This window comes from Schistocerca cancellata, chromosome 4, assembly GCF_023864275.1.
Source record: "Schistocerca cancellata isolate TAMUIC-IGC-003103 chromosome 4, iqSchCanc2.1, whole genome shotgun sequence".
In the NCBI taxonomy this organism is placed as follows: Eukaryota; Metazoa; Arthropoda; class Insecta; order Orthoptera; family Acrididae; genus Schistocerca; species Schistocerca cancellata.
In genome coordinates, this window is record NC_064629.1 from 257,168,021 (window position 1) to 257,312,199 (window position 144,179).

General features: G+C 42.1%; 1 protein-coding gene across 1 annotated transcript; it reads right to left on the reverse strand.

The window, feature by feature from the left end:
- Positions 1-27,547: 27,547 nt before the first annotated feature.
- On the reverse strand, positions 27,548-64,157 carry LOC126183618 (uncharacterized). The gene is made up of 6 exons (XM_049925734.1): positions 64,023-64,157; positions 46,960-47,056; positions 45,684-45,764; positions 42,695-42,784; positions 42,464-42,565; positions 27,548-27,819 (listed from the first exon to the last, which is right to left on the reverse strand). The coding sequence occupies exons 1-6, from the start codon at positions 64,127-64,129 to the stop codon at positions 27,634-27,636; spliced, it is 663 nt and encodes a 220-aa protein (XP_049781691.1). The 5' UTR covers positions 64,130-64,157; the 3' UTR covers positions 27,548-27,633.
- Between the last annotated feature and the right edge of the window lie 80,022 nt (positions 64,158-144,179).

Consider the following 144,179-nt stretch of genomic DNA (forward strand, 5'->3'; position numbering starts at 1 on the left):
TGTGTTCTCATTTATTTACAGCATTCTGTATGCCTTTCATAACACCAAAAGGCTTGCAGTAGAAGAGATGTATTCCACATTAGTGATTATGAACAAGTGGTCATAGCGTTTAGAGTATGTATTTAGAGCCCATGTTTATTGGACATTTCTATCTTATTTTGTCCCTACTACCATCTCTCAGAATATGGAATACATTTTTAATGGCATATATGTTCCAATGTTTACATGGTGTAACACTGATTGATTTTCTTGATTATTATCATTTAATGGTGCATTATATGTGTTCACAGAGATGCTGATGATTATTGTATATTTAAGATAAGGTTTCATGCTCTGGGGCGGGGGGGGGGGGGGTATTTAAGTTAGGAATTCATTATATTGTTATTTGTCTTATGTTAACATAGTTTATCTTTTTTAGTAAGAGCAGGCATTGCCTGCAGAGGAACAGTGACCATAGAAAATAAATTCTGGAGGAGTCACTTGCTTATAACTGTGTATGTGTCTTGTGGCTGTCCAACAATTTATAGTTTATCTTGTTTCGTTTCATTTACAGACTGACTGCTTAACTGGCTAACACTGTTTGTTTTACTTTTGTTGTAGGATGAGTTGGTGCTACTTGCATCTCCATTATCATTGTGTTTGGTTGTAAGTGGAGGTATTATGACAGTGCAGCCATCTGAACACCAAACGAAATTTTGTACACTTGTTGAACCATCAGTCAGAAGGAGGGGTGCATGGCCACTTGGTACGCATTTTACAGTTTCCAGTCTGCAGAAGTTATGAGTTAGCTTTTCTCGAGATGGAGACAATGTAAACTACCATGCACCTGTCCAGAGTGATTTGCTGACAGACATCCCAGCCAAAGCAAGAGGTGTGTGATTGTACCAGAAAAGTGTGCTCAGCTCCTTTGTGAGCACACCAACTAAAGATGGTTACTTAATGGCTAATTTCAAACAACAGTCATAATAAGCAGTACATGATGCACTATAGCTAGAAACAGACATGCATACCAAATTAGAGCACTCTTGTAGACAAAACAAATGTGTCCATACTGAACCTTGTAGTATAATTAGTTTAGTAGATAAATCTACATCTAAATCTACATTAATACACAGCAAACCAACTGACAGTGTGTGGCGAACGGTACTTCTGCTAACACTAACTGATGCCCCTTTTCTGTTCCACACACTAATGGAGTGTGGGAAGAATGATTCTCGGTAAGCCTCTGTGCCAGCTCTAAGTTCTCTAATTTTCTTATTGTGGTCATGTTTCAAGTTGTATGTGGGAGGAAGTAATATTTTGTCCAACTCTTCCTGGGAAGATGGGAAGTACTCTCTTGAAATTTCAATAGCAAACCTCTTCATGATGCTTCTGAGCTTGCTGAGGAGCTCTGTAATGCTCTCGTGCCGACTAAACAATTCGATGATAAACTGCACTACTCTTAACTGGATCTTCTCTACCTCTTTTAACAGTCCTGTCTGGTAAGGAGTGGAAAAAACATACCACTTATCACAGATATGAGAAAAGTATAATTTTATTTTATTCAATACACAAAGGTGATTGACAGCTCAGAAGAAACCTAATTAAATATATAACGCCAACACAAGTGAGATTAGTCTTAGCTTTAAATCAAATTTTTTCGGCGAGTCTGCATTTTCTTGACGACCCTCTTAGCTGAGGCCAGCTGGACGCCTCTTCACCCTGCCACTTCCACATAAATGAGGAATCGGTTTCACGTTCAAAACATATGAATCCGAAGTTCTAAATTTTGTAATTTTTCGGTAATTGCTAATCACATTTTCAAGAATGAAACGCCTTTGCTCTTAACCGTTGCAGAACCACGATAATTGCAGCAGATATTACTATAGTTCCATTTGAAAAAGCGAAGTTGATACCCATACGTCTATAATTAATACAACTGTGAAATGAGACTACACGCCATTTAGAGAGAACTTCTTCATAATTACATTGAGTTAAAGGATTCGGGAATTTTCTGAGGTAGACGGCTTAGCTGAATCACCCTGTACTCTGAGAACAGTAATGGTCCTGTAACACTCCTATCGGATATGTCGAAAGTTACTTTTTCCTCTGAAGGTTTCTCTCCGTTAACAATGAGAAGCTGCGTTCTGTTTGGTAGGAACTCAGTCATAAGCCTAGTCTGATACTCTGTATGCTCGTATTTTGTTCACTAGACGAAACTGAGGAACTGTTTTTAAGGCTTCCGGAAGTCAAGTAACACGGTGCCAACATGAGCGTCGGAATGTACTGCCTTCTTCGTCTCATGGGTGAACCGAATGAGCTGGGTTTCACACTATCGTTTACCGAGTCCATGTTGGCTCCTACAGAGGAGATTTTCGCGAGAGTATCCAACCTGTTCAAAATTGTACAACAGACTAACTTCGGCGTTATAAACCTAGAACTGTGTGGCTCTGTTCTACAATCCTTCTTGAAAACGGAACTAACCTTCGCATTTTGTCAGTCACTTTGAACTCTTCGTCCCTTCAATAACGTGTGGAAGACCACACCTAGAAGAGGAGCAAGTTCTTTGGCATACTCCAAAAAGAAATGTACAGACATCCCATCATTTCCAAACGCCTGTCATCTGGTGAGCGACTTTAATTGGTTTTTTCGTCCCTCGGTCACTGATTGATTGGTTAGACAGAGCTTTACTTTCGAATTCCTCGAACGCTTCATGCCTTTCTTTCGGTGGCGGACTAAGCACATCGGCCTGTGGCTACGATACTAATGAGGTCCCCGGTCCGCTTGGAAATTGATGTATTTGTAGTTTACATTATATCAATAATATAGATGCAATGGCTGAAAAAAACTAAGTATTTATAATGTGTGTACTCTCTAGTAACCATAGAACACATACTTAAAGATAGGTTGGAAACTTAGAATATATATCATCATTTAGCACAGCAAACATCAGATAGGGTGCAAAGAAATATTAAAAATTAGAATAAGAATAGTACCTTTTATTTAATACACCTGGAAATAAGGCTTGTACAATTGAAATATCAGTTACTTTCGTAACCTTAGTACGAGATAGTAGTTAATATTATTATAGTACATATGTTGGGTATTTATTTTGCTGCAATTCTCGTCAACGTCGTTGAAATATATTTCATTTGAAACTTTCTTTTCAGTTGTTAAAATGGACAGATTGGCTAGTCTTTCCAGATTCATCACAGGACATAGATCATTTTTTCTTACTCTCAATTCAGAAAAACTGCTCTCGCATGATGAGACTCAGGCACAAATGGTCAAAAAGTATTGGATTATATGTGATGTACTGGGTAATGCTGGTAAGCCAAAACGTTATGACCACTGCCTACCGCAATGTTGGATGCCAGCTGGTGACGTTGCACGCACATGATGCAGTAACAAAAGTATGTAATCAGAGCAGACACAGATGGGGGATCACCCTAGTGAAGATATGAGGTGCAACTGGGGAATATGCAGAGCCTGCAAACCAGTATCGCGAAAACAGCAGAGATGGTCCAACGTTCGTGCACTGCTGTTGTGAGCCCTACATAATAAGGTAGAAGGACAGTGAAACAAACACTAGGTGCCAAATGGTTGGACGTCCATGACTCTTCACAAAACGTGGGGTTTGGAGGCTTGTCCACTCTGTAAAGTAGGATAGATGGTGATCTCTGCTGAAAGAGCACACTGTTGGTGTAAAACACAAGTGCTTCAGAGCACACCATTCATCGTTCATTGTTGAACATGGAGCTCTGCAGCAGGCCACCCCTCACCCTCTGAGAAATCCCTCAGCCATCCCCTCTCCTCTCTCACTTCTCCGCTCCCCTCCTCCACCTCGAAATCGGTGGGAAAAAGACTCAAGTGCTGGAGAGGAAGAATCTCATGACATGAAATTCAAATCAGTTTTAATAATATATTGATGCATATTCTTTATTTAAGCAGTTTGTGGAAGATAGGGCTCCCGCATTTGGGTAGTGCTCATGTCAACCCTCATTTTACATGCTGTAATAACTGGAAGCATTGAGGAATGGAATGAAGTACAGTATATTGGTCGCCACTTGTGGTCGCTCATGCATGTTTCTGTCGTGCGGGCATCAGATGTGCACATCTGCATATTGTGGAGGTGTGTTTCTACAAAGGCTCTCATTCCATGTGCCGCTGCCAGGTGGCAGCAGTTTTCCAATTGGCTCCCACACCTAAATTGCTCAGTCTGTTGTGAGATGTCAGATAGGAAGTACTCACTATGGAGTCTTCATGTGATGAAAAAAGTTGGGAAACTTGTTGCTGCAATGTCTTAATATATAGTGTTCTCCTGGGAAGATACTGTCATAATGGGTTCATTTGAGGAGATGCTGGTATTGGACAGCAAGGAGTTTAATAAGTGTATTACCTGTAACCATACAGCTGAGGACTATGTCTATATCCTCCTACACTAATAATGGAAAGAGGCGATAATAGGTGAACATGGGGTGAATACTTTTCAGAAAATAGTGGCGATGCAGTGGGATGGGCTGAAGATTCATTTTGCAACTCATAGACAATACGGCCTGTGCTGGAGCTGTTTGTCGTTTTTGAAGTGGCCTATCAGTGCAGGAGATGATTTTGTCCTCTTCCGCTACCCCAGACAGAATAACCAGCGATATTCATTTTGGTGTATGGGATCTTGACTGAGCTAGTTCACAGAACTGCTACAGAGGTTGCTTGAAACACATTTTCTTCTCCCCAGCCACTTCCCTTGGGAGCCAGTAGGAACACAGTGTTAACCCCCTCCTCACCTGAAAGCTGGTGGGAGCCAATAGGATATAAAACGGATGTGCTCTCAGTTGCAGTCAGTCAGTGGAAGAACCATGAGGCGTCAACAGCAGACGAGATCTTCAACTGCCTCCTTATCACAGAAGAACCACAAAAGTAAGTACTCAATACGTGTCTCCAGTTCTCTGCCAAGTTCCATTTCTTCGTTCAGCTCCATGTCTTTGTCTGTAATTGCTTATTGCTTCTTCTTCTTTGTTCAGCAGCAGCCTCCAATGTGTTTGAACTGGCAGCAACCTTCGCCTGAAGTAGCAGTGGCCACCACTGCCTCAAGGGAACCTGCAACTAACTCCAACATGTTGGGGCAGCAGCGGCAGCAGCAACATGGAATCCTGTAGTGCACTTGACTAGTATGCTGGAGCAGGACAACTAGCTGCTATTATCCACACTGCTCATTGATTTGTGTAATGAAGACCCCCAGCCAGTCTCCATCTCAGAAGAACTGTGCTGGGGACTGTCCAGCATCCAGGGCAGGTTAGTACTGGTCTTCAACATACGCACCATCCCAGAACATTCCAGCGTTACTGCAAGGACAGAGTGTTGGTGTGGTGGATGACAAGCTGCTGATTCCTCCCAGTGCTCTACTGCTTCTCACGTCAACTTATAAATAAACAGCTAACGGTGCAAAGTGCGTAAATAGCGGTATAAAAGCGTCAGTGGACAATGACTGGTGTGTCGTATTAGAGATTAAAATTGCTATGAGAAGTGTTAAAGTGCAGTGCACGGAGTTGGAATGGGATTAACCGTGTAATGCAGAACTCTACATCAACCAACAGATGACCTCCAAATACCCCCTTTTCCAGACATTTACTGTGCTGGTCTGATGCTATCTATAACATCATTGTATGGAAGTATGACACTCGTGGTAACATTTGGAAGTCGATCCATTTATTTGCAACACTCCATCATTACAAACTTGTTCAGCCTACAGATGGTGCTGAACCATGGACTGCTACGTCTCAAACTACACTCCTGGAAATTGAAATAAGAACACCGTGAATTCATTGTCCCAAGAAGGGGAAACTTTATTGACACATTCCTGGGGTCAGATACATCACATGATCACACTGACAGAACCACAAGCACATAGACACAGGCAACAGAGCATGCACAATGTCGGCACTAGTACAGTGTATATCCACCTTTCGCAGCAATGCAGGCTGCTATTCTCCCATGGAGACGATCGTAGAGATGCTGGATGTAGTCCTGTGGAACGGCTTGCCATGCCATTTCCACCTGGCGTCTCAGTTGGACCAGCGTTCGTGCTGGACGTGCAGACCACGTGAGACGACGCTTCATCCAGTCCCAAACATGCTCAATGGGGGACAGATCCGGAGATCTTGCTGGCCAGGGTAGTTGACCTACACCTTCTAGAGCACGTTGGGTGTCACGGGATACATGCGGACGTGCATTGTCCTGTTGGAACAGCAAGTTCCCTTGCCGGTCTAGGAATGGTAGAACGATGGGTTCGATGACGGTTTGGATGTACCGTGCACTATTCAGTGTCCCCTCGACGATCACCAGTGGTGTACGGCCAGTGTAGGAGATCGCTCCCCACACCATGATGCCGGGTGTTGGCCCTGTGTGCCTCGGTCGTATGCAGTCCTGATTGTGGCGCTCACCTGCACGGCGCCAAACACGCATACGACCATCATTGGCACCAAGGCAGAAGCGACTCTCATCGCTGAAGACGACACGTCTCCATTCGTCCCTCCATTCACGCCTGTCGTGACACCACTGGAGGCAGGCTGCACGATGTTGGGGCGTGAGCGGAAGACGGCCTAACGGTGTGCGGGACCGTAGCCCAGCTTCATGGAGACGGTTGCGAATGGTCCTCGTCGATACCCCAGGAGCAACAGTGTCCCTAATTTGCTGGGAAGTGGCGGTGCGGTCCCCTACGGCACTGCGTAGGATCCTACGGTCTTGGCGTGCATCCGTGCGTCGCTGCGGTCCGGTCCCAGGTCGACGGGCACGTGCACCTTCCGCTGACCACTGGCGACAACATCGATGTACTGTGGAGACCTCACGCCCCACGTGTTGAGCAATTCGGCGGTACATCCACCCGGCCTCCCGCATGCCCACTATACGCCCTCGCTCAAAGTCCGTCAACTGCACATACGGTTCACGTCCACGCTGTCGCGTCATGCTACCAGTGTTAAAGACTGCGATGGAGCTCCGTATGCCACGGCAAACTGGCTGACACTGACGGCGGCGGTGCACAAATGCTGCGCAGCTAGCGCCATTCGACGGCCAACACCGCGGTTCCTGGTGTGTCCGCTGTGCCGTGCGTGTGATCATTGCTTGTACAGCCCTCTCGCAGTGTCCGGAGCAAGTATGGTGGGTCTAACACACCGGTGTCAATGTGTTCTTTTTTCCATTTCCAGGAGTGTATGTACAAAGACATTGTGAACCATCCCTGTACATAGAGTGTACATGCAGACGGTTTAAAACACTGAATCAATACGGCATCGAAAGAAGAAGCTAAAGGAACATGCATCAGTTTCGGAAAAATACACATTTAATTCTGTGCATACAAGAAACGTTTATTTACAGAACACTGTAATGTTGTGAAGACTGAACCAGTGAATTCTTACTGATGGATATCACAGCTGATGTGTGGTTAAAAAATTATCGCAAATATTTGTTGTTTTTCATGTTCAACTACCCTGTCCTAATATATTCCTATTTAACTAACCTGTCATTGTATAATGTAAGGTACAGTCATTGGAGCTGAGTTGGCATGACGATTGCACTATAGTGGCTACACATATGATTTTTATTATAAGTGTTCATTTCTCTACAAAATCCTATTGCACACTAAAACCTGACATAGTCAACATTATGACAGGGTGGATGAAGCATCAGGACGTTGTTGCAATTTACTGGTCCCGTGATGGTGCGGAAGAAGACCAGAAGGAGAAGAAGAACAGAATATTCCTCCCTTATAATATATAAGTGATAATTTTAAATCCAACCAACTGCAGAAAGACAGATATTCTCATGTCACCTAAAACACCTGGAAGGAGTCCGCTTTGAGCTTGCATGCATATTTTGAAGAACTCTGATTCAACCCAAGTACCAGCTGCTGCAAAAGATACTGCTGGGTGTAGATGGTGTAACATACACGACATTAAGTCAGTATCCCCCCCAGAAAATGTATAGCCAAACAATGTTGATATTTGGCGAGATTGCTGTGGAAAACCAGAGTCAAATTCTACGATATTTCTGTTTTGGTCGTCATATGGGCGTCGACATATTTTATTTGAGTCCGACATATTCCGGAATTCCCAAACAGTTGGTGAGGGATAATGCAAACATCATTATAGCTTTAAAACAAGACAATCTGAATTTAAAACACCTTTACGAGGTGCATGTAGGAACCAACACGCCATTCAATAATTTTGTAAGGATATGTGTACATCTCTCAAATCACACACTGCACAGGTTTCTCGTTATTGATAAATCGAGAAAACTGAATGACCTTAGGGACATACGGAACTTCCAGTGAAAAAAGTGATGAGTATGTTAGTATACACTGCACGATGGACAAGTTTGCATGTATGTCAGGCACTCAGCCTAAGAAGATAGACAGAGAATGCGTCTGTATGTGGATGGAAAATTTCAGTCTTTCGAACATAAAGTTAGAGAGCTAGAGATGTATGACCACACCCTTCTGAAATTGATCAGTGAATTAGATGCTACGGTTAAAGGTCTAGAGACACACACCTGTATCATTCTGAGAAAGAAAGTAGATGACTCAACTGTAAAGGTTGATGGAACTGAAAAGGAAGTACACGAATTAACTGTAAAGATTGATGGAAATATATATAAGGTGCAGACTGTGAAGCAACCAGCTTAATATATAACAAGATGGCGACTAAGCGTAAGGTCATTGTTGCACAGAAGGCTGCTCGAGAGAAGTTATGGCTGCTGAGGTTAGGAAATTTGGATAGAGAGCAGGCACTGAGCGAAACCTTTAAACTAGTTACTGAATCTCTTTAGAACCCCCAGCGAAATTGCACAACGATGATAATGATGCTATTGCTGGTTTCATTACTGTCACAGCGATGTTAGGATAGAAAAAATATTTGGTGTGAGTGTGAAAAACTATACATGTAGGCCACGCATCCTGTAAGTTTAAATGAAAAAAACAGTACAGATAGGCGACAGTGAATTTCAAAGAACACCGGGTCTGCTGAATCTCATTTTCCAAAATGGTTCAAATGGCTCTGAGCACTATGGGACTTAACTTCTGAGGTCATCAGTCACCTAGAACTTAGAACTACTTAAACCTAACTAACCTATCGACATCACACACTTCCATGCCCGAGGCAGGATTCGAACCTGCGACCGTCACGGTCGCGCGGTTCCAGACTGTAGCGCCTAGAACCGCTCGGCCACTCCGGCCGGCTCTCATTTTCCGGATAACCTCAAAAATAGTAAAATTTTCAGCCAATGGTTTTGAGATGTATGGTGAAATACTACAACTGAGCACTATACACAGAAAAGCAGGAAACCAACACCGTGAGAAATACAGAGACATTACAAAACCACTGTCATTCGAAGGCTGCTATAGCAGTGGTGAAGGTATTGACAATCAGCGTAAAAGAGTCAGCAATCAGCCACCTCAGTACATATACTATGATGACCCCAATGAGATAATAGACCGAATACTACTGCTCATGGCATCAGCTGCTGTGGAACAGTACTGCCCTTTCGAATGACGTTGTCTCAGTAATTTCAGAGCTTATAGAGAGAGGTATAATCGATTTAATAGGGAGACGTTAATTCAAGAACTGTACAAAACAGCACACAAAACATAGCCCCGTAGGTAAGCTATGATTAAAGGTATGGATGACTTGTGACAGGCTGATCTTGTAGATGCGAGGGAATACTCGCATGAGAATAATGAATCTAAATATATCATAAGGGTTACTGATACATACTCCGAATTCGCGTGGGCATTACCTGTCAAGATAGAGATGGGAAGAGGTTTTGCGGAGGTGTTTTAGCATTTGTTGCATGCAGCAATGGATTAATGCCTGGATAACCTCCAAACTGATCACAGTGGAGAGATTTTCAATAGGTATTTCAAGGCTGTGATGCAGCAGTATGGAATATATCACTGCTCAACATTCACCCTCCTGAAAGCGAGTTATCATGGAATGTCTGAAATGAACAATAAAGGGTCGAATGTGGACGTATTTCAATCTTCGTGGTCATACAAATGGACAGATATCCTTCGGGAAATAATTGCACAGAATAACTGAACCAAACATTGTACAATGAAATGTGGCCAATCAATGTTCATGATAATGGAGTCATGGATATGGTGTACTATCGAATTAAAATTATGAATCCACATCAACAGAAATTTAATGTGAGTGATTTGGTATGTATCTCAAAGCACAAGATAGCATTTGAAAAGCCACATCTCTCAAAACTAGTTGAGTAAGATGTTCACTGATAACAAATCCCAGAACTTTCATCTTAAAGGATAGCAGTGGCATTGCAATTTCAGGATGCTTTTACACCGAGGAAATGCAGCAGAGCTCAGAATCACACGTTTTTCATAGTTTGTGTGATTAGACGTCGAGGCAATAGAGTAGTTAAATGGTTTGGTTTTCCTGCAACATAAAACAGCTGGATTGACGCCGACGGTTTGTTATGTAATGGGGTGCACAGAGCACATACAGCACAGTAGTTTAACATGTACGATAGAAGACGCATTATAGGTGGTATTCTCGACAGACTTCCAGTCGAATTGCACATTCCAAGGTGTAATTAGTGCGGATCCGTTACAAAGCTTCAAAAACGTTTGGCTTGCTTGACGAAGTGTGTTTGCAACATGACATTGCATACGCAAAACATAAAGTTCTCCAAAGACGACGCGTTGCAGATCAAATTTTAGCTGATAAAGCCCAGGCAGTACATGCGAGAAAGGATACTGGTATAGGGCAGCACATTCCAGCATTTGTGTGCTAAAATTAAGTTGGGCTTGGGTGTGAATTTCTAGCTAGTTATGAACACTGCACGTTGTGCACTGAAGAAGGAGAAGAAGAGGAAGAAGAAGAAGAGGAAGAATACAACGATGATAAAGAAGAAGGGGTGTCTCAAATACCATATCCTGACAGCGGTGTATGCAGCTAAAAGCGCCCTGAAACATAAACAACCAGATAAAGCAAACCCGGATCTGCCGATACCCAAGGCATCACGCAGAATTATCCCCTTTCTCATTCCAGCCCACGCAGGTCTCTCAGCAATGGGTTCACTTGTTGGTGGTGCTGAGGCTATTGCAAGAACAGTGAAGAACGCAAAGAACTCCCAGGAGCAGCTAGCAGTTACGTGAAGGAAGCAGAGATAACCGCATGAGGGACGTAGTAACCATCGGAAAAACACTATACCCGAAACCATACAAGAAAGTACTAGGACTGTTCATAAATTTAAAAAAATATATCTATTCAACCGGTAGACCGCTCTCTCCCAACAAATGAATAGTATGAGTATGGCAGAGTTTCAATCCCATCATCACAAATGACACTTCCATCGTCATATGGCGACAGGCTGACTTAAGATTGCACTGAAATGTACAGGGCTATTACAAATGATTGAAGCGATTTCATAAATTCACTGTAGCTCCATTCATTGACATATGGTCATGACACACTACAGATATGTAGAAAAACTCATAAAGTTTTGTTCGGCTGAAGCCGCACTTCAGGTTTCTGCCGCCAGAGCGCTCGAGAGCGCAGTGAGACAAAATGGCGACAGGAGCCGAGAAAGTGTATGTCGTGCTTGAAATGCACTCACATCAGTCAGTCATAACAGTGCAACAACACCTCAGGACGAAGTTCAACAAAGATCCACCAACTGCTAACTCCATTCGGCGATGGTATGCGCAGTTTAAAGCTTCTGGATGCCTCTGTAAGGGGAAATCAACGGGTCAGCCTGCAGTGAGCGCCGAGTGTGGGAGGAACTTGATTATCGGCTTGATGTCTGCCGAATCACTAAAAGGGCACATATCGAACATTTGTGAATGCCTAAAAAAACTTTTTGAGTTTTTGTATATATGTGCAAAGCATTGTGAAAATATCTCAAATAATAAAGTTATTGTAGAGCTGTGAAATCGCTTCAATCATTTGTAATAACCCTGTACACCTCATGTCGTCTCTATTGAATACTAGTTTGCCGCACCATATGTTGCGTCTGCAGTGGAGGACCAAGCATCATGAATACTGCTCTGCAGACACTGCAAACAGTCTTCGACAGAGAGGACTCTCGATGGCACACGATGCACACCGTTAGCCCGCTCCTGGGTGCAACTTCCAATGCGCAATATGCATACACTTTTGCTCTCAGACACACGGACTCCACAATCAAAAATGGCTCTGAGCACTATGGGACTTAACTTATGAGGTCATGAGTCCCCTAGAACTTAGAACTACTTAAACCTGACTAACCTAAGGACATCACACACATCCATGCCCGAAGCAGGATTCGAACCTGCGACCGTAGCGGTCGCGCGGTTCCAGACTGTAGCGCCTAGAACCGTTCGGTCACTCTAGCCGGCGGACTCCACAATCACTGATCTATTTACCTCATGTTTCATTAGGCTAATAACCTTCTTCTTCTATGGAACAATATCGTAAGGTTTATCAGCCATGTATGAAGATGTGTCGAATTCTTCATGGTGGCACCTCATACTTCATATGGCTTCCAGTTTTTCACCAAATACATGAAGCTGTCTGTATCCATATAGAGTGATTTAGGATCAGTGAAATGAGTTTTCGTAAACTGATAATGGAATCGGTACATTTGGAGTTTGGATAGTCTAGTATGCACATCCTCACATAGACAGATTTCGTGAACGCTACTGCAACCTTTGCCATCTCCACAGCAATAAAGTTGTCATTGAATAATGCGACTCATTCAAAGTTTGGTCGGGCGATGCATTTTCTTCCGCCATAACGCCCATGTCATTGGTTCTTATCAAAATTTCACGATGTTCCCTCAAATTATCTATTGTTTTATGAAAAATTGAGTTGTTCATTAATTTAAAAAAAAATCTTTGTTAAAGTCACACATCACAGGAGTCTTCAGTGTCGATTCAAAGCTATATACTCCTTTAATCAGGAGACAGCACAGGTGATTCTAACTAGCCTCATTCCAATCTGAGACACTGCTGGAGATTAAGATAGTGAATAACGTATCTCCGCTTATTCTCCAGCATTGTGATCAGTTTTGGGGTGGAGCCTCCTCATGGTTGTAGTTGCTCGGGACACAGGGGCAAATCAGCGTGTGCATCATACAAACTGACACAATATGTGAATTCTGCCTCCACGGCATACCATACATCAGAATCAGCTGCATTACTCTCGAAATTTTCCACCTAATCCCTAGCATTCGGGTTTGGGCACCCATCAAAACTCCCTGATTGACAGTGATTGTTGCATAGTGTGCTTGTGGAAGTCATTGACATTCAAGCACATGATGTAACTCGAATCAAGGGATGCACTGACGCTCTCACCATGTGTGAGTTATTTGCCTTGGCATGCCCATGGGCACTCGGACAAAGTACCCCATGGGTCCCTCAATCAAGAAAAAGAAGCACCTCAGTATCGGACAGTAGTCAGATGCTGTGATTTGTTTTCTTGAGCACAGAGTCTCAGAAGAGCCGAGGTGCTGTGTAACAAAAGGTGGGATCCAGGGAATATGTGGTCGTGAATAAACTCCAGAACTTCTCCAAAACCTTTGCAAGCAAGTGCACGGCTGACTTCACGTAAAACTGTGTGTACTCTCCTAAAGTGGAGAAGTTGGATTCTCGCAGACATTCACAGCTTCCTCAAACTCTGCATCCGTTATATCATCACCTGTAACGTTGCTGTAGAATGCAGTTATATCGGGTAGCCTGGTTTTGTTGAGTTTTCCCATACTACTGTATCTAGTTACTCGTATGGAGAAAGCCCCTTCCTAGAGTTGAAACTTTTACTCATCTGGAAAAGCAGGTCAGTTGATGTGCGTGTCCTTCAGATGTAGACTTTCAACAAGTTTCTGCAGTAGCGCCTGCATAAAACGGAGCGAGTCAAGGAAGTGGTGCGTAATACTTAGAAACATTTGTTTGGAGAATGAAGTATACTTCTCATTCTCAGGTAGGACACTGACCTAATTTTTCTCCCAGCCGAAATCAGCGAAGTGCTTAAAAAGAAAGTGAGCATCAGACCCACTTAAATTATGAAAGGAAACAGGTATCTGTGGCAATAACTGATACTTCAAATAGCGGGTGTTGTGTGCTGTGCCGTGGAACTTTCCTGTAAGGTGAGATTGGTCCCTATGAGGTGTTTTTTCTTTTCTGTCTAACAGTAGGCCACAATTATGGCACTCAACCTCCTATGAAATTTTTAAACCTCAGTGAGAAGCCGAACTGCAGGATTATCCACGACAAAGGTTTGTAGCGCTTAAGACTCGAAGAATAGGACGATGCAACTTGTATGGTGTTTTTCTGTGAAGGTAGTACGTACGGTTGTAGTCGCCTTCATTGTGGGTCACAGGAGCAAGGAGGCATTCAGCGTGGACATATACCAGAAACAGTCATTACTCCTGATGGTCAACATTCTTAAACTTCACGAATTCGTTTTCCTCAGTAGGTGTAATTACACGTTCCAGGTCCTTGAAAGTGCTTTCTACTAGATGCTTTGCTAATAACTTGCCTGAGGAAAAGGCCTTGAAGCACCTTAAGCAAATACGCTTTTTACACCTGTGTTAACTAATTTGGGATTAAAGCAGGTGGAACATGTCCCTGACCCAACCGTAGTGATAACTGTTATTCTCTTTATTTTTCTCATCTGAGAATAGCAGCATGTTTACATGCATCTTATGCTCAGCAGCAAACTTTGAGGAATGGAGGGCTCCAACAACTATATGCTTCTTTTGCGCACCTTAATTGAAATTCTCCAGGCCATAAATATAAACCGATATTCTAGTAGTCTGCAGCTTAAATTTAGTTATGTCCTGGATCTTTATGGGTAACTCGATAGCATCAAAGGTATAACACTTATGAATGTCAAGGTATCAACCATATCGATATGTGTGCTGTCGATCTTTGATGTAATTTCTTTTGTGAGTCAAGATTGACCATGCAAAACAAGCCTTGTCAGTTTTATTTTTAACATTAATACATGCCTTCTTATTAGCTTTTTCTTCGCAAGCGTGATACAGCTGGACTCCGCATTTACAGCATCACAGCATGTATGGATGTCAAGGTGCGGTATTCAGCTGAGTGCTTTAGTTGACCCTCTAACTACCATCTACGGAAACTGGTCCATTATAACACTCAAGGTAGACTCATGAAACCACTCGGTGATTGATGAGCTTCCATTATTGTGCCATCATTCCTCCAAAGGTAGTGAAGGCTTGGCTCTTCAACGCCAGAGGCCTCTTTGGTGGGGTGCGACAGTTCGATGCACAGCACAGCGCTTCATTTAATGGCGGGATACCACAGATACTTAACAGCCTTGAGGAGTATCATTTTCAGAAACCCTACAGGGTCTCTGTACCCTCCTGCTGGACTCTCGATCCTAGTGAATGGGATTCACTCCTTAATAGTATTTGCCACAATCCTGATCCAGTTGCCGGAGGGAGGCTGGCCCATGGACACTAGAGCGGAGCTGGCATGGGTGGCTGCTTTTGCTTGCATGGTGGCGGCTTCTCACGTAGCAAAAACATCTGTCTTTCATGGTGGAGCACGCCGCACAGGACCATGTCTTGATAGTCGTTTCTTCACTGTGCCCAGTACCCATACCATTACGTACTGCATGGACAATAGTGCTGTAGATAGAGAATAATGAGAAATATACAATGTTCCAGACATCGACTGCTGCTGAAAGGAAAGAAAGAACACTGGTTATTTGGAAGTACAATGAGTAGACGAACAAATTTCCTATCTTGCTTTGACACCATGACATATCCCTCAGGCCATCTGGCATCTCATAATGACACAGTTCCCTCTCTGTCTCCCCCACCCACTCTGGCATCTCCTTGCCTGAATCACCATGAATCCATCGATCCAGCTCCCCTACATCACCTCCAACAATACCATATTTATTTAATAAAAAGAACATACACATACAAAAACTTAGAAAAAATTTGATGAACGATTATGTACTTACACAATAGCTGTGATGTGGAGAGCATCACAACCTTTGTCCCTTCTTGTTCCTGCTCATTAAAATAATCTACAATAGCAACAAAAAATTTGCCTTAAGCAACATCATATTATGTATACAATGAAATTTTTTGAAAAGAATATGTCTAAGAACAACATATTATTTATACACACGATAGTAGGAAGACAAAAATATATATACTTATGATGCTGTTGCTGTTGCTGTTGCTGCAACCTCTCACTTACAGCTGGTCCACAATTTGGTTGACGTTTACTTAAACAAGAAAAAAAATGAACACAGAAATCCGATCTCATGTTATGAAACCTAAATATGAAAAAAATTTATGATACAGAAATCTGAACAGTGTTAGTTGATATTATGAAACTTTTTTTAACGAGTGTATACTTCTATATCTGAACACACAGTGATTTGATACTTCAACACTTTTTTACGAAAATATGCACTACATAATCCGATCTCATGCTAGGAAAATAAATATATAATATGCTTACCTCTCCTTGCCTCAGGCGTTTGTCACTTCTACTGGTGCTGCTAGAAAGAAACTTTCATCTTGCAAGCACTATAACACAGAAACATGCAAACTGACAATCAAACTAATGTAACCATGGGCGATAGCAGAATGAGGATAACAGCAGAGGGTTTAGGGTCTATATATCTTCACTGATTCAGTATTATCCAATATGAACATGGTATTGTGAGGAGGGATGAAACCTCCATCCACATGGTTTAGACATAATGGTTCATGCGCAAACAGGAAGTAGCAGCATGAGAGATAGTGGAGGTGGTTTCTCAGGTATCAAATATCAAAGGGTTGCTGCCACATGGTGCTTTGTTCTAAAGGAAGCAGCCACTTCAGAGAGCTGAAATGCGTGCATCCACTCAGATGCACCCAGTGGCTGACTGTGGGGCCTCCAACAGCAATTTCCCTGTGGCTGGCTGTGAGGAACACAACAAGGGTTTCCTCTGCATGCAGTAAGTGTGGTCGACAGGCACTCTGCATATGCACAGTCCCATGATAGTTCCGTGTGGCGACAACAGAGGCACATGCTGAAACATAAATGCCATTAGGCTGCAGACCTCCACAGCCAACAGAGCTCTCAGCTCTTGGCACACTGCCCGGCATCTGTCAGCGCATGGAACTAGGGCCTCAGTAGGGACCCGACCTTGGAGACATGCACAGCAGGCCCATGTGTGGCCGATCGAACACAGAGGCTAATATACCACAACTCATTCAGTTCCCCAGTGCTTACAGTTATTACATTTTAGAAAATGGGGACAGATGTGAGCTCCACCCAACTGAGAGAGCCCAGTTTCCTGCAAACTGATTAAATACAGAATACACATCAATATATTACTGACGCTGATTTGAATTTTGTGTTGTGAGATCCTTTTACTCCAGCACAGACTGAGTGTTTTTCCCACCAATTTCCAGGTGGAGGAGGGGATGGGAAGTGGGGGAAGAGAGCGGAGTGCTGCAGGATTTTCCAGAGGGGGGAGGGTTTAATTAATTTATCAAATTAATGAATTTATCGATTTAATAAATTATTCAATTAATTTGATATCGAAAGTGTCCTTGTATCGGCGGGGGGAGGAAGAAAGAGTTGGAGGTTTCCCAGAAGGCTGAGGGAGGAGGAGGGGGAGGGCTGTTGGGGGCTTCTGAGAAGGACAGCTTAACCCCAGTGTGTCATAAATGAATTATCATAAAGATGGGTTAAGGGGAGGGGACGGGGATAGGTGGGGGAGCCGGCCGGAGTGGCCGTGCGGTTGTAGGCGCTACAGTCTGGAGCCGAGCGACCGCTATGGTCGCAGGTTCGAGTCTTGCCTCGGGCATGGATGTGTGTTATGTCCTTAGGTTAGTTAGGTTTAATTAGTTCTAAGTTCCAGGCGACTGATGACCTCAGAAGTTAAGTCACATAGTGCTCAGAGCCATTTGAACCATAGGTGGGGGAGGGGAGGGAGTTTCCCAGAAGGACTGATTATACTTAGGAGGTCATAAGTAAATTAATTCCCAGGGGGTCATAAGTCAATGAAGGCTACCCTTGAATGTATATAAGCTGTACAAACAAAATGCACATGATCCCATTGTTCTACTACTAGTGTTCACAAGTTGACGCAATGACAGCATCAATTATGATTTCAGTGGGCATGGGACCATCGGGATTCGACTGTAGATCAATGGAAACATGTCGGCTCTTTGGGTGAATCACATTTGCTACACTAGGTCGATGGTGGCCTCCACTAACAGGGAAAGGTGAAAGGCTCTAAATATTCAGTGCATCACAGGCACAGGCCAGTAAGAGTAGTAGTATGCTATGGGAGACATCCTCCTGCGCTTACATGGGACCTGCGGTGGTAATCGAAAACACGTTGACAGATGTAAACCACCTGCATCGCTTTGTGCTTGATGTCAGTAGTGGGACAAGGTTCGTTTCAGGACATTTGGTTAGTGCAGGGTGCCTACGTGAGGGGCAGGATTGCACTCAGGGGCAAACCTGTTGTTCTACTTTGATAGTCAGGTTATTAAGCTATTGTTCTCCTCTGACTGACACATTCTCAACCTATTGGTCTGATGGAAGTATACGTCCTTTGGATTGACAGGTCCTTAACCTATTGTTCCCCCACCCCCTTCCCCCACCTCTCAGGAAACCTCCAACCAACCCATTCCTGGAGGCTGCTACAGGTACACTTTCAGGTCAGAGCTATTGGAATAGCCCATCTAACTCTGATCAATTTGATTGACTAATTAATTAAATTTATCACTTAATTGACACCTACCCCTCTGGTAACCCAACCTCCCGGAAATTTGCTGAAAAAAGACTCAGCTGATTGGTTATTTGGAGGGAATTCGATTGCAGTGAATGGTTCAAAAATGGCTCTGAGCACAATGGGACTTAACATCTCAGGTCATCAGTCCCCTAGAACTTAGAACTACTTGAACCTAACTAACCTAAGGACATTACACACATCCATGCCCGAGGCAGGATTCGCGCAGTTCCAGACTGATGCGCCTAGAACCACTCGGCCACACCGGCCGGTGCAGTGAATGGAATATTGTTTAAACAATTTAGGCAATGCATAGAATACTGTTTAATTATTTATAGCAGTGTATAGAATATAGTTTATTTATTTAGTTAAAGAATTTGTCAGGAAATCGATTGCAGTGTATGGAATGTTGTTCAAACAGTTTAAACAATGTGTGGAATATTGTTTATTTCAGCAATTTAGGGAACTCAATGCAGTGTATGGAATATAGTGTAATGATTAATTTGAAGAATTTTGCAGGAAATTGATCCCCCCCCCCCCCAGCACCACCCCCTCTCTCTCCCCTCTCCACCTCCCCTCCTCTACCAGGAAATTGGCAGCTCTGTGATGGAGAGGAAGGATCTCACGAAGCAAAATTCAAGGGTTTATTTCTTATTTATAAAAAAATCACTTTGTGTGGGTTGGATTTCTCTTGCTCATCATTCTTTGCTGTTTGGAAAGATGTAGATCTTGTAAGAACTAATTGCATGGGGAAAACATGTTGCATATCCTAATGTTCAGCACTGCATGCTAGGCTTCTTAACATAATGCTCGGCCATTTCTTGGCATTTAAACTATTGTTCTGTTAACTGGTTTTCCATGTCACTTCCATCCGCGCTGTTGGTCTGATAAAATACACTCTGGCGATCACCACATATATTCAGTGTTGCGGTATTTGGTCGGAGGTAATGCAATAGCTCGATTTATAAAGCCAGTATAGCTTTTAGCACGGATGCTCGTGGGCACCTGTAGAACCAAGACCGCTTGTGACCGTAACATAGTCACTGTGATCGTATTTTTAACATCTGGCAGCTTGTAAGACGATTACGTCTTTCTAAGACACTGTGGTACCACACGCAAGAAAAACTTGTGAGACATGTCCATCCATCGCTGAATTTCGCTCAGTATTTTTTCATATCGCCAGAAATCAGTTATTTGCAAAGTATTATACTTGGTAGTATGGGATGTGTGATAGGTTCGCCTTGAGCATCGGGCTTATGAAGTATGAGGGTGTGTTCCGATATGTGCAAAGCAAACGACTATGTCCAGTCGTTAGGAAGGTATGGATTCGACGTGGAATACTGTGATAGCAAAGGGAAAAGTATGTCAAGTCATAAGAATGGTACAGATATTTCTACACTCTTGGAAATGGAAAAAAGAACACATTGACACCGGTGTGTCAGACCACCATACTTGCTCCGGACACTGCGAGAGGGCTGTACAAGCAATGATCACACGCACGGCACAGCGGACACACCAGGAACCGCGGTGTTGGCCGTCGAATGGCGCTAGCTGCGCAGCATTTGTGCACCGCCGCCGTCAGCGTCAGCCGGTTTGCCGTGGCATACGGAGCTCCATCGCAGTTTTTAACACTGGTAGCATGCCGCGACAGCGTGGACGTGAACCGTATGTGCAGTTGACGGACTTTGAGCGGGGGCGTATAGTGGGCATGCGGGAGGCCGGGTGGACGTACCGCCGAATTGCTCAACACGTGGGGCGTGAGGTCTCCACAGTACATCGATGTTGTCGCCAGTGGTCGGCGGAAGGTGCACGTGCCCGTCGTCCTGGGACCGGACCGCAGCGACGCACGGATGCACGCCAAGACCGTAGGATCCTACGCAGTGCCGTAGGGGACCGCACCGCCACTTCCCAGCAAATTAGGGACACTGTTGCTCCTGCGGTATCGGCGAGGACCATTCGCAACCGTCTCCATGAAGCTGGGCTACGGTCCCGCACACCGTTAGGCCGTCTTCCGCTCACGCCCCAACATCGTGCAGCCCACCTCCAGTGGTGTCGCGACAGGAGTGAATGGAGGGACGAATGGAGACGTGTCGTCTTCAGCGATGAGAGTCGCTTCTGCCTTGGTGCCAACGATGGTCGTATGCGTGTTTGGCGCCGTGCAGGTGAGCGCCACAATCAGGACTGCATACGACCGAGGCACACAGGGCCAACACCTGGCATCATGGTGTGGGGAGCGATCTCCTACACTGGCCGTACACCACTGGTGATCGTCGAGGGGACACTGAATAGTGCACGGTACATCCAAACCGTCATCGAACCCATCGTTCTACCATTCCTAGACCGGCAAGGGAACTTGCTGTTCCAACAGGACAATGCACGTCCGCATGTATCCCGTGCCACCCAACGTGCTCTAGAAGGTGTAAGTCAACTACCCTGGCCAGCAAGATCTCCAGATCTGTCCCCCATTGAGCATGTTTGGGACTGGATGAAGCGTCGTCTCGCGCGGTCTGCACGTCCGGCACGAACGCTGGTCCAACTGAGGCGCCAGGTGGAAATGGCATGGCAAGCCGTTCCACAGGACTACATCCAGCATCTCTACGATCGTCTCCATGGGAGAATAGCAGCCTGCATTGCTGCGAAAGGTGGATATACACTGTACTAGTGCCGACATTGTGCATGCTCTGTTGCCTGTGTCTATGTGCCTGTGGTTCTGTCAGTGAGATCATGTGATGTATCTGACCCCAGGAATGTGTCAATAAAGTTTCCCCTTCCTGGGACAATGAATTCACGGTGTTCTTATTTGAATTTCCAGGAGTGTATATATGCGTGTAGTATGTAAAGAAATATGAATGTTTTAGTTGGACCACTTTCTTTGCTTTGTGATAGATTGTGCTGTAATAGTAACAAACATATGGCTCACCATTTTAGACAAACAGTTGGTGGCAGGTAGGAGTGTATTTCCAGAGCCACTGGCGTCAGCAGGGGTATGTCCGATACTTCGCTCATTGTCGAATGTCGTCCAATTGAGACCGTCATCGTAAAATTTAATTGAACGACAGTGATAAAATACATATGTAACCAATTTCCTAGGACGATTCTGTCTAGGGGTGCGCGGCGCGGCGGCAATGGCCTGTGGCGGGAATGATTCACGTTTCCCACTAATGACAGGAGCTGTCCAAATGGAAAGACTAGTTAGGGTACAGGAATGTAGCTGACCTAACCATGTCGTCCTCTAGACGGCAGAATAGTGAACTAATAATGTGTTGGCAGCCTTCATGATGGCGTGTGTTCTCTGTGGATTTTTGAGAAGATTCAATATGGACGTGTGTTTGCACCTGACCATTATTCCCTCCCATGTAAATTGTCCAATTGACTGCTTCTGCACATTTCTCAACTTTATTTGGTTGAGAGAACGTCGATTGTGGTGTGTGTTGTGTGCATCTAGCAGGTGAAAGATGGGTGGATCACATGTTCGCTGGTTCTCTAGACATCAGAAACACCTTAGTTGACTTTGTAAATTATATGGATGATTTGGACTCTGTTATATCACCGCCATCGGTATTCGTGAGTGGAAATATCAGTTTCCTCTATTTTTTTCCAGTTTTCACATAAAGGTCTTCACAGAAGAGATAATTTTCTAGTTACTCAGTGGATTATAGCACGCTGCATCTAGCTAAAGTTTCGGGTTTCTAGAGAAATAATTTCCAGTCTATATCTTCGGAATTATACTGTGCAAGTGATCGGTAGCATACTGCTGACTGCTTGATACTAAGAAGTATCGCGAAAATGGTATGATATTCTCGTAAACCATATGAAATACATATGTTCTTGTAGTCCCAGAATCTGGAGATGTGTGTAGAAAGCAAGCAAGTTAGCAAGTCAGGGCCAGAAACACTGACCCCTTTGTGCAGAGGGGAACTGACCCACCCTTTGTACAACAGTTTTTGCGGTATATGTACTAGTGTCTGTTGGTCGATAGGTATGTGTAGGATGCAGAAGTGATGATTTTGTATGGCTCAGGATATGAATTTTGTGTTTACTACGTTGATATTGTGCGTGGAGATCAATTTCATGTTGAAATATTCAAGCTTCTGTCGTCAGTGGCAGAGCAGTGTAATTGAGGAAGTGTCTTTCCATATTTGACGATCTGTAGGCCACTTTTGCAGGGTTTAACCGTCAGTGCAGTATGTCGATCTGCACAAAATAGTTTTTACGCTGAAACCCTTGCCTGCAGAAAAAAAAATGGCGTACATTGCTCCTGCACCAGCAGCAGCAGCAGGTTGGTGGGTAAATTCAGTAAGAGCCAATCAGAATGCTCCATTCATTCACAAGACATTCTTTGTGCTGGGATACAGGATCCTCTACATAGCAGTGAGAACGTTTGTCATTTCAGAGATGTTTCTTGAAAGCACGATTTCAAGGAAGAATAGCACGGGATGTCTCGTTACCACCATCAGAACGAATAAATTCTGTGTTTTTCTGAGCTATTTTCGTAAGCAGCTCATGTTTGGGCAAGAATTTCCATCCACACAAGCTGAGACATCACGAAAGCTCCTACAAAAGCGACCGTTAACTGTTTCTGCGACACTTTACGATTTCCGTGAGGGGCTGATATGTGATGGACAGGCTTTGCTGTTAGGAGCATCAGGAAGATTCCATTTGGTGTTATTGTGGACTCGTTAACAGTTTCTGAAAGCATTGCAGAAGATTTCTATAGCGCATCCAGAGGAAGACTTGGTATCTTATTTAGATAGACTTGTGACGTTGGTATAACACAGACAACCTTTAACCAGCGCTTGAGATGGTGAGTTGCTCGGCAATTAGGTCTTCACTGGACCACAGGTACAAAGGCTATTCATCATTGCATCAGCAACGGTAAACACGTGCGCCGGTAGGCGCACCTCACTGTCCTGTTTGGATTGCTATTAAGAATGCAACCTGTATTAATCTGGGAAGCATTGTTAAAGATTTGTGTAGTGCTTCCATAGGAGAACTTAGCTGTTACTTCCATAGACATGAGGCATCAGTATAAGATCGAAGAATTCTAACTGTATACCCTGATAATAGACGCTACTTTCACCTGCTGGCTGCCGGCGGCAGCGGCATGAGAGCCGTGGCTCGTGCACCAGCGATCGTGACTTCGCAAGGGCCGCCGATGTTTCCCGACTCCTGGCAGCATGTGCGGAGTCGTCGGCGTCGGGCGTCGGGTGGCGGTTTGTGTTTTTTATTAGCGATATTTTGTTTAAACTATATTCCATCGATTTCCTCTACTAATAGGATGCTGCGAATTAAAAAAACTACCCCATACATATGAAGGATATCGATTTAATTAATTTTCATAATTAATTTGTATAAATTTTTTATATCAAAGTGATGTTAGTAGTGCTATACTTAAGGGGAGGGTGTGCGTGGGTTGGTGACATGGAGAAGAGCAGCAGGTTAAGTGCAGAACACTATATTAATTTGCATAATTTTTAAGTAAATTGAGGTACAATAGTTTAATGGGTAGGGGTGGGCAACAAAGAAGAGTGCCCTAGAAATGACATTTAAAAGCGTGTGAAATTCGAAAAGTGTACCAGAAAATGGTGTGACAACGTAACTAATTACTTATTTGCATTTCAAAGGCATTACAATACTTTAAGAGGATGGAGGTGATTCGGAAAACCACTTAACAGAACAATAGGTTATGTGCCAACAAACGGCTGAACATTACGTTAAGAAACTCAGAGTGCAGTGCCAAACATTAGGATATGTAAAATGTTTGCCCCATGCAATTACTTCTTGCAAGACCTATATCTTTCCACATAGCAGAGAATGATGAGCAAGAGAAATCCAACCCCTGCAAACTGAATTTTTTATAACTAAATAAAATACCCCTGAATTTCACTTCGTGAGATCCTTCCTCTTCAACACAGAGCCGCCAATTTCCAGGTAGAGGAGGGGAGGGGGAGAGGGGAGGGGGGAGAGGGTGATGGTGGGGGGGATAGATTTCCTACAAAATTCTTTAAATTAATAAATAAACTATATTCAATACACTGCCTTGAATCCCCTAAATTGCTTAAATAAACAATATTCCATACATTGCCTAAATTGTTTAAAGAATATTCCATACACTGCAATCGATTTCCTGACGAATTCTTCAACTAAATAAATAAACTGTATTCCATACACCGCCATAAATAATTAAACAATTATTCTATACATTGTCTAAACTGTTTAAACAATATTCCATTCAATGCAATCGAATGCCCTCCAAATGACCGATCAACTTTTTCCAGCAAATTTCCAGGAATGGGGGTAACCAGAGGGGGAGGTGTTAATTAAGTGATCAATTTAATTAAGTGGTCAGTCGAACTGATAAGAGTGAAAAGGTCTATTCCAATAATAACTTGAAAGTGTACCTGCAGCAGTGTGGAGGGAGGGTGGCTTGGAGGTTTCCTGACTGGTGGGGGAAGGGGGAGGGAGTGGAGCAACAATAATTTAAGGACCTATCAATCAAAAGGAAGGATACTTTTAGCAGAACAAGAGGTTAAAGATGTGTCAACCAAAGGATAACAATAGGTTAATGACCTGTCAATCAAAGGATCAAAATAGGTTTGCCCCCGAGTGAATTCCTACCCCTGATGTAGGCAACCGGCACTAACAAAATGCGCTTAAATGAACCTTGTCCCACTACTGATGTCCTCTCTGATGGCGACGTCGTCTTTCAGATGTATAACTGGCAATATCTCGGAGCCAGAACCATGATACAGTGGTTTGAGGAGCGTTATAGTGAATTCACGTTGATGTCTCGGCGACCAAATTCGCCTGATGTAAATTCTGTATAACACATATCGGTCACTATCGGGCGCCATCACTGTGTACACAAATCAGCGACCCGTTATTAACGCGAATTACATTACTTTTGCGCAGACATCTAATACCACATACCTCCACAAAACTACCACAAACTGTCTGATGCCCGATACGCAGAATTGGTGATGCATTTCGTTCCAAGTAACTATACAGGTGGTCATGACGTTTTGGCTGATCAGTGTATTTCACATCGGTTCTGTATTAACAACACTAGATATTATCGTATTGTTTCCGAATATAAACACGCCTCCACCACTGTCGTTAAGTCTATTTTTATGATATACATACCGATCGGAATTTCGCGTTTTATTGTTATTAACAGGTGGTTTCAGACGGCAAATCTGTGCCTAGTGCATAGCATGTGGATATTATTAGTGTTGATAAGCGAAAGTATTTGTTTGTAAGAATTGAAGAAAAGACATTTTAACACCAAAGCTACGACAGATGCGAAGGGAGTGTCTAGCGCCAGTAAGACACCTGGCTGCATTGACATTTCAGACTGGAAATTGACGTACGTGACCTTACCCATCCGCCTTCACAGAACACCTGGCTGCTCGTATTCTTCCCTTCTAAAAAGAACTGCTAAGCTGTGTGCTGCGCTTCCCTGCTCTCATATCACTTGCTTACTCTCATTTAGTTTCCTTTCCCTGTAATTTTTTTGTTTCAGTTGTTTTATGTTTAGAACTTAGGGGTCATATGGAACTAATTGCTATATTTTGCGGAAGTTCGTGTTGTCACGAGGAACTGTCGTGTTATGCTGATGGGGCGTTCCAGCTGACCGCAACTGAGTCCACATACAAATTCAGAATCCGGAGAGAAGTTTGATCTAAAACTAATACGAATCACTCTTAACTATATGTAGTTGGACCTTAACCAACTGGTTGATGGCGAAAGAAGTGGTGTGTATTTAAGGATGAGTCACCAATTAAGTACAGTGCCTGTCCTGCTAAGTTTTTGCCTTCAAAGACCTCCTGCTACTGGAACATAAATTTGCATTGTATGCGAGGTTCCATGGAGGTGTTCGCTTATATCAACAAGGTAAAGTGGCAGGGATTGCTTCAGAATAAACAGTTTACCAAAATTCATTGGATTTATTGTACTTTCAGCGCACAACAGCACACTACGAGTCGGAGATGTGGCCTAGATAGCTAATAGTTAACTAATGCATGAAACTTCAATTCACTATCACTTTCCCACGTCACAATAAATAATGACCGAAGGTCGAACTTCATCAAGTAATTTTGTTTTGTACGCTCCTAATTGCCTTATGACTCTCACTTCCGCTTTTAGCTGCGAACGTTCTTTTGAGTATTATAAACACAAAGTGAAAAAGCACATGACGAAAATGAATCCAGTAGTTATGTTAGCAGCCATAATCTTCGTTGCAAGAGTGGAATGTCAACGGCATACAAAACAGAAGGCGGGACCGATCTCGTTTTGTGGTTGGTTGTTGCTAACGCAGTTCCCCTGTAAACAACAGGCTGTCACTCAACTGTTATTCTGATCCGGTATAGTTCTGCAACCGTTCCGTGGTCACTCCTGGAATTAACTAACACTATATCAATATTCTCTTTTATCAAAAATGGTTCAAATGGCTCTAAGCACTATGGGACTTAAAATCTGAGGTCATTAGTCGCCTAGACTTAGAACTACTTAAACCTAACTAACCTAAGGACATCTCACACATCCATGCAGGATTCGAAACTGCGACCGTATCAGCAGCGCGGTTCCGGACTGAAGCGCCTAGAACCGCTCGGCCACAGCGGCCGGTTGTCTTTTATCGATCCCCCGTGACGGATGCTACTCGCTGTAGTTATTTGGGATCAGCTCAGTAGGTAAGAGCGACGCCTGTGAAAACCACATCTAATCGACCATAAAGTTTCAGAGTTGCCATAAATTTCACTAAATGCAAAGGTTACAATTTCGTGGATAGAAATAAAACGTACACATAGTATTATTAGGTGTTTTAATTGTTGGAGAAAAATTTTATTTTACATTAAGGAAAATTTTTTGTGAGCTATTATCGTTAATGCGATCAGGAGGCTCCTACGGACACTCCAACATGGGCGCCAGGGGACCCCAATGGGGAATGCCATGGCTCGCAGCTGTATTGGTCGTTGCCCCAGTACGTCGACATCACACGCAGCTCGCCAGCCTCCGTCACGTACACCGCGTACGACTTCGGGGTTGAGAAGCCGCCTGGGTACCGAGGCCCGGACAGCTGAAAGCAGACAACCTGTGTTACAAGCAGCACATCTGTACTCCGCACTCTACCGTCCGATGTACGTGCGGCACCAGTCTCGTAGGGCTGTCGGCAACCTCCCGTATGGGCCAGAATGACTGTAATTTTACCGTTGACGTATGGTGGAGGGCGTTGTGTGGTTCTCGACTTATTTTGGAAAGTGGGCTCTCTCAAATTTGAGAGTAAGGCTGTTCGCAATGCATAACGTCACTCTTGTAGCATCTTCAACCACTGTTCGCTCAGCAAGTGTGTGGCACTCTCACATAGACCAGAAAAATCCGTGAAGAATTGTGAAACACTTATTTGAAAGTTTTCTATGACTTACGTTAATCAACTCGGTAAGTGCTCCAGGCTATTCCAACTGGTGTTCAAATATATGAGACAGGCGAAATACTCACAGACTTAAAAAATAATGCAGTAACTTCAATTCTAGAGAGAACAGGTGTTGGTAGGTGTGAATATTACCAAACCATCCGTTTAATGTCATGGAAGCAAAGTACTTAGACGAATTATTTAAAGAAGAAAGGAAAAAAACTAGTAGAAGGGATGATCAGTTTGTGTTCCGGAGGAATGTACGAACACGTAAGGTAATTTGACCCTAGGACTTAGAAGACAGGTTAAAGAAAGGGAAACCTACGTTTATTGAATCTGTAGATTTAGTGAAAGCTTTTGATAATGCTGATCGAAATACACTCTTCGAACAATTTCTTCGTGTATGGGTCCACAGCCTCAATGTATCATCTAAATGATGAATCTATTTACATGCATGGTACATTAAAGGAATGAAATTGACAGCCTACGGTGTTTAAAACGGTCCCATCATTTAGTCGAGACTCTTCGAAGTTCTGAAGGTATCACAGATAAAATACATGGAGCGAAAGGTTATTTAAAACCTGCAAAGGAATCAAATTACAGTTTCAAGAGTAGAAGGATATGAAGGGGAAGCAGTGCTTGAAGACGGAATGAGACAAGGATGTAGTCTAACCCCGACGTCAGTCAACCTGTATACAGAACAAGCAGCCAAAGAAACTAAGAAGAAATTTGGAAAGGAAACTAAAGTTCAAGAGGAAGAAATAAAAGCTTCAGTGTTTTCCGATGACACTGTAGCTTTCTCAGAGATGGCAAATGACTTTGAAGACCACTTGAACGTTATGGATAGTGTCCTGAAAAGTTGTTACAATATGAACATAAATAAAAGTAAAACAATGGTAATGGAACACAGTCGAACTAAATCAGAATTGCGTAAGAAAATGAGACACTAAAACAGTAGATGAGTTTTGCTATTTGGGCAGCAAAATCACTGATGATGGCCATAGTAGAGAGGATATAAAATGCAAACTGGAAATTGGAAATTTGTGGTAACTTCCTATGGGAGCAGACTGCTGAGGTCATCGGCCCCTAGGCTTACACACTACTTAATCGAACTTAAACCAACTTAAGCTAAGGACAACACACACTCCCATGCCCGAGGGAGGACTTGAACCTCCGACGGAGGGAGCCGCGCGAACAGTGACAAGACGCCTCGGACTGGGTATAGTAAGAAATTCGTTTCTGGAAAAGAGAAAACTGTTGACAGAGAACACAAATTTAAATACTAGGAAGTTTCTGAAGGTATTTTTCTGGATTGTAGCCAAGTACGGAAGCGAAACATGGACTATAAGCAGTTCAGATAAGAAGAGAATAGAAGGTTTTAAAATGTGCTGTTACAGAAGGATGCTGAGAATTAGATGAATAGATCGAGTAATTAGTGAGGAGGTACTGAGTCAAACTGGGCCAAAAGGAAAATTACGACACTACTTGACTAAAAGAAGGGATCGATTCATATGACATATTCTGAGGCATTAATAAATTGTCAGTTTGAAAACAGAGGGAAGTGAGCACGGTACAAATTGTAGAGAAAGACCAAGGCAAGAATACAGTAAGCAGGTTCGAATGTATGCATGTTGCAGTAGTTATTCAGAGATGAAGACTCTTTCACTGTATCCAACAGCATGGTGAGCTACATCAAAACAATGTTTGGATTACAGACAACAACAACAGCAAATGACCCTGACTGGCTGATAATATTCAGTAACTAGTGTAACTAGTGTAACTAGTGTCTTGCAATCGACCTCTGTCATGTCATGCGTGAATCATATTCCCTCACGATTCCCCCAACAAATCTGACGCTGGCGTCTGCATTCCTCGTGCCCAGATTTATGTGGTCATCCCACCTCACATCACTCCGGACAGAAACACCCATATACCTGATGTTTGTGATAGCGTAGTCAAACGATATCGGATGTTTCCGTCTGTTTACCCTCATTCGACTACATCTATTTATGTTTAGAGTCAGCTAGCACTTTTCGATACTGGTGCTGAACATCCGTAAATGTCTGCGTTTCGTAATACGTTTCTAAATGCGAAAGATGGGTATACACATCTGCTTCGTCTGCGAATTTCTTATTTGATTGTCTTTTGTTAATGGTCAGTTACCTACGTAACTAATTTCGACCGAATGATTTTACATAAAATTTTTTGATACATGTCATTCAGGACGAATATACAGGGTGGCTATAATTAAACTTTCTCCACCTGAGTCAGTACAGACGGGAAACTATTTACCGTATGAGTACCCAACTTTATAGGAATGATGTTCAGACTGTGAGCTGGTACTAATGCACCTACGTAGGGTTGAAACACGAGCATCAGCGTGCATTACAGCGGTAGTCAACATGGGTCTGGACAAGGTGAGCAATAATTAACTCCCAAAGTAGTTTTATCAAAATAACTCCAATATAGTACCGCTACCGCTGATCTTCTCAAGTATCGACGCGTTAAAGGAATAAACCCCACACTGTGGTTGAAGAATATGATTCAGAATTTCGAATTAACTCGCGGTTTCGAAATTGCTCCTGAGAGAGGCCTATGGCCGATTGCACCACAAAATGTTAAAGAAGTTACTGTTGCCATGGCTGAGAACTCTGGACGCAGTATGCGATCTTCAAGCAGTGCACAAACAGCGTCACGACAGCTTAACAGTCCATGCTCCACCGTTCGAAAATTTCTGCGAACAGTTGTGAAATGGTATCTCTTGTGCGGTTCCATGCTGTGTTGGTTGCAGATTGAGCAACACCTGTAATTTGGAGCGTAAACAAGTTACACATTTAACAAAAGTTACCCTCCCATGTGGAAACTAAAATGTGTTTCTTTCAATGGTTTATTTGTTACTTCTTCCACGTGTCCTTACAAATATTTACATGAAGTTTCATTGTCATACGACCACTCTTTTTTCATGGAGACCCTACCAATTAGCGAAATTTACACTACTGACCATTAAAATTGCTACACCACGAAGATGACGTGCTACAGACGAGAAATTTAACCGACAGGAAGAAGATGCTGTGATATGCAAATGATTAGCTTTTCAGAGCATTCACACAAGGTTGACACCGGTGGCGACACCTACAACGTGCTAACATGAGGAAACTTTCCAACCGATTTCTCATACACAAACAGCAGTTGACCGGCGTTGCATGGTGAAACGTTGTGATGCCTCGCGTAAGGAGGAGAAATGCGTACCATCGCGTTTCCGACTTTGATAAAGGTCGGATTGAAGCCTATCGCGATTGCGGTTTATCGTATCGCGGCACTGCTGCTCGCGTTGGTCGAGGTCGAATGACTGTTAGCAGAATATGGAATCGGTGGGTTCAGGAGGGTAATACGGAACGCCGTGCTGGATCCCAACGGCCTCGTATCACTAGCAGTCGAGATGACAGGCATCTTATCCGCATGGCCGTAGCGGATCGTGTAGCCACGTCTCGATCCCTGAGTCAACAGATGGGGACGTTTGCAAGACAGCAACCATTTGCACGAACAGTCCGACGACGTTTGCAGCAACATGGACTATCAGCTCGGAGACCGTGGCTGCGGTTACCCTTGTCGCTGCATCACAGACAGGAGCGTCTGCGATGGTGTACTCAACGACGAACCTGGATGCACGAATGGCAAAACGTCATTTTTTCGGATGAATCCAGGTTCTGTTTACATCATTCTGTTTCGCATAAAACATTATCCAAAATTGCGCTAAACGCATTCTCTGAACATTATTTCGAGCAGTTAGTTCATGAGCCCTCGTGAATGGTAAACGGTTTTGAAAACACACTTGACCTCTTAGCAAGAATAATCCTGAATTAATAACGACCATCAAAACGGATACAGGGATTAGTGAAAATAGGGTTGACGTAGCGAGATTGATTATTATAACCCCCAAATCCTCCAAAAATAAACGAAAAATATACCTATTAAAAAAAGCAGATAAAAATTCACTTGACGCCTTCCTGAGAGACAATCTCCACTCCTTCCAAATTAACAATTTAAGTGTAGACCAGATGTGGCTTGAATTCCAAAAAATAGTATCGACAGCAATTGAGATTTTTATATCAAATAAATTAACAAACGACGGAGGTGATCCTGCTTGGTACACAAAATTGGTCAGAACACTGTTGCAGAAACAACGGAACAAACATGCCAAATTTAAAGAGACGCCAAATCCCCAAAATTTGCGATCTTTTACAGAAGCCCGAGATTTAGCACCGACTTCAATGCGAGGTGCTTACAATAGTTTCCACAACGGAACTTTATCTCGAAACCTGACAGAAAATCCAAAGAGATTCTGGTCGTATGTGAAGTGTGCTAGCCGCAAGACACAATGCCTTCTCTGCGCGATAGCAATGGAGATAATATTGAAGACAGTGCTGGCAAAGCAAAGTTACTAAACACAGCCTTCCGAAATGCCTTGGCAAAAGAAGGCGAAGAAAATATTCCAGAATTCTAATCAATAACAGCTGCCAGCATGACTTTCAAATGGTTCAAATGGCTCTGAGCACTATGGGACTTAACATCTTAGGTCATCAGTCCCCTAGAACTTAGAACTACTTTCACCTAAATAACCTACGGACATCACACACATCCATGCCCGAGGCAGGATTCGAACCTGCGACCGTAGCAGTCCCGCGGTTCCGGACTGCAGTGCCTAGAACTGCACGGCCACCACGGCCGGCAGCATGACTAACGTATTAGTAAATATCCTCGGAGTAGTGAAGCAACTTAAATCACTTAAGGAAAGCAAACATTCTGGTCCAGACTGTATACCAATTACGTTCCTTTCAGAGTATGCTGATGCAATAGCTCCATACTTAACAATTATATACAACCGCTCGCTCGACGAAAAATCCGTACCCAAAGACTGGAAAGTTGCACAGGTCACACCAATATTCAAGAAAGATAATAGGAAGAGTCCACTAAATTACAGGCCCATATCATTAACGTCGATAAGCAGCAGGATTTGGGAACATATTTTGTGTACGAACATTATGAGTTATCTCGAAGAAAACGGTCTACTGAACACAGTCAACATGGATTTAGAAAACATCGTTCTTGGGAAACACAACTAGCTCTTTACTCGTATGAAGTGTTGAGTGCTATTGAAAAGGGATTTCCGATTGATTCTGTATTTCTGAAAGAAGGCTTTTGACACTGTACCACACAAGCGACTTGTAGTGATAGTGCGTGCTTTCAGTTGTGTGACTGGATTCATGATTTCCTGTCAGAGAGGTCACAGTTCGAAGTAGTTGACGGAAAGTCATCGAGTAAAACAGAAGAGATTTCTGGCGTTCCCCAATGTAGTGTTATAGGCCCTTTGCTGTTCCTTACCTATATAAACGATTTGGGAGACAATGTGAGCAGCCGTCTTAGATTGTTTGCAGATGACGCTGTCGTTTATAGACTAATAAAGTCATCAGAAGATCAAAAGAAATGGCAAAACGATTTAGAAAAGATATATGTATGGTGCGAAAATTGTCAGTTGACACTAACGAAAAGTGTGAGGTCATCTACATGAGTGCTAAAAGGAATCCGTTAAACTTCGGTTACACGATAAATCAGTCAAATCTAAAGGTCGTAAATTCAACTAAATACTCAGGGATTACAATCACAAATAACCCAAATTGCAGCGATCACATAAATAATGTTGGGGGTAGAGTAAACCAAAGGCTGCGATTCATTGGCAGAACACTTAGAAGGTGCAACACCTAAAGAGACTGCTTACACTACACTCCTATTCTGGAGTATTGCTGTGCGGTGTGGAATCCGCATCAGGTGCGACTGACACATGACATCGAAAAATTTCAAAGAAGGGCGGCTCGTTTTGTATTATCGCGAAGAGGGGAGAGAGTTTCACTGAAATGATACAGGATTTGGGGTCGACATCATTAAAATAAAGGCGTTTCTCGTTGCGGCGGAATCTTCTCAGGAAATTCGAATCACCAACATTCTTCTCAGAATGCGAAAATATTTTGTTGAAAACTACCTACATAGGGTGAAACGAACACCATGACAAAATAAGGGAAATCAGAGCTCGTACGGAAAGAAATATATAGGTGTTCGTTCTTTCCACGCGCTATACGAGATTGGAATTATGAATTGTGAAGGTGGTTCGATGAACCCTCTGTTGGGGACTTAAATGTAATTTGCAGAGTATCCACGTAGATGTAGATGTAGGTGCAAGATCTATGAAAAGAGCGATGAGATCAGTAACGTTAAGTCACAACTGGAATGCCCTGAAGCTATTGGCTCTCCTGTATAATCAAAGGATTCGCGAACTGATCTTTCCATTAGGGTACGTCAGGTGTACTAGATGTGCTGAATCGCAGCTGGAGCTAGACCTGAGATTATTTGTGAAACGTTAACAATTTAGTTAATATTAACCAAACCTTTCTAAAATGCCACGTTTCTATGTGCATTAAAATTTCAATTTTCACGCAGGTGCACTCCGAGAAAGTTACAGCTTAGACTTTAACGTGTAGGTATATCGTTGATTCTGATTACTTGATTTCGGTTGTAAATTAATCTACCCGTTACCACTATATAGGGAGCGTTCTAAGGTGGAAGGTAAATTTTTAGTCTCCACAATTATTAAAAATTAAAGGCATTGGTACATTAAAATGGCATTTTAAACAAATTCATAATGCTACCAAATTTATATGTTATTGAAAACACCCACAAGTCGCTCTTTGTATTTTTTATTTACCAGCTTCGCTCTTCAAATGAACAAGAGCATCATCAGAATATACAATTGAAAGTTGGCTGATACCATTAAAGATAACGTTTAGAGTTGGATGACAACTCTAAATATTAAAATGGCTGCGCTATATTACTTAAACTTACATTTAAAGTACAGTGGTAAATGATGACACTAACAGCGCCAAAGACAGAGTCGTTGGGCCAGGCGTCTGTCAATAGCAATAATGTGGCACAAACCTATCAGATCTCCCGCGTACCGGCCGGCTACATACAGCTGCTTGTTGAAATCTGCGTGTTCGTCGCCAGAAAAATGCAAGCGAAATTCTCATTCTCCACGACAACGCAAGGCCTTACACGAGTCTGCGCACCTGAGAGGAGTTCATGAAACTTCATTGGAATATTCTTCCTGATCCACCCTACAGCCCGGCTATTGCACCTTCCGACTTCCATCCGTTTCGCCCAATGAGGGATGCACTCCGCAGGAAGCAGTATATGGATTATGGGGAGGTTACTGATGCAGCAAGACGTTGGGTCGACCTGTAGAGTGGCACCATGCCAGCATAAAGGCCCTCCCAGTAAGGTATGGCGCTCGAACTGGGTTCTGTAGGCAAAATAGCGGGGAATAATACGGTAGCCGGCCGGTGTGGCCGTGCGGTTCTAGGCGCTTCAGTCTGGAACAGCGTGACGTTTACGGTCGCAGGTTCGAATCCTGCCTAGGGCATGGATGTGTGTGATGTCAAAATGGTTCAAATGGCTCTGAGCACTATGCGACTTAACTTCTGAGGTCATCAGTCGCCTAGAACTTAGAACTAATTAAACCTAACTAACCTAAGGACATCACATACATCCAAGCCCGAGGCAGGATTCGAACCAGCGACCGTAGCGGTCACGCGGTTCCAGACTGAAGCGCCTTTAACCGCACGGCCACAGCGGCCGGCTGTGTGATGTCCTTAGGTTAGTTAGGTTTAAGTGGTTCTAAGTTCTAGGGGACTGATGACCACAGATGTTAAATCCCATAGTGCAGAGAGCCATTTGAACCAATAATACGGTGTATAATAATCGTGAATAAAAACAATCTGCTTTCAGAAAAAAAGTGGGTTGTATTACTTATTGAACGCCCCTCGTAAAGAGGTCGGAGAGATGCGGAAAACATCGCAGTAGTTGACGTGAATTAGAAACGGAGCGATTGATCTAACGTCCAAAAGGCATGATCGTTGGCTTTCGGGCTAAGGATGGAAGCATTTTCGAAATGGCTAAGTTTGTAAGCTCTTCGCGCACCACGATGGTTAAAAAAAAACCGTACATGGCAAAAATCCAAAACCGAGGCCGAGGCAACTGTTGTGCACAATGGACCATAGATGACAGAGGTGAACGATGGCTGCAGAGATGTGTACGGGCATATAAACGTGCAACTGTTGAGCAACTGACCTTCCAGATGAACCAAGCGGTTACCAACAGTGTCCTTCAGCGACCGTTCAGCCAACGTTGCTGCATATGGGCCTCTGCAGCAGCCGCCTGGTTCATGCACCCATGCTGACGGCTGTTTATCGGGGACAAAGGCTGCAATTTGCACGACAGTAAGACAGCAGGATGTCCACTGAGTGGCGACTGGAGGCCTTTTCAGATGAATTACGTTTTATGCTACACAACACTATCGATCGCCCTGTATTGCTCTCCTTAGACGACGTGACGTCCGTTCGTCAATTAGTTGTGGCTGTTGTCCTGTGCGGTGGTTCATGCGTGTGGAAACACTGACTCTGTGATACTGGAGATTCGCCGTAGACACTATTTAGTTTGGAAACCCGAATTCTTGTGTAATGTCCGATAAGGTATGTCCTGCGAATCTTGAACGAATTACCAACCAACATTCTAAGTCGTTAAACTCGTCCGTGCTGCCAAGTCCGCAAGACAGCTGCCTGTAAGAGACAGCTCAGGTATCGTGTCTACAGTCGTGCTATACGACGCATCTAGCCGCAACATTCGGACGCCAGATACGGAACACCTTCAAACGAGACATCCATTGTAACTTCTGTCTACTCACAAGGGAACCTCCCCATCGCACCCCCCTCAGATTTAGTTATAAGTTGTCACAGTGGATAGACCTGAACACAGATCAATCGAGAAAACAGGAAGAAGTTGTGTGGAACTATTTAAAAAATAAGCAAAATTTACAAACTGAGTAGTCCATGTGCAAGATAGGCAACATCAAGGACAGCCAGAACTCAGGAGCGCCGTCGTCCCGTGGTCATCGTGAGCAGCTGCGGGGCGAGAGGTCCTTCGTTCAAGTCTTCTTTCGAGCAAAAAGTTTAATTTTTTATTTTCAGACAATTATCAAAGTTCAGGCACTCACACATAATCAACTTCGCTCTCCAAAATTCCAGAACATGTTCAGATTTGCTTGGACATATGCAGGATTTGACGGTCTACACACGGAAAAATTTGAAAACGTTAAAAACATATGTTTGACAGAGCACAGGGAAAAGTGTGCGACTGTGAGACTTTTGGATTCATGTGTTGCAGTTTATGTGACAAACTCTTATGTTTTCATCTCTTTTTGGGAGTAATTATCACATCCACAAGAAAACCTAAATCGGGCAACGTAGAAGTATCTTTTTACCCATTCGCCAAGTGTACAAACCGAGCGAGGTGGCGCAGTGGTTAGACACTGGACTCGCATTCGGGAGGACGACGGTTCAATCCCGCGTCCGGCCATCCTGATTTAGGTTTTCCGTGATTTCCCCAAATCACTCCAGGCCAATGCCGGGATGGTTCCTCTGAAAGGGCACGGCCGACTTCCTTCCCCATCCTTCCCTAATCCGATGAGACCGATGACCACGCTGTCTGGTCTCCTTCCCCAAACCCACCAACCAACCAAGTGTACAAGTTAGGTGGGTCGACAACATATTCCTGTCATGTGACGCAGATGCCGTCACCAGTGTCGTATAGAATATATTAGACGCGTTTTCCTGTGGAGGAATCGGTTGACCTATGACCTTGCTGTCAAATGTTTTCGGTTCCCATTGGAGAGGCACGTCCTTTCGTGTACTAATCGCACAGTTTTGCGGTGCGGTCGCAAAACACAGACACTAAACTTATTACAGCGAACAGAGACGTCAATGAACGAATGGACAGATCATTACTTTGCGAAAATAAAGAAAAATTTTTCGCTGGAGGGGAGATTTGAACGAAGGACCTCTCGTTCCGCAGCTGCTCACGCTAACCGCGGGACCACGGCGCTCCTAAGCTCACATTGTCATTGATGTTGCATATCTTCATGTGGACTACTCAGTTTGTCTATTTTGTTTATTTTTTTATAGTTCCACACAACTTCTTCCTGTTTTCTCGATTGATCTGTGTTCAGTTTTTCAAGGCCTATCCACTGTGCCGACTTATAACTAAATCTGAGGGGGTGCGATGGGGAGGTTCCCTTGTCAGTTCAACAGACCCTTTTCTTCCTACTCAAATGGTTCAAATGTCTCTGAGCACTATGGGACTTAACTGCTGAGGTCATCAGTCCCCTAGAACTTAGAACTACTTAAACCCAACTAACCCAAGGATATCACACACATCCATGCCCGAGGCAGGATTCGAATCTGCGACCGTAGCGGTCGCGCGGTTCCAGACTGTAGCGGCTAGAACCGCTCGGCCACTCCGGCCGGCTTTTCTTTCCACTATTCTTCGGAAAAGTTTTTTGTGGTATCTTGAATTTTTTATGAAATATCGGGAACGTCCGGTACTTTTCCATGGATTCAGAAACGTTGCCTGCAGACAGTGTAGGTAATTTGCAGAATTTAATTCCCCTTCTAGCTTTCTGCTTAGCCAATAATTAAGCACGATGTCGTCAAAGCTTCTGCCCTCTTTAACTTGGTTAGTGACAGACATTTCACGCGTTTTGTGACCAACTTGCTATCATTAGCCCAAGCAGTTCCATGAAACTCTTATAATATGATCATTTTGAATATGAATTAGTTAGTATTACGTTCTTATAGATTGTTTTTGTGAGTGAAGAAAAATAGCGTCACTTCTAGGGCACTGCATCCGCGTGGCGAATCTGCGTGAGTAGCGTTCATCTACAACACTAGCTCTGCACGTGCACTTGGAAGCACGTGATTGGATAGTTCACTCACTCGGTATCACGCGTCGCTCACTCACGGAGTGACGGGTAACAGCCGCGTGTCCTTGCCACGCGGGTAGGGAAACATGGACTCTACCTACTCAGCCCCGACACAATGTAGCTGTGCTAATGGGACCGGTAAGAGAATGAATACATTTAGAATTAGAATTTCTTTCAGGTGCCGATTTTCCACGTTTTCTATGAAGAAGGTGTGTGCTGTACACCTGACATTCACCAGGTTTTACCACAGTATAACGAATATTGAAATTATAACCGAATATTGACTGTTGTTGAAGGTCATTGTTTCAGTTGTGGGAAGGTATATTTCCGTGAAATAATAGGTGACAAATTAATGCTCGCTTTCAGTCAGCTTCTGAAGTCTTACTGACGTTTAGACATATTTTGAACAGAACAAATTAAAAAGATTCATGTTGAGGAATGTGATACCATGCTTTTTTGTTAACTTTGTTTATAATTACCACAAAAATTGCCATCCAGCTACACTGTAGGTTTTCGCGAGTAAATCGATGAAATGAACTAGTAGGACTCGTTATATTTGATAATATATACAAAAAGAGAAAGGAAGTGTAAGGTGTAATAGTGAGAAGATATTGATATTATTCGAACAGATTTCTGTCTCGACAATTATTTGATAAAGTACATCATTCAAACAAATTTATTCGCCAATAAATTATCTATAAATTAAATAACGAATACCATACAATCCCACCAAATTTTCCCTGTTTACTGTTGTACAGAATTAGTGTTTGTTTCCTTGGCTCAGTGTAGTTTCTGTTTGATAAATAACTTATTAATTGTTTGTCCATAAATGTGCCTTTGTGTTCCAGTGGCTTAAGTTTCAGACTACAAAACTTAGGCTTAGTGTAGGATCCTCGGTTGGTACTATGATTTTCTCGGTCACTTATCGCTGATTTCGCCTATAACAATGACAATAATACCAAGTCAAAATGCACCGTACTTAAGAGTATATGTTGAAGTATATATCCCCCTCTAACTGGCTGCAAAAGTCTGTTCAGAGATGGGTGTAAAGCACTGCAGTGCTGAAACCGTCCTTCAAGTTCAGCACAGTTTTATACGATATACAGTGTGGCAAATGAAAAGTAAAAATGCTTATAGGTGGCCCATCGCAGCAGCTTGGGTCATAACGCACTACGCTGCTGCAATGTTGAGTAGCCAATTTAGTCAGCCAGCTGACGGTCATTCCTGACCGATCAGCTGAGCGAGACGGACGTGGAATATGTTATGCCTTTTTTTCTCGTAACAAATGCACTTTACTATATTTATAAAATATTATTTTACTTGCTTTATCCTCTGTGGATTATAAGTTCACTTACATAGGTGTTGGGACACACGGAAAATATAGTGACTCATCTATGCAATCACTTTTACATGAAACTCTGGTTAATTCAAATTTAAGAATATCTGAGAAAAACCACATATCAAGCAAGGGAGTACTGATGCCATGCGTTATTGTCGGAGACAAGGAATTTAGTGTATCTGAAACTTTAATGTGTCCTTATGTTGGAAGGCCTTAAACAAACAATAAAAGAATCTTTAAAAACCGACTATCTCGGACTAGGCGGTTTATAGAATACACTTATTGCATTCTCTCAAATAAATGGAGAACGGGGAATTTTTCCTCGCCCAGTGGACGTTCGAGAAGAATTTGCAATTGTCATAATAAATTAACGCTGTGTTTTACAAAATAATGTGCCAGAAGGAGATGGCTATAAATTTGACGGAGTATTGTACGTCCCTCCAGTGCTGTAAATTCCCCGGGGTCCTACAAACTTTCGAATGGCATCGTGCAATTTATTTCACCGACTCGCCCCCTTCAATTGTCTCTGCACCTGCCAATTACGTCTCCTCCTCCCACCACTAACATGAGCAAGAACTGTACGTTAGCAGCCAAAGATTAGAATGCAGACGACAGAATCTCTCAATCTTCAGCACCTCTCTTAGATTGCTAACACTATCGGATATGCATGTCTCCTTGGTATAATTACGTAATTCGTGGTTGTAATTCTTCAAAATGAGTGAACCAAGCAAGATCTCAGCTGTTCCTATTAACATCAACAGACTTTTCACCTAAAGTCTCCTAAAACGTTCATGGAATGTTGCTGGATGTATAAAGTCATACAAAGTGCTTTTAAGATTAACTCTGAATACGTTTCCTGTTAGAATGTAGAATAGTTTTTCGGTACGACATTCGTCCATGCAGTTACGTAGAGATTTGAGATTCAAAAATTTCGAGAGAGGCACTGGGTTCAAGAATACAAAAGAATTCGTAATATTGTACCACACTTGGAACTTGTCTCTTGAAGTTGTGAAGAGACGATTGAAGACGTTTCTCGCCTTTCTATGCTCATTGTAGTTACTGCAGCACAGTCCTACCCACGACTTTAAAATAAGTATTTCACCTTTATTGCTGTTCACGACCAAGGGAGGTTTACAACAAACTTCAGACATATAATAGCCAAATAAATGTCAAAGAAATCGGGTTATGAGTTTCGAATGACATTATGATGTAAAAAGTAGATTTTATTTGGAATGTGATTTGAAAAGTGAAGTTAAGTTGGAATCACAACGAATTGTTTGCCAAAAACTACGGCAGAACTGATGGTTTCTCAATTTATGCTAAAGAAGATTCTAAGGTGAAAAGCTGAAAGTCATACTTCGACGTCATGATTAAAGACGAATTCAGGTGTGCATTGTATGTGTATAACGTATTTTCTTTAGTGTCTCAACAAATAAACTTTCTGATGAGACACTTCTAAAGACTTATTCTGGAAACTAATTTAAAAGAAACGTAAAGTACATTCGTTTTATAAATGACAAAGAATTTGAGCAATAAATACAATTGGATTTCAAATTTATCTATTATTCTAAACAGATTTTATCCACAACGGCAAAGAATTGTTATTGTTCGTATAAGTGAATAATGTTTCCAATAATATTTCTTATTCGTGAATAACGAATAGTAATTTATATTTCTATTCGTTATCCGTCATTCGCATAAATTTCGCCCAAGTCTCGTGCTAAGCAAAGCACATCGCGCACGTGCACACTGAAGAGTTGCAACCTATGTGCAAGTGAGTGTAGGTGCATGAAATCTGTATGTGTGCGGACAAGGCCTCACGCGGCTGTGCCAGCCATATGGCTGGTGTACATGCACTCACGCGGCTGTAATTAGCATCGGTAGTCTTCGGCAACTTCCACTTCCGCCATCGTTGGCGAAGCGTATTTGCACTTTCACTCTCACACCGCAGCGTGCGGGCCACGCGGTTGCAGGGCTCTAGTATCTTCATAAATACCGGATTACATGAAAAACGGTGCACAACTCTTAGATTCCTTTCAACACGGCCTGTACATTGTTTGATTTTCGACACACATCTCTAGTTTTTTTTTCCTTAGCTAAGCACTTACATAATTACGTCGCTTCAGCTCTTCAGCAATGCAGGATGTTGTTTGTATGTACTTCTCCGCTTCAGTTTTGGAATTGTCGTTCTGCTTGGCGCATGCATCGACCTAAAAAAAAGGAGAAAAAACACAAAAATTGAAGAAAATTGTTTCAGAAATTTTCGTAACTTCACAAAGGTAGTAACTATTCATAAATTGCTGCATACATGTGCTTAAATTATTGTTCGTCACACTTACCAGCTGCAACAAGTCTCGTTTTCTAACGCACTTTTCAAAATCGCAATATACAGGCGACAGTCCACCTTCAAGCACTTTAGCATCTCCGACCTGAAAATGGAACGAAAACTGAAATGCAGAGGTCTCTTTCATACATTCTGTGAAAATATTACAATAAGGTAATATTAAAACACGTTGGTCTCTCTCATCAAGTTATTGCTCACCGGAAAGTGAGTAAACAGTTGGTAACGTAATAAATCAAAACCTGATGGAACTTTTCTCCGTTACACAAATCTGCGACACCAACTAAATTCCGGACAGACTTGAACTATCTTTTATTAATAATTTATGTAATCCAAGATTTCGGATGTTTACAAAGTTTTGAAGTCCTCAGGAGTAAATTTGCCACAATTATAATTTTTCGTTTATATATCGATATTTTAATATACTGTGATGCTACACTATGAAGCCGAGTTTGCAAATAAATGGCAGAAAATGTTAATAAAACAAAAGTATACCATTTATTATAGTCAACCAATATTTAATTATATCCTTTCAATAACATACAAACTTTATCATCAATTGCTATTTTCAAAATCCTCAAAGGAATCAATACTTAAGAAAAATAGTTAATAAATTAAAACTGAACTTAACTCTAAAAGCGGAAGTTACAAAAACAATGTTTTGACTGATAGAACTCACTGAAAACTTAGAGAACAATTAGCTTGGTTTATACTACCCTTGCTTGGCGTCCGTTGCCTCAGATTCAATTTGCTGTTGAAAGGGTTAACATAAGGTGAAGCTCTTTGGACGTGTGGGTTTTAGAAATACAATGAAACTGATCTCAAGTATTTTTGTTCGTTCTAGATATACTTGCTTTCTTGTGGTTCTTCACTGTGTTTGCGATTGTGGATTATTTTACGTTGACTGGGAATAAGACGAGATATTTTGAAAACAGGAACTGGTGCTTCAAGCTAGCCCTAAGAAACAATTCACGACCTAATCGATGAAATTAAAACGACATGGATCCCTAGACACTGTCTGGATTTGCAAGTTAACTGCTTTTTTTTATAACATATGATGATGTCTCTCTTAGAGTGCAAACAGATGTATTGCAGTGCTGTTCACTCACGTGCAATGCGGGCGAAAGCAAACATTTTCTACGTACTTTACAGGGAGAGAATCATTACAAGTCGCACCTACTAAGAATGTCAAAAGCAAATTAATATTTTTGGAGTTATTAAAAACCATTTTTTCTACTCGTTTACAGATCGCTTCCTCTCAAGCATGAAAGGGACGTTTGGATTTAATTTCCTCTATTACTGCAAGCAACTGTGTACAAGATTCAGTACGGACAAACGTCGAACTACACTACTGGCCATTAAAATTGCTACACCACGAAGATGACGTGCTACAGACGCAAAATTTAACCGACAGGAAGAAGATGCTGTGATATGCAAATGATTAGCTTTTCACAGCATTCACACAAGGATGGCGCCAGTGGCGACACCTACAATGTGCTGACATGAGAAAAGTTTCCAACCGATTTCTCATACACAAACAGCAGTTGACCGGTGTTGCCTGTTGGAACGTTGTTGTGATGCCTCGTGTAAGGAGGCGAAATGCGTACCATCACGTATCCGACTTTGATAAAGGTCGGATTGTAGCCTATCGCGATTGCGGTTTATCGTATGCGACATTGCTGCTCGTGTTGGTCGAGATCCAATGACTGTTAGCAGAATATGGAATCGGTGGGTTCAGCAGGGTAATGCGGAACGCCGTGCTGGATCCAAACGGCCTCGTATCACTAGCAGTCGAGATGACAGGCATCTTATCCGCATAGCTGTAACGGATCGAGCAGCCACGTCTCGATACCTGAGTCAACAGATGGGCACATTTGCAAGACAACAGCCATCTACACGAACAGTTCGACGACGTTTGCAGCAGAATGGACTATCAGCTCGGAGACCATGGCTGCGGTTACCCTTGACGCTGCATCACAGACAGGAGCGGCTGCAATGATGTACTCAACGACGAACCCAGGTGCACGAACGGGAAAGCGTCATTTTTTCGGATGAATTCAGGTTCTGTTTACAGCATCACGATGGTCGCATCAGTATTTGGCGACATCGCGGTGAACGCACATTGGGAACGTGTATTCGTCATCGCCATACAGGGGTATCACCCGGCGTGATGGTATGGGGTGTCATTGGTTACACGTCTCTGTCACCTCTTGTTCGCATTGACGGCACTTTGAACAGTGGACATTACATTTCAGATGTGTTTCGACCCGTGGCTATACCCTACATTCGATCCCTGTGATCCCTACATTTCAGCAGGATAATGCACGACCGCATGTTGCAGGTCCTGTGCGGGCCTTTATAGATACAGAAAATGTTTGACTGCTGCGCTGGTCAGCACATTCTCCAGATCTCTCAGCAACTGAAAACGTCTGGTCAAAGGTGACCGAGCAACTGGCTCGTCACAATACGCCAGTCACCACTCTGGATAAACTGTGGTATCGTGTTGAAGCTGCATGGGCAGCTGTACCTGTACACGCCATCCAAGCTCTGTTTGACTCAATGCCCAGGCGTATCAAGGCCGTTATTACGGCCAGAGGTGGTTGTTCTGGGTACTGATTTCTCTGGATCTATGCACCCAAATTGCGTGGAAATGTAATCACATGTCAGTTCTAGTGCAATATATTTGTACAATGAATACCCGTTTATCATTTGCATTTCTTCTTGGTGTAGCATTTTTAATGGCCAGTAGTGTACTTTAGTGATTGTAAAAGTTGAAACACTTTGAAGATAGCTTGCATATCTACGGCATTTAGAGAACAGCTAAAGCAAGGCGTGGCAGTAAATGATTAAAGGACGATGGAGGGTGCGTGGGCGCAATAGCGCTTAGTGCTTTGGAATTGCATGATTACGTCTGTATTCTGAATAAAAGGTCAAATACCGTGAACATTATTTGTTATTACAATTAGGTAAATAATCTATTGACTCACCAGTGCCTGACATTCTGCGTAAGCTGTGCCATTCAGGTACCTTGTGGTGCATTTTTTGAGTTCTTCATATGCGTCTGGTGTCTGTAATTAAAAGCATAGTTGTAGTTCTGCTTTCAAAAGATTATAAAGCACAGCTCTCAATGCTATTATTAAGAAACTATGACTGTATATTTCACCTTAAGTGTTAAGAGAAATGAAATCTTCAATTTCTGATATACGTGTTTGGAGCGCGAACGGGTCATGTGGCCGAAAATTTCCGTAAAAAGGAGGAGTAAGAAGAAGAAGAAGAAGAAGAAGAAGAAGAAGAAGAGGAAGAAGAAGAAGATGTAATCTGATTCAGCTATACCAAGGAAAGTCTTGAGTACAGAACGGAGTGGCTGGGAGACGCTATGTGCGCAAATAGCTCAGATAGCTTAATAAGAGTAAGCAAAAATTGTTTTTCTGGTAGGCCAATGTCCGTAACTGGAGTGTGTTGGTAATATGTCCGCCTATTAGAAGGTCAGTGTCGTCCATTAGATGAAGGAAACATACGTTCGTGGTACACTTGACACTATAAGATACACATAGACCTTAACTGTGACGTGTAGCCGCAATTGGGAACTGGAATATGATCTTTTAGGTTTATCTGTCTTTTTATGTTGAAGACCAGCTAATTTAGAGACAGTTGTCGTTATGGATGGACTGTTTTCAGGATACAAAATTGATGCACCGTTGCAGTGCTGCTCTTATAAATAAGATTCAGAAAATTAAAATATCACACGAGACCATTTTTTTCTGATTATTAGATTATTAAGCGTTACATGTTTGTGGCTAATGTTGTTTAGGAACACTTGAGCGACGGGAAACCAGTGACAGATGATGAGGTTAACTAGAGCAGTTCATCAGTGATTTTACTGGACGTATTCATTTGAGTCTGCCGTTACCATATGCATAGATTTGATTTAATTTCATATTAGCGTCAGTAGCAACAAAACTTGTACTCTGGAATTGTAGTATAATAGTGTACCTTTCTTTTTTCTGTAGTAGTTTGCTCAGTTTTTCATAGTCTCTAGACGACAAACCTCACATATGATGGTAAATGAATAAAAAATAAGTAAATAAATATTCGTTAACACACAAAGGGTAAGATACTAATTATAGCTTAGGTTATTATCTCTTTAAAGACGGGTTGTAATGATTCACTTTTTGTCAATAAGTTATGGCAGTTGTATATCTTACGATTTTTTTCTTTTACAAAGATGGCAATTTTTCGTGTCTCCTAAACTGTATACACTACCTGCTTCATCCTGGAGTAGCGCGCGAAGCACCCATAGCACGCATCGTCGGTTGACGATTCTGAGCACAGCGGCTGCATCAGGTCGTCGAACAAAGGGCTGCCAACACAAAAGCAAAGCATCACTAACATCACGCACTTTGTTGGCCACACCCGCAGGAGCACACCACCTGTAGAGATTAAATACATTATTATCCGGAAAGGAGGTAAAAAATTACTGTGCTGATCACTGACAATCATCAAGACGGTAAAGCGGATCTTATGTGACACTTAAAATCCGAAAAGAACCTTTTACATACACGATACCTAATTCCACGTAAGCACAGGAAAAATACCTACAAGCTAAAACCTAACTCTGTGGTAATTCCCTGATCTGTCTACAGCGAGTGCCTGACATGCGGCGTTCGGCGATCACAGACCAATTGCTCACCAATGCAGAATAGACGAGATGTTCGCCGTGGGGTTGAGGAGCAAACTCCGGATAGTGAGAGCCTTCAGTAAATATGCACTCACTGCTGTCCATCGAGTCATTCAGTAGATCTGCAGAACGTAAAACGATTCAAAATTTGTAATTACTGCAGTTTCTTATGTAAAGCTGTCGTGCGGCAGTATTTTAAGGAAGTTGAAGAAACTGAGACGAAGATAATGGGTGGTGTTACTTAAAGCAGAGCAATGCAAGCATTAATCACTTAGAAGTAAATTTCTCTTCATAACCTACTTTTTTAGATGAATTTGTTGCCCAGTTTACTTTTTATAGGTATTTGAGATTCCTGTTGAAATTTGTTGTTGATGTGTGTAGTGACAGAAACTGATTAGCAGACTTACTAACAGAAGCACTTTGAAAATACGAAACTTTCTGCAAATTGTCTAATGGAGATTTTAACTTCCTGCTTTCTAATGTGCAGTCAGTAAGAAAAATACGTAGTGGAGAAGATATAGCACATGCTGGATGCTTTGAGAGTGTGAGTGCGCTTTGGCAAAAAAATCCACGGTAAAAATAGTATTTTATTAAAGATAAATATTTATAAACACTAGCAGTCTTCAGTAGCCTTAAATATTCGTAGTCAGAATAAAATTGGAGAAAATATGGACCTTTCTGCAAAAATTCCAATCCACCTGATCTCATACAAATTAATATCCTTGTTGAAACAGTACAACAATAACGGACATGCTGTTCTCTTTTATTTAAGATCACTAATTTGGTGAAAAAAAGCTCTTAATTTCTCTGGAAATATTTAAGATTAAGTAATGCCGTGGAGGTATGCCGACAGCACATTTTCCTTGATCCATGTGTGAGAGGAATTCATCTGGGAGAACCCTCTGCCACACACTTTACAGTAGCTTGTGCAGTATATGTATGTATGAACATGCGCATCCAGATAAGTGGTAAAACGGACTAGTCGTATCAGATGATGCATGATAATTTCAAAACTCAAAGAATTTACCAATACAAGAAAATAGCTACACTTGAAATACCAGCAAACATACATTTCAAAACCCGTTTGGTTACAAAAAGTTATTGATAACATTCTCATGAAAGTGAATACAGTAACAAATAATTTGGTCACCCAAGAATGCTTGAGAACGAGATCGGTGTGTGGATGACATTCACAATAATATCTAGTCAAATATTTATCCACTTTGGTGTGGCACTGAAGACCGACTTGCTGCAGGAAAGGCCGAGCACTAAACTTTAGCAGAGTATAAACACAGTTGCCAGCAGTTGCCAGGACAATTCAGTATCACCAGGTAAAGTCTTGTTACGAAAGTCTGACCACTCCTCACTCTCCGTAGGTCACCCCTGAAGTTCACCCCCTCCCCTTCAAAATGAATTCTGCTCTCTCACGATGTCTAATGACTACTGAGGTCGCTGATATGGAATACCTGGCAGTAGATGGCAGCACAAAGCACCTAATATGAAACACGTGTGTTTTTGGGGGTTTCCGGATACGTTTGATCACATAGTGTAATGTAAGAACAATAGTCGCTAAAAATTATGGTGTTTATTTCAACATTCTCGCTGACCATATGTTACCCTTTCCTTCGTGATGAATTTGCTGTGGACACTTCCATCTCAAAAGATGCTAAAAGCCACGTTCACAGAGTTGCAGGCATACATGCTTTTCTTGACTAAGACTCAAACGTACTATTGGCACACAATGGCACACACATACCACTTCACTGCCATGACTTACATCAGCGTTGTAGTGTTACTTGATCACCTGCCACAAAGTGTACGTCATCTACAGTTCTCCAAACGTGTTTTTCTAAGTATGTGACTAACCTTTTGTTTGATGAGCTCATATCAGAATGAAGCAGTCTTCTTTCAGAATAATAAGCATGAATGAAAATAGCTGCTAATCATAGAAACGCCCCCAAAAAACAGCCAGTTGTGCCTACAGAATACACAGCGAAGCAGTTCCTGCTTTCAGAGTTAAATATCTCCAAAACTGCGCGGCTGCTACGGTCGCAGGTTCGAATCCTGCCTCGGGCATGGATGTGTGTGATGTCCTTAGGTTAGTTAGGTTTAAGTAGTTCTAAGTTCTAGGGGACTGACGACCACAGATGTTAAGTCCCATAGTGCTCAGAGCCATTTGAACCATTTTTTAAGAAGATAACAGATGGAGCTGTACTCGAAATACATAATTCCTGTAAATACCGCGCCGCCGCGCGGGATTAGCCGAGCGGTCTCAGGCGCTGCAGTCATGGACTGTGTGGCTAGTCCCGGCGGAGGTTCGAGTCCTCCCCCTGGCCTGGGTGTGTGTGTGTGTGTTTGTCCTTAGGATAATTTAGGTTAAGTAGCGTGTAAGCTTAGGGACTGATGACCTTAACAATTACGTCCCATACCATTTCACACACATTTTTTTTAAATACTGCGCCGCAGCTAAGAGCCATCAGGATCAGGTCCACCGTTGAAAGGAGGTTGATACCAAGTATTCCACTGAACAACGTGTTAATCTGGTTGATATAGATCATCGTCCTACGGCACAAACACCCAGTTATCAAACACAACTAGATGTTCCAAAAGGACTTGACACGAAAACCATTCGCAAGCTCTACGCCAAATTCCAACGGACAGACAGCGCGGCTAACAGTGGCTATTTCTGAAATAGTCGCCATGGTTTCTGGAATTATTCATCAAAATCCGTAGAACTGCAGCAGAGACTGGTTTGAAGCGTTCCAGCAAGCAGGAAATACTGAGACAGACCTTACAAATGTTTTCATCCAAAATCCGAACACAGTTGGCTGACTTTGCGAACCAGAATATCACAGTGATTTGATTTTGGCTGCGTCTGGTTCACCGATGAAGCACACTTGCACCTGAATGGAGTGGTGAATAAAAAAAACTGGTGATTCTGAGGTTCCGCAAATCCCCATATGAGTGAAGCTAAATTCTTGTACTCTCCCAAAGTTGCCGTCTGAACTGCGGTATGCAGAAGAGGCATTAATGGCCCTTTTTTATGCAAAATAAATGATTCAAATGGCTCTGAGCACTATGGGACTCAACTGCTGTGGTCATAAGTCCCCTAGAACTTAGAACTACTTAAACCTAACTAACCTAAGGACATCACACACATCCATGCCCGAGGCAGGATTCGAACCTGCGACCGTAGCGGTCGTGCGGTTCCAGACTGTAGCGCCTTTAACCGCTCGGACACTCCTGCCGGCTTTTTTATGCAAAAATGGGTCACTAGTGGAAGGTAAGTTGCAATTTTAGAACAATTTATCGCACACAGTATCGTTGGAGGATCGAACATGTATTGCGTGTTTCATACAAGATGGGACTAGACCACATCGCACCGAGCACTCCATTGGATTATTGCAAATTTTCTGGTGAATGGATGGATTGGCCTCCAATTCGTCCCATATAACTCCTTGTTATTACTTTTTGTGGGGCACACTGAAATCTACTGTCTACTGGTAACATCCCAACACGTTAGACGAGCTTGAATCGGCGATCTTAGTGACATCTGAATCCATTTTCGCAGAGATACTATAGGATGTGATGGCAAATTTCATTGTTTGTTTGCGCGATATCCGTACTGGGAGTGATGGACATCTAGAAGAGATTGCCGGCCGTTGTGACCGTGCGGTTCTAGGCGCTTCAGTCTGGAACCGCGCTGCTGCTACGGTCGCAGGTTCGAATCCTGCATCGGGCATGGATGTGTGTGATGTCCTTAGGTTGGTTAGGTTTAAGTAGTTCTAAGTCTAGGGGACTGATGACCTCAGATGTTAAGTCCCATAGTGCTTAGAGCCATTTGAACCATTTTTTTAGAAGATACAGTAATGTGGTTGCCGAGATTGCTTGCACAGGACGAATTTCATTATGCACGCCGCTACTATAAGACCTGCACAATGAACAGCTTTTCTATTCCGAAAGTTCTGTATACCTTCTGTATAAAATTCTTATATCTTCCACAATAGCCGTATCGTTTGTTGCACTCGTCTATCGATCTTAGTTTTCGAGAGGTTTAATTTTGAAATCAAGGACTCCTTCGATGGACACCCTATACCGGGGCGACACCAAGGTGTAGCTTCAGTCTCCTAATTGGAAAAATTTGAATGTGCATACAAGTTACAAAATATCCCTCTCTCTCCTCATTCACAAGTTCACAGAGCCCATCAGAAATAGTGTGTAGTGTTAGGAAGAACTCCGCTATCAGCGGTTCTTCCAAGATCATGTCTTTCAAGAGCTGTGGTTGCCCAGAATATAAAATAATTTGCGACAAATAACGTTTCCTCTCAACATTTTTCAAAAGAGTCGCCGGAAACCTTTTCAGCGTGCGCCAAGCAAACCACATCTTGCGAGCTCTGCAAAAGTATTTAAGAGCTCTGCAAAAGTATTTAATTTTGCTGTCCTTATATTTGTAGCTCTTCCCGTCTTCCCTGGTTGTTTACCTTCAATTATTCTTCCCTCTTGGGTGCCGGAGAGTTTAGAGACAAGCTTGCCAACTTCGCGAGGGAAGTTTGACTGGCTTGCACACTTCGTCAAATATGGTGTGTGCGAGAGTTTCCTATTGTTCTGAGGTATTTTCTTCTAACTGAAACGTTTTTGTTTCCTTTAAATACAATGTAGCCATTGAGAACTGCAGTTTTCAACAACTGAAACGAGAGGCAGAGAGGTCCCTAGCAACATTATATTCACCACACATAGCATCAACGACATCAATACTGCTATGTGCTTATATGTGTTGTTTTGTTGTAGTACGTTACTATACATGTTTTTGTTCTTTTCGCCCCTGTCACTATCAATTTCATCATCACGATGAATTGACGACATAAGCAGTACTGATATGCTTCGTTTTGGTACATATGAAAGTAATGTGACGTCTTCCTGAAATCCAGACATACATGAGTACTCTTTTTAGATTTTTTGCGTATTAGCTCAAATGGAATTTCAGGCTTTTTTTAACTTACCAACGACAGTAAAATTGTTTTCTTGTAGTACTTTTTTGACGATTGGGTAAGAAATAAACCAACTGTCTGTTGCCAGACTTCTTCCAGGCCCGTTTGCTGGGCCCAAAAGATGCAAGACAACAGCTTCTGTCTTAATACTGACTTTGTACGGTCCATTTGGTTGTGCACCTCCATAGACTTCGAAATATTTTCCGTAGTACGTTATAGAACAAGCAAGGATGAAAACCATGATCCCATACTTGACAGGTTTATTTGGGATATACATCCTGAACTTGCTCCTGCCTCTGTATGAAAGGAGCATTGCGTCCAAAGTAACGTTTTCTGATGGAGCAAAATATGCAATGCAGTTTGAGACAAACATATCAAGAATGGGTGTTATGGCATCAAGACTATCTTATGCGTTTCTTTCTTCTCTAGTATGGATGTTGTCAAACCTGCTGAAACGAGTCAAAAACCTGAACCTTTTCAATCACATACTTGATCGAAAAACTTCTACCCTTGTCCCGTCTTCATTCCAAAAGTCTTCAATATTCGTTTTAGCGCCATGCAATGTTCAACTAAGTAAAGCAGACCATAATACGCATTTAGTTCATCAAAGCTTGTAGGCCTAGCCATACTTCGGTTACTTTTGTATTTTTTTAACTGAATGAATATGAATATTGGTTCATTCGGGAACTAAATCAATCAATGGGTTACTAAAAAATAAATGCCATGATCCTGCTGGTGGATGTACATCCATCGCTGCTCGAATATTTCCAGGCAAGTGCATAGTAACTATGTCGTGACATCTTGTTCGAACGTTTTGTGTGAAACAAGTTTTTATCCATTTAGGTGCTCCGTTGCTTCCTTTATAGAAGTGCATAGGTGACGTACCTGAGTAGGTTACAAGAGCTGTACTTGAATCAACAACAGCAGGGGTATCTGTGCTGGCAGAAGGCTAAACATCTTTCTCTTCACCACCACTTTTTTCACTATTAATTTCATTGTATAAAAGATTTTCTCTTGCCATTTTATATTGTAATTTATTGACAACGATAAACCGGTTTTAGGACATCACAAATAGTTCTCAAAGTAACTCAATGATAGGTCTACACCAATATAAAAATGGGATCGCACTGGCAGAAATTAGTAATTTAAACGGTCGGGCCGGGTCTGACAGATCTTCACGCTTTTTAGAAGACTGCCCAACTAAGCAATGACTAAACGAAGCAAAACCTCATTCACGACGTGAACGCATCCTCTCGGATGTTTCAGGAAGCTAGTAGAGCGCTCCAGTCAAATCAGCAACTATAAGAACATAAATTCAGTGAAACAAAACTAATGGGTCTCACAGAGCCTGCCCGACCGTTCTAGAGTTAAGAACACTGTTTACTGTTTCTTCTGTATCTATAAGATGCTTGGACTGATTAAAATAGTAGTGTCATTCCCAAAAAGAACTAATTCAGTTTGTTGATCGCGAGACAGAAGATCGCTTTCATATAAGAGAAACAATAGGAGATCTAACACTGAGCCTTGGGGAACCCCATATGTGATTTCTCCCATCAGAACAATATCCCTGGACTACACTGGTTGAATTACTAAGTGCAACTTTTTCCATCCTTTTGGTTAGATATGACTTGCATTGGATGGCTATAGCACCAGTTCTACAAGGCTTCAATTTATCTAGGAGACTTTTGTGATTCACGCAGTCAAATGCTATAGTTAGGTTGCATAAAATACCAGCCAGTGCTATTTTACTATTTAATGGTTGCTGAATGTGGTGAGTGAACATGTAAATGCCACTCTCAATAGAACAGTTCTTCTGCAATCGAAACCGTGATTTGCTGAGGAAATTATTGTTGCTCAGGTGCAATACTATTCAAGAATACATCATCTTTTCAGAAATGTTGAAAAAAGATATCAGCAGTGAAATTGATCGGTAGTTAAGGACATCTGTCCAGTACGTTTCTTATGAGGGAGTATCCATACTGTAAGGCACTATGTTATTTATTCTAACTAGTGTGGATCATGATCAGACAGAGCATCTGTTAGTGGGTAAACTGCTATTTTCTTCTTTGGGCTTCACCAAAGAAAACGTTACCAGTTATGGCCCTAATGCCTTTACCCACTGTGCTGGAAAGTTAATTGCTGAGATCAAATTTTAGGATCAAAATAAGATTTCTAGATTATTTTTCCCTTCAGAATCATTTAGTTCACCATAGAGTATTAACTGATTGCTGCTGTCCGATAGATAACACAGTAAGGAATCCACATTCTTCATGGACAGTTCAAAATGTCCCAGTGGGATATGTACACAGTTATAATTAAAAGTGAACTATTTTTCAGTATTAATTCACAAGAACACATTTCTATGCCCTGATCATTACAAAATCTTCCAGTCTCAATGTTTTTCAAATGGCTCTGAGCACTATGGGACTTAACATATGTGGTCATCAGTCCCCTAGAACTTAGAACTACTTAAACCTAACTAACCTAAGGACATCACACACATCCATGCCCGAGGCAGGATTCGAACCTGCGACCGTAGCAGTCGCGCGGTTCCGGACTGAGCGCCTTAACCGCGAGACCTCAATGTTTTTGAACTTGTGTTCTGTTTTAAGTATATGTAACAACTCCTCCTTTTTCCCACACTTGTTCTGCATGAGAAGGATCCTAAGAATGTAATATTTTATTCGTAACTTATCTAACCTTGTGGTTATGTGGTACTCAGATATGTACAGGATGTCGATCTTTTCAGAGCTCCCTAATTTTACAAACAGACAAGAAGATCTTCTGCCTTATTAATCAACACTCTAATATTTTGATAACACAAGCTAACCTCACTTTTCTGTGCATTATCAAACAATGTCTTGAGCTCTTTTGCGAGATTTTGACGTCTTTAAAAACAGGGTTACTGATTCCTGATTCTAGCCTGAAAAAGATACCTCTCTGAAACCAACAGCCACAGGGATCTTGCGTTTTGTGATGGTGACCCCCCATACATTTTCTGTAAGAAGACAACCAAACAATCTTTTCCTCTCCTGTTCCGGTGTAGACCGTGTCTGTATATCTCAATCACAACTGTAGCAACAGACACTGCACTCATATTAGTTTTCATTTCAGTCAGCAGCAGCTTGCTCAACTAAGTGTTCACATGACTTATTGCAGCGTTGACCCAGCGCTCGTCATGGCGCTACAGGACGTCCGCAAAACTCACATTTGTCTGTGTCGTTACTGCTCCTATCGCATCCAGGTCACCCTCAGCCCTGATGCTGTAAGTTCTGTCCTTTCCAGGCTGTTCCCTGCTCTACCTATTACAAGAACCCGATCCTCTTTGCCAAAATCTTTGCACAAGTTCCCTATGTCCTCAGTCACCTGGTTAAGGCTATCACTTGGGTTCACAGTACCATCTGGCCTATACCGGTCCCATGGCTACTACCTAGCAGCAAGACCCACACTTAGTTTCTCTGCTAGAAGTCTGCTGCACCCTACTGTGACCTGCTTTCAAATGACAGCATTAACCTTTTTGTGTGCTACAGTTTTTTTTCTGAAATTACAGAAATTACGCCAGAAATGTAAGGTTTTCCCAAATGTGAAAAAAAGTTCCACAGTACAACGTGATGATGTACCTAGGAACAAACGTGTCACTGAAATTTAAGTGTGTTACAACCGAAAAAAATATTGTCAGTACAGTTTTTAACTGTCTACCTGCTCTACTATACATTAATAATCAATATGTGAACTCAAATTAAGTTATAAGTATCTTCAAAACCTAGATACAAGTTAAATACATTTTGAAATAGAGGCTACTGCAGATTAATATACATTTTCATTTTCAAGTCTGATAAAGTCGATAAGAAATTAAATGGTCTTAGTTCATTTACAAATACTACATGATTCATGGGAGAAGACCATCCGTTTCAAGACACAAGAAAGTGTACGATCGATGAAGCAGAATTTGACCGTCCACAAGTTATACAAACAATTTTAAAAAGATACAAAATTTTACTCACCATAAAATTCTGTAACTGAAGAGTTAAAACTAGTTTCCAAATATGTTTAATTTATCGGGTGATTAAGAAAAACGGATTTCAGTTGTTTATTGCAAAAAACTACAAAAGATAGAAACACATTGTGCATGTCACTGGATAGAGGAATGTTCAAAGTTTCGACATAGCTGCGCTATTGTTTGTTTGTAGCAACGTGATGACTACACCACAAGAGAAATCATTTTGTGTGTCGGAATTTTCGCGAAGTCAGTCCATTGTTCACGTGCAACGTTCATTCCGCCGTCGATTCAGCAAGAAGCCGCCTCTGCATGAGCAGATTTATGACTGGCATAAAAAATTCTTAGAAGCTGATTGCAGATGCAAAGGGAAGAGTGCTTGCAGGCCACGCACGTCTGATGAAAATGCCGAGTGTATCCGAGATGCGTTCACACGGAACCCTCAGATATCCACAAGGCGGGCAGCCTAGGAACATGAACTTTCTCCAACAACGATGTGGCGTGTTCTGGAACGACACCTGCGTATGAAGCCTTACAAGTTGCAGTTACCTCATCAATTGCGTCCCACCGACCGTAACAGAAGGTACGAATTTTGCATTTCAAGTCTCCACCATATGACAGAAGTCACTGTTTTCCGAACAACTCATCTTTTTGGAATAAACGAAGTTTCCATTTATGGGGTAAACTAAACCACCATAATGTAAGAATTTGGGGTTACAAAATCTTGGCGTCGTCGTCGAACATCAGAGAGACTCACCGAACTAGATGCTTTTGTGCCGTTTCTGTTCACAATATTACGGACCTTTCTTTTTTGCGGAGGAAATTTTGACAGGAAAGTCATGCCTCGACATGCTGCAAAACTGAGTGTTTCCTCAACTTCGCGAAGATTCTAAAGATTTCATTTTTACCTTGGTGTGCGGCGTTATCTTAACACCGCCATGCCAAAACGTTGGATTTGAAGAAGTGACAACAAGATCTTGATCACTGCTTTCGGCCTCCCACGTCACCAGACCTCCCACCTTGGGATTTTTGCTGTGGAAGTAAGACAGTATTTGTCCCATCTGGGGCGGCCTTTCTTCAAGAACTAAGAAACCAATTGTTGAAGCTGTCGATTCTCTAAACAGTGGGCCGTTGATTTGTGTGTGGAATGAAATAGTCTACCGCTTTGATGTTTCTCGAGCAACGCTTCGTGCTCATGTTGAGTGCACGGTATAGTGTCTGTGTGAATATAAAACTTTGAACTTTCCTCTATCCAGTGACATGCACAATGTGTTTGAATCGCCATGTATTATACAGAACTTAAATGTGCAGATTTCAGAATATTTATAGATGAAGCACGAAAGACGACCTTAAGTCTCACAATAACAAAAACAGTAGAATTTGCTGGAAACTGCCACAGTACCTAGTGCCCGTTCATTCAGCTGATTCTGAAATCGGTCATTAGATTGAAACATCGACCAAGAAACATGTGTTGCTAAGTACATTATCCTCAAGCTACAACGCTCTCCTCCACTGCAAACAACAGAGAGCTACACAAACATAAATATGTAAAATTAAGGTATATGTTTTGTTAAAAATGTTATGAATTTATCCCAGAACTGCATATATTATCATGTAATATTTTTATATGTCATTTGACAGAAACTAAAATGAACCCACTGATGATGATGAAACTTCACCGAAACATGTAGAGGTGTTTGTTTATGTTTGATCAAAGCAGAACTCTATTTCCACGATTATAAATTTAAAAGCAAACACAGACAGAAAGTCAGCTTCAACCACAGGATGAGCATATTGAGAATTCATGTAAATAGTGGGTATGCCGCCACATTTTCTGCCAGTTGATTATCAGGTTTCGTATATCTCCATCTCATGAAGAGAATAATGTGCTTCTTGACAATTTTTGTTGTGGTCTTCAAGTCTAAGACTTGTTTCATGTAGCACTCTAGTCTAATCTATCCTATAAAAGCCTCTCCATCTTTGCTGAAGTACCACAACCTACAGGGGGTTGGAGAAAAATTAGGTAAAACCAAAAAGAACACACTGCCACACTTAATACGGCGTTAGAAACCCGTTGGCATTCAAAACAGCTTCCAGTCGTCTCGGAATACATAAATAGAGGTCCTGTATGGTTTTCAAGGGAATGTTATAACATTCTTCCTGAAAAACAGTGTCAAGTTCAGGCAATGATCATAGTGATGGACAGCGATTATTCACACTTCTATCCAAAATAGACCACAAAGGCTCAATAATACTGAGATCTGGTGACTGTGACGGCCAGGGTAGACCCGAAAATTCATCATCGTGTTCACAAAACCAGTCCTGGACGATACGAGCTGTGAGAACCGGGGCCCTGTAACATCACCATTGGGTAACAAACATCGTACCATGGGACGGACCTGACCAGCAAAAATGGTCGCACAGGTAAACCTTGGTAGGAGTGTGACTTTGCAGAGTAACCCTGGGGCACATGGAATATTATGATATGTCTACCCAAATCATCACTTAATCCCACCATGATTAATTCTTGGTACGTAAACTCGGCGAGAAGTTCGAAATAGTCTAAAACAACAGTCACCTGTCCAAATAACATTCTTCCATTGCTTTATAGCCAGATTTTATTGCTTCGGCACCACATTTTCCTGTTACGGGCACTTGCATCAGTAGTGACTGGTTTGTGAATTCCAAGTCACACTGCAATTCCCTGCTTATTGAGCTCACTTCGTGTTGTTTTGCTTCTGACAAGATTCGCGAGTGCAACACTCAGTTCTGCAGCGACCTTCGCAGCTGTCATCGTCTTGTTTTTCGTGATAATCCGCTTCAATGACCGTCTGTCACGACTATTCTAAAAATAATTTCGTCCACGTTGTGACATAGCGGATGATGTTTCTCCTCTTTCCCTGTACGCCTTGAAAATCTTCGATATGATGCCTTTTGAAACGTCAAATACTTCGGCTAGCTTAGCTACAGAAGCGCCCACCATACGAGCATCAACAATTTGGCCAAGTTGGAAGTCACTTAGCTCCAACACAGTGCACTCACAACTATACAGGTCGCTATTCCAAACACGACTGACACTTGAAACGCAGTGAGGGCATTGCACAGGTGTCGTTCGTGGTCAAATATAACAGCGAAATTTTCGAGCTTGGCTATCATCTGCGTTCACGTTTAAGCATGTTTTCGTAATCTTGTCCACCTACTGTACGTCCATTTGAACCTACACTATGTGATCAAAAGTATCCGGAAACCCCCAAAAACATACGTATTTAATATTAGGTGCATTGTGCTTCCACCTACTGCCAGGTATTCCATATCAGCCACCTCAGTAGTCATTAGACATCGTGAGAGAGCCTCAGGGGCTTCGAACATGGTCAGGTGATAGGGTGTCACTTGTGTCACACGTCTGTACACGAGATTTCCACACTCCTAAACATCCTTAGGTCCTCTGTTACCGATGTGACAGTGAAGTGGAATCGTGAAGCAACGCGTACAGCACAAAAGCGTACAGGCCGCCCTCGTCTGTTGACTGACAGACTGCTGACAGTTGATGAGGGTCGTAAAATGTAATAGGCAGATATCTATCTAGATCATCACACATGAATTCCAAACTGAATCAGGATCTACTGCAAGCACTATGACAGTTAGGCGGGAGATGAGAAAACTTGGATTTCATTCTCGAGCGGCTGCTCATAAGCCACACATCGTGCCGGTAAATCCCAAACGACGCCTCGCTTTGTGTAAGGAGCGTAAACGTTGGACGATTGAGCAGAGAAAAACGTTGTGTGGAGTGACGAATCACGATACACAATGTGACGATCCGACGGCACGGTGTGGGTATGGCGGATGCCCGGTTAATGTCATCTGCCAGCGTATGTAGTGCCAAAAGGTAAAATTCAGAGGCGGTTGTGTTATGGTGTGATCGTGTTTTTCATGGATGGGGACTGCACCCTCTGTTGTTTTCCGTGGCACTATCACAGCACAGGCTTACAGTGATGTTTTAAGCATCTTCTTGTTTCTCACTGTTGAATAGCAATTCGAGGATGGCGATTGCATCTTTCAACACGATCGAGCACCTGTTCATAATGTACGGCCTGTGGCGGAGTGGTTGCACGACAATAACATCACTGTAACGGACTGGCCTGCACAGAGTCCTGACCTCAATCCTATATAACACCTTCGGGATATTTTAGAAGGCCGACTTCGGGCCAGGCCTCACCGACCGACATCGATACCTCTGCTCAGTGCAGCACTCTGTGAAGAATGGGTTGCCATTCCCCAAGAAACCTTCCAGCACCTGATCGAACGTATACCTGCGAGAGTGGAAGCTGTCATCAAGGCTAAGGGTGGGCCAACACGATATTGAGTTCCAGCATTACCTATGGAGGGCGCCACGAACTTGTAGGTAATTTTCAGCCAGGTGTCCCGGTACTTTTAATCACATAGTGTACTAACAATACTGAAGCCTTGGTCTTCCTGTACAATTTTTACCCCATATTTTACCGTATTAACAGTTCCTTGATCGTCTGGATGTCTCCTGTCAACCAACCAACTTTTGTCCGGTTGTGTCATAAATTTCGATGCAGTAGCTCCTCATTAGTTCAAATGGCTCTGAGCACTGTGGGACTTAACATCTGAGGTCATCAGTCCCCTATAACTTAGAACTACTTAAACCTAACTAACTTAAGGACATCACACACATCCATGCCAGAGGCAGGATGCGAACCTGTGACCGTAGCGGTTGCGCTGTTCCAGACTGAAGCGCCTAGAACCGCTCGGCCACACAGGCCGACTCCTCATTACTTACTTATTCCATCTGCCCATCTAATCTTCAGCTTCTTCTGTGGCAACACAATTGAAAAGCTTCTATTCTGTTCTTGTGTGAATTGTTTATCGTTAACGTTTGACATAAATTTTAGATGCTTGAACGCACCTCTTTAACCATACAACCCCAACCCTTACCCCCACCGCCACCCCCCCCCCCCCTCCCCGCCCCAGCTCCTCACTTAGTCATAAAAAATCACAAGTTATGATTTTTGAAAACTTGCGATAAAACCTATAACTACCGTCTATCTCCGTTTCAGTGCCCCTTTGCTCCCTAGTTTTGTTCGATACATAACGGCACAAGTCGTAGTCTTGGTAACTATGACATGTTTGCAGCTGTTGTCTGCCGCAACATCCAAACAACTCCATTGTAGCTGATCTGTGAACGTGTGTCCAGTATTAATTAGTAAAAGATTTAGCAACGAATGACAATAAAGATATTACTGGGCTATTGAGAATACGTACAATTCCGACTTCCTGAAGAATTACAAAAACGAAACATGATATGACATGGGACACGAAGTTAGATGTTTAGTAAACTTTTTAAATGTCGTTTGTCTTCTGCTCATTGAGTTGAATTACAGCTGGAATGATTTAAGTTCATATTTATGATACATTTTTTACACTTTTTATAATGTAACCTCTATAAAGCTAAATTTCCTTGTTGCGAGTCCCAGAAGTACCGTATTTAGTTAAGCAGACACGCTGTGGAAACAACTGCACAAGAGTTAAAGTAAATAAGCTCGCATTAACTTCAAAGCGGATGAGGAGCAAGGTGGTGGAAATGGTTCAAATGGCTCTGAGCACTATGCTACTGAACTTCTGAGGTCATCAGTCGCCTAGAACTTAGAACTAATTAAACCGAACTAACCTAAGGACATCACACACATCCATGCCCGAGGCAGGATTCGAACCTGCGACCGTAGCGGTCGCTCGGTTCACGACTGTAGCGCCTAGAACCGCACGGCCACTCCGGCCGGCTGGTTGAAATGGGGTGTACATAAATAAATGGCTGACTGGAAAGGTGTGTGTATTTTGCACCTTTTAAATTAAACAAGCCGTTTCTATAATGCTAGCCAAAGAGAAATGTCTTTACCATTTAATTAACATGAGACTATGAGTAAAAGTTGAAGTAAAACAACAATGTTTTTGTGTACTAGCCTCGCATTTGGTTCGGCCGTGTTTGCAGCGGGAGAAACGACGTTACGTGGCTGTGACTTTTCTTGAGAGTTGCTGGTAGGAAGTGGGGTGTGCATACTGAACACACACACACACACACACACACACACACACACACACACACACTACCTTACCTCACACCGCTGCCCATCGCATCACGTTCACTTATGCCGGCGCAGCGGTACATTATAGTTACGTTGCGATATAATACACGTGTGCTATTTTAAATCTCCGGTGCTGACAAGTGTTCCAGTGGGTTAAAAAATTGCCCTGGGAGGTCCCGCAAGCCGTTCTGGCGCGTTCCGGCCGAAATTAAGCCTTAACTTCATCAGAGACTTCCTAACATTAAAATTATACTTCGGACATTAATAAATTGCCGGATATAGAGGGCGAACCTATTCCCAAGGTAAATGCGCCGAACGTGAGCCTACGGTGCATGCCCTATGTATTCTCCCACACAGTTCTCTCATTCCAAAATACTCTATTAATAATGAAGAGGTTGTAATATGTGAAAACTTTTGTACCACATAGTTACTTTTATTCCACTTTGAATACATATAACACGTCCACATTGGTTCCGATTCCACTAACTCTGCAAATGCAGTCACTCATTTATCACGAAACTATATGAGTTTACTATTGTCGATTCATTACTGTACGATCGTCTTTCATTACGTAACAATTCCCTCGATACCAAATTTCAATCTGATTTCAAAGTTATCACTCTGATACACTTGCGAACTGCTCTGCAATCATGCTCCAGTTCTACTGACAATATTCCGCAACACCACAAAACTAATTCACTATTTTACATGCGACGCGCATAGCACGAGCTCCCGAGACCTTGCCTACAGGCTACTTCAGGCTCTACTGCTTCCTCCCTACTTCGCACGAAAGATTTCCAGGAGCCAGTCTTTTCCTTCTAGAACGATGGGGCATCTGACAGCGATGCTGCTGCATTGTAGCAAAGATGTAGATTCGATCTTTCAGTTATAGGATCGATATCTGTACTCTTACAATTTCAACAATTTTCTCTTTCCCAGAAACGTTTTTCTTGCAATTGGCAGTCTGCATTTTATATCCTCTCTACTTCGGACATCTTCAGTTATTTTACTGAACTAGTATAAAAACAGTCGACAGTTAAATAAAAGAAACTGACAATTTCCTCGTTAGGTCAGTACTTAAAGCGACACTTTAACAGGCAAGCAGCAGCCTGACATCAGAATCACGATTGAAATTCAGTAGGGCGCTTACATGGAGACGAACACAGATTGTGGAAACTGAAATCTGGTAACCGAAATTATATCTCCAGAATCCATTTTGGAGTACAAAACTATTGAAGCTTTGATGATCACTTGCTTACATATTGCCTGTTTGCTTTCATTTCGGAATCTTCGCCAAAGTTTTTTTAACGATTTTTCTGACGTTACGCCACACTCCATAGTCCGGCACTGCAATGCCATCCAGTCGTGCTGACGAAACGTCAGCAAAATCATTAAGCAAATGTCTGCCGAAGGTCCTGAGACGAAATCGAACAGGCAATACTATTCTGGAGCGTTTCTACGAGGAACTAGACGCGGACTTCCGTAGCCAGTTTACGGAGTATAGGCCTTACGATGCCATGCAAAGGTAGCGACTTCGAGGAGCCTCGGCGTGTATATACCTGGTTGTGTAGGCGTTGAGTGGAGGCCCATGGGGGGGCACAGCAACGCTGTCGGTAGCGGCGAGCAGCGCAACGACAACGGCGAGTAGAACAGGTGCGACGGCCATGGCTGGGACGTTGTGATGCGGCGCGAGCCAGCGGCTGCCGCTATATACCGCCACACACACACACTCACGGATGCATAGCCTAGAGCTTCCGCTCTGACGTCACGGCGTTCGCAGAAAAAACAACGCACGCTTCGTTACCTGCACTTACAACAGCCTTGAGCCTAGGGATTTCCCACGCCGCTCGCAGTTCTTCTACGTTGTGCTTACCTGTCGCTTCACGACAATTTTTCAGACAGAGCAAGAATGCGCAGTGGTTAAGGGGCCACTTGGGATCCTATCCTCCTCATGTCAAATTTTCGATGCTCATAGCTCACCGAGCAAAATAGGATGGCGTGCTGAAAAGCGATGCCAGCGAATTTATTTTTTTTAATAAAACTAACGTTATTAACATTCTATATCTCTATTCTTCATGTCTACATGTTTATTTCTCAACAGTCACCCTGGCGACGAACACATTTCTCCCAACAAAAGACCAGTTTGATGATACCGTCAGTCGGCCGGGTTGACCGAGCGGTTCTGGGCGCTACAGTCCGGAATCGCGCGACCGCAACGGTCACAGGTTCGAATCCTGCCTCGGCCACGGATGTGTGTGATGTCCTTAGGTTAGTTAGGTTTAAGTAGTTCTAAGTTCTAGAGGACTGATGACCTTAGAAGTTAAGTCCTATAGTGCTCAGAGCCATTTGAACCATTTTTGATGATACCGTCACTGTAGTCGACTTTTTTGACGGATCCACAACTTCATCTCTACTTGAACCGCTTCTTCGCTATCAAAGTGAAGACCTCGAAGGTGTTCTTTCAGTTTTTTAAACTGATGAAAATCGGATGTGACCGAGTAGGGACTGTGTGGACTAGGGTTATCGATGACAGTGAACCCAACACGTCGGATTGTTCCAGATGTCGCAGCGCTCGTATTTGGTCTGGCACTGTCATGCTAAAGGAGAGGGTGCTCCATATGTGGTCGAACTTTTCGATTTGGAAACTCGATTAAAGCATGCTGTTTCTCATACACCGACATAGTTACGTTACACACCGGCACGTTGTACGCTACATTTTGGAGCCCTCTAACGGCAGAGGGCTGCAAATATGTAGACATGAAGCGTAAAGGTGAGGAATGTTACTAACGTCTGTTTTATTTAAAAAGCTTTAAGATTTTTCACATAAAAAATTCGGAGGCATTACTTTTCAGCATGCCATCGTATTCTGAAATGAGTGCTCTGGTCGCTTTGGAGGTTTGTAGATGGTGTAGAACTGGAAGCAGGCGGTCACGCGACCCTACACCGCTGACGCCGGTCATGGCAGTGAAGTAGTGTGCATATGTCGGTCGATTTCATGGATTGCCGCAGTAAGATAGATCGACCTGGAGACGTGACATAGTAGGAGGAAGGCGCTATCGTGTTTGGGCGTGCGGATGACCATCCTGTGAATGAAGTTGCCCGATTTGTTGGTATATCAACGTGGGCTGTCCAAAGTATCTGCAGTGAATGTTGTATCTCTCGCAACAATGTTACACACTGTGAGAATAGTGATTGTAAAAAGACAGAGACCAGAGACCAGTGTGACGCCAATTACTGTCGGTTTCATATACGCAGTAACTGCCGCTTTCAGCTAGTGCAGGTCCATCTGTCATTCCCGGAGTGAACTCTGGGAAGGGAGCTTCATGCAGTAGACGTCTGGAGTCCGATATCTCGCAAAACGTTATTAATCATAGTGGCACATTAATCGGTACATCTTCAGGAGGCTAAACAATACAGAAAATGGACGGTACTTGACTAGAGGCGTATAGTGTGGTCCGACGAGTCGCGAGTTTCGAGTGCGCTGGCAGCCCTGTGTGTGGTTGCAGTAGTTCAGGCCGGAGGTTGTTCTGTGATTTCTTGGGGATGATTTTCGTACCGTGAGCTGGGTTCACTGATTGAGGTTATCCCGAATTTGGATGTCTGTTTCAACTTTCTTAGTGACCAAGTGTTGCCATAATTTCTTAGACTTTCCCAGCGATTCGTTATCATCTCGTAGAATCGGGTGTCCTACCGGTGTTAGTCTTCTTCCCAACACGATATTTCGACGTTGTAGCTCGGTGTCTTCATAAGGTGCTTCCTCAGACTGTGGCAACGTGTCATTCGCTGTTCCAAATTATACCAAACATTTTTCAAGGGATTAAGATCGGGTGATTTAGCGGGCCATCACGGTTCAATAGGATGCCTGAGTATTTCTCCAAGCAGGAACGTATGAGTCCACCAGCTTCACGAAACAACTGATGAAGACGCGGAACAACGATGTTGAAATATCGTGTTGGAAAAACGCAGACCAACGACAGTACACCCGATTTTGCGAGATGACAACTGTTCTTTCTTCTACGTCCTGATGATCAGTATGCTGTGGACCCTACCACCTTCCAAGATAACAACAGCAGTGATCAAATGATTGCACTCATATGTTCCTGCTTTGACAAATACACAGGCACCCTACTATACCGCGACTGGCCCGCCAAATCACCCGATCTCAATCCCTTGAAGAAAGGTTTCGTATAATTTGGAACAGTGAATGAAACGTCACTGTAGTTTGGTGCCTGTAGTTGATATAATCAGCAAAAAATGGCTTCACCTCGATTGGCATGCCTGAAGAAACTTATGGTATTTCTTGCCGAATTGAAGCCACTATTTGAGCTGTACTAGTTGTGACACGGTATAAGCGTCATGTCTCCTGGGACTGACTAATTTTATGTATGGTGTGGCTTCTTACAATACAGCGTCTAATTCTTTCTGTGTTATTGACGACACGCCTTGATCAGCTGCAACAACAGTTGGACGTAGCGTGGTACGATGTCTCCCAAGATGGCGTCTGACGATGCGCTTATCAATCCATGCTTGCATATCTACATTGTAGAACGAGAAACCTTGAAGTAACTTCTGTCGCCAGGTACACGACCTGTTCAAATGGTTCAAAGGGCTCTGAGCACTATAGGGCTTAACTTATAATGTCATCAGTCCCCTAGAACTTCGAACTACTTAAACCTAACTAACCTAAGGACATCACACACATCCATGCCCGAGGCAGGATTCGAAGCTGCGACCGTAGCGGTCGCACGGTTCCAGACTGTAGCGCCTAGAACCGCTCGGCCACTCCGGCCGGCCATGACCTGTTATCAGGAAATATACAGTACACAGAAAATCTAATACAAGAGTGAAAATGATTCATCTGAGCCCATTGTCTCAGGCCGTTCCGTTTCAGTTTCCCACTAGTGAATTTCGTCAGTTTCGAAACACTTCATAAGATGTCGAGAAGCTAGTCAACTCAAATGGTTATCAGTTTGGTGTGAAAGTTTCTCCAGATTTTGTTTAGTATCCTGATCAGTTATGCATTATGCAACTCATTAACCATCAGTGTAAAGTGGATACACGGACTGCGCCGGGGGAACGTTTGGTATGTGAAGCGTTGCGCTCATTACCTCGCAGTTTACCGCCATTAAACACAACTCCAATACGTGGAGTAGGACGGTATACTGATCATTTTCCGACGGGAATCCCTGTTTATAAACTGATATTTTCTGCCCTGTGGCATGTCGAAGTCAGAAAATATTTCAGGCATGGTGATAGATCAGTGTTCCACAAATCGCAAGGGTGTCAATATATCTCAAAGGGGGTTCCAGATTTTGGTCTTCAACTTAACTGCATAGTGTACATCAGTGGTGTAGAAAATGACTCTTAAATAGTGCAGCTGTGCTTTCAGTAATTTAGTTGCAGCGTGAATTCATGAAAGAAAGTCCTCTGAGAATTTTAAAGGAGTAGCCTACACCATAGTCTTTATAGCAGCCCACAGAAAATTGTCAAAAAGTGAAAGATCTGGTGTCTGTGGTGGCCATGGCTCGGCTCCAGATTACATCCATAACAAGTCGCTGAAAGCAGCAAAGAATATAATTGTTCCATACGTCATACACCTATTCAAGGAATCACTAAGGTAAGCTAGCATTCGGGTAGTGTGGAAGTCTGCACATGCTGTGAAACTAAATAGAGCATGGGCAAGGATTCAATGGTTCCAAAGACTTACAGACCAATCTGCCTTCTTAGCGCCTTGAGCAAAGTACAGAAGTCCTTGCTGTATAGCATACTTCAGTCTAATATGGAGCTACACGGCCTCAACCATAGCCAGTTCGACTTCTGAAAGGGCAGACTCATAGGCGACGCAATTAACTGTGCTCTCAGTAATGCGGATAACTGTAGCATAAAGTATGTAGTAGGGATTATAGCTGACATTGCGGGCGCATTTGACAATCTGTGGTGGCCCGGAATGTTTGACGCCCGAGACAACTACGGGTCCCATAATGTTTGTGGTTCAAATGGCTCTGAGCACTATGCGACCTAACTTCTGAGGTCATCAGTCGTCTAGAACTCAGAACTAATTAAACCTAACTAACCTAAGGGCATCACACATATCCATGCCTGAGGCAGGATTCGAACCTGCGACCGTAGCGGTCGCTCGGCTCCAGACTGTATCGCCTAGAACCGCACGGCCACATAATGTTTGTGTCACAGTTTCCTAGAGGACTGTGAATTGCGCGCTGTAACATGGGGCTAAACATCCAGTTGAGTACTGAGATGAATCAGTGAGCGTTGTTCACAAGGACCTCCCGCAGTTTTTTAATTTCCTGCCAAGGTATAAAATTTCTCATCATTTTATATATAGTGTAATCGGCCTTTTGATTTCTAACTTATTATCTGAGCGTCACATTTGTATCTGAGCAAGCACATCACATGCCTTTGTCTCCACCCCAGTTCTTGAATCCGCAGCAACAACAACAAGATTATTATCAGGAATGGCTAGTATTCCTGACATTTGAACGTTTTTATTCAGAGTTGTTAGCAATGCATAAAAACTAAGGTCTTAGAACGTTTGGTGAACCTATTCTGAGATAAATTGCTTACAAAATTTCAAGAAGCACTATTAAGTGAAGAATCTGGAAATACATTAGAGCTCCCTAGGTATATCCTCAATGGAACTACCGTAACAAAGCTGAACTAAATACAGCATGCAAAGTCATTTAAGCTGTAATTTTTCCCGTGTTCCAATGCGAATGGAACGTGAAGAAACCAAAATACGTAGTAATGTACGAAGTACCCTCTGCCACGCATTTCATGCAAGTTAGCAGATAGTAGATGTAAATGTACTACATTTGGCTGAAATATGGACTCAAGAACAAGGGCAGAAAGAAAAGCATGTGATGTGCATGCTCAGATGCAAAAGTGACGCTCAGATAATAAATTAGAGATCATAACAAGTAATACTACTTAACTGCTGCTCAAACACAGCCTCTCCCGGTCGCGGAATACTACTCTGAACACTAGAAGAGCTCCAGAGCGCCGCAGTGAGGTATGTAAGTATTTGGGCATAGACTTGCGTGAGAAGCGTAGCTTTCACATACATATGTATGTAAGAAAGTTGCCAAACTTATGCAGAAACTAGCAAGACTAGCCACCACCGGCTTTAGGATCCCATTGCTACGTAGGACTCTTCAAATCAAATGGCTCCAAGCACTATGGGACTTGACGTCTGAGGTCATCAGTACCCTAGACTTAGAACTACTTAAACCTAACTAACCTACGGACATCACACACATCCATGCCCAAGGCAGGATTCGAACCTGCGACCATAGCAGCAGCGCGGTTCCGGACTGAAGCTCCTGGAACCACTCGGTCAAAGGGGCCGGCACGTAGGCCTCTCTCATGATGCCATCCTCACTGCAATTTTAGGGTTTTCCTCTGACATCACTCGCCTGACATAGAGCATCCCCCTCCCCCCTCCATACAGGTCCAAGCCTGCCTATTAGACAAAAGATGGTTCGCTCTAGCCAGTCTGAGCTGTGGGTTTGAGAAAAAGCGCATGGCCTCCTATCAGTTCTTCTAGGACAAAGGACACTGTATACCCTGAGGCTAAGGATGATCCCTCCTCCCCTTACAGGTCTGCGCCCATCTGCTATCTGCTACTCATAGCCAGGACAAAAGATTAATGTTTCTCCTGCATGTCTATGCCTGCCTGTTAGGCAAAGGATGCCAGTCTGAGCCAGTCGGCTACATAAACTCATTTTCCACCCAACAGGAAGTAACCAGACTGAACTTGCCTGCTGACCTACCTTAAATTCAGTTCAATTCCAATTCATTTCAGTTTCAATTCCAATGCAGTTCAGTTACAATTCGAATTCTATTCAATTCTAATTCAGTTCACTTTCAAGTCAGTTCAATTCAAATCCAAATCAATTCGTTACTAATTCAGTTCAATTTCCATTTAATTCAGTTGTAAATCAGTTAAGTTTGATTCAAATGGTTCAAATGGCTCTGAGCACTATGGGACTCAACTGCTGAGGTCATAAGTCTCCTATAACTTAGAACTACTTAAACCTAACTAACCTAAGGACAACACACACATTCATACCCGAGGCAGGATTCGAACCTGCGACCGTAGCGGTCACGCGGTTCCAGACTGGAGCGCCTAAGAACCGCACGGCGACTCCGGCCGGCAGTTAAGTTTCAATTCAGTTTGAAACAATTCAGTTTCATATTGGACTGAATTCATTTCGGACTTTGTACTGATGGACGATAACGCTCTACCTCATAGAACACAGATGGTTGATGTTTTCTTGGAAAACAGAAGATATAGCACATACGGCGTAGCATGGTCGCTCCCCCAATTTGGGTGTGTCTGGGATGCACTAGGAAGACGGGTTGCATAACATCAGTATCTACCAACCATCCTCCAAGACATGCGAGCAGCTCTCCAGGAAGAACAGGCGTTACTGCCTCAACGTGAGATTGATGACCTCATCCACTCATGCCCCATCGTTGTCAGGCCTGTGTTGCTGCCAGAGGTAGTCACACCCCATACTGAGTGCATTGACGAGTTGTCGGAATATGTGTACAAATTCGTTAAGGTGGAAAACATTACGAACATTTTTGTCTACCATTATGCATGTTGCAGTTAGTTTAAATTCTGCATTCTTTACGTTGTTTCTACTTTACTAATCACCTGTTTATACTCTTTCGTGGGAAAATAAACACAACTTCAATAAACTTCCGTTTGTTGCCTTGTACTAATCCGCAATTTAAGGAAATACTCGAAACTAAAAGACAAAAGAAATCCACTTCAATGGATATGCTTATACGGTAATCGAATGCACTCTTCACGAATATTACTAACACTGATGGATTTTTACATGGTAAAATGACAAGGACATGTCATCAGCACACCATACCTAATAGGTGCCAGGCTCGTCAGCGCAACACTTAAAACCTCATATATATTTCAAGAACAACTGAAGCAATGCTACCGAGCGAGGTGGAGCAGCGATCAGCACACTGGATTCGCATTTGAGAGGACGACGGTTCAAACCCGCGTCCCGCCATCCAGATGTTGGTGTACTGTGATTTCCCTAAATCGCTACAGGAAAATGTTGGGATGGCTCCTTTGAAAGGACACGGCCGATTTCCTTCCCCATCCTTGACACAGTCCGAGCTTGTGCTACGTCTCTAATAACCTCGATGTCGACGGACGTTAATCCCAATCTTTCTTTCTTCCTTCGAGCAATGCTATTCACAGTTTAACAAAAGTCAGTCGAATTTCTCTCAAGGAAAAGTACACAAGTACAACAACATATCACCAAGAGTGATAACTTCTTAGTTCCTGCTCGTATTTCCGTAACAACAGCTAACACCAGCAGAAAAGCATACCATTCAACTTGCAAACATCGACGGCCAGAAGCTAATCGAGGTTGTCAACGTTCTGTAACTACGCAATTCTTCAAAGGACATCGACCAAACCAAACGAAAAGTCAACAAGAAAAACAACTAGCAGCAACTCCCAAAGACAATAACATGTCCATGACTCACTGCACATACCACCGAGAAGGCTCCGTCCGACTCACTGCACTCTCTCCAGGCCGCCAACGCCACTCCACTGCCTAAAGCTACAGGACATTGGCCACTTTCCAGTGTGCAACAGGGTTTGAAGCAGCGGGTCTTTTAAATTAACAGTGTAGCCCACGACGGTCGATATCAAAAGAAAATCTCGCAGGAAGTACCACACGGCACAGTGGTATAAGGGCTGAATCTTGCTACGTTGGTTTGAGGGTACATGTAGTTCACTGTGATAGTAGTCATGACACTTCTACCGCCTGCTAAGTTAACTGTGTGCTATTTCGTGTAGGGTATTGCAGTTATGTAGAGACGAAATGCAGGGAATGCCCAGCTGTGAGACACTGTATCACCAGTTAAATACCTGCGTAAACATAATGTACTTGAGAAATACAATACGGCTAAACATGTGTAATTACGCAAAAAGATCAAACCGTTACGTTTGTGATTATGAAAACCTTTTGTAGATACGGCGAAATCATTCTTTGCTTTCATTAAGTAATGGAGAAGCGGATGTAAGACAGTTTTCTGGAATGGTTCGCGAAAAATGCCATGTACTCTAAAGTAAAATGGCAAAGAAGACGCTAGACGAACAGTTCTTGAATATTGTTTCTGGCGAATGACAAGAGATATCGGGCGAAATGAAGACGGCTTGCTACGATCAAAACATTTTTGTATAGCGCTTTAAAACTGAAACGTTTCAGTACCTTTCAACCAATCAGGTTCTTGTCCAATCCGTGTAACCACAGAAATCATTCTCAAGGCTTCCAGAGAACTGAAACGTATAGGGGCGATCCAAAGGTTTCCGTTTGACGCGGTTGCTGCATCTTACACTCAACGTAGCGCGACTCTCATGCGGATGTACAACCACCGACATGGACGCAAGGGATTATACGCAGTGTGGCATTCGTATCTTTCCGATATGCGTGTAGTAAAGGCGGTATCGTGAAGTATGGCGACGTTACTAACAGATGCGTCCAAATAGACCCAACGTGTTAGCCGGCCAGTGTGGCCACGCGGTTAAAGGCGCTTCAGTCTGGAACCGCGCGACCGCTACGGGCGCAGGTTCGAATCCTGCCTCGGGCATGGATGTGTGTGATGTCCTTAGGTTTAAGTAGTTCTAAGTTCTAGGGGACTGATGACCTCAGATGTTAAGTCCCATAGTGCTCAGAGCCATTTGAACCATTTTTAGACCGAACGTGTTGTTATTCTTTTCTTGGTTGACGAAGGACAAACACCGGTAGGCATCCATCGGAGAATAAAGAATGTTTATGGGGCAGAATGTCTGTTGAAAACTAGAACTGGTGCGTCAAGGGGACCTGCTGCTTCATGTTGAGGAATGACCCGATATGACAAATTTCGTAACGCAGAAATCAGGCAACTCAAGTGGGAGATACTTGAGCATCAGTCCTATAGTCCTGAGCTCTCCCCATGCGATTGTCATGCCTTTGATTCCTTAAAAAAAGGCCTTAAAGGATCGACAATTCCTGTTGGACGAGGATGTGCAGCAGGCAGTCATGCACTTCCTCATGCAGCGGGACACGTGTTTCACCAAATCTGTATCTTCAGCCCGGTGCGTCGATGGAATGGTTGACTCAATGCACACGGCGATTTTGTCTGATTGGCATACCGATTCTGGACTGTGTAGCCTTCGAACCGAAACTTTTTCACCGCCCCTTACATATCACAAGCTAGATGCGCAAGCATAATTTACTTAAGAGATGAAATGCTATTTAATATGTAAAATTGCGTAAAACATATCAAACCGCTACGATTATGATCATGAAAACCTTTCAGAAATATAGAGCAATTGTTGTTCGACTTGTATTACAGGATTGATTCTACATTTTGTGTCAAATTTGAGACGTAGTGGTGTCGTGATCAAGATCCTCGTACTGTGAAGTACAGAATCTGCGCTGTGATGCATGCAAACACGCTATTAAGCAGTCACTGCCATTTTATAGAACTGACAGTAAGTCTCACGTGTTTTCGCATTTCAGTACAAATGATAAATTGTCTGACCGATGGTCTTAGACCTCAAGTAACGATGCTTTAGCGAGGGGAAAACAAGTGTACATTTCCGATCGTTAAGTCTATGTTGTCCACAGCTCGTGGAGTAGTGACTGATGTTGGTGCCTCTGGGTCCCGGGGTCCCGGGTTCGATTCCCGGCCGGGTTGGGATTTTCTCTGCTCGGGGACTGGGTGTTTGTGTCGTCCTCATCATTTCATCCTCATTCATGAAAGTGGCGAGATTGGACTGAGTAAAGATTTGGAAATGTACGGGCGCTGATAACCGCGAAATTGAGCGCCCCACAAATCAAACATCGTCATCTTCATTAGTCTATTTTTAGAGGAAAGTACCTGGTACCTATACAACGCTAATAAATGTGCGTATCCAACAGATATGAGTTGCACTGTCTGGTCGATTCTACTTTAAAATATCGATCTAAGGACCGTAGGATTTTGTGAAATCATCATCTCAAATGTATGTGCAGCAAATTTTTACGTTAAAGTTTTGCGAAAATAACGTCCCTATTCCTTTCGAAAATGGAGCTGTCACTCTTCAAAGCTCTTCCCTAGCGTACTTAACATCGCTACCCCGAGGCTTAATGAATCTGTATTTGCGTGTGATCTCCTTGGTTTATGAATTACCTCATACTCAAACTCACAAAGCTTAAGTGCCACCTAGTTAATCTACTAGATGGAGCTTTCAAACCAAGCAACCATTTAAGTGAGACGTGGTCTGCCACGACCCTAGACTTCTTACCATACAGATAACATCGAAAATACGTAATACCATATGTGGCTGTCTACATCTCTTTCTCCATTGTTGAATAGTTATGCCCCGTCTGGTTAAACTACCATGAAACATAAGCTACCGGATGCTTCTGACCAGCTACCATATGTCCCAAAACACAACTGACTACCTCATTTGAACCATCACATGAAAGGATCAGCTCTTTCTAGAAATCAGGAAAAACCAAAACTGGATCTGAAACCAATATTTCTTTCAATTTTTTAAATGCCTCCTGAAATCCCTGCAACCAGTGGAATTTCGTTCCCATCTTCAGTAGCCTGTTCAAGGATCCGAATGTTTTCGCAAAAGTCCCCCACGAACCGCCTATATTACTTACAACGGCCAACGAATGACTACCTGCTCAGTTGTTTGTGGTATTGGATAATTTTGAAATGCATCTGTAAAACGAGAATCAGTCAGTATGCCACACTCATTAATCATGTGCTCCAGATAGTTTACCTGGTTTTGCGTAAAATGGCAGTTGTTCACACTTAAAGTCAAATGTACCGATCGTAGTGTACTAAAGAATCCTCCAAACGTCTCACATGTTCCGGTAAATCCCCTGAATAGACAGTTATGTCATCGAGATAGACCAAACCAGTTTTTGTCTGTAATCCTCTCAGCTACGGTTGCAGGTTCGAATCCTGCCTCGGGCATGGATGTGCGTGATGTCCTTAGGTTAGTTAGGTTTAAGTAGTTCTAAGTTATAGGGGACTGATGACCTCAGAAGTTAAGTCCCATAGTGCTCAGAGCCATTTGAACCAATCCTCTCAGTACCCCATCTAACAACCACAGGAAAGCTGTCGGTGCATTCTTTAGTCCAAATGGCATGCGTTTGTAATGAAAATGTCGTGCTTGGGTGGTAAACGCTGTTGTCGGCCTATCTTCAGTGCCACCTCCAAGTTATGGTATCTGCTACTTAAGTCCATAGTTGTAAAGAACCGACACTGATCCAGATTATCCAAAGTTTCCATGATATTTGGGATTGGATAAGCATCTGAAACGGTTCGCACATTTAGACATCTGTAGTCACAGTAAAATTAGTATTTCTATCTCCCATCCTCCGATTTCTTCAGCACGACGACAATATTTGTGCTCCAGGGGCTATCAGTCAGTTCTGTGTTCCCTTCCTGTAGTCGTTATTCAATAAATTGTTCTACAATTGGTTGCAACTGCTTTGCTATACAGTATGGCTTCCTATAAACTGGTGCGCTATTCCGTGTCAGTATGTGAAGTTGCTTCAGCCGACTTGCTGGTAACCCTCCGTTCGCACAAAATAAATCAACAATAAGTTCTTCGTTGTCATTTGATCACTGCCCTTCAAACGACCACTGTCCCTCGTAACAGTTCCATATCAAAGGTTTGCTTGTGGCTTTCCTCGAGGCTCGACCTATCGAAGTCATCTTCCAAGATTTCCAGAGTGGCTGTTATTGCACCGTCTGACAGATTCACCTCCCCTCCGACAAAGTTATCCACACTAACCGGAATGATCTGTTCCCCATTAATATCACTCGCATACGCCAAACTTCTGCAGATAAAACAATGCGAACTATCCAGCTCTGCATTGATTAAGAGCTGTTCAACCATATAAAATGTTTCCCTAGCAAATCTGTATCCACTGAAACCCACAATATCTTTCCCGTACCAACTGGTATTTTATCCTGCTAACTGATCTTTACGGAAAGCGTACGCAGTTTAGCTGGTCTCAGCCCCGTGATAGGTGAACCTTGCGTCATTGTCTCAGTTGCAGCTGTTTCTCTGAGTAGAATCGAAGTTCTACTGACTTACACTGTGTGTTCCAAAAGATAATCTTAGCGTGATGCTTGTCGAGAAAGTCTAGCCCGAGAATCACTGAATAACCTTCGCCTACATATTGCAACATCTGCATGCGTTAGCTGAACTTATTTTTCCCAGCCAAAAAGTCCAATAATGCTGTACCCAATGATTCCACTCTATTATCCCAGGTCCACGTAACCTATATAGTAGTGGCCCCAGTCTCCTCTTTCCCACGAGGTCCAGACTGATAACGGACACATTCGCACCTGTGTCCACCAAAAATATATGTTTTTTGCCATCCATTAAGCCCACTAAACTGCATTCCGTGCGTGCACTAATTTGTGCCGTGTTACGGTCTATCGGGACAGTCTTCTGACCGTTGAAACAATTCCGTTTGGCGTTTAACGGCTGCTTTCCTCGCCGGCGTTTTCCACCCATTCTACCTCTACACACAAAAGCCCGGTGGCCCACTATGCCACATGCATAGCAGTCTGGTTGCGCACACTGCTTCCTTACATGCCCCTCCCAACCACGATAACTCTTGACTTCAGAAGCAAGAAGCGGTGCTCCACTCTCTGCTTTGTGGGCGTATCCACCTCTGCTGTAAGTGTTGCGTTCCTAAGAGCTGACTCAAGGACTTCCAGGTTCTCCATCCGTGCCCTTCGTGACATTTCAGCGGGTATACCACCCAAAAAACATCCAGCCGCTCTATTACTGCCTCCTGTAACAGTACCCTATTAGCTTCTGCATTCTGGGTCTGTATAAATGTCTTTGCATTTAGCTTACGTATTCTATCCATGAATGCTTCCACAGATACGTTCCACAGTTACATTGCAAACTTAAGTTCTCCCTAAAAACTCACGCGCTGTTGTGCTTTCGGTACCGCTGGCACGTTTCAGCGACCCACTTCTGGAGCGTATGTGCTTTACTCAGTGTCTCGTGGTAGACAACATATACTTCGGCGTCCCCCGCCAAAAATATATTAGCAACATATAAAGTTTCCTTATCTGACCACCCATGTGCGTCTGTAGCGTCCCCGACATCCTTAACGAAAATTGTCACGTCTTATGTTGCGTTGCCAGAGAAGGAATTAATCAGTGCGACCACCGCCTAATCATACGGAACAGAAGGCACTATCAATCCAGACTTACTTTCCTCAAACTGATTGCGACTGATCGCGACACTTTATGAACCTTTAACTCACGATTAAGTTCGAAATTTCTCAGTTTCATTTCTTAAAACTGCTCTGATAACGTTTGCACTTGCTGAGTTAAAGCAGCAATTGCATCTGAAGTAGCAGCACGTGTTGCTACCATTTTGCGTACTCTGCTTCCACTTTAATTGAACTGATTTTTTTATAAGGCAAAACACATATTTCCATTTAACCCTACACAAAAAAATGTAATCACAAATTAATTCCTCCAGCGAATTAACACATGACCAGTAATCCTACATGCCGGCCGCGGTGGTCTAGCGGTTCTGGCGCTGCAGTCCGGAACCGCGGGACTGCTACGGTCGCAGGTTCGAATCCTGCCTCGGGCATGGGTGTGTGTGATGCCCTTAGGTTAGTTAGGTTTAAGTAGTTCTAAGTTCTAGGGGACTTATGACCTAAGATGTTGAGTCCCATAGTGCTCAGAGCCATTAGTAATCCTACATACAGAACAAACAGCTGCTGCAAGCTCTGGTCACGAGCCCAGGAAAATGCAGACTGGCACTAAATTAACACGTCCACCATAACCTCTAAACAAAGAAAATTCCACGGGCTCCTGTGGCTTCACAAAAGTAACTCTAAACATCGAGTACCTCAGCTCACACATCTAACTCTGACAATGAGACCAAACATCAAGAATAAACTGACTCACCACACCACGTTGTGCTGAGCTGGTATCCGCTGCCAGTGCCACTGCCTCACTCACCACTCACCAAAAGCAACTCTCTCCCCAAAACGTAGTGTTAGACGTGTATGAACACTTGCTGACACCACGTATTGTGTTGGAAAGCGAAACGACCACTTCCTGACAAATTGTCACAAACCTCTCAGCCCAGGGGTTCTTTTGCTGTCCGCAAGGATGAGTCAGGGGCGGGAACTTTCGGCCTTCCAGAGCTATCTGCGGTCACAGACCGAGCTGTCCTCGGAGGACGGTAGGAGCCGCTAGTTCTCACTACAGTGACGGGGGTCGGCTGTTTCCCTTCGGTACTCTTCATATGATCCACAAGTTGTGCTTGAGGGAGCAGCGAGCCATGTCCCGGGCTACCAGCACAGCCAACACACTTAGAGGCCACTTAGCAGTGGCGTGAGTAGGAGCAGTATGTCTGCTACGCTGGGCGGCCGGACGCTGACACTACAGATTTCTGCACTGGCATTTGCACTGACTCACACATGCACGCCACGCGGCGCCATCACTGGGATCAGTGTAAGGCCCACTGTGTACCACCGATGCGATAAAGTCAATGTCACACTTGTCGGTGTTTCTCAGCATGCTTCAACGTGAGTCACGCCTCTCTCCCAAACTATATCTCTTGCTCTTTCTAAGCTTGGGGGGGGGGGGGTTGTAACAGTTGTATATTTTCTTGGTTGTTTAGTCTCAGATTTTACAAATAAAAAATGAGTCTTTGTCTATAAGCCGAAACTCATAACGTGAAGTATTCAATAGCTCTGCAGAATTCCGTGGTATATTAATCTGTTAACTTCACAAATACCAGTGACATTTACGTTACGCTTGGGAAAGCTGAACCGTTTGTTGTTAAATTTATCGAGTCACATAGCGTAATCAGAGGGTTTTGCCTGGAAAATGGCCATAAATCTGTTTAAAAGTTGTTTTCTATTCGGCGTTTAAGTTACAAGACAACGGTTAGCTCTCAGCGTATTATTTATGACAAATTTCATTGAGGAATAAATATATTCTGAAGCAGCAGTTAGTACCCTCAAGTTCCTTTATTACTTTTCTAGAGGACATTCTTGAGTTCACACCACAATTACACTGACAGAAAAAAAGTGGCAATACCAAGGAGGAGCTGTGCGGCATAAATGAAAGTTGGTAGGCAAGTTTCTACATCTGAAAGATGATGCCTATTCAAATTTCGCTCCAGTCGCATAACAGTGGCGCTAGTAGCGCCACTAGACGGATGCAAATCGGGTTTGCTTTAAATACATCTGTTACGATCTTGAGTGGTATTTACCTTTGAGACTGGATGTGACGAGTTGGCGACAAAGACGCCATTGTCAATACCTCACTAAGTTTGAATGAGTCGTGTGAAGGCTACAAGAAGCTGGATGTTCTTTCTGCAATACTGCAAAAAGACTTGGTAAGAATGTAGCCACTGTACATGATTGCTGACAGTGGTGGTCACGAGAATGTACGTTCGCAGGATGACTGGGCTCCGGAGGCCATGTATCATTACCAAGAGGGAATGCCATCGTGTTCGGCGTATGGCTCTGACGCATCGTACTGCATCTGCAGCTGAAATCTGAGCAGCAGTTGGCACCACAGTGACACAACGAACTGTCACAAGTCGGATACTTCAAGGACAACTCCGAGATAGACGCCCTGTGACGTGCATTCCACTGACCCCAAACCACCGCCATTTGCGGCTTCAGTGATGGTCTAGCGAGAGCTCATTGGAGGGCAGGGCGGAGGTCCGTTGTGTTTTCTGATGAAATCTAGTCTGCCTCGGTGCTAGTGAAGACCGTGTGTTATGAGGAGGCTCACTGAGTATCTGAAAAAATAGTTCCAATGGCTCTAAGCACTATGGGACTTAACATCTGAGGTCATCAGTCCCCTAGGCTTAGAACTACTTAAACCTAACTAACCTAAGGACATCACACACATCCATGCCCGAGGCAGGATACGAACCTGCGACCGTAGCAGCAGCGCGGTTCCTAACTGAAGCTCCTAGAACCGTTCGGCCACAGTGGCCGGCGAGTATTTGAATTCAACCTGTCTGCGGCCTACACACACTGAACCTACGCCTGGAGATACGGTCTGGGGAGCAATTTCGTATGACAGCAGGAGCCCTCTCGTGGTTATCACACACACCCTGACTGCAAATTAGCACGTCAGTCTGTGATTCTACCTGTTGCGCTGCCATTTATGAACAGCACTCCAGGGGGATTTCCAACAGGATAACGTTCTCTCAGTTACCGTTCTTGTAACCACACATCCTACAGAGTGTCGACACGTTGCTTCGGCCTGCTCGATCACCAAATCTGACGTCAGTCGAGTACATATGGGACATCATCGAACGACAACTCCAGCGTCATCCAAAACCGTCATTAACCGTCACTGTATCAACCGACCAAGTGTAACAGGCGTGGAACTCTGTCGCACTAACTGACATCCGGCACCTGTACAACACAATGTATGCACGATTGCATGTTTGCATTTAACATTGTGGCAGTTACACCGTTTATTAATGTACCAGTATTTCACAGTTGCAATGGCTTATTTCGCGCTTACATTAACCTATGATCTTGTAGTTTTAATCACTTAAATATGTTACCTAGACAGATGTATTCCGAAATGTCATTACTCTACATTAATTATTTCTTTGGTGTTGCGATTTTATTCTGCCAGTGTAATTAGTTTTACATGCTTTTGAACTCGGAAAATTTTAGCTTGGCTTGATGAGTTATTCGAAAGAATTGTATTGTACGATATTACTGACTGAAAGTAAGAGAAGTATGCCAGATTTTTTATTTTTCTGTCACTTATATCTGACAACAAGGCCTTTATAAATAACGATTTGTTGGGTGTTTCAGTAGTTTTGCGCTGTTGTCCTCCGAATTGAATTTATTATCTATATCTTATTACAAGAATTTAACACTGTCAACGTCTTCTATATGCTTGCCGTTATATTTTAGACATGTACTGAATTGCATACAGTGTGTTTTTTCGAGGTTTAGAGAGAAAGAATTGACTATGTGCCATTTAGTAATGTCCATGAAAATTTCATTAAGCTGTAAACTTTGCTGCTTTGTTGCTGTATGGTGAAAGAAATGACGGTAATATTTATTAGATTGTCTATTTCTGATCCCCTATTAGCTGGAATAAAAGTTTCGCCTGTTAATTCACTGTTGTCTCGACCGTAATGGCACCAGACTTCATCTCTTCTAGCTGTGGATTCATGCAGTTAAGTTTAAATTTATGTAAGTCTACAAGGGAATACTACAGATCAGGAGTGAACTTCGGAGTGAAGAGAACCACTTGTATGAATATCAAGAGCTCAGATGGCAACCCAGTTCTAAGCAAAGAAGGGAGGGCGGAAAAGTGGAAGGAGTATATAGAGGGTTTATACAAGGGCGATGTACTTGAGGACAATATTATGGAAATGGAAGAGGATGTAGATGAAGACGAAATGGGAGATAAGATACTGCGTGAAGAGTTTGACAGAGCACTGAAAGACCTGAGTCGAAACAAGGCCCCGGGAGTAGACAACATTCCATTTGAACTACTGATGGCCTCGGGAGAGCCAGTCATGACAAAACTACCATCTGGTGAGCACGATGTATGAGACAGGAGAAATACCCTCAGACTTCAAGAAGAATATAATAATTCCAATCCCAAAGAAAGCAGGTGTTGACAGATGTGAAAATTACCGAACTATCAGTTTAATAAGTCACAGTTGCAAAATACTAACGCGAATTCTTTACAGACGAATGGAAAAACTGGTAGAAGCCGACCTTGGGGAAGATCAGTTTGGATTCCGTAGAAATGTTGGAACACGTGAGGCAATACTGACCTTACGACTTATCTTAGAAGAAAGATTAAGAAAAGGCAAACCTACGTTTATAGCATTTGTAGACTTAGAGAAAGCTTTTGACAATGTTAACTGGAATACTCTCTTTCAAATTCTGAAGGTGGCAGGGGTAAAATACAGGGAGCGAAAGGCTATTTACAGTTTGTACAGAAACCAGATGGCAGTTGTAAGAGTCGAGGGGCATGAAAGGGAAGCAGTGGTTGGGAAAGGAGTAAGACAGGGTTGTAGCCTCTCCCCGATGTTATTCAATCTGTATATTGAGCAAGCAGTAAAGGAAACAAAAGAAAAATTCGGAGTAGGTATTAAAATTCATGGAGAAGAAGTAAAAACTTTGAGGTTCGCCGATGACATTGTAATTCTGTCAGAGACAGCAAAGGACTTGGAAGAGCAGTTGAACGGAATGGACAGTGTCTTGAAAGGAGGATATAAGATGAACATCAACAAAAGCAAAACGAGGATAATGGAATGTAGTCAAATTAAGTCGGGTGATGCCGAGGGAATTAGATTAGGAAATGAGACACTTAAAGTAGTAAAGGAGTTTTGTTATTTAGGGAGTAAAATAACCGATGATGGTCGAAGTAGAGAGGATATAAAATGTAGACTGGCAATGGCAAGGAAAGCGTTTCTCAAGAAGAGAAATTTGTTAACATCGAGAATAGATTTAAGTGTCAGGAAGTCATTTCTGAAAGTATTTGTATGGAGTGTAGCCATGTATGGAAGTGAAACATGGACGATAACTAGTTTGGACAAGAAGAGAATAGAAGCTTTCGAAATGTGGTGCTACAGAAGAATGCTGAAGATAAGGTGGGTAGATCACGTAACTAATGAGGAGGTATTGAATAGGATTGGGGAGAAGAGAAGTTTGTGGCACAACTTGACTAGAAGAAGGGATCGGTTGGTAGGACATGTTCTGAGGCATCAAGGGATCACAAATTTAGCATTGGAGGGCAGTGTGGAGGGTAAAAATCGTAGAGGGAGACCAAGAGATGAATACACTAAGCAGATTCAGAAGGATGTAGGTTGTAGTAGATACTGGGAGATGAAGAAGCTTGCACAGGATAGAGTAGCATGGAGAGCTGCATCAAACCAGTCTCAGGACTGAAGACCACAACAACAACAACAACAAGGGAATACTACAGATCAGGAGTGAAACAGGTCCGATAAAAATTTGAACATATTATTCCATAAATACGATAAATGCGAGGTAGCCTGTTACATTTTGAATAGCGATTACTCCACACACAGAATTATTACAAACGTGACGTAGAAAATGTTTTATTGCAGGTCAAGACAAATTCATTGAAATCAAGTTATTTTTAACAGGAAAATGAATAATTCCTCCAGCCCCTTTCTTGAGAGTGAGAATGCGAAATGAAAACTACGACGGAAAGAACTTCTAGTCAAGAGATTGACGTTGACTGAAGCCCTAGGCAGGGGCGGCACAAGTTTACTTATCGAGTAAGCATGGAAAGCTTCATCAAGCTAGCTGAAGCTTCACAAAAAAATCACGATCGGTAATACGCATCGTGTACCAACGTGATCTGCACTGTTCACGGCACCTATCAAGCCCCGGAATCATGTATCAAACTTCGAAAATGGCGGCAGTATTGCGCTATTGCGGATCACGAAATGCTTTGTCAAGAACTGATGGTAAGCGCGTCTCCCGTCATTTTTGTGAATTCGGACCCCAAACCACACAGTATACGTCCTCCAGCTGAAAGAAGACTCCGTGGTCAGCCTAACCTGCCTGGCAGTTAACGATTTGTTCCGGCCAGCGAAGCCAAGCCACAGTGCTCAGAAATTGGGGGTGCTGGGTCGACGGCAATCCTGAGAAGAGCAAGACCGTCTAGTGTCCCTCTGTCGCGAAGTAGCAGAGGCATGAATTTGAAACAAACGGCCCGCAAGCCATTGTAGAAACTCCCCATCTTGCAAATTATTTGCAATAATCAAACCGAGTTTCGGAATATTTCTGCTCTCCCAACAGACGAGTTCAGTGTTGAGGCAAGGCCATAGTGGACTCTGACTACTTTCATTGAGTTTTGAAATATTACTCTTAGCAGCCTATTACCTCAGTCATGTGGTTCGTAATTTCAAGGAAAGTCCGAATCCGCGATCGGAACTGTTAACTGAATTTTATTTTATTACTTTCTCTTTGGCAAAAGACTCGATAGGGTTGCAGTCGTTGTCTTTTCACGCCTTGTTATAGGCCGGAAAAAATCTCTGCTCTACGAACAGACCTTTCTAAAACGATACTTGTTTGCAGTTTATTGCAATGTTTGTATCACCTGCAAACAAAACAAATTGGCATGTGGCAATGTTACTGATGAAAAGTTATTAATTTGCACAAGAACAATTAAGGACCGTAACATGAACCTTGTGATACACAAAATTTAATTATTTCCCAGTTGGATGACGCCTGATAACTTAATGCGGGACTCCTTTCTATTGTCATCCTTTATATCCTATCAGAGTGATACGAGTTGAACCATTTTGCAGCCTTTACTGTTACACCGAATTTTCCTATTTACATAAAAGTATACTGCGATGTACACGGTCAAATGCCTTTGACGAGTCATAGACTATACCAGTAACCTACAATTATTCGAAGATGTGGCATCAAGTAGAGCGCCTTACGGAAACCTATGTCTGTTCACCTGAACCTGTCAATGTTCTGTTTCAGAATGTACATGAACATGAACGAGCAATTCTTCCCTGTCTGCACTGTCTGCCAATACACTTCGGACTGCAGTCATCCTCACCGGCCGGAGTGGCCGAGCGGTTCTAGGCGCTACACTCTGGAACCGCGCGACCGCTACGGTCGCAGGTTCGAATCCTGCCTCGGGCATGGATGTGTGTGATTTCAAATGGCTCTAAGCACTATGGGACTTAACATCTGAGGTCATCAGTCCCCTAGACTTAGAACTACTTAAACCCAACTAACCTAAGGACATCACACACATCCATGCCCGAGGCAGGATTCGAACCTGCGACCGTAGCAGCCGAATGTGCGATGTCGTTAGGTTAGTTAGGTTTAAGTAGTTCTAAGTTCTAGGGGACTGATGACCTGAGAAGTTAAGTTCCATAGTGCTCAGAGCCATTTGAACCATTTTTTGCAGTCATCCTCACAAATTATACAGGCAGTATAGGGTGAATGTTCGGATGACCTTCATGGCTGCGCAATACCTCTGTATGATCAATCCAACGATCGAGACAGAAAGCAATAGAAGGGACTCCTGAAGTTTTCGTAGCCCATCCTAGCTATTTCTTCCACTATGAGTAAAACTTTTCATATTAGCGTTGGTGCCAAAGTCGACCGCGAAATGTCCACGATATGCATGTGAACAATTCATAATTCACCAAAGTCTGACGTACACAGACATGACGAAGATGTCACAAGCTTGGAGGGATTCCTCATACGTTCTCTCTGCCAGTCGTTCCATATTTCCTTTCGGCCTTTTGTAAAGTTCGACTGATTTTTGCAAGTTACATTTCTGTACTCGTAATACTGGCTCACAGTAAACCTCGGTTATCCCTGTTGCTGACATTTAAAGTTCGTGCCAGGACGGGACGTCTCTCTGTTCCAAGGTCGTGACGCAGGCTGGCGTTGACGCTTTTGGCGATTCATTTCCAGCGAAGCTAAAATAGAAATCGCTACATCATATTCTGAGAACATTCTGCGGAAACAAGCACATCGTTATCAAAGTAACACGAAGTCTCCACCAAACTGGTTAAATCTGCTTTGAAAAATGTTTATGCTGTCGTATAGCTAGGACTCTCAGCCAAATGAATACATGCAACTTGTAAATGGCTTGCAGAGGAAGTTTTTAACTAATCATAGAGCAGCATAACTTTTAGGTTTGCCCAGACATGCCAAGAGACGAAACCTATGACGTACTTTCTGCTATAAAGCCGCCTACATATGTTTTACAATTCTGACGTCAGGTTGTAAACACTTAGGTCAGTCAATAGCTAACATAGGAGAAAAACTGCTCCGGACTTTCTGCTCTAAAGCTAACTACAGAAACTTCATGTTGCCGATGTAACAGTTGGTGTCATAGTGTGGCTGTTACTTATTTATTTTACTTTTTGCAGAGTGTACTGAATAGTTTAGTAGAGACTGAAGCCCTGAAGCATGAGTTGGAAATTGCATCACATGGCCCCGTGTGTCTTGTATGACAGATGATTAGCAAGATGTAAATGTGGACCCCAGACGTAGCGAAGCAAATCACGGCACTCTACTCGCCTATGTATAGATATTTTCTGGGCACCACACCTCGCAGCTGCAGACATTTCATATCTATGTACCCGTACATCTACATCCATACTATGCACACCACTCTGAACTTCTGGGAGATGGTGCTTCCCATTGTACCATATATCATCTCGTCCCATTCCTGCCGAGTACGTGGGAAGTTGCTTAAATGCTATTGTGCAAGCTCTTAATTAGTCTAATTTTGCCTTCGCGGTCCCTACAGGAGCGATACATAGGGGGCGGAAGCACATTCATGGATTTCTTACTTGATACTGGTTCGTGAAACTTCCGTGACACACTCTCGTGAATATCATAACCCGTGACCATTTGCGCTGCCTTTCTTTGTATGTACGTAGAAATTCTCTGTTAGTTACAATCTGTAAGGAATCTACACAATTCAGCAGTATCTTGCGATGGGTCCCACGACTGTTTTTTAATCATCTTCGTATACAGACAACTTGTCTCCAATGTGGTTCGGAGTAAAATGTTTTTAGAAGTCACGAAATACTGATGCCCCGATGTTTTGACCTTTCGATCTCAGGATGTCAAGTGAGAAACGCGTGAGTTGGAATTGTCATGGCCAATGTCCTTGCAATCCATGCTGGCTGGCGTGGAAGAGGTCCTTCTGTTCGACTTATCTCATTACTTTTGAGCTCAGAATACGTTATGAGGGTCCACAACAAATTAATGTCTATGATAGAAGACCGTAGTTTTGTGGATCATTTCTGGTATGTTTCTTGTAGATGATAGTTATCTGTCCTTTCTTCCAGACAGTGGCGACAGTTCTTATTGGAGAGATTATGATCAAGAGAGGAACTGACTCAGCTGCGAATTCCACATATAAAGCGTGCGACAAACTTCGAGGAATCATTCATCACATAAAGGATCACATCCGTTAATGAGGTACATACGCATGGTGATGATGTGCACGGCTATCTAGCGATCTGCTGCGCAGCTTATAATGATGTAGCCATTCCGTGGAGTCGTACAAGTCCTGTCACTCAGCTTGCTTTGTTGCAATACTGTGTCTTCTTTAGCGTGCCTCTCACTAGTGTTGAATTCATGTTTGTTGTTGTTAGCACTCAATGAAACCTGGAGTATGGATATGATGAGCTCACTGATATCATTATTTGCTACGGTGAGGTGAGGGGAAATGGAAAAGCAGCTCGGTTCCCTAACCTAAGACACCTACATCACAGTACCTTTGCTGCGATGCTTGGACAATTACGAGAAACAGATAGTTTGCATGCTCAGCATGTTGATGGTGGTGTGCGTGTCGTGAGAACGCCAGATTTGAGGGTGAAGTGATCCGTAGATTCAGCAATGAACCTTCAAGCAGCACGGGCGTTGTAGCCCTGCAATGGGAAAAGATCACGTATGTGTTTGCAAAATACTTCATGAGTACAACTTTCATGAGTACAACTTACACGTGTACCATCTTAAAAGGGTTCAGGTTTTAGGACCAGCTAATTACCCACATCGTTTGCAGTTTGTGCAGTGGTTCATACACCGAAGAGTGTTGCATTCCACACACATGTCATGTTTACAGATGAGCCCACCTGACAGGTATCTTCATAGCGTGAAGAGCCACACCTGGGACTGTGGGAAAAACGTATGAAGTTCCTGTTCGAGACCACCAACATTACGTTCTACATCTACATCTACATCTATACTCCGCGAGCCACCTTACGGTGTGTGGCGGAGGGTACTTATTGTACCACTATCTGATCCCCCCTTCCCTGTTCCATTCACGAATTGTGCGTGGGAAGAACGACTGCTTGTAAGTCTCCGTATTTGCTCTAATTTCTCGGATCTTTTCGTTGTGATCATTACGCGAGATATATGTGGGCGGTAGTAATATGTTGCCCATCTCTTCCCGGAATGTGCTCTCTCGTAATTTCGATAATAAACCTCTCCGTATTGCGTAACGCCTTTCTTGAAGTGTCCGCCACTGGAGCTTGTTCAGCATCTCCGTAACGCTCTCGCGCTGACTAAATGTCCCCATGACGAATCGCGCTGCTTTTCGCTGGATCATGTCTATCTCTTCTATTAATCCAACCTGGTAAGGGTCCCATACTGATGAGCAATACTCAAGAATCGGACGACCAAGCGTTTTGTAAGCTACTTCTTTCGTCGATGAGTCACATTTTCTTAGAATTCTTCCTATGAATCTCAACCTGGCGCCTGCTTTTCCCACTATTTGTTTTATGTGATCATTCCACTTCAGATCGCTTCGGATAGTAACTCCTAAGTATTTTACGGTCGTTACCGCTTCCAATGATTTACCACCTATGGCATAATCGTACTGGAATGGATTTCTGCCCCTATGTATGCGCATTATATTACATTTATCTACGTTTAGGGAAAGCTGCCAGCTGTCGCACCATGCATTAATCCTCTGCAGGTCTTCCTGGAGTACGTACGAGTCTTCTGATGTTGCTACTTTCTTGTAGACAACCGTGTCATCTGCAAATAGCCTCACGGAGCTACCGATGTTGTCAACTAAGTCATTTATGTATATTGTAAACAATAAAGGTCCTATCACGCTTCCTTGCGGTACTCCCGAAATTACCTCTACATCTGCAGATTTTGAACCGTTAAGAATGACATGTTGTGTTCTTTCTTCTAGGAAATCCTGAATCCAATCACAAACCTGGTCCGATATTCCGTAAGCTCGTATTTTTTTCACTAAACGTAAGTGCGGAACCGTATCAAATGCCTTCCTGAAGTCCAGGAATACGGCATCAATCTGCTCGCCAGTGTCTACGGCACTGTGAATTTCTTGGGCAAATAGGGCGAGCTGAGTTTCACATGATCTCTGTTTGCGGAATCCATGTTGGTTATGATGAAGGAGATTTGTATTATCTAAGAACGTCATAATACGAGAACACAAAACATGTTCCATTATTCTACAACAGATTGACGTAAGCGAAATAGGCCTATAATTATTCGCATCTGATTTATGATCCTTCTTGAAAATGGGAACGACCTGCGCTTTCTTCCAGTCGCTAGGTACTTCACGTTCTTCCAGCGATCTACGATAAATTGCTGATAGAAAGGGGGAAAGTTCTTTAGCATAATCACTGTAGAATCTTAAGGGTATCTCGTCTGGTCCGGATGCTTTTCCGCTACTAAGTGATAGCAGTTGTTTTTCAATTCCGATATCGTTTATTTCAATATTTTCCATTTTGGCGTCCGTGCGACGGCTGAAGTCAGGGACCGTGTTACGATTTTCCGCAGTGAAACAGTTTCGGAACACTGAATTCAGTATTTCTGCCTTTCTTCGGTCGTCCTCTGTTTCGGTGCCATCGTGGTCAACGAGTGACTGAATAGGGGATTTAGATCCGCTTACCGATTTTACATACACTCCTGGAAATGGAAAAAAGAACACATTGACACCGGTGTGTCAGACCCACCATACTTGCTCCGGACACTGCGAGAGGGCTGTACAAGCAATGATCAAACGCGCGGCACAGCGGACACACCAGGAACCGCGGTGTTGGCCGTCGAATGGCGCTAGCTGCGCAGCATTTGTGCACCATCGCCGTCAGTGTCAGACAGTTTGCCGTGGCATACGGAGCTCCATCGCAGTCTTTAACACTGGTAGCATGCCGCGACAGCGTGGACGTGAACCGTATGTGCAGTTGACGGACTTTGAGCGAGGGCGTATAGTGGGCATGCGGGAGGCCGGGTGGACGTACCGCCGAATTGCTCAACACGTGGGGCGTGAGGTCTCCACAGTACATCGATGTTGTCGCCAGTGGTCGGCGGAAGGTGCACGTGCCCGTCGACCTGGGACCGGACCGCAGCGACGCACGGATGCACGCCAAGACCGTAGGATCCTACGCAGTGCCGTAGGGGACCGCACCGCCACTTCCCAGCAAATTAGGGACACTGTTGCTCCTGGGGTATCGGCGAGGACCATTCGCAACCGTCTCCATGAAGCTGGGCTACGGTCCCGCACACCGTTAGGCCGTCTTCCGCTCACGCCCCAACATCGTGCAGCCCGCCTCCAGTAGTGTCGCGACAGGCGTGAATGGAGGGACGAATGGAGACGTGTCGTCTTCAGCGATGAGAGTCGCTTCTGCCTTGGTACCAATGATGGTCGTATGCGTGTTTTGCGCCGTGCAGGTGAGCGCCACAATCAGGACTGCATACGACCGAGGCACACAGGGCCAACACCCAGCATCATGGTGTGGGGAGCGATCTCCTACACTGGCCGTACACCACTGGTGATCGTCGAGGGGACACTGAATAGTGCACGGTACATCCAAACCGTCATCGAACCCATCGTTCTACCATTCCTAGACCGGCAAGGGAACTTGCTGTTCCAACAGGACAATGCACGTCCGCATGTATCCCGTGCCACCCAACGTGCTCTAGAAGGTGTAAGTCAACTACCCTGGCCAGCAAGATCTCCGGATCTGTCCCCCATTGAGCATGTTTGGGACTGGATGAAGCGTCGTCTCACGCGGTCTGCACGTCCAGCACGAACGCTGGTCCAACTGAGGCGCCAGGTGGAAATGGCATGGCAAGCCGTTCCACAGGACTACATCCAGCATCTCTACGATCGTCTCCATGGGAGAATAGCAGCCTGCATTGCTGCGAAAGGTGGATATACACTGTACTAGTGCCGACATTGTGCATGCTCTGTTGCCTGTGTCTATGTGCCTGTGGTTCTGTCAGTGTGATCATGTGATGTATCTGACCCCAGGAATGTGTCAATAAAGTTTCCCCTTCCTGGGACAATGAATTCACGGTGTTCTTATTTCAGTTTCCAGGAGTGTATAACCAAAACTTTTTAGGGTTCTTGTTTAGATTGTTTGCCAATGTTTTATGTTCGAATTCGTTGAATGCTTCTCTCATTGCTCTCTTTACGCTCTTTTTCGCTTCGTTCAGCTTTTCCTTATCAGCTATGATTCGACTACTCTTAAGCCTATGATGAAGCTTTCTTTGTTTCCGTAGTACCTTTCGTACATGATTGTTATACCACGGTGGATCTTTCCCCTCGCTTTGGACCTTAGTCGGTACGAACTTATCTAAGGCGTACTGGACGATGTTTCTGAATTTTTTCCATTTTTGTTCCACATCCTCTTCCTCAGAAATGAACGTTTGATGGTGGTCACTCAGATATTCTGCGATTTGTGCCCTATCACTCTTGTTAAGCAAATATATTTTCCTTCCTTTCTTGGCATTTCTTATTACACTTGTAGTCATTGATGCAACCACTGACTTATGATCACTGATACCCTCTTCTACATTCACGGAGTCGAAAAGTTCCGGTCTATTTGTTGCTATGAGGTCTAAAACGTTAGCTTCACGAGTTGGTTCTCTAACTATCTGCTCGAAGTAATTCTCGGACAAGGCAGTCAGGATAATGTCGCAAGAGTCTCTGTCCCTGGCTCCAGTTCTGATTGTGTGACTATCCCATTCTATACCTGGTAGATTGAAGTCTCCCCCTATTACAATAGTATGATCACGAAACTTCTTCACGACGTTCTGCAGGTTCTTTCTGAGGCGCTCAACTACTACGGTTGCTGATGCAGGTGGTCTATAGAAGCATCCGACTATCATATCTGACCCACCTTTGATACTTAGCTTAACCCAGATTATTTCACATTCGCATTCGCTAATAACTTCACTGGATATTATTGAATTCTTTACTGCTATAAATACTCCTCCACCATTGGCGTTTATCCTATCCTTGCGGTATATATTCCATTCTGTGTCTAGGATTTCGTTACTGTTCATTTCCGGTTTTAACCAACTTTCCGTTCCTAATACTATATGCGCACTATTTCCTTCAATAAGAGATACTAATTCAGGAACCTTGCCCTGGATACTCCTGCAGTTTACCAATATTACGTTAACTTTTCCTGTTTTTGGTCTCTGAGGACGGACGTTCTTTATCAACGATGATAATGTCCTCTCTGGTAAGCCGTCAGGTATTTTATCGTTTCGCCCAAGGGGGGGTCCCTCTAACCTAAAAAACCCCCGTGTGCACGCCACACGTACTCTGCTACCCTAGTAGCTGCTTCCGGTGTGTAGTGCACGCCTGACCTGTCTAGGGGGGCCCTACAGTTCTCCACCCAATAACGGAGGTCGATGAATTTGCAACCATTATAGTCGCAGAGTCGTCTGAGCCTCTGGTTTAGACCCTCCACACGGCTCCAAACCAGAGGACCGCGATCGACTCTGGGCACTATGCTGCAGATATTAAGCTCAGCTTGCACTCCGCGTGCGATGCTGGTTGTCTTCACCAAATCAGCCAGCCGCCGGAAGGAACCAAGGATGGCCTCAGAACCCAAGCGGCAGGCGTCATTCGTTCCGACATGTGCTACTATCTGCAGCCGGTCACACCCAGTGCGTTCAATAGCTGCCGGAAGGGCCTCCTCCACATTACGGACGAGACCCCCCGGCAAGCACACCGAGTGCACACTGGCATTCTTCCCCGACCTACCCGCTATTTTCCTGAGGGGCTACATAACCCGCCTAACGTTGGAGCTCCCTATAACTAATAGGCCCGCCCTCTGTGACTGTCGGGACCTTGCCGGAGAATCGGCCACTGGCCCAACAGGCGAGGCATCCTGTGGTGGCTCGGAAACGATGTCATCACCACTAGGAAGCACCCCGTACCTGTTGGAAAGGGGTAAGGCAGCTGCCACGCGGCCAGATCCCACCTTCGCCTTTCGGCCAGGCACGCGCGAGCCCACCACTGTCCGCCATTCACCCTGGAGTGATGGCTGACCGGTAAGATGCTCACTGCCGGAAGACGCAGCGACATCAGGGGTTCCATGTGATTCCAAGGCCACCGAAGTAGGCATAGGTCTCACCACAGTTGCCCCAACGCCACTACGAGCCGACGCCTGCGCCTCGAGCTCGATGAGCCTAACAGACAAAGCCTCCACCTGCCCCCGAAGAGTGGCCAATTCTCCTTGCGTCCGCTCACAACAACCACAGTCCCTACACATGACTATGTTTACCCTACCCTATACGGTGACAAATTCCCAAGATAATCTTCTGATGAGCTACTCTGATAATCAAGAAACACTCACTGAAATACGAGACGCGAAAACTACGCTAGGTTTTCCCAGAAAAACTATTTAAAAGCTAAGCGCAGCAAATAAGTACAAAAACGCTTTATACAAACAGTACTCGCTGCTGCTGGTGCTCTCGCTCTGGCTGTCACAAGACAACTGCTGATTCAAGTGACTAGTGGCTAACGGCCGCGAAACAAACAAAGACGGTTTTAGGGCGCTTTCTGTTCTAAACGATCAAGAAAACACTAAGAAATCTAACACGAAAACTACGTAAAGTTTTATCAAGAACTGTTAGTTACTATGCAGAGCAGATAAACACAAATAGAATCCCTTCCTTAGTGGAAGGTCGTAAACAAAATGCAAAATAAACGCTTTATACAAACAGTACTCGCTGCTGCTGGTGCTCTCGCTCTGGCTGTCACAAGACAACTGCTGATTCAAGTGACTAGTGGCTAACGGCCGCGAAACAAACAAAAGACGGTTTTAGGGCGCTTTCTGTTCTAAACGATCAAGAAAACACTAAGAAATCTAACACGAAAACTACGTAAAGTTTTATCAAGAACTGTTAGTTACTATGCAGAGCAGATAAACACAAATAGAATCCCTTCCTTAGTGGAAGGTCGTAAACAAAATGCAAAATAAACGCTTTATACAAACAGTACTCGCTGCTGCTGGTGCTCTCGCTCTGGCTGTCACAAGACTGTAAACAGGTGGGTGGTAACTATGGATAATCGTCTAGGACCTGTAATACTGACAGCTACGTTAACTGGAGCAACCTACGTACAGTTCATGCAGACCACTCTTCTGGAACTGCCGGATAATACACCGTCTGTTGTGCATGATGGAGCCCCACCACTCTTTAACGTAGTCTCGTGGGCACAGCTAACAGTCGATTTTGGGAAACATTGGATAGGACGAGGAGGACCCAATGCGTGTTGAGTGCGTTCCGCTCACTTGACGCCCCTTGATTACTTCCTTTGCGAACATTTATAGAGTATAGTTTACGTTACTCCAATTGCCACTAGCCCCAATCACTTATGCATTCCACCAAATCCGTGTGCCTACTTAGCTGGGTGGTAAAGTGCTCGCCTCCCATGCAAGTGGGCCCATGTTCGATTCCCGGCCGGGTTGGAGATTTTCTCCGCTGGGGGACTGGGTGCTGTGTTGTCATTGTCATTGGCCTCCCTGCCAACGATGCCATACGCTCATTTTATTTCATTTCCACCGATTCCGATCCTAATGTATTTCTAGAGTTGGACGGGCACTGATACGAACGTGTGCAGCATGTACTGAGGCACTGGGTGGATTGTTTGAACCATTCCTGTAAATTAGTGTTAGAATATGCCTAATAATAGTAAACGGTAATTTTTAATTTTTGTGCAATTGTTATTCATTCTTATAACATTATGGAAGCGTTCAGACCTACATGTTCCTTCACAAAAATGATCCTCTTTGGGTGATCCATCTTCCTTCAAAGTTTGTCGGTGAGATCCTGAAATACCAAATGGAATCTGACAGTAATTTAGTTGGGCCGAGAAGCCTTGTTCAGTTTCAGCTATTTGAGGTCTTTCTCAACGCCGCTGACACTATTACTGTATCACTCGTCTTTGAATAATGAGAGATTTGAAATGGGGCAGTACTCCTGAGACAGTATTCCTCTGTAAAGGAACAGTTTTGAAAGATATTATATGCTCAGACATCATATTGTCGTACCTCTGTTTTACTTATCAGCAGCTGGAAATACATCCTTTACAAACAGCCAGAACGGGCACGGAATAGAAACAAGTTCATTAAAACAACTCATAATACATTGCGGCAGAGATCAGAAATGCCAACACACAATCCACATGGTCAAAAATCACCTTAAACTGTGCATAATTAGCAGTGTTTACATACAGATGTGTAAATGGCAGTAAAATATAGGAATTGCTGGGCAAGCCAATAATGAAGCACTAATAACAATGTGCCACTTTGACACCAGGATGTCTGTCATGTAAACGGCGTATGTTTATTTAGGACTTCGTTGTATGCGAGTAAACTACACTACTGGCCATTAAAATTGTTACACCACGAAGATGACGTGCTACAGACGCGAAATTTAACCGACAGGAAGAAGATACTGTGATATGCAAATGATTAGCTTTTCAGAGCAATCTCACGAGGTTGGCGCCGGTGGCGACACCTACGACGTGCTGACATGAGGAAAGATTCCAACCAATTTCTCATACACAAACAGTAGTTGAGCGGCTTTGCCTGGTGAAACGCTGTTGTGATGCCTCGTATAAGGAGGAGAAATGCGTACCATCACGTTTCCGACTTTGATAAAGGTCGGATTGTAGCCTATCGCGATTGCGGTTTATCGTATCGCGACATTGCTGCTCACGTTGGTCGAGATACAATTTTTAGCAGAATATGGAATCGGTGGGTTCAGGAAGGTAATACGGAACGCCGTCAGAAGGGTAATACGGATCGCCGTGCTGGATCCCAACCGCCTCGTATCACTAGCAGTCGAGATGACAGGCATCTTATCCGCATGGCTGTAACGGACCATGCAGCCACGTTGCGACCCCTGACTCAACAGATGGGAACGTTTGCAAGACAACAACCATCTGCACGAACAGTTCGACGACGTTTGCAGCAGCATGGACTACCAGCTCGGAGACCATGGTGGCGGTTACCCTTGACGCTGCATCACAGACAGGAGCGCCTGCGATGGTGTACTCAACAACGAACCTGGGTGCACGAATGGCAAAACGTCATTTTTTCGGATGAATCCAGGTTCTGTTTACAGCATCATGATGGTCGCATCCGTGATTGGCGACATCGCGATGAACGCACATTGGAAACATATATTCGTCATCGCCATACTGGCATATCACCCGGCGTGATGGCATGCGGTGACATTGGTTACACGTCTCGGTCACCTCTTGTTCGCATTGACGGCACTTTGAACAGTTGACGTTACATTTCAGATGTGTTACGAACCGTGGCTCTAACCTTCATTCGATCCCTGCGAAACCCAATATTTCAGCAGGATAATGCACGACCGCATGTTGCAGGTCCTGTACGGGCCTTTCTGGATACAGAAAATGTTCGAGTGCTGCCCTGGCCAGCACATTCTCCAGATCTCTCACCAATTGAAAACGTCTGGTCAATGGTGGCCGAGCAACTGGCTCGTCACAACACGCCAGTCATCACTCTTGATGAACTGTCGTATCGTGTTGAAGCTGCATGAGCAGCTGTACCTGTACACGCCATCCAAGCTCTGACTCAATGTCCAGGCGTATCAAGGCCGTTATTACGGCCAGAGGTGGTTGTTCTGGGTACTGATTTCTCAGGATCTATGCACCCAAATTGCGTGAAATGTAATCAAGTGTTAGTTCTTGTATAATATATTTGTCCAGTGAATATCCGTTTATCATCTTCACTTCTTCTTGGTGTAGCAATTTTAATGGCCAATAGTGTATTATCAAATAGCGGCATTTTGCACGTGCCGATCTGCACAATTCAGAAACAAACGGAATTGTCAAGAAAGTTGATGATACAAACGCAGTGATACAATACAGAGCTGATCAGCTGTCAACAACAACAAAAAAATGGTTCAAATGGCTCTAAGCACTATGGCACTTAACATCTGAGATCATCAGTCCCCTAGACCTAGAACTACTTAAACCTAACTAACCTAAGGACATCACACACGTTCATGCCCGAGGCAGGATTCGAACCTGCGACCGTAGCAGCAGCGCGGTTCCAGATTGAAGCGCCTAGAACCACTCGGCCACAGCGGCCGGCTATCAACAACATCTATAGAGAAATATGTGAAATTAGAAAATATAAGCCATGTATTGTACTAAACAAATGCTTTCCCAAATCTTTGAATTAAAGCTGTTTGTGAATACTCAGAGCTTCTGTCATCAGTCTGCGAGGTAGGCGCCTGTTCTGTGCTAGTACGTATCTCATTTGCTTAATGTTCTCTTTTGGATTGATTGCTGATGGTCGATATAAGCGTGGCGGGTCATTACCAGTGGATTTCCCGTTCTAACAGCATTTGAGACGCCTGCAAAAACATTTTCTGCTCATGATTTCTGTTCTGTGCACTTGCAACAACACAGCATACATATATATATGTCGATGTTTTCCGAACTTTGTAACAGAACTTGATGGTGCTTTGTCGCTGCAATCCTTTGTGATTCTTTTTTGTTTTAATGATTTTTTTTTGCATTTACTATTACAGATTTGATTGGCAACAACAGACATCCACACTGGTGGCAAAGATTCGACAAGTACACGGCAGGTTTCCGACAAGGATTTATGGACAAGATAACGCTTCCTCACTAGAACCGAATGCAAGAGATAAAAGCAAGTAACACGATGATTCTACAACCCTAAAGAATAAGATCAATAATAATCTACACCATTAAACCCAGATAATGAATATTCACTATAAAAACAGAAAGCCAGATGGAATTCCACTCTACAAAATTTTCAATAAGCAGACTAATAACTAAAATATTAAAAGCAGATAATAGATGTTCACTGTCAAACTTAATGTTAAGGAAAGCAGAGAATCAAATAAAATTACCGTATAGAAAACAAAGGAAGTTCAGCCACAGGTATAGAGCCTACGGCATTGATGATTTATGCACTGCGAATTAATCAGAACTGTCGCAATTCGTGAAATATGTCAAACAGTACATTACTCATATGTGTATGCAATGGCAGGAAAAGTACACTTTAATTCATTGAGCACCGGTACGTAAATGTATAATTGCACTTGAAACTTCTGCTCAGAATCAGTCATATAGTCATCTCACAACAGCATAAATTAGTATAGTCAAACTCGCACAGAGTGATTGCAAATATGTGCCACACTGTTCTACCGCCCGCTTGCTGTAATTGTGATACCTTCCATGCAACAGGCAGACTTAGGAACATGCACCAGACGCTAGAGTGAGCTGCAGATAGCACACACACACACACACACACACACACACACACACACACACACACACACACAGCTAGAAGACTAACCTTAGTTCTCACACTACAATAAGTACACAGCACAGACTCATTTAATGAAACCACAATGGACGTGCTCTACTTGCTTTCATCAAACAACACGCTCCACGCTCTTCGTCCCAGCCACTCACCAGCCAACGACTATCCCTGTTTACCGTTTGATCACTCTATAACACTCTGCCTTCTGTTCTTCTCTGTGGTACTCACGTCAGCATTCCCTTCCGCCGTTACAGCTGGCTCCGAAAGTTGGTTCCAGCTGGTGCTGGTGTACCGTTGCTCTCACTGGCAGTGCCCTCTTGCTATTATGCTGGCGGAGCTGCAGCTCAGGTTGTACGGCCTTTCAAATTGCCATGGCCGTGTCATGTCCTGTGACGACAAATCCTCCCCACCACAAAGTTAAGGCTTGCATGAAGGAATGAGGCTGGAAACTCCCACACATCATTAACCGACATAAAAGGCTGCCGTAATGTCCATAGTATAAACAGCTTTCAAATTATAAGAAAAAGCAAACAAATTGCTATCCCAAATGTCATTAACTTTTACTCGACTGTTGCACTAAATATCAAAGATTATTGCAGTAGACGTCCATTAAGTTGTATGTACAATAAGAACACTGTGGTTACATCTTACAACGGGAATTCACCGGTGGTGGGATCTACTTTTTGAAACCAAATATATGGTGATAAAGGTTAACCCTCGCGATACCAAGGGGGGGGGGGGGGGCGGCGGGAGAGGGATACTTTATGGTCAACTTTTGAAAATATTTAAATCTATATTTATTGTCTTTAATGATGTCTTCTTCCATATGCTATGATTGGTACATTTCTCCTTTAAGCTTAATCGGAAAATTTGAGTTTATGGAAGATGTTCATAAAGTCTCCCCCCCCCCTCCCCCTTGGTAGTAGATGCGACTTCCCACAACAGTCGTGCCGGTCGGAGTGGCCGTGCGGTTCTAGGCGCTGCAGTCTGGAACCGAGCGACCGCTATGGTCGCAGGTTCGAATCCTGGATGTGTGTGATGTCCTTAGGTTAGTTAGGTTTAATTAGTTCTAAGTTCTAGGCGACTGATGACCTCAGAAGTTAAAGTCGCATAGTGCTCAGAGCCATTTTGTTCCTTTTGGTTCTTTATTGTTTCCTGTTCAGTGCCTCTTAGTCCAGCGTAAAATACAACTGTGATTGAAGTTAATCGACGGTCGCTTACTGACAGAGAAATATCACAGATTTTAGAAAAATCTACAGATTCTCAAACTGAATTTGATGAATCTGACGATGTAGTGAGTGAACCTGAAGAGGAAGGTGTTGCGTGCGAGGATGTGGACAGTGATAGAGTACCGACAGACGCTGAAGATGAACTCTCGGCACCTTAAACTGATGACGACCATGCTTGCGAGGTTAGTGACAAGTATATTACAAGCACTCGAAAAATTTGTAGCTCCAAACCTCCTCACATTAGAAGACGAGTATCACAAAACATATTGGCAGAAAGAGAAGGTATAAGAGACGAAGGTAAAGTAGGAACAATGAGAGACTCATTTGAAAAGTTCTTGTACAGAAATTATCAACATGGTAATAAAGAATACCAATGAACAAGGATCGTAACAGAAAATACCTAAAACAGACAGACTTCAATTTGTGGTATATATAGGGCAACCTATTATTTTGGGGAAGGAAAACGACAGTAAGTCATGTGTTACAGATTTATGGTGCTACGCTGCAGGAAGGTTTGTTTATACCGCTACCATGAACTGCACCAGATTGCAGTACCTTAGTAAATTAGTATTATTTGATAACAGAGAGTCGCGAAGCGATCGCAGGAAACGTGATGAGTTTGCTGCAATACAAGTTTTTCATAAAATGAGTGAGTTACTGCCAAAATATTATTCTTTTGGGACTCACACTGTTATTGATGAAATGCTGTCATTGTTCCGTGTCAGGTGTCTCTTCAAGATTTTTATGAAAGGAAAGCCTGGTAAATACTGTATACTTATACACATGATCACAGACGCTAATACCAGATATGTTATCAGCATGGAGCCTTATGCTGGCAAAAGAAATGATGGTACCCAACAATCAAATTCCGCTGCAGCCGCGGTCAAACGCCTGGTCGTTCCTGTGCATAATTCAAGGTGAAATGTCACCACAGGCAGATATTACACTTCAACTGATTTCACCGAAGATCTATGGAGGAATCACAAGCTAATTCTCGTGGGAACATTGCAAGCTAATAGGAAACATGTACCTCAAGAACTGAAAGATATCTCAAGACGAGAATTATTTTCTAGTAAATTTGCTTTCAGTGATACTAGTACTGCAAATATTCCAGTCATAATTGTTTCTTATATCCCCCGTGAAAAACCCAAAAGAAATCTGCTGTTTCTATCAGCTCAACATTATGACGCTGTAACTGGTTCACCTACTGACACTAAGAAGAAAACAGTTATAAATTTATATCATAATGAGACTAAAGGTGGCATTGATACGATAGATCAGATGGAATAAAAATATCTTGTAACCACAAAAGGGAACTGTATCTAACAACAAGAAAGAGTAATGACCCAGAAACTGCTAAATGTTATAAAAACTACTGTGCTAAATTAAAAAAAGGTTATTAAAAAGTCCAGAAGCATGTGCATCATGTCTGAGATTAATACCTCTGATAACAAAATCAAAACAATTTGGAATATTATTACAAGGGAGACAGGGCAACCAAGAGTACAGGATGATGGCATCACCATCAAAGTGAATGGAAACTTGATAAACAACAAGCCGGAAGTCGAAAACATTTTGAATAATCATTTTTTAAATGTTGTAGAGAAAATAGGATCTAAATTTTCATTAGAAGAAGCAAGGTAGTTAATGGAAGATGCCTTACCAACACAATTTGATACAATTGAAATTCCACCCACCTCTCTATCTGAAATTAGGAAGATAATAAACTCTCTCAAGAATAAAAGCTCACATGGAATTGATGGCATTTCCAGCAGAGTAATAAAAGCTTGTTCTCAATAAATAAGTGGGATTCTTAGCCACATATGTAATAGTCCTCTGAAGCAGGGTATGTTCCCATATAGATTGAAGTATGCCATTGTTAAACCACTGCATATTAATGGGGATACGTCTGATGTCAACAACTACCGCCCAATCTCTCTTCTGACTGCCTTATCCAAAATTTTTGAAAAAGTAATGTATTGTAGAGTAGCTTCATACCTTTGTAAAAATAAAGTTTTAACAAAATGTCAGTTTGGTTTCCAAAAGGGTTTTTCAACGGAAAATGCTATATATACTTTCACTAATGAAATTTTAACTGCTCTGAGTAACCGGAAGTCACCCATTGGGATTTTTGTGATCTATCAAAGGCTTTTGATTGTGTAAATCATGGAATACTTCTAGATAAGCTCAAGTACTCTGGTATGAATGGGACAGTGCTCCAATGGTTTGAAATCATACCTAACTGGAAGAGTGCAGAAAGTTGAAATAAGCAGTTCACATAATATGCAAAAAACTGGTGACTTCTAAAACTGGGGAACAATCAAAAATGGGGTGCCGCAAGGTTCAGTCTTGGGTCCTCTGCTGTTCTTAATATATATTAATGACTTGCCATTCTATATGATGCAAAGCTGGTACTTTTTGCTGATGATACAAGTATAGCTATCATACCCAACAGAAAATAATTAACTGGTGAAATTGTAAACGATGTTTTTCAGAAAATCATTAAGTGGTTCTCTGCAAATGGGCTCTCATTAAACTTTGACAAAATACAGTATATACAGTTCCACACAGTAAATGGAATGACACCATTGATAAATATAGACTTCGATCAGAAATCGGTAGCTAAGGTAGAATATTCAAAATTTCTAGCTACATGCATTGATGAGGGGTTGAACTGGAAAAAACACACTGAGGATCTGCTGAAACGTTTGAGTTCAGCTACTTATGCTATTAGGGTCATTGCAAATTTTGGTGATACACATCTCAGCTTTCGTATGGCATCATATTCTGGGGTAACTCATCACTGACTAAAAGAGTCTTCATTGCACAAAAGAGTGTAATCAGAATAATTGCTGGAGCTCATCTACGATGATCCTGCAGACACTTATTTAAAGAGCTAGGGATCTTCACTGTAGCCTCACAATATATATATATATATATATATATATATATATATATATATATATATATATATATATATATATATATATATTCACTTATGAAATTTTTTATTAACAATCTGAACGAATTCAAAAGTAATAGCAGTGTACATGGCTACAACACTAGGAGAAAGGATGATCTTCACTACTCAAGGTTAAATCTAACTTTGGCTCAGAAGGGGGTAAATTATGCTGCCTCGAAAGTCTTTGGTCACTTACCTAATAGTATCAAAAGTCTGACAGATAGCCATATAGCATTTAAAAGTAAATTAAAATAATTTCTTAATGGCAACTCCTTCTACTCATTAGATGAATTTTTGGATATAGTAAGTGGGTAATTACCCAAACCCCGCAAAAAATTAAAAATATTAAGTGTCATGTAATATTTTGTGTAATGTAATATCTTGTATAGACACCTTTTATTAACCTGACACGTTCCACATCATTACGAAGTGTCGTATTCATGATCTATGAAACAAGTACTAATCTAATCTAATCTAATCTGGTGAGGAAATATTCACCTAAGAGGGCTACAAGAAGATGGCCTCTGTCTGTTTACTACACTCTTGTGAAAATAGCATCGGTAAAGAGTTATACACTATTTTTGTTGAACTTCCCAGGCTGGAATAAGAAAAAGCCTAATAAGCGGCGACTTTTTATTCAAGAACTGGGACTACAGTTCACGAAACCATACATTGAAGAAATAGCTATAAATATTGGAAGACTGCCAAAGCATGTAGTTTCAGGTATGGAGATTATTCTTGGACGGAAAATCAAGCAGAACTTTGGTACAAAGGAAGCTCATGGAGGTAAAGGAGCAATCATTTGTGTGTTAATGAAAGCCGTTCAAACGCAGAAAAGTATAACAAAGTGAACAAAACAACAATAATCTGCAACAGTTGTAAGAGACACACATGTGGTAAAGACAGAAAAAAAAACTATTATGTTCCAAGTGTGAAGTAGCTTCCAAAGGAAGTGGTGAACAATTCTTGTCATAAAACTATGCTTTTTACCTAAGCTATTTGTATACTACCTCAAGTTTTTGTAATAATTTATAATTACAGTAAAGTGTACTTCAATAGTACTATAACAAGTTTTCCTACTAATTTTTCTCAAGATAATTAGACTTAGTAAACTTAAATGACAAAGTAAGTGAAACATGTAAGATACATTTTTAAAAACAGTTGTAAAAGAAATATTCAGGTTCTGGATCTTGATTATGCATCAACAAATCTTTCAAAATTATGTTATTAATGTAATTCAAGAATAATTAATGACTTCTATTTATTTTTTAAATTTTTTTTGGTGGGTACAAAGTACCCCCTTGGTAATACACCTTACTGAAAATGGCTTGGTATTGAGAGGGTTAAGATCCCAGGTATCGCAGCCATTCATCCTGGTGAGCCCTCGTTTGCGAGCAATTGACGAAAAACACTTTGGATTTTTGCGTGATGCTCAGTAACATTAAAAATTCGAATTACATAGGCTTGTTGTATGGTGTAATCAATAGGATAATAGCTTCACATGCAAAGAGATTGTGGGCTCGAATCTTGCTGGGTGCAATAGTTTTTTTTTGTTTTTGTTTTTAAATCTTTGTCTAAATGACTTTGATCATTATTTTCGTTTAAGCAACTGGCTTCAATCAAATTTTTTATTTCTATTCCTTTGTCACATTATTTTAACCACAGTATGAAGCTTATTCATTTGTTTTATTTTTTCTTTATATAATTCATTTTCCAATCGGAATTTGTTTGAATATGAATTTAACTATATTTATATATTATAATATTCAATTATTTGAAAATTCCCATTTATCAGTTAAAAAACAAAAGACCAATTAATCTATTCATATCGACTGAGCAGTGTCGTGAAAAATGTATTTTTTGTTATTAGATGTGAAGTTGGTTTTGCATAGTAATTTCAAAGGTAATCTAAATATCTTTTGCTCTAGGGAAAAAATAACGCAGATGAAGATTTAAATGAAAGAAGGGTTTTGAGTATAGCTATATACAAACAAAATGAGAAATATATATAGTGACCGCAATAATGTGTGCGAAAAAACAGGGTGACAAAACAAAAGAAATTAAATCGAAATTATTACATAAAATTAATTACCGAGCGACGTGGCGCAGTGGCTAGGCACTGGACTGGCATGCGGGAGGACGACGGTTCAATCCCGCCTCCGGCCATCCTGATTTAGGTTTTCCGTGATTTCCCTAAATCACTCCAGGCAAATACCGGGATGGTTCCTCTGAAAGGGCACGGCCGACTTCCTTCCCCATCCTTCCCTGATCCGATGAGACCGATGACCTCGCTGTCTGGCCTCCTTCCCCAAACAACCCAACCCCATAAAATTAATTAAAAGCACATGAAAAGAGATTTGAAGTGGACAAAGAATGTTAGGAAGAAAAATTAGAGCAAATGAATAAGTTGGTGTTATGATCAAAGGGGTGTGACAAAGGAATGGAAATAAAAAATCACATTTAAACCAATTAAATGAAAACGATGATCAAAGTTATTTCGGTAAAAATTTAAAATTTAAAAAAAAATTATTGTATCTGACAAGATTCGAACTCACAAACAACTTCGTGCAAATTAAGCTACTATCCTATCCATGACAGCACCCAATCAAACTCCATCACGTCATTATTTTAACGCTATTCAATGTCACACTGAATTAAGAAATTTTTTCGTCAGTTATTCGCCAATGAGGGCCCACCAGGGTGAATGTCTTCAGTGTGTGACACCGGGGATGTTGACGTACATAACCCTATAGGTGGTTTCAAAAACTCGCTGTAGACCTCTCCTTGTTAGTGTCATTAAGAAAAGGCCTCCCACACACATGACTTAATTAGGGGCATATGAATCTTACGTCTGTCCTTTCAGTCCTTTAGCTGTAAGGTAATTGGAGTAATGAACCAGATGATTTGGACAGGACCGTTGAAGTGGGGAAAAACTTTGTCCATGATCTTATCAGTTCTCTTCCTCACCGCACCAAATATTTTGACAAATATCTAATTACCTGAGAATGAAATTTTCACTCTACAGCGGAGTGTGCGCTCATATGAAACTTCCTGGCAGATTAAAACTGTGTGCCGGCACACAGTTTTAATCTGCCAGGAAGTTTCATCTAATCACCTGGCTTCAATGACGTGAACCGCCTCTCCACATTATAAAGCTGAGCAATCATAAGATAATAGATTTTCAAATTTTTCCTACCTTGGTTTCACCTATTTCGAATTTGCTCAGCGTCAGTTTTCTACGTCAACAAACTATTCAAAGACCACTGGTTGGAAAGTGACGAATTTTTGGACGAAGCATCAAACTAGCAAGTGTATCCTTGTGCACTTCACAGAAAGCGGCGTGTAGCTCAACCAACACGAGGGCGTATGCACTTCTGTACAACACAATATTATCAAAAATTCCCTTCAGACCTTTTTATAGTTGACGGTGCATTAACGTTCCTAGTCGGGCTTAACGAACCAAAATGTGTACACGCATTTACGCAAACCAGCGTGAAGCCATTAGACTTCTTTAACTGTTAAACAGATCTACGAAATCAATGCACCTTTTGTCCATCATGGATTGCATTTTCTCTATAGCCCACCATAGCACCTGTTCTAACTAGCCAGAACGTATCGGTATTAACAACTGGTAACATTGGAGATCGTTTAACCCTAACACCTCTCCTTTATCCTGTAGTCTGAGGAGGAGCAGTAGTGTATGTTCAGTGTCCTCACTACTTTTAACTGGAAGGTTACCTCCTTCATGTAATAATCCTACCAAGTGATTAGGCAACTTAGCAAATAACTCAGACATATGCTCAACATACCTTGGAACCACTCCTTCGCCATACATGAAATGTATTCGCCGTTGTGAATACGAACAACCGTCAGCTGTGTAAGGGAATGACGACAATGAAAATTTGTTTCCAGACCAGGACTCGACCCTGGATTTCCCACTTGACGCAAATGGTCGCCTTAACCACTTTGGCTGTCCATACGTTCGTTACTCACGGCCAGACCCAAACTTCCATATGTCGTCGTTCTTGCCTCACAACCTGTATTCATACACACATTATGTAATTTTTTTTTACGGGGGAGGACATTTTTCAGTGAAAGTCACTGCCTGGTGCATGTCCAAAGGGGACATTGCATCATTCTTCTGAACAACACAGGCACTACAATACCGTATCGCTGCTTCACTACTTCCCATTCATTTTTGTGATATCTTTCACTATCCATAATACGAATGTAATCTTACTAAAGACTCTTACGTATGGTCTTGTAGCTCCGTCAGTTGAGTTTGTAACGAGATGATAGATTCCTCAAATCTACTGTTTCCTTGACGCTATGCTTGTCGTCAGGTCTGTTCATAAAATGTAATACTCACAACTGAACTCTACCAATATGAGAAAGTGAGGTTTACTGGCATCTAACCCTGCTCCTACTGAAGCTAACTATGACCAAGCCAACTGTATATGGGAGACAAGTGGAGTCACCTCTGCCAGCAGCATATCCGATGGGGCCACCGGATGGTTAAGTACCTCATGAAGTTGTGGCTCCATTTCAACTGTGCTTTCTGTAATATCTGCGTGTCTCATTTCTAATTTATATTTCAATCCGTCCTTGCGCAGTCCAACACTCTCGTCAACTCCCTTCTGGCCATTCTGAAACTGAACTCAGAGAAGAGTAGTATACGTCATGTTAGGCACCCAAAGCTCACCACGGTCACAACCACCCTCTGGTACCACAGTGTAATGGTGACAGAGGGAGTGGTAGGACTGGGCTGACCTGTGAGTGGACGTATGCATTCATACTTTTATTTCACAACCATATTAAACCTCAGTTCAGAAAATTTCACTAGTAATGGCTCTAATTTAGTATTAATCAGTCAGAGTGATCACACAAACCCAAAGAATAAAAGCAATAATAATCAAAAATATTCAATTCAGGTAATGAAATTATACTATCAAAAACAAAAAACCGAATAGAATTCCACTGTACAAAATATGCAAGAAATAAACTAATAAGTAAAATATTAAAAGGGGGGAATATATATACACAACTTGGTTTACTAAACACCATAACGTAAATCTACAATTAAACTTGAAGCGTCTACTCAAAGTCAGTCACATAATTAACTGACAACAGTGTAAATTAGTATAGCGAATCTCACACAGAATGAATGCATATATCTTCCAGACAGTTCTATCGTCTGGTTGCTGTAAAGATAATAGCGTTCTTGCAACACTCAGACTTACAACATGCACCAGACGCTGGAGCGAGCTGCAGGCAAGAGAGACATACTCACACAGCTCAGAGACTAATCCCAGTTCTCACACTGGTGAAAAAGTGCAGAGCACAGACTGCTTAAACGAAACCACGCCGGACGCGCAGTACTTGCTTCCATCAAAAAACAAGCTCTCCTTCCCAACCATGCTCCAGCCAACAGCTACCTAAGTGTGTCTGTCAATGCTTCCTGTTTGACTACTCCACAGCACTCTGCCTATTGGTGGTCAATGTTCTTCTCTGTGGTACTCAGCGTTGTCTTCCTCTGTTACAACTGCCTCTGCACGTTGGCTCCGGCCTGCACTGGTGTAACGGTGCTCTTGATGGCAGCGCCCTCGCGCTGTTGGCTGGCAGATCCACAGCTCAATTTGTATGGCCTTTCAAATTGACGCGGCCGTATGAAGTTATACGGCGGCACATCCTTCCCGTCGCAAAGTTAAGGCCCAATAGAAGACTGAGGGTGGAAAACTTGGTCACAAGTGGGAAACAGTGGAAACAAAACTCATCCGTCCAAATGACATTCTCCTATTGTCCCATAGTGCAGCTTTTATGGCTTCGGCACTAAGTTTTCCTATTACGGCCATTTGCATAATTGATGAGCTATATTGGAATTCCAGTTTGCCCTGCAATTCCCTGCTTCTGCAGGTTCCTTCATGTTTATTTTGATGCTGACAGGGTTCGCGAGCTGGACATTCAGTTCTGCAGTGACTTTTGCAGCTATTGTCCTCTTATTTTTCGTCATAATTCTTTTGAACGACCCTCCATCATGATCACTCGGCATACATTTTTTTCCACATTGTGAGTTAGTGGATGTTGTTCTTCCGTTTTCCCTGTATGCGATACAAATCTGGTGCGTCTTGTGACATTAAACACTTCATCTGCCTCGATGCCGGAAATACTAACCACTGTGCATCAAGAATTTGCCCATGTTCGAAGTCGCTTAGCTCCAATATATGCACTCACAACTACATAAAACGCTTTTCTGACCATGACTGACACTTGTAACGTATTGAGTACATTTCATGTTATGTGCCATTTCTGGTCAAATATAACAGCCCAACCTGCAGGCTTGGATAGCATCCTTATTTACGCTCAAGCAAGAATTTCTCGCGGTATTTCCATATTTTTGTACAACCGCTGTATATCTACGTCCGTACTCTGTAAGCCAGCGTAAGGTGCGTGTAGGAAGATACATACTGCAACCTATAGTTTCGTTTCTCACACTTCCTTTTCCCTTTGTGTAAAGGAAGAATGCCGGTGCCCTTCAGCATAAGCCAAAATTTTTGTCATTTTGACTATGTGGTCGTTACGAGAGATATTTATTAGATGAAATAACGTGTCTCGTGACTCGCTTTGGATTGTGGTCTTAGGAAATTTTACGAGTAACATTTTCCGCGGTATGCCGCGTCTTTTTTGTAATGCCTTACACTGCAGATCGTTGAGTTTTAGCGACTACGTCAGGCTGACGAAACAAAGCCGTGACGAACCGTGCAGTTATTCGTTAAATCTTTCTGTCATCCGTTAATTTAACATACCAGGCGTCACGCTAACGAACAACATCCCAAGAAGGCAGCGAACAAAGGTCTGATAAGCTATCTCCGTGTGCGTGAATTACACTGACTTACTATTCTCCACTAAATGTGAATCTGGAATCTGCCTTCCCAGCGACAAAATTTTTGTTCTCATTCCAGCTTGATAATTCCATATACAAACTTCTATATACTTGAAAGTTGAAACGGATTAAATTTATTGATATTCAATGGTTTAATCAAACGATGTCACATTCAGATCCACTTATTGTTTATTTGAAATGACATAACTACAAGCACCTACTAATAACGTAGAATCCCAAATCCACGACTCCCGTGGATATACTTAACTTGTAGTCGTATGTTGTACAAGGTTACAGATCCATATCTTCATATGTCGACTGAGGTGTTCTTTTTTCATAATTAACAGACAAAAGCTACGACGCTTCTTATGAATCAAATTAAGTTTTATATACTGTAATTTTAAGCATTGCTGATGTCAATTGTACAGGAAATTCAGTGCATCCAAATGACAGTGGGAGACCCACACAAACTGACAATTCTGTTCACATGCAAATCCTGTTTATAATATATAGATCCAACCATACTGAAAGGGGGTGGAAGGGCTAAAAATATACAAAAACAAAAATCATTAAAAAAGTGCCTAAATAGAAGTGAAATAGAATATTTTAGTGATAAATATCGAACGATTCCGTTTGATTAGGGATTTACGTAACTGAAACTATTTTGTCAAGGCAAGGAATTACAAGATTTATCGCTGTATCGTTATTGATGTTTTAATTAATTAATAGCAATTAAAGCATCGTCTTTTAAGTTGAAACTAGTTATCAGAATCGGGATATTTTTGTGTTGTGCTTCGGCTGAAATTCCTTAATTACTTCAAATGTTTTTTTTTTATAAGATATATGTCATAATCAACATAAGCGGTGTTTTCATATAAGGCTATGAAGGATTAGTTTATGGATGCTATACCCCACAAAACCTATTATGTAACTGGTTCTGACTTCCAGTGCATGTTAGTAAATTTGCGGATAGTTTCGAGAAGTGAAACCAAACGAAAACTTTAACCTCGTCTAGAAGGAAAGTAAAGTAAATACAGGATGTAACGGGTATAACTGCCCATATCTTTGTATGTGATACCTTAATATGTGCACACAGAAGTGTGTCGGTTGTTATTTCTCTGCGTCGAACAGTTTTCGTGAGATGCATACAGCTTTCGAGGTTGGAAAAAAGCTGTATGCAGCTGTAGCAGATCTGGTTCTGTTGAATGACTGTCTTGTCAATCTCCACTTGAGAAGCAACACACTGAGGTGACAAATGTCGTGGGATGCTTCCTAACATCGTTTCGGACCTTCTTTTGCCCGTCATAGTGCAGCAACTTGACGTGGCATGGATTCAGAAAGTCTTTGGGAGCCCCTTGCATAAATATTTAGCCGCGTTGTTTCTATAGCCATCCGTAAATGCGAAAGTGTTGCCAGTGCAGGATTTTTAGCACGACCTGACCCTCTCGAGCATGTCCCGTAAAAGTTCGATGGTATTCATGTCGGACTATCTGGATGGCCAAATAATTCGCTCAAGCTGTCCAGAATGTGCTTCAAACCAATCGCAAACAATTGTGGTCTAGAGACATGGCGCATTGTCATTCATAAAAACTCCATCGTTGTTTTGGAAAAAAAAGTCCATGAAATGCTGAAAATGGTCTCCAAGTAGCCGAACATAACTGAGGACCCAGTCCATTTCTCGAAAACACAGCCTAGATCATTATGGAGTCATCACAGTGCTTTGTTGACAACCTGGATCCATGGCTTTGTGTGGTCCGCACCACACTCGTTCCATCAGCTCCTAACAACTGAAATCGGGACTTGCCTGACCAGGCCACACTTTTCCAGTCGTCTAGGATCAAAGCAATGTGGTCACGAGCCCAGGAGAGGCGCTGCACGCCGTGTCGTCCTGTTAGCAAAGACACTCGCGCCGGTCATCTGCTACCATAGCCCTTTAACGCCAAATTTCGCCGCACTGCGGTTATTTCACGCATTGTTGCTTGTCTGTTAGCATTGACAAAAATGGTTCAAATGTCTCTGAGCACTATGGGACTTAACTTCTGAAGTCATCAGTCACCTAGAACTTAGAACTACTTAAACCTAACTAACCTAAGGACATCACACACAACCATGTCCGAGGGATTCGAACCTGCGACGAGACTGTAGTGCCTAGAACCGCTCGGCCACCCCGCTCGGCCACCCCGGCCGGCAGTTAGCATTGACAACTCTACGCAATCTACACTGCTCTCAGTCGTCACGTGAAGACCATTGGCCACTGCCTTGTGCTTGGTGAGAGGTAACGCCTGAAATTTGGTATCCTCGGGACACTTTTGACACTGTGGGTCTCGTTATACTGAAATCCCTAAGGAATTCCGAAATGGAGTGTTCCACGCGTCTAGGTCCAACTACCATTTCGCGTCCAAAGTCTGTTAATTCCCGTCGTGCGGCCGTAATTACGTTGGAAACTTTTCACACGAATCGCCTGAGTAAGAGTGATAGCTCCGCCAACGCACTGCCCTTTTATTCCCCGTGTACGCGGTACTAACGCCTCCGTATATGTGTACATCGCTATCGCATGACTTTGGTCAACTCAGTGTATAATCAAGCTGCAGTCACTAGTACAAAATCAATTGTCCTCGCCAAGGGTTCCCATTGTACTCATATACGCCTGGTACAACTGAGGTCATTTAGAGGGTCACCTGCAACAATTTGAAATCGTGCTGAATTTTGTTTCATAATGATTCGGTATCACAATAATGAGTTACTTATTATTTTCAATTAATAAAATGCACTTATGTGAAACGGCAAAATAAGAAACAAAAAAGAAAAACAAAAATGAATGCAGTACTTAAAATAACAATTTAAAATGTGAAACAAATATAAGAGAGATAAAGAAGTAGACTAATAATGAACGCTAAATTAGGTATGTTGAAAATACTCTGACAGCACACTGTGCACAGCTTATTTTCGAAGAATGATATTTCAGAAACCAGCGTTATTACACATGGGTGCATGTAGCTTGAGGGTTCTTTGATTTATGTTGTAACAAAAGTTCTCATTTTTAACAATTAATTAATAGTTATGGGGAATTCGCAAAATTTCAGATTAGTACAAAATTGGATTCTACAGTTTTCAACAACCTTAATTACATATCAACTTTTATATGAGACACATTTCTTTAGGTGTCGTGGCTTCGACGATATTCCCTCCAAACCTAATACGCCAAGTTATATTTTGGGTGTGTTTCACCCGTTGAAAGTGAAACTGGGCACAAACAAAACCACCGTATCGCATTATTTTGCCCCCTTTACATTCTCGCCAAGTTTCATCAAGATGATTTTTGACACTTCGGAATGTTCCCTTGTAAATAGAGTACGCCTGTCAGTAGAAGCTAACTGTTTGGTAGCCATGCATCCACACTTAGACATCTGACCTGCTGTCAGGTGAAAATAAGGATTAATAGTTTTCTCTTGCCACATGTAATTGGAGGTACTAAGCAACCTAAAAACATACTACTCCTAATAGCTATAGTTATTAGTTTACTAATGAAATGAATACTGATGTAAGGCCCTGGGAGTAGAAGAGAAAGCTTTTGATAAGATTGACTGGAGTACTCTCTTTCAAATTCTAAATGTGGTAGTGGTTAATACTGGGAGAGAGAGACTATTGACAATTTGTACAGAAGCTACTCTTATAAGAGTCGAGGGGCACGAAAGGGAAGCAGTGGTCGAGAAGAGAGTGAGACAGTGTTGTAGCCTATCCCTGATGTTATTCAGTCTGTAAATTGAGCAAACAGTAAAGGAAACAAAAGAAAATTTCGGAGTAGGTATTAAAATCCATGGAGAACAAATAAAAACTTTGAGGCGCGCTGATGTCATTGTAATTCTGTCAGAGACAGCAAAGGACCTGGAAGAGCAGTTGAACGGAATGGACAGTGTCTTGAAAGGAGGATATAAGATGAACAACAAAAGCAAAACAAAGATAGTGGAATGTAGTCGAATTAAGTCGGGTGATGCTGAAGGAATTAGATTAGGAAATGAGGCACTTAAAGTAGTAGATGAGTTTTGCTATTTGGGGAGAAAAATAACTGATCATGGTCGAAGTAGAGAGGATATAAAATGTAGACTGGCAATGACAAGGAAGCGTTTCTGAAGAAGATAAATATGTTAACATCGAGTATAGCTGTAAATGTCAGGAAGTCGTTTCTGAAAGTATTTGTATGGAGTGTGGCCATGTATGGAAGTGAAACATGGACAATAAATAGTTTGGACAGGAAGAGAATAGAAGCTTTCGAAATGTGGTGCTACAGAAGAATGCTGAAGATTACATGGGTAGATCACATAACTAATGAGGAGGTATTGAATACAATTAGGGAGAAAAGAAATTTGTGGCACAATTTGACTAGAAGAAGGGATCGGTTGGTAGGACATGTTCTGAGGCATCAAGGGATCACAAATTTAGTATTGGAGGCCAGCGTGGAGGGTAAAACTCGTAGAGGGAGACCAAGAGATGAATACACTAGCTGATTCAGAAGGATTTCGGTTGCAGTAGGTACTGGGAGATGAAGCAGCTTGCCCAGCATAGAGTAACAAGGAGAGCTACATCAAACTAGCCTCTGGACTGAAGACCACAACAATAACAACAATGTTATTCAGTACATTGTTCTCTATCACCAGTAAAAATATCTGCACTTATATCCGTTGACCTGCACAAGTAAAACTATTGATATGGAAGCGACGGATAATTTTACGCAATTGTGTGTTGCATTAGAAGCAACTTTTATTACGTAGAATTTTAAGTTATAATTTAGAAAGCAGTTTTCATCTCAAGGAATCGATTTGGAATAGATTGAGTGGTCGCAATTGATCTCGTACTTATGTAAAGAGCGACGAGTTCAATAGAATTACATCACAACGTCTTTGCACCAGTTTTTGCGAATTACATTTATTCGTTGTGAGTGTCAGCTGTCACTCTTTGATCCACAAGCTAGTCATCTGCAGTTCTCTCCGCATTTCGTAATCATTTTGACCATTTCACCTTCTTGTCTGTGAACAGCCTTATAGGACTTCTGACGTTATCCGCCAGGTCATTTACATATATCGTGAACAGCAGATAATCACGCTTCTCTGACGTACGCCAGACGCAACCTTGGTTTCTGACAGTACGCAGTGATTCTCGACAGGTATTTCCACGTTAATGAGCGCGTTTTCTAGCACACTGAGACTTAGAAATAGGTCCAGTCAACGAATATTTTACCCCATAAATTTATAAAGTTTAGTGTTTGTATTTGGATGCAAGTTGAGCTCGCCGATAAGTAACTGAGTCAGCAAGGTGACTAAGTCCTTCACAGAGGCATTTGAAAACACATGCAAATAAGATGCCAGTGTATCGGGTTACAAGAAGTCCCGAATGAATGTTGTGTATTTACCATAAGACGAATAATAGAGGAAACCTGGGAATTTCAAGCAGGTATTCACATTCTCTTTGTGTATTTAAAACAAAGGTTTATGAAAGCGTGCATTGTTTGACACTAACAAATATTTTTAAAAAATTGAGTTCCGTCAACATTAACACGTTAAGTGCAGATGTAATTAGAAGGAACACACTGCAGAATCAAGAGAAATTGTGGAAGTTAGGTTGACCTCTATATTGAGACAAGCCGATGCCGCCTCACCTCTTCTATTTAACATCATTCAAAAGATGGGCAGCCAATTTATGGAAACAGACTTCGTAGGGATTCAGCACTGGCGAGTTAGCGTCACTAGACGCCTTTATTCAGTTGATGTGGACCTAACCAGCTGAATTATTTTCACTCCTTTCATCAGCTCGCATATCCTTACAACATTCATGTATTGATAGTTGATGGATTTTCTCCTCGGTAAGCTAGATGGCAAATATATCGTTGGTCGCTTGCGTGCACTAACTTACTTGAGGCAAGAGTCAAGCAATGGTTCTGGAATGTTATACGGCTTGTTTCTGGTCGCGGATGAATGCGTTAGCGTGGGTACTCTACATCCTTGGTCACTCGAAGTTGGTTGGTGGAGCATCGCATGGAATGTCGAGTCGCAAAAGTGCAAGAGAGTAGCAAGTATCGACCCAAAGTCTCTTTACATTGTTCATTTTGCTATTTTAGGGTTGTTTCCAAAAACTTGTCTAAACGAACAACGAGAGACAACCTGTATGACTAACTAGGTTGCAATGGGGACCATACAGTGTGAAGAGAAATCCAAATGTATCAAGCCATGCTAGGTTTAAACCTTCCCCTACTCTGGTCTGATGGTTTTGTGTAAATAAAGCGGCCACCTCACGCCTCTTTGGCACACAATATGTAACCTTTTCCTTTTTTTGTGTGTCTGGCAACTCATTTCTTCGTGCTGGTAAACAACTGGACGTGAGCTCAGAGTGTTCCAGATGAGCTTATGATGGTTGCTGATAGAAAAGCCGTAAAACTGGATGTACATTTTCTGAAGTAATGCGACACAGCTCTATGCAAAATGCAGATTCTTCTTACTTTCTGGATTACTCATTCTAGCAATATGGTCTCTACACCCAGCTAGAAGACAACTCAATAAACAGCGTTAGAAAGTCTTCAGTAACGTACACTGGCGGAAAAAGAAAGAAAAACCGCAGTACCAAGAAGGAGTAAACGAAAGATGGTAGCCGTGTTTCTACATCAGAAAGATGGTGTCTATTCAAATTTCGAGCCAGGCGCATAAGAATGACACTAGTAGCTCCACTGTGACGATGCACATCAGATTTGCTTTACACACACAATGTAACTGTCACGAGTGGTAATTACCTTTGAGACTGGACGTGGTGAGTTGATGTTGGTATAGAATTTCTTTAAGGCGACAAACACGCCGTTATTAACACCTCACTGAGTCTGGACGAGGTCGTGTAATAGGGCAGCGGCGCATAAGAATGACACTAGTAGCTCCACTGTGACGATGCACATCAGATTTGCTTTACACACACAATGTAACTGTCACGAGTGGTAATTACCTTTGAGACTGGACGTGGTGAGTTGATGTTGGTATAGAATTTCTTTAAGGCGACAAACACGCCGTTATTAACACCTCACTGAGTCTGGACGAGGTCGTGTAATAGGGCAGCGAAAAGCTGGATGTTCCTTCTGCGATACTACAGATACACTTGGCACGAATGTGTCCACAGCACATGATTGCCGGCAACGGTGTTCACGAGAATGTACGGTCGCAAGATTATTGAGCTTCGGACGGCCACGTGGCATTATTAGCATTACCGAGATACCATCGTGTCCGCCGTATGCCTCTGGCGCATCATACTGCTTCTTCAGTTGCAATTTGAGCCGCAGTAGTTACCGCTGTAAGACAATGAACTTTTGCAGATCAGCTACTTCAAGGGTAGCTCCGAGCCGAATGCCCTGTAGCGTGCATTTCTCTGACCCAAACCACCACCAACTGCGGGATCAGTGGTGTTAAGCGAGAGCTCATTGGAGGCCAGGGTGGAGGTCCGTTGTGTTTGCTGATGAAGGCTGGTTCTGGCACGGTGCCACTGGCGGCCGTGTGCTGGTTAGAAGCACGCCAGTTCAGGGCCTGCAACCAACCTGTCTGCGTGACAGACAAACTGGATCTTCACTTGGAGCTATGGTGTGGGGTGTGATTTCGTTTGACAGAAAGAGCATTCTCGTGATTATCCTACGAGCCCTGACTGCAAATTTGTACGGCAATCTGGTGATTCGACCCGTTGCGCTGCCATTCATGAACAATTTTCCATCTCTACAGAGTGTAGACATTTTGTCTTGTCCTGTTCGATCACCAGATCTGTCTCCTATCGAGCACATGTGGGACACAATTGGACGACAACTCCAGCGCCATCCGCTAGCAATATCAACCGTTCCGGTATTGACCAACCAAGTGCAACAGACACGGAGCTCCATCCCACAAACTTACATCCGGCACCTGTACAACACAACAACACAACGCACTGACGTTGGCATGCTTGCAGTCAACATTTTGGCGGTTGCACCGTTCAATGATGTACCAACATTCGAAATTTGCTACGGTTTATTTCACGCATATTTTAAACTGTGATCTTGCAGCGTTAATCATTTAAATATGTTCCCTAGACAAATGTATTCTCGAAATTTCATTACTCGACAGTAATTATTTTTTGATAATGTGATTTTTTTCGTCAGTGTATTTGCGCTTTGTGTCTTCTGACTATCCACAATACGTATATTTACCTCGTCAGCCAACTTGTTGCCATTTCCAAGTGCATGATCAAGACATAATAACTAAGAATATGAGTATGCCCAGCATAGTGCAAAGTACCCTAACAAGACTGTACGAAATAGTAAAATAGCTACAGAGGAAGTCTTTAAATGTCATGTTCACTTTTAACTGTAACTTGTATTATACTACTGTGATTTCGCATTTTGAGAGTTTTTCAAGCATCAACAAACACACAATACAACGTAAAGTTGGTAAAGAGTGACACAGCCCTACAAAGAATTATTCTTAACCTATTTTTGTACCATAATTGGACATCAAATCTCTACGTTGTGTTATGTCTTTGTAGACACTTGAAAAGAGCACAAAAGCCAAAATTGCTACAGCACAGTGAAACAGTTACAGCTAAAAGCGAACACGACATAATTAAAATAATTTATAGAAGCTATGGACCCATGTTACAAAACGTTCATACAGAAGATGTTTCAGTTTCACAGAAATGAAGCAGATTAATTACAACATTCCCATGGAAGTTGATCTCCATGAAAGTGAAGAAACACAAAGAATATCTTGTAATTAATGAAAGCAATAAAAGAAATATTGTTAGTTGCAGATAATTGGACCTTGAATAGAGCTGGAGCTTCCTGACAGATTAAAATTGTGTATGGCATCGGACGCGGGTTCGAGACCTCTATGTACCAAGATGAAGTACATCGATGGGTTGATGTCAATAGAATATGATCCATTTTATCTTCCTCCAGACAACAACGTCTTCGGCAACATGGCATCTGTCATCAACATGTATGGACCTCTTAGGCCGTGTCCTATGTGAGCGACAGAAGCGAGCGATAGCTTCAGGCGACAAAACACAACCGCAGGTGTATTTACGGAATAGTTCTGTGTCGCTGCCTGTCTCCCGCTGCAACTGGCCACGTTTGAATTCAAACGTGTTTGAATCTTGTCGCTGCAGCACGCGCGTCACAGAGCGACTGCCACGTGTGTCCTTGGCAAAGTAGTGGAGCGGACGCGACGGCAGCTATGAATTACTTAACATCCTATTTTAAGAAAATTATTCGGTGAAAAAATTTGATTCTTCCGCAACCTATAGCTTGATATCCTTAAATGATAAAGGTCAGAATTTATTTTCGTTATTCGTCATAGTTACTGTGCTGCACGAAATTGTGTACATGGCTGCACGAAATTTTTAAGAATTTGCGGAGGCAAAATCAAATTGTGTAGACTTTTCGTATAATTCATTTAAGACCATACATTACTGATGAAATGTAACTAATATATCTAAACTGTATTTAAAGCTGAAACCGGAATGGTGTCTCTTTTCACTCTTGAGGTATTGGTTGTTATATCCGCGGACGGGTTGCTTGCGGCGCGTCCTAGCCTTTCCAGCGCTTCGGGAATCAAGTGGTCGTAAAAACCGTCGTATCTCATAAAAGGTTCAAGATATCGAAACGACGAATTATGGAAATGACAGCACGCAGAAAGGACTATTTTATCATATGATTAACACTCGATACGTTTTTGTAAACGCGTGAGCAGAGCGAAAACTAGACTCCCTATAAATTACACCATGATGTTTTGTCCAAATTTTCATAGCCATACAAAGGGAGAGAAACAGGTAAACGGGCTATCAAAGTGACCACCATGAGGTCTAGTTTGGCATGAAAATATTTAACTGCTTGAAAGTAATCAGGGTAATGAACGAAAACTTAATAAGCTGAGGAAAATTGAAATATTTCACGGAAAGCTGCTGTAAATGAAGTGTTAAAAATTTCATCTGTTCGAGTCTAGCTATTTTGCACATAAAAAGACACATTGATGCGGTATTTAAAAAAAGGCTTCATTCGAATCAAGTACGTTAGGAAGGCAAACGAAAAGTCAGTAAGATCATGCTTTCTGAATAAAACTTGAAATTCAAAAATGGAAGAAATCAGTCAAATATTTTATGGAATGGTTTGTGTAAAAGAAATAAGTAGATCAGAGGAACGTTCTACGTGCCTTTGAATGATGCTCGAAATCATAAATAGAAAACGAGGTGCACCAAACGTTACCCTAATAATTTTTATTTCATAGTTTTTGACAAATCATTACACAAAACGTTTGACTTTCTTTCAAAAATATTTTGGAAGCTTTACTTTTACCGACTATTTAGAGTAATTGAAATGCTTGGCCTTAACACTGACTGCTGATGAATTACGTTCACAACATCAAATATCTGTAAAATTTCATGGTCCATTGTAATTTATTAGGAATTAAATGTGTGTGAGTGATATACTGAGATAGGTGTGAAGATCAAGTTCTTTGGCAAGACGGTAAAAATATACTTAGCGATGCAATGTAAACAATCTTTAGCAGCCATCTTGTAGCTCGACATGGTCGCTCGCATGCAGGACACACAAAGTTGTCACCTGATGCTGCTGCTTGTCACTGGAGTGTCGCATATCCAGAAGTCGCTCACTTCTGTTGCTCATGTAGGACACGGCCTTACACTGAAGACCCTTTGCAGTCATTTATTTACATCATTCAAGCGGAGTTAGCTGTATAGTGCTGTATGGGATGCACTAGACAGATTAAGTCGATGGCAAAAGTATGTCAACGCACTATTTGATAATGTTGTGAGTTATGTACATAAATGTACTATGCATGAGGATTTAGAACAATGCACTAACATGTGGTTGTGTGCAGTACCAAAGCCTGTTGGTATCACTCCTGTAGCCATTAAATACACACAAGTTGAAATTATGGATGGAATACCTAAGTACATCATTGCTGCTGTTGGTTTGAATACCATACAAGTAATGTTTAATGTACATAAAAGTCAGTTATTACAGCAATATTGTAGGATTTAAGGATAAATAATAAGAAATGTTTAAATAATGTATATTCGTTTCAGCATAAAGCAAATTTGTGATAATAAACAAAGTTATTTACAAAGTGTATTTGTTTTTACTGACGCAGTTCCAGTGGCAATATGTTTATGTAAAAAACTGTATGCCTGTTATGACTAGCAGCAGTGATCCTAAAACCATATCACTCTAGCTAGCACATAAAAATATATAGTGTGAAAGATACATATACAGCTATGACATAGAGGTCACACCATTCAACACACACACACACACAATAAATACATTTATTTTTAAGTGAATATTGTGAGCATGGTAGGGCAACAGTCTGATCCTCAGGTACAATAAACTCCACATGACATTAAAAAATGATTTGACACACAATTTGTGGAGGAGGCGGAGAGGCAGTAACATACAGACACTTCAGGTAAGCTTCAACCATGAGATTCTTCGTGACCACACGCTGCACATCTTAATTCCATCTGAGGGTTGAACTTGTGCTGTGCATTATGCATTTTGGATTAGAGACCTACAAACTCCTCAGTCTGTGATCCACTTGCCTTGTCTTTCATTAGACTAGTGACCTTGCTGTTTGCAGGCTTTATGCTCTAAAGATTATCAGCCATATGTCCAGAAGTGTCGAATTTGCAAGATGACACCTTACCACTTTATACGGACTGCAACCCTTCATCCAATAAGTGAAACTATCTTTATCTATTTAAAGTAACTTCATGTCTTGAAAATTAGGTTCAGCATACTCATAATGAAACTGGTATCAGTAAAATTTAGATAGGTCCAATACATACATACCCACACAAACAGATCTTGTGAACTGTGCTGAAAATATCCCCATCTACACAGCAGGAATTTCTTTATTTAAGATCGTAGGCCGTTTAAAATTTGGTTTGGTGATCAACTGTATTCCACCACAATGGCCATCCCACGCATTGACTAAACAAATAAAATTGTGCTTGCGGACATTTTGCATGGTTTTCTCGAAAACTGCATTGTTCATTAGTTCTTAAAAATGTTTTTCAAATCAAGGCATCAGGGAAATCCTATTTTCAGTATTCCATGAACAGGGGGACTGACTTTACTCAGTTTCATCCCCAACGTCAGACATGGCTGAAGGTTTCTATAATGTATCTTGTTTTACCCTTTATCATTCCCATCAGATTCGGTTGACAACGATTCCAAAGAACTCTGTGGTCTAGACAAAAAGTGTCAAATCACTGTGCACGTCATGCAAACTATTAAGATATCTCAAGTCTGCCTAAAAGACATGCGCTACCTTATCATCAGCCGTCACAGATTAGAAATTACCTAATGTGACGATTTCATCACCAGATACACATTAAAATCCTCCAATGGGTAGACACTGTTGCGTAGCGTACTCATATAAATCTTTAACCTCCAGGTGTGGGATGTAACTTGAATCAACAGATGTTTTATTTGATGACCTACGCAGTCATGGATCATTTGCCTCTGCATGTCTGTCTAATCACTGACCATATCCTCCACAAATTCATTGCTAAAAAACAACATGTCAATATCTTATATAGGTGTACCTGAATAATGTATGCACCAGACAGCATATTGATCTTCCAGTGCAGATCCACAACAAAGTATGACCTCTCTTAGGAATACCATAGAGCAACAAGTGCAGAGGCATAATGAACTCAGTAGTCTATGGCGTATGGAGATATGGATTAGATGGGAGGCATGCTAAGATAGCCACGGTGGCTAAAGTGACAGCTCCCATAAAGCATGAAATCTGGAATCTAAACCCCGTCCAGCACAAATTTTCATCTATTGCCAATGAGTTGTTTCAAATTTCAATGGCCCATTGTAGCAAAAGTAGGAAATTTCTTTCTTCAATATATCAGTGAATGCAGATTTGGATCAAACAGGAGACCTGCTCAGACGACCAAAGTGCTTAAGACGACTGTTCACATAAAGAGGGAAATCTGGGCATGAGTCCTTGTCTTGCATAAATTGTCACCTGTTACCACTGAGTTATTCTAATTCTGCTTTGAATCAAAAGACGGAAATTTCTTTCGTCGAGCATGTCAGTATCTCTTAATTGCTGTTGTGTGACACGTCTCTTCTCCAGAACTGCAAACCCATGAAAGCCCTATTGCTGTGCAGGCACGATCTAACTCGTCATATGTTTCCATGCAGACACTCCTGAATCATTTGATGATGTCTGCAAAGAAATGTACATCCATATTCATATAAAGGCATGCATAATTCCCTAAACTAAAGACCTTACCCTTATCCCAAACATGTACTGTATGTTCATATTCTCTATTTGTTATACTGGTGCCACTAAGTGTACTGGAGAATGCAGATACAAGGTCCAAAAATTCGAATGGGAAAATTCCCTTCTTCATTATGAGCAAAAATTTAGCTTCATTGCGGTGCACAGCTTGAGTGAGATGCATATCCCCCTGATGTATGGTTTCAGCAAGGTTCTGTCCACCCCTGGTAGCTGAGTGGTCAGAGCTACAGCATCTCAATCCTAAGGGCCCATGTTCGATTCCCGGCTGAGTCGAAGATTTTCTCCACTCAGGGACTGGATGTCGTGTTGTCCAAATCATCACCATTTCATCCCCATCAACACCCAAGTCGTCGAACTGGCATCATATCGAAAGACTTGCACATGGTGAACAGTCTACCCGGCAGGAGACCCTAGTCATATGACATTTTTTTAGCAAGTTTCTGAAGTGATGCCTAAGCGAATGTTAACTTATCTGTGAAGTGCAGCATAATATCCTTCATCAACTTCTTTGAAAATGAAATATATTTTTCAGTGCTCTTGGGTATAGCATTAACCTGAACATGACACAATCAACAGTCTATGGTTTAATGAGGAAAAAACTGGTATGTGCCTGTGAAGTTTATAATTGCAGTTGCACAAATAATGCACTGCACCTCAGAATTTACCTGTCATATTATAATGATACCTACAAGGTGTTTCAGCTTTTCTAGTTAAAGGCTGTTGACAAATACAGCAATCAACTGCTTTCTCGTATGATGACTGATCTTCTGACATGTTGTCCATAGGAACGTTGGTGCAGGAACATTGGTCCAATAAATCGCGTCGACTTTCATTGCAAGGTCTTCAAGCTCAGAGAGCTGCCACCTTGCAGGACATTCCCCAATGTGTGACCTAAAATAACTTCAAGTTGAGACGTATACACGCACAACTTGATGTGCTGCAGGAAATAGTAAATGTCATTCTGTGATGGCAGTACATGAAATAGTGGGGTAGCCCTCACAGTACACCACAGGACCAAGAAGACATTCAGTGTCGGCATATGCAGCAAATGGTACTCATTCCCTGTGGAGAAAATTATTAAACTTCAAGATTTTATTTGCCACTGTAGACATACCTACGCATGTGTCTAGCAAACAAGCTGATGCTCTGTTGATTTACCATTCGTATAAAACACATCCAGGAACCTAGGACTAATGTGTCATAATGCTGCACAAAGTGCAGTTAACTGGGATGAAATAAGCCATGACATGTTATTTAGCCAGTAATAATGTTGCTTGTCATCAGCAGAGGTGAGCAATAAATTTGCGTGTTTCTGACTGACATCTTTGTGGGCTGTCTTATTATAACTAATTTTGTGCTAATTCAGGCCATAAAATGATTTTATATTTGTGTATTCTGAAACTCAAATTTACCTATGTACTGGAATTTCATGAGGATTTTTTTCCTATCATGTTTGTAATATGTAGGAACATCACATTAGTCGTATTTAGTAGTACGCTCAGGATTTTTCTCGAAATTTTTCTTGCAGCCAACAAAGGGCCATCTGAAGTAAAATTAATCATCATTTTTAACGTTAGCAACACCCATTTTTAAAGCTATATTACTTGAAAGGAGAATATATCAAGACCACCATTACATGGATCATACACATATGTAAGATGTCCAGGTACAGGACTCTGGAGCTGCGCGGTTAGAGGCACTATGTCATGGCTCGCACGGCCCCTCACACTGAAGGTTCTAGTCCTCCCTCGGGAATGGGGGTGTGTGTGTTGTCCATAGCGTAAGTTAGTTTAAGATTGATGACCTCAGCAGTTTGGTCCCTTAGGAATTCACACACCTTGGAACATTTTTTTTCTCTTTCCTTGAATTCAGAGAATTGGGTCTGTAACTGGTTACAAATGTGTTTTTTGAACCATTCAGCGAGTGAAATATCTTCAGTTTAGCTTCACATATGTACGAGGTGCGACAATAAAGTAATGACACTGATTTTCTTTGCAAGATGTGGCAACCCTGCAGACTTGTGTAGGCACAATACCTTTGACCTAGGTCTATAAGCTGCTTCTAGTCCAAGTGGCACATCAATGCAACTGCCCAGTCATGAGTTGTGCTTTAATAAGTTAACACGTGTTTGTGTCTCTCATCACAGAAATGGAACCGCATAATATTGCACAATGGTATGCCATTTCTTTTTTCATTAAATTGTGTGAAAACGTGACGACAACTTACGGTAAGCTTCAGAAGGTTTTTGGAGAGGAGGTTATGTCCAGAGCTCAATTTTTTCGTTGGCATAAATTTTTAGTGAAGGCAGAACGAATGTTGAAGATGAAGACCGCAGTGGACGACCATCACCCTCATGGATGGATGTCAACTTGGCCAGGGTGCGTTAACTCATACAATCTAATCGAAGATTATCCATGAAAATGAAAATGATTGCAGAAGAACTGAACATCAATCGAGAAATAATAACTGAAGATCTTGGTATGAGATATTTGTGCAAAAATGGTTCCCAAAAATCTCACACCACAACAGCAAGAAACATGGAAAAATGTGGTAGCTGATCTGTTAGAACAAATGAAAATCAATCCAGAATTATTGAGCTATGTTATCACTGGTGATGAAAGTTGTTTATTTCAGTACAAAACGGCGAAGTTAACAAAGGCGCTGAAGGGGATCACCCAGAGCAAAAAAATGCTTGCATGTCAAAGTCAAAAGTGAAATGTATGCTTGGATGCTTCTTTGAATCCAAGGGAATTGTTCATAAAGAGTGTGTGCCTCCTGGACAAACAGTTAACCAATATAACTACAAAGAAATTTTAGAAAGTCTGCGTAAAAGAGTTCTTTGTGTCTGTGCTAACATTGCTGATAATTGGATTCTGCATCACACTAATGCTCCTTTCCATACTACTCTTTCAGTACAACAATTATTAACCTCAAAACAAATTTCTGTACTACCACAGCCACCTTATTCACCAGATATCTCTCCGTGCGAATTTTTTCTATTTCCAAGAGTCAAAAGGGCGGTCAAGGGACAACATTTTCAAACAACACAAGATGTCCAAAAGCTGTGACGAGGGTCTTGGAGGATGTTACAGAAGGCGAGTTCCAGAAATGTTACAATCAATGGCAGAAATGCTGGAAAAAAGTTTTACTAAAAATATCCATGACCAGTCTTGAACCTACTATAGAGACCTCTAAATCAAGAGAATTTAGAGAACCATCAACGTCAATATCCTCCTTAAGTTAAAGGCATGCACAAGTAACTCAACATCAGGTGTGTCACCATGCAAGGGTATGAAGATATCATTGCTGTATCTGCTATAAACATTAATTTTTCTCCTTATTTACTCATGAGAATTAAGAAGTCTATTGTCCCAATAATTTATAAAAATGCCAGACAGATTACCTGAAAGACTAGAACCCATGTTGAGACCATTTTTCGCTAATAAGTCTTGCCATTAAGAGTGAAGTAACTGAAAGACAAAGACAACTACATGAGCTCTATAATCACAGTTTATTTAACCAGATACCAAAAGATTCCTCATACTTCCTACAGTCTCATCGATGGGGATATTAGTAAACCCATTAATGATCTCAAGTACCAACCCTACAGGGACCTTAGCTTCTTCCAAATGCTTAGCCACTTCATATTTATTTTGAATATTTTAAGACTGAGAGAATGTACAGATTTAATTCACTTTACCATTGCAAATCATAGAAGCTGGAACTTAATCACACTCTAAAAGTCAGACAGATAGCAATGCTTGTCTTGTCAAGCGTTACCTGATAGTGCTGTTTAAGTATTTTTGGCTTCTTCTTCTTCTTCTTCTTCTCCTCCTCCTCCTCCTTCTTCTGCTTTTATGGCCTCATTGGACCACTTTAGTCAATAATTTACTGGTAAACTTTTTCAGTAACTTTCCTTTCTGAATTGTCCAGCACCTTGTCATTTGTTCTGACCTTATTTTGTTTTTCCTCTACCTTAAATATCCATTTTTATTGTGCCATCTGTCTATTTTTGATTTAAATCTTATTTTCATATTTTCAGCTTCTTTAAATTTTCTATTTTGTTTTGTTAATCATCCAGGATTAACAATAGCTCTTCCATATCCTCCCTGACTTCCTGTATCCACCCTGCTTCTTGCTTTATATTCCAAAGTTTCTCTATATTTTTTCTTGGTAATCTCGTATCTTTTTGCCTCATAATATGACCAAAAGAAGAGACCCTTTTCTTTTATACAGTGTCTGTAATGGGTTCCAGTTTATTATACACCATTTCATTTGTCACTATCCACCATTCTCCATTATTTTGATATATCTTATTTAAGCATGTTCTAGGTATTGTTCTCTCTACTTCTAGGATTTTGTTGATTCTGTTCTTCTGACTGACTTTGAACAGTTTTAGTTCTACATGTTGCTCCTGGTTGAACAACTGTCTTGTATTTTACTGACAGATGTTTTTTATTGTATGTAAACCATAAGAATTTCTGAGCTTCTGACATTTTATTTGTTCTTTCTTCCAATTAAAGTTTCTTGTCCAAGTTTGTTATAATTTCTCCTAAGTATTTAAATTGTTTCCCCTATTTTATTTTCCTATTATTTAATATTATGTGGTTGACTCCTAGCAGATGTGCTACTATTGCTTCAGTCATTCTGAATGATATGTAGTGTCCTATTTTTTTGTGGCATACTACATAGGCTTGTTCTTTGATTTCTTGATTCTTGAATGTTATTAGCAAGTAACGCTAAGTCATCTATGGATCCCAGGCAGTTTAAGCTTATTTGATCTTTGTTGGTACTAGTTCTTACGTGTACTCAATTTTCGTTGCATCATCCCCTCATCATGTACTCCACAGCGCAGCTGAAAAGTAATGGCAACCCTGCTTCAATCACATGTGGCTTAGATAGTTCTCTTCTTAACTTTACTTTAGATGGGGTGTTTGCTAGAGTTAATTTAATCATTTTTGTTAATTTGAGATGGAGTCCAAAATTCCTTAGTATTTTCCTTATTGAAGATCTGTGGATACAATCCTAAGCTCTGAGGAAGTCTACACATGTAATGATTTGTTTTTCCATCTTTTTTAGTAAACCATTACCAATTTCAAAGTGATTATCTGTTCTGGGCAGCTTCTCCAGGACCTAAATTCTCCTTGGTATTCTTCTAGTTTCAGTTCAAGTTGATTTTTATGGTGACTGTGTAACGCCGGAAATGCATATCCTCCTATTTCCATCCATTGCACTGCAAATTTTTTTCCTTATTTTGTCACCTGAAGATATGACATTTCTGTCTCTTTATATATTGTAATTGTTTTACTGTTTGTATATATATATTTATGCATTTATGTTAGTTTGTTTTGTGCATAGTATTTGTATTTATACGCTGGGTCTGGCCTAGGGAAAACTATGCTATCGAACGAATACATCGATAGGTCGTGTGGAGAACCAAAGTGTTTAGGATCTTTGGTAGTGTTATCTCTGTCGCGTGGAGCGCGGGGAGAGAGAGAGTCTGGCTGGGGTGGTGCAGTGGAGCAGGTGTGTTGTGTGAAGGTCCCACGAGTTGCCGCGCTTTCGGGGTTTGGCAGCATGTAATTGCGCTCGACTTGCGATGATAGTTTCTGACATGGTGTCGCGGACAAGAAGCATTAGCTGGCGCACATCAAGAGCCCGTTTCATCTGGTGACCGTGTCGAGAAGAAGGCGCGCCAACATCCAGCTTCTGCAACAGCGACGGCCGACAATGAGTGACTGTCGCCACCTCCTCGATCGACGGCTTCAAACCTTCAATCAACCAACAAGGAAGACTGGAGGCACGTAAAGTTTTAGAACTGTATAGCAGACCTCAGCTTTTCAAACTTTTAAAATTGTTGCATCACAAAATTACAGCAACTTAGCATGAACGTTTGTTGCTCATTGTCCCAATTGCATTACCAAGCAGGGTCCCTTCCTTTTCCGGAATGAACCCGAGTGTCATTGAAATTCAAACACCAGCATCATTCGATTTCACTTCTTTAATTTCAAAGTTCAGTTAAGGTATTCATAGCTGGCTACAATATTTAGATTATACAAGCACAAATTAAGAGTGCAAGTTTTGTTACCGTATTTTATCTTACCTGTGACTGCAGCTCAGCTTGGTACGTACTAAATTTTACTATTGTTAATTGTTCAGAATCATTTAATTCAAGTTCAAAGTTAAATCTCTTATTTCTAAATTGCGTAGATTCAAGTAGCTTTTGAAATGATTGTTGAGGTAGTCCAAGACTAGCCGTATTTTACTGAATTTCGATGTGCTTCAGAAAGAAATCTCAATATTAACTTCAGTCACTAAATTAACTTTCGATTTTCCGATTTTATTAATTCTTTTGTGAAATTAAGTCAGAGTGTAGCGAAATTTATTACTTCTGACAAACTTTCAGTTTTCACACTACACGTGTCAACCTTCAGTTGCCACGCTTCTAGTGCTAATTATATGTGTAATAACCTTTCTTTTTCAGTTACTATAGTAATTGTCCTTAGGACTGGCGACCGTAATTTCCCCCAAATCTCAAATATCTAATTACCGCTAGTTAATTGTTAACGTAACGGCCGCACATTTACTTTCTTTATTAACTTTACCCCTTTTCAAAATTAATTTCCACCAGTTTCATTAGCATTTTTCCTTTCATTTAGATGTAACCCTTTCCTCCCTCTTTACCGACAAATTAACTTCGGTGACGATTGCTTTTCCCAAATTTCCATTAGGTACACGCGGTTTAATTTTTCACTGTCATTAAGGTCGATAAGTGAGGGGGAGGTTACACGTGGCGACCTGGTGACAGGACAATCTTCAGATTTGAGGTTGTTCTGGACACGAATTTTGCATTGTGCGAATCTCGTAACAGAGTACTGGTTACGAAATGGTCGATACGTCGGCGAGAATATTAGTGTGAGGAATCCTAATTAGATTTGAGATTTGGCATTTATATTGAAAATTATTAAAATGAGTGAAGGCAACAATTGCCAAAATTTGGTAGACTTGGATACGGAACAATCGGTCGAACAGTGGGAAACGCGCACCGCGGTACCCATTGTTCAGGGCAGGCGGCTAGCATGAAAGACGCGACCGCCGAAACGCAACAAAGAGCAGAAATGGAATTCCAAACTTTATAAAATAAAGAGGAAGCCGCTTAGGAAGTAAAACCGATAGTTTCCGGGAATTTAACTGATTTATTGGATGTTTTGATTAACGAAATCAAGAGTCAATCGGCAGAAATTAAAGCTCTGTCTGCCAAGCAAGAAGCTCAGGCTGCCAAGCAAGAAGCTCAGGCTGCCAAGCAAGAAGCTCAGTCTGAAAAAATTGAACGAAAGCTAGACAATCAGAACCAAGCTATTAATGTTGTTAACAACAATGTTGGAGTTGTTAACACATAAGTTGATAAAATCAAAGAAGATATTGTTGTGATTAATACCGAAACCGGTAATCTTAAACAGGAAATGATAAGCGTTCAGGCGGAAATTGCGAGCATAAATACTCGTTTTTATTCCGAAATTAGCAGAATCGAGAAAAGTGTAGGAGAAGCAGTTGCTCCGATCATCGAGAATAAGGTGACGGAACAAATTCAATTAGTGAAAAAAAAAAGGATCAAAAGAAGGTGGAAACTTTAAAGGCTTTAGTATCCGAAGTAGATACCAAAGTGACGAAGCAGGCTAATACCTGCGAAGAGAAAAAAAGGGAAGTAGAAACGCTTGCGACAACCACTTGCCAAGTAATTACGAGAGTGTCGGAATTAGAAAAGAAACTTGACGAAAAACAGAGCTATGTGCCAATCTACGCACATAGTTCGGAATTGTTGACGAAAGAGGAGCGGTTCGACCCCTTGAAAAAAGTCGGTATACACACGACGGATTTCATTAAAAATTGTGAAAGAGTTTTACCCAGATCATGGACTAATTAGAGAAAAATTAATGCGGTTATTGATGTGCTGGCTGGTGATGCCAAGCGTTGGGGCTTAAACCTCAACATTACGAACCTGACTTTTGACGAGTTTAACAATTTGTTTCTGGCTGAATACTGGTCAGAGCAAAAACAACAAAGTGTCTGGCGCGAATTTGTCGTATCGAGGCCTTTCGATGCGAATTCGCGCGGCTCGATGAAGGAGTTTTGAGGGTTGGATCCGCAAGTTGGAATATTTGCGTGATCGCCGCACGGATTCCGAAATAGTCTGGGAACTCTACATGAAGCTTCCAGATGATACAAAACGCTACGTAGGAAGCAATTATAGCACAATCAATGATTTCCTGGAAAGAGTTGAGGCCGAGGACAATTAGCGCAACAATCGCGACAGTGGTAGAGGCCGTGGTAACAACAACGGGTACACAGCAACCACAACAACGATAACTATGGGAATAATGCATACCGCAATCTTGGCAGCAATGACAATAATGGTTCGGACCGTAATAACAATTGGTACGATGCAAATAATAACAGGAATGACGGAAACCAGTATCATACTAACGTGATACGGGCTTCACGGAATACTAATAACGCCAGAGGGTGTGACCAGCCGCCTCAGCAGTATCTGGGGAGCGTATCTGCTGGGACGAGACAGGGAAACCATTAGCCGCGCCAGTGAGGGGCCGACCGGGCGTGGAGAAATTTTGGCGGCCCAATAATAGGAGAAAACCCAGGTGTCGTCGTTACGAAAATTCCGTATGGAATATTCAACGGTGGGAGAGTGTGCCAGTGTTAAGAGAAAGGAGGACATAATTCTAACTAGGGAGAAATCATGTATGAGGTTTCCCAAGGTCAATCTTAGGTCTGCTATTGTTCTTCATATATGTAAATGATCTTCTTTATTGTATATGACAAGCAGAATTAGTTGTTTTTGCAGATGACACTAGTATAGGGTGTCCATTCGTCCTGTTTTTCCCGGGACAGTCCCGTTTTTTACCAAAATGTCCTGCTGTCCCGAAAGTTTTTGGGGATGCTTAAATGTCCCATTTTTTTATGATTCTGCTTGGCTAGAGTATTTTACGCTACTGGTTGTTTGACTTGCGATTAACTGCGCAATTATTTACGCTAGGAAGCGTGTGATGACTTTCAGCATACCCCAAACATGTACCGAACTGTCAAAAATCACAAGTAATTTTAAATGCACTATAGGTTACGAATAACAACGAAGATTCTTCTCTTCTAAATGGATCCACTGAATCCGTCCTTTTGGCCCAGAGATGCTCTACACCACTGATACTTGCTCTCTGGCTTTTGTCACCACACTGTTAATGTTTTGCACTGTGCAATCACTGTTTCATTATTCCAAAACGAAAGTGTAATTTTAACAGCAATATAAAAAGTGAGTTTCCTTTTATCGCTGGTAGTGGAGAAACTGTAGAATGTACGTTGTGCAGATCAAAATTTGCTATTGGTCATGGTGAAAGGTCTGACATTGTGAATCACATTAAGACGAAGAAACACCGCATAGGTGAACAAACAAAAAAGCAAATAAATGCGTGAGTGACTACTATGTAAACTTAAAATCAGTAACAGAAATGCATAGGCAGTTGGCAGCACAAAAAGCTACGTTTTCATACCACAGTGCAATGCATAACCATAGCTTTAAGTCAATGGACTGTACTACAGCAGTTGTTAAAAAACTTTTCAATCCTAAATTCACATGTGGAACACTGTATACAGCTCAGCAGGTTTTAAATGAACTGAAAAGTGCTCGATTCATTTCTGTAATGATTGGATTTGAAGTTGGCTCCTCTCCTTATCAGGTATTTTCACCCTGAAAATGGCGTCACAGTGAAAGTGCTCGAATTGGTTAATTTAGCTGGAGAAACTTCAGATTTACTTCAGAATTATGTGCTGGAGGTTTTAAAGAAATATGATCTTGAGGGAAAAGTGATTGCAGTTTCTGCAGACAACACTAACACCAATTTTGGTGGTAAGCAGAGGAAAGGAAAAAACAATTTGTTCTACAAACTGCAACAGAACGCAGTGAATAATATAGTAGGTGTTGGCTGTCCAGCACATGTGGTGCACAATTCCTTACAAACTGGCTCAGACTGCCTACCCGTCGACTGCCAATTAGTTGTAAACAAAATCTACCAGCATTTTCACGTATATACAGTAAGGGTGGACTCTCTGAAGTCATTCTGTAAGTTTACTGAAAATGAATACAAAACTGTACTTCGGCACAGCAAGACACGGTGGCTATCTCTGCTACCAGCATTGGAAAGAATTGTAAAGATATTTCCTGCTTTGAAATCATATTTCATTTCCCTTGATAAGTGTCCTGTTATCCTTAAACAGTTCTTTGATAACCCTGTGTTTAGTGTTCTTCTACATTTTCTTGTTAGCCAGCTAAAACCTTTCTCTACAACAATTAAATCTATTGAGAAACAAGAAATCACAATAGTGGAAGTTTATCAAGAAATAAACAATTTATTGGGCAAATTACAATGTAGAAAATCAGAAATATTTCTGACATCCTCTGCACATGAGACTTTAAGAAAGCTGGGAGAAGAGGGTGAAATTACTTAGAACAATTTCATATTTATGCTGGCATCTTCTAAGACCCTTGCATTGAGTATATTAAAGAATGGTGTTTACCATTTCTCACAAGTTTTAAAGCATTTGACTGGGTTAATACTGAAAAGGAGCAGCTACAGTGGAAGGATATTCAGGACTGTTGTGTTTTTGTTAAAAGTATTGTACCAAATTTTCCTGTTGATGAAGATGAACTGTTCGATGAATTTTCATGTGCACAGAACTTTATAAAAAGTGAATAAGGAGACAAAGAAAGTGTTAGTGCAACGTGGTGTAAAATATTTGCTTATTTCAAAAGTAAAAACAATAACATGAAAAACATGATTCACTTGGTGGAGTTTTGTCTGGCAATTCCTGGGTCAAATGCTGCTCTGGAATGTGTGTTTTTGTTAGTGAACTCTCTGTGGTCAGATGAAAAAAACAGAATGAAAGTTGAAACAGTAATGGCCTTGCTCATTGTCAAAACACATTTGAATGGTGTATCGTGTACTGACTCTTATTATACTTCTTGATAAAGTACATAAAAGTGAAAAATACGGTGCAAGTGTGGCAGAATAATTGCAAAAAGTGATTTGGGATCATCTGAGTGCACGTTGTAAAGGTAAACTTGCATGTGTATTAAATTTAGTCAGTACAGTATTTATGTCCCATTTTTTTCCTTCATTGTCCCAGGTTTTTCTCTAATTTATTTTAAATGTTCCCTTTTTCAATGAAAATGAAATAGACACCCTACACTAGTATTATAATCAATCAAAGCATACTTATGGAAAGAGAATAAATGGCAAACAAAGCTCATAAAAATATCATTGACTGGTTTCCTGCAAATGGTCTCACCCTCAATTTTAAAGACACAACTTATTCAGTTCTGCACATCTAGAGATACTACACCAGTGATAACTGTAATACCTGGTCAGGAAATAATAAAGAGTGTGAAAACTTCAAAATTCTTAGGGGTCCATATTGATGAGAATTTAAATTGGAAAAAACACATTTTGGAACTCCTAAAGCAACTTAGCTCAGCCACATTTGTGCTTAGTGTCTGTCACAGATGTTATATCAGTTACTGCTGCTACAATAACTATTTATGAAGATTTAAGTGAGTTTGAACATGGTGTTGTAGCTGGTGCATGAGCGATGGGACACAGCATCTCTGAGGTAGTGATGAAGTGGGGATTTCCCCACACTACTATTTCACGAGTGTGCTGTGAATATCAGGAATCTAGTAAAACATCAAATCTCTGACATTGCTGTGGCTGGAAAAAGATCCTGCAAGAATGGGCATAACCAAGACTGAAGAGAATCGTTCAATGTGGCAGAGGTGCAACTCTTCCACAAATCACTGCAGATTTCAATGCTGGGCCATCCACAAGTGTGAGTGTGCAAACCATTCAACGAAGCATTATTGATATGGACTTTTGGAGCTGAAAGCCCACTTGTGTACCCTTGACGACTGCATGACACAAAGCTCTATGCCTTGCCTGGGCCCGTCAATACTGACATTGCACTTCTGATGATGCTGCCTAGTCAAACGAGTCTCGTTTCAAATTGCATCGAGTGGATGGACATATATGGGTACGGAGAGGACCTCATGAATCCATGGACCCTGCATGTGAGCAGGGGATTGGTGAAGATGGTGGAGCCTCTGTAATGGTGTGGGGCATGTGCAATTGGCGTGATATGGGAACCCTGATAAGTCTAGTTACAACTTTGAAAGGTGACATGTACGTGAGCATTCTGTCTGATCAACTGCATCCATTCATGTCCATTATAGATTCCAACAGACTTGGGCAATTCCAGCAGGACAATGCAACATACCACACATCCAGAATTTCCACAAAGTGGCTCCAGGGACACTCTTCTGAGTTTAAACACTTCTGCTGGCCACCAAACACCCCAGACATGAACTTATTGAGCATATTTGGGGTGCCTTGCAACATTCTGTTCAGAAGAGACTTCCACTCCCTCGTACTCTCACAGGTTTATGGACAGCCCTGCAGGATTTATAGTGTCAGTTCCCTCCAGCACTACTTCAGACATTAGTAGAGTCCATGCTATGCCATGTTGCGGCACTTCTGTGTGCTCGCAGGGGCCCTACCCAATATAAGGCAGGTAACCAGTTTCTTTGGCTTTTCAGTGTATAATCAGTCTGAAACCTTTCAGTGCCTACAGGTCTCTTCCGTGTATACTAACCTCCTTTCATGGTTTTAAAACTATATATTAGCAATGATTAAATTAAGCTCTGTGCAAAATTCTACCAGGCAACCTTATTCATTCCTTTCCCTCAGTCCATATTCACCTACTATTTCTCCTTTTCTTCCTTTTCCTACAAAAAAATTCCAGTCTTCCATTACTATTAAATTTCATTTCTCTTAACTATCTCAATAATTCCTTTTATCTCATCATACATTTCTTCAGTCTCTTGATCATCTGTGGAGATAGTTGGCATATAAGCTTGTACTATTATCGTTGTCCGACCCCGGTAGCTGAGTGGTCAGCGTAACAGAATGTCAATCCTAAGGGCCCGGGTTCGATTCTCGGCTGGGTCAGAGATTTTATCCGCTCAGGGACTGGGTGTTGTGTTGTCCTAATCAGCAGCATTTCATCCCCATCAATGCGCAAGTCGCCGAAGTGGCGTCAAATCGAAAGACTTGCACCCGGCGAACGGTCTACCCGACGGGAGGCCCTAGTCACATGATATTTTTACTACTCTCGTTGGTGTGGACTTTGTTTCTATCTTGGCTACAATAATGTGTTCACTATGCTGTTCATTATAGTTTATCAGCTTTCCTATTTTCTTATTCATTATTAAACCTATAGCTGCATTACCTCTACTTGATTTTGTATATGTAACTCTGTATTCATCTGACCAGAGGTCCTTTTCCTCCTTCCACTGAACTTCACTAATTCCCAATATATCTAACTTCAACCAATCCATTTCCCTTTCCAAATTTTCTAACCTACCTGTTCTATTAAGGGACCTAACATTCCACACTCTGATCTGCAGAATGCTAGTTTTGTTTTCCTGGTGACAACATCCTCCTGAGTAGTCCCTGCATGGAGGTCGAAATGGGGTACTATTTTATCTCTGAAATATTTTACCCATAAGGATACCATCACCATTTAACCATACAGTAGAGCTGCATGACTTCGGGAAAAATTACAGCTGTAGTTTGCCCTCACTTTCAGCCATTCACAGTATCAGCACAGCAAGGCCATTTTGACTGATGTTAAAAGGCGAGACCAGTCAATCATCAAGAGTGCTGTCCCTGCAGGTACTGAAAAGGCTGCTGTCCCTCTTCAGGAGCCACATGTTTGTCTGACCTCTAACAGATACCACTCTGCTGTGTTGGCCCCACAGTGCATCTTTCTGTGTTGCTGAGGCCTGCAATCCTCCACACCAATGGCAAGGTTCTTGGTTAAAGGGGGGGGGGGGGGGGGGGGGGAATAAATAGATGCAATTACTTTTTCTAAACTTGAGTACCATATATTAATTTCAAATGCACACCACTCTGCAATCTGGACTACACCCTTGAGGGAATGAACAAAGTGGTACCAGGAGCAGCATGCTAAAATTACTGTTTTTGGCTTTGAGGTGTGACATACATGTTTCTAAGTATTGAGCATATGGATGAAACCATTAGGTGAGGATATCCAGCTCTGTGCTGTTATGCAATGGATGAGTGCTTATTGCAGTCAATCTGGACTGCCCACTGCAGTGTACCAACAGCTGCTGCTGACATCTTGCAAGGCCGGTAGACCTTCCCATAGCATCTGCTGCCTTCACACAAGGCCATATCATGGGTACAACAGCTGAGTGCCACACTGACATAGGGTGTCACTGCCATGCCACTGCCTGACAGTGCCACACTGTGCATTGATCAACAAATGTAAGTTGAAAGCTTTGCTTTTAGATAGAAGACACAGATGCTGCCAGAGTTGTCATCAAGGGCTGTTGACAATTGTTCTCACACGTGTAGTTTAAAGGTATGTGCACCACCAAGTCACAGAGTCAGCTAGAGATACAACAAGAAATATCGACTTGAGGTCGATGAAGATCTGTTAAGGGTCCTTAACGAATTATTAATAAATACAACACCCCAAAGCAGCATTGTATCTGCAGCTAGCCTTGCTCCCCCACTGCTGGTTATGTCCCAGCCTGTCACTGATGTTGCATTGGGTTCATTGGTACCAACCTTCAGGGATAAACAAGGTGAAACTGTTCATACTTTCACATAAAATTTAATGGATGTAGAGAAACTGTAGACATGGAGCGACAAAGTGTTGGTAGGTGTCAGCAACCTGAGGTTGCAAGGACAGGCTCATGCTTAGGTGCAAGATACAGAGATGATCATAGCATTAGCTACTACAGGGACAAGCTTTCCACCATACAGCACAGTTCCAGAGAGGATTTAGAGCATTTTGCTGGCTAGGTTGTGTTGTGACATAAATACAGGGTGACAATTATTGAACTATATGAAATAAAATTGCCATAAATTCCAGACGGTTTGCATTAGGACATTCAAACTGCATGGTTGGCCATGGGGCATGATGGGAATTTCAATGTAAATATGGTTTGGTTTAGTGACGAAGTCCACTTTCATTTGGATGGTTTTGTCAGTGAGGAAAACTGGTACATTTGGCGGACTGAAAACCACATTTCATTATCAAGAAGTCTCTTCACCCTCAATCGGTGACTGTGTGATGTGCAATGTCCAGCAATGAAATAACCGGTGCAACATTCCTTTATGGCATGATGACTACCAAATGGTACGTGAAAGTTGTGGAAGATGATTTCATTCCCAGTATCCAAAGTCACCCTGATTTTGTTAAGATGTGTTTCATGCAAGATGGAACTCAACCCTATTGGAGCAGGAGAGAGAGTGATGTCCTGGAGGAGCACTTTGGGCCCCACATTCTGGCTCTGGTGCACCCAGAGGCCACTGGCTTGCACTTTAATTGGCCACCATATTCTCCGGATCGGAACACATGCGACTCATTTTTGTGATGATATATTAAAGACAAGGAGCACAACAATATCCCCAAAATGACTGCTTAGCTGAAAACAGCCATTCAGAAGGTCATCGATAGCATCGACGTTCCAACACTTCAGCGGGTCATGGAGAATTTCGCTATTCTTCTGCACCACATCATCGCCAATGGTGCAGACATCTCAAAACATGTCATAACCTAAATATGAATATCTGTACTGGTGTTTACATGTTGAATAATGCCGTAGTCAGTAACTAATTTACCTTTTTCCATATAGTTCAATAACTGTCACCCTGTATGTACTTAGGGAAAGTAACAAAAGCAACAAGGTACCACTAAGTGGAACAGAGGCCTGCTTTATAGATGTATTTGTTCAGGGGACTGACCAACAGGTAGGTGCTGAGGAGAAGTGTGCGTCACCAAGCATGCTAAGGGAGGCTGTACAACTCGGGTTTCTGTGCAAAGAGTCCTGGCAATTCATACAGTCTTTCACCCGGGTAAACCTCATCAGTCATGGACTCGTTGCTGAAATATGCTGCACTCATTGCAAATGACCAAGTCACAAGGCTTCTGAGTGTTTGACACTGGCATGTGCCTATTGCAGAAAGATTGGACACGAGAGAGCAAATTGTCAGTCTCTACACCATTGCTCAGCTAACAAAATAGATTAATGTTAGTGCCACTAATCTAAATTAGAAAAATACAGTTTTTTGCAAACACAAGTGCACTCCGTAGGCCATACAATTTTGGCAGATGGTGTAAGACCAGACTAGCAGTTAATGGATGCTGTGAACAATTTAGCAGTCCTGAGCAATATTAAAGAACAACAATCATTTCCCAGGTTAACAAATTCCTATTGTCATTTTGTGGTGAGAATGTGAGAGTGCCATGTTAAAACTGAAAGAAATTCTTACAAGTTGACTTGTCTTGGCTTATTCAAATTTTGCACAACCCTTTATCTTGTCATGTGAAGCTAGTAATATAACTGCCAGCTGTATTTTGAGTCAAATACAATATGATGAAGAAAAATCAACTGGTTACACATCACATCAGCTGAATGAAGTTGAGAAAAACTACAGCACCTCAGAAAAGGAACTCCTGCCTCAATTGTTTTTGGGACCCATTACTTTCGGCGTTATCCATACAGACAACAGTTCACAGCAATTACAGTTCATGCAGCTTTGCAAGGGCTTTTGAGTTTGAAAGATCCCAGCAGAAGCTTCAGTAGACAGCCCTTAAAACTTGGTGAATATGACTACATAGTCAAACACAAGGCTGGCAAGTTAAATCAGAGTGCAAATGCCTTCAATTGGAAAATTAAGATCCTGCATGTAGATGATGGGCTTATTGAGGAATTTAAAAAGGCAAGAGAATCCAATGCTTAGTGTAATAAATGGAATACCTCATTAGATTTTAATACAAGAGCCAATGTTATATATAAGAAATGCCTCTAGGAGAACAGATACTTGTTTCAAAGGCTATCTGCAAGTGCATACTGCAACAGTGTCATGATAGCATACTGGTGTGTCATAATGGGAAATGTGCTATGTAAGCAAATGTGGCAGTCAATTATGGGTGAAGTGTGTCATAATGGGAAAAGTGCTATGCAAGTGCACATGGCAGGCCATTATTGGTGGCCACAATGAAAGAAAGATGGCGATGAATACATTCAAAACTGTCTCCCACATGGGATGCGAGCACAAGGACAAAGATTAAATATACTTCTTCAAGCTCTACCTGGCAGCAGGATATTTTGAAATCATGGTGCTCAGTATCATCAGACCATTTCCCACAATAGCCCAAAATAATTGATTTGTTTTATCTATCACTGACCATTTCTTGTGCTATCTCATTATGATACCAGCTGAAGACATGACTGCAGAGACAGATGTGAAAGCATTCATCACTCATTTAGTACTACCATATGGGATCCCAGGTACCATTATAGATCAAGGCACCAGTTTTATGTCCAGTCTTATGGTACAGGCATGTTGAATAATTAACTCTTTTTGATACACTGTCCGACTGCATCCAACATTATGATTTTCGGATATGGCTTTGATGTCGGATGATGTCCAACATGTTTCCTTTATTGTGCCTTCCATTTGCACCACTGTTGGAATTCACTAAGTGCATGGCAGCACTTAGTACAAAGATGTTGCATTTGCATGTTTCTAGTAGGATACTGGCCAGTAGCTGAAGTGATGATGATGTTACCAGATGGCTTCTCAGAGACACTGAGGAGGAAGGAGAATTTAGTGATGAAAGTGACTGGGAAGAAACTTCCACCAAGTGCAGTGATATGAGTTCTAGTGAATCAGAAGCTACTGATGGAGTGGAAAGTGATAAAGCAAAGAAGCGGAGAACTACACTATTTCACCCTAAGAGTAATGGCCAGGTTGACCCCATTGATAAAACTGCTGTTAAAATGTTGTCTTATTATGTGAGCATTACACACTTAGACTTCTATTTGTAATTTCATCACCAAGATACATGAAGCAACAGGACTGAGTCCTGTTGAGATCAGTTACATTTATCCAATGGGCTCCCCATTAGAACTTATAAAGCTGCAGTCAGGAATAAATTTCAGCAATGTGAAGCAGCTGGCTAAAATACTGAAGTTAGAAGGGAATTCTGCAGAACAACGCAGCCACTTCATGGAGGCAACAACTCCACAGCCAAAAGAATGCTAGGTTACCACTATACCAAGTAGGAGATTATGTGTTGTTATGACAAACTGCTGTGAAACCAGGTAGAACTAAGAAATGCACACTGAGGTGACAAAAGTTATGGGATAGCAACACGCACACATACAGATGGCAGTAGTACTGCATACACCAGGTTAAAACGGCATGGCAATGATACAGCTGTCATTTGTACTCATGTCATTCATTTGAAAATGTTTCAGCATGATTATGGCTGCATGATGGGAATTAACAGACTCTGAATGCAGAGTGGTAGTTGGAGCTAGGTGCAATGGACATTCCATTTGGAAATTGTTAGACTCAATATTCTGAGATCCACAGTCTCAAGAGTGTGACTATAAGACCAAATTTCAGTCATTACATGTCACCATGGACAAGGTAGCGGCTGACAGCTTTCATTTCATCACTGAGAGCAGCAGTGTTTGTATAGAGTTGTCAGTGCTAACAGACAAGCAACTCTGTATGAAATAATTGCAGAAATCAATGTGGGATACATACGTTCAGACAATGAGGCAAAATATGGCATTAATGGGCTACAGAAATAGATGACCTACAAGAGTGCCTTTGCTAACAGCATGATACCAACAGCAGCACCTCTCCTGGGCTGATGACCCTATTGCTTGGACCCTAGATGACGGGAAAACTGTGGTCTTGTCAGATGAGTTATGGTTTCGGCTAGTAAGAGCTGTTGGTATGGTTTGTGTGTGGTAAAGCCATGGATCCAAGTTGTCAACAAGGCACTGTGCAAACTGGTGGTAGCTCACTAATGATTTGGGCTGTAGTTACTTGGAATGGACTGGGACTTCTGGTCTGTCTCAACTGACCATTGTCTGTAAATGGCTATGTTTGGCTACTTAGAAACTATTTGCAGCCAATCATGAACTTCATGTTCCCAAACGGGGATGGAACTTTTATGGATGACAATGCACCATGTCACCAGGCCACAATTCTTGATGACTGATCTTAAGAATGTTTTGAATAATTCAAGTGAATGATTTGGCCATCCAGATTGACTAATATGGATCCCGTTGAACATTTATTGGGCATAACCAAGGATTCAGTTTCTGAACAAAATCTGGCACTGGCTACACTTTTGCAATTATGGATGGCTATAGAGGAAGCATGGCTCAGTATTTCTGCAGGAGAGTTCCCGCAACTTTTTGAATCCATACTATGTCTAGTTGCTGCACTACACTGGGAAAAAAGATGTCCGACATGATATCAGGAGGTACCCATGACTTTTGTCATCTCAGTGTATGAGCTCTGGCATGGACCATTTCACATATTGCATTTCATGTTGCCTTTCAGTGGCATATTACAGCTTCCAGGTCAGTAGATTGTAGTTCATTTTGATTGCTTAACTAAGTATAAAGGTGTTGATACACCATCTGCTGTAGTGGATCCAGCAAAACTCAGGAAGAACCATTCAGAGGCGATGCCAATGTGCACTACAACTGTTACAAAGCACCCTATGAGTTCCTAGCACTGTAATTTATGTTCCACCCCTATATACAATTTACAGCCTAGAAATTAAGAACAACTCTTATCTTACATCTTAGGTTGGAGATAATCTCTGTATTTTATGTGTCACTTTATTCTCTAGCTTTACTGATGATTCTGTTGTGTGCTTTTTCTCAGTCAGGCCCTGATTAGGTACAATATTTAGCTTATATGTTGTATTTGTGCCACTCTTGTAAAGGTGTCTCTTGCTTTATAGGTTTTTAAGCATGTTAGCTGGATATTACTAATGCCTGTACAGAACTTCTTCCCCACTGGATTATTGCTATTGATAATAGCCTGTCCACTGTGGACATACTGCCTTCTTTAAATGACACCAGTCATACAGTTGAAGTCTTTTACTCTGCTGTTTCGCACTTTTGTGTTTTAATGAGGTAGTAACTTGATTCCATTTGGTTAGAAAGCCCCTGTGCTATTAATGCATCATTATTTTTATATCTGTATGTTACACCCTCCCTGTTATTCCAGAATTAACCAGTATATTGTTTCCAGCTTTGATTTATTCGTTTACTTTTTCCTCTATATTTTATTATGTGACTCTATTACTGAATGTTTTTGTCACATCATTGCTTTATTTTTGTATATTGAGACATTGTTGCTAAGTGGTTTTCACTGTTGTCTGTATGGCAAAGTTAGGTTCAAAGTTTAAGAAATTTGAAAACTTGCATTGCAAAAGCACACATCACAAGCTGTTATCGTGGAGAAGGCTCCCACATTGTTTTAAATTAATCTGTAGAAATAGCATCCCACTTTTCAGTAAACCAAACCACCTATTGTTCAACCACTGCCGAATAAGCACAACTCAGCAGCACTCCAAGCACCCACTCTCCTAGTAGGCATTAGTGATGTGATTCAGCATCTTTAATTGCACATGAGTGACATCATTCTGCAACTTTTATAGGATCTGGTTCCTCTTGGAGCATAGTGAAGACACTTTATTGCCTCATATGCAGCAAATTCAATTGGACTCTGACTGATCGTACAGTTAATGTGTGGCAACTATCAACCAAGTCACATATAACATTTTTGTTTTGTAAGCTCTTTGTGAGCAGTCTGTGGTTGCGCACAAAATGGTTGACACATGTATCGAGAATCAAGAAATGTGTATATCTATATATGTGGCTTTGGATCAATAAAATAGCGCTTATTACATGTGGTATAGTGTAGGGAAAAGTGAGGTTAACTGGTCATGGAGGTTAACTGAACCACTCTATTAAAAATTAACAAGGAGGGAAATTTTAGTCTACGGAAAGTTTGGTATCTAAAGTTGGCAGCCTTCCATCACTTCATGTGATGTTTTGGCACCTGAAACTGATTACTGCAATGTTATTAACCATAGTTGTGTTTTCAAGATTCGAGGTAAATATTTTGCTAATTGTGTTTTTCTTCTGCCTGCAGTC

What these genes read in the sequence shown, in the direction of transcription:
- LOC126183618 (XM_049925734.1), bottom strand. Translation starts at nt 64,129, where the DNA reads ATGGCCGTCGCACCTGTTCTACTCGCCGTTGTCGTTGCGCTGCTCGCC. An exon ending in CTCAACGCCTACACAACCAG is followed by an intron (nt 47,057 to 64,022) that starts GTATATACACGC and finishes TTGTGTTGGCAG; the next exon opens with CCCTTTGTTCGACGACCTGA. An exon ending in GCTACTCCAGGATGAAGCAG is followed by an intron (nt 45,765 to 46,959) that starts GTAGTGTATACA and finishes TTTTAATTACAG; the next exon opens with ACACCAGACGCATATGAAGA.